Raw genomic sequence first — 124,042 nt, forward strand, 5'->3', positions numbered from 1 at the left:
GTTTCACTTCATGAATATTAAATACTCTAGAATATACTCAAAACTATGAAACAACAAGCATGTCTTCATCAATATTTGATCAATTTGGTTCAAATTTTAGATAAATTTCTTTTCCTTCAAAATTTTTCTTCTGTTAAACCTTATCTGACAACTTTCAAATTAGGTATGTAGATGAACCATAATGATCCTATCATTCAACTGTCATAAATAGCCCTGAAGTTTGCGTCGGTGCATTTTTCTGATATTTTTTTCTCCATTTTGGGTCTAAATATCTTTATCTCTATAATCATCTGTGAGACAGCTTTTAAATTTAGTATGTAGGTTTAGAAGGATGATTTTATTCAAAAGTTGTTGGTTAATTTTCTAACTTCGAGGGCGCCATATTGGAATCGGTGAGGTAACAGGTCAATATTACTGCTCCTGGCTCTTCACCGAATTTGCTTGTTTGCAACGATACACTGACTCGTCCACGTCTGTAAAGAATTGTAACACCAAGAAGAAGCGATGGGCATTGGTCTGGAAATGTGGAGAAATCATATAGGTGTGTTTTCACATCCTAAATCTTGGCGGTGCGTTAGTAAAGGCACCTGCTACAAGACAAACAGCACAAATGGCCATTTGTTCTGGACCTCGTCTATAGAACGACGTTTACCATGCTCGTCATTAACTTGACCTTCCTGATGGGTTTTGTACTATCAAAAGCCGAGTCCTTTCCACCAATGAACTCAGCGGTTTACAACCTTTCGACTTCGTTCACTAACAGTGCCAACTTCGTTGAATTTGACCGACGTTCGGAAACAATGGAGTACAAAGAAACTCAAGGTAATACACCAGTGTTCATTCCACTTTTGTTAGTAATCTCTGGCGATGTTGAGCTCAATCCTGGCCCTCCAAAACCACGCCCGACTAAATTAACCGACTACATGGGACAACGGGAACTTAGGTCCAATTCAAATGTAAGCGAACCGTCTGGTGACTCGGATGATGTCAATTTGTCCGACATTATTCGTGAAATACGTGAATTAAAAACGGACCTGAAAAGTCAAATTGATACATCTATCAAAGACGTGTACATGAAAGTTGGTGAACTAAAAGATGAAGTCACAAGCCTACGAAATGAACTTCACCAAAGTCAAGAAGAAACTACGAGACTAGCGGAAGAAAATAAACATCTGAAAGACGGCATGGGACATTATTACGTGAACTTGATAATATTAAGGTCGGATGAAACGTGATAATCTTTTATTCTATGGCATAGACCAAGCCAGAAATGAAACCTGGGAAGAGTCTGAAAACAAAGTCAAATCGCTTATATCTGAAAAACTTGACCTGGATGGAAACAACATCGAGTTTGATAGAGTTCACAGGCTAACAAATGCCAAGTCACACCCACAACCAATTGTCGCTAAATTCTCGCGTTATAAGCAAAAAGAACAGGTGCTACAGCGTGCAAGAGATGCTTTGAAGAATACTCCGTACAAAGTCGGCGAAGACTTTTCACCAACCGTGCGCGAAAAACGACGGAAACTTGGCCCGTATATGAAGAAAGCTCGTGAGGAAGGAAAACGTGCTTTCATTAACTATGACAAGCTCAAAATTGATGGTACGGTGTACATCTTTGATGACGCGTTAAACGACATCCGAGCCGTCAATGACAGTAACAGATAGGGTCTAGGCCGAAGCCAAAGAGACACTCTTGACAGCGACTTTCCCTTAAACTATGGGGCAGAACATAGCATAAATGAACCTTTAACTCGTTTTATTTGTTGGAACATAAATGGACTCGTGTCTAAACTTTCCGATGTGGATTTTCTTTCTTATGTAAATCAATTTGACGTTATTTGTTTGACTGAAACGTGGGCTCGTAGTACTGCTGATTTTGATCTGACGAATTATTATGCAGTAAATTTGGCAAGGAAAAGCGTATGCAATTTGGGAGATACTCAGGTGGTATCTCTCTATTTGTAAAGCATTCCATTTGTGAAAGCGTAAAACAACTGGCAAGTAGAACAGATGATCTCTTGTGGGCGAAAATATGTTTTAAAGGTGACTGTATAATTAATTCATTGTTAATTTGTGTTGCATATTTGTCTCCCGAAGGATCTTCAAATTATTCAAGCAAAGAAACGTTTCAGGTGCTAGAAGATGAACTAGCCAATTATTCTGCAATGTATAATCTTCCTGTAATCATCTGCGGCGACTTCAACGCCCGTACTAGCTCTCTTTCCGATGCTATACACAATGATAAATATTTGCCTGGTGCAAATAACGATCTCGATTACGACTTGCCATCACGCAAGTCATGTGATACTATTGTCAATGAATATGGTAAATGTTTATTAGAGCTTTGTAAGAGTACTAACTTCAAAATAATGAACGGCAGATATTTTAAAGACCACGGAAGTGGCAACTTTACTTGTATTACAAGAAATGGTGGGAGTGTTGTTGATTATCTCTTGTTGCACGCAAGTGACATATACCTTAGATATCTCTGTTGATACGAGAGTCGAATCTGACCACCAACCACTTGTTTTTGAACTTGATTTGCTTTGCCAGCCTGATAGTTGTGTTCAAAAGACTGCAACTCCATATAATAATTTGTTTTGCTATAAATGAAACAACGATTTTCTTGATAATGTAAATAGTTTTTGGAATAATGTATCTGTCCATGTCACTGTAACAAAGATCCGACAGCTTATTACTCAGGGTAATATTGATGAGGCTGTTTCACTTCTGAATGATGCAATTTATCAATGCATAGTGTCTATGAAAATCTGTAAACCGAAGAAAGTAAGGTTAAGAAAAAATGATCGGTGGGATAAAGAGTGCAATGAACTTAAATCTAAAGTGAAACAGGCACTGAAGATCCATAAATCTGTTTTTACAGCTACATCGTATGATGAATTTAAGTTATTCAAAAACATTACCGTAATGTTATTAAGTTGAAGAAACAAAATCATGACATCCAGAAGCAAAGAATGTTTGAGGAAGCTGCTGAAGACCAAAACTCAAAACGTTTTTGGTCCATGATGAAAACTTACACTCCAGGACCATCCGAGTCCATAACTTCAGAGGATTGGTTTATTTATTTTTCTTCTTTGTATAACACACCTGGTAATGTAGATGAAGGTTATGAAGAGTTTTACTCCCAAGTCAATGATTTTGTTAACGAGTCATTTTCGTTACAAGACTCTATGAGTGATATTCCAATAGAGGGTGTTGATGTAGATACTAGCATTTTAGACAGCGAGATAACATCCAGTGAAATTGATTTGGCAATGGAGAAACTTAAACTTGGGAAAACAGCCGGGTTGACGGAATACCTGTAGAATTTTTTAAGTACAGTGGTAAAGATTTTCGAAAGATTCTGTTATATATCTTTAATGGGATTCTAAACAGTGGTTGTTTTCCTTTGGAATGGGTGAAAGGAATGATAGTTCCTTTGTTTAAGAAAGGGAACCGAGATTTAGTTGGTAACTATAGGGGTATTACCCTGCTTCCAATCATCAGTAAAATTTTTTGTAACATCATGTATACCCGTATATCGTCATATGTTGAAATTCACTGTCCTATTACGGAAGCCAAGGCTGGTTTTAAAAAACATTTTAGTACGATTGATAATATTTTTGTATTAGGTACACAATAGAGAAATATCTGTAAAAATACAAATGACGTTTGTATTGTGCATTCGTTGACTTTGAAAAAGCCTTCGATAGAATAGATCACAATTCCATGTTTTATAAATTGTTAAAGTTGGGAATGAAGGGGAAAATGTTAAAAGTTTTAAAGTCTATGTATACAAATGTCAAGTCATGTGTAAGAACACCTCATGGCATCACTGAATTCTTTAACTGTACTTATGGTGTACAACAGGGTTCAGTTCTCTCTCCTCTTTTATTCAACCTTTTCATCGATGATATTGGGGAAACACTTAAAAGTGGCTTATATGATGGTGTTTACGTAGGTATGTTAAAATTATTGTATCTTTCTTTTGCCGATGATCTTTCACTCACGAGTAGTACTGTAATTGGTTTACAGAGACAACTTGATAAACTTTCTTTGTACTGTAAACAGTGGAAGTTAAAAATTAATACAACAAAAACAAAAATAGCTGTTGCAAGAAAGGGGAAGACTAAAAAACAACCGTTACGAGAAATGGAATTTGGAGGGAGTCAGAGTTGAAACAGTTTCTTACTTTAATCATCTATTGAAATCTGGGATCTGGTCAATGGCACAAGAAAACCTTGCCAGACAAGGTAAAAAAGCCACTTACAATGTCAAGAAATATTTAAGTAAATTTAAAAATTTAAATATCAAAATAGCTTTAAGAATATTTGACCAAAAAATCCTCCCAATATTGATGTATGGCTGTGAAATCTGGGGGTTTCACGATGGTAATGATATAGAACAGGTCCACGTATCATTTTGTAAATTCTTACTCCACGTAGTTATACCTCATGTAACTCTGCTGTCTTAGGTGAACTTGGTAGGCATTGCTTAAAAACATACAGATTTCCTCGCATTATCAAATACTGGTTAAAATTGTTACATGTAGAAAATAACAGGTACATTAAGCAATGCTATGATTACCAGTTTGAGATGGCAGAGAAAGGATTTAATTGCTGGGCCAAAAAAGTCAAAGATCTCTTATTTTCATATGGTTTTGGTATAATTTGGAACATGCAGACAGTAGGCAATGAGACTTTCTTTTTGTCTGAATTCAAACAGAGAACACTTGATATAGGCGTTCAACAATGGAGAACGAACCTGGAAACTTATTCAAAACTAGACACTTATCGCTTGTTTAAAAGTGATTTAATTGTTGAAAAATATCTCAACGATGTCACTGTGGATGTATTTAGGAGAGCACTGTGTAAATTTCGAATATCCAATCATAGTTTGAATATTGAAAGTGGACGAATCCAAAAGTTACCTAGGGCTAATAGACTATGTATGCTATGTGTATTGAACCAAGTTGAAACTGAATTGCATTTTTGTCTAATATGCCCCTTGTACTGTAATTTACGCAAACATTTATACCTGAACGTTACTATAAAACCCCTACACAACTAAACTTTAAAAGATTAATTAACTCCCATAATCCTCACACCCTAGTAAATCTGTCGAAGTATTTATTTTTTAGTTTTAGATTGAGGGAGACCTCACTCCAAAAGTTGTCTGCTTAATGAGATTTTGTAACTATGTATAAGCCCCACATATGCATTCACTTGTATGTATTTTTCACGTTTTGTAAAAAAGCCGGTGGCCTACATTACTGAATAAATACCATATATATTGTAATTTTCTAACTTCGGGTGAAAACACATTCTTCTCTCAGCAGACTTGTCATGTAGCTGTCAGACTTGCTTTTGTATGTCTTGTGGTGGACCTCATTCAAAAATTTATCCAAAAAATGACAAATTTTGAATACATAAATTGTTTTGCAAGTATTCTCATTTTAGTCCCAACATCTCATAGACTGCTCTCACAATAGCATTCAAGTTAAGATTCTCCATTGCTTGTGAAATCTTCATTCAGATTATTCCTGTAAATAACTGAGTAACCAATGATTTTGATTATTATTGTAAACTTGGAAAAAATAACAGTAGGTCTATTTAAGCTACTATGTCACTCAATTATTTGTCTTAAATCACCAAAGAAGACTTTCCCAATTTGTGTGTGCAAGAAAATAACCTGTCTCGGTGGGTTTAAATTTTGCAGACCTACATCATGTACTGACATGATAATAATGGCTACCAAAACTTCTTAGCATCATCATTTTGAGTGGTTTCCATACTCTCTTTTTTGCTCACGTGTTGACACACGTGAGCATATGTCGCAGCGATGTATGTCTGTCTGTGTCTGTCTGTCTGTCTGTCTGTCTGTCTGCCTGCCTGTCTGTGTGCTCAATATCTCAAAAACGGCTCATAAGATCAGAATCAAATCTGGTCCATAGATTCAGTTTGCAAATGGCAAGAACTGATTAGTTTTCGGTGGGTGTGGCTTGCTTACTTTTTGCTCATTTGCATAATTAATGATTTTAGAAAAAAACGGATATATATTGACAACGACTGCACACAATTTGATGAGATTTGCTACAAATGTTGATCTTACCAAGATATATCAGCTGTGAAAGATATTAAGGGGTGACATAAAAGATAATGGATAATTTGCATATTTAATGAACTTTCCTAATTAGGGATATATATCTGATTTGACTTGATCAAAATTGACAAAACTTGGTATCCATATTGAAGATACTATGATTTAACATTATTGAAAGTCATTAAGCATTTTTACTTCATCAAACTCTTAATTTGCATATTTAATGAACTTTTGAAATTAGGGATATTTATTTGAATTGACTTGACAAAAATTGATGAAACTTGCTATGTACATTGAAGATACTATGATATAACATTGTTGAAAGTCATTAATCAGTTTTACTTCAGCCAAATACTTATTTACATATTTAATGAACTTCACTAAGTAGGGATATATATCTGAATTGATTCGACCGAAGTTGATGAATCTTGCAACATATATTGAAGATACTAAAAAACAACATTATTAAAAGTCATGAAACTTTTTTACTTCAGCCAATTCCTAATTTGCATATATAATGAACTTTCCTAATCAGGGATATTTATCTGTATTGACTAGACCAAATTTGACAAAACTTGCTATGTACATTAAAGATACTATGATACAGCATTGAAAGTCATCAAGCATTTTTACGTTAGCCGATTCCGTATTTGCAAATTTAATGATTTTTCCTAATTGAGGATATTTATCTGTCTTGACTAGACCAAAGTTGACGAACTGCTTTGTACATTAAAGATACTATGATACAACATTATTGAAAGTCATTTAACATTTTTACTTCAGCCTATTCATAATTTGCATATTTAATGAGAACATTTCAGTCAATTCCTAATTTGCATATTTTAATGAACTTTCCTGATTGGGGATATATACTTGGATTTAAAATTAATCTGTGGTGAATATTATTCATTATGTTGATCATAACACTTTAAATGAAGTTGCAAACATGTGGCAAAGGTTCAAATTTACACACAACTGCAACATATAATTAAACACGTGAACATTTTCAGTTCATATCTGGTTTTTATCATATTCTTTCACAATCTCATTTCTTAATAACAGTTTCTGAAACTCAAATATGTGTCTCTTCATAACTCAGTCGATCTCAACACTCAAATTCAATTATAACGACCCAGTCAGCCATATTTTGGCATTTTTCCTCGTCACACCAATATTAGGATGGTTTGGTCTTGTATTACCGTGAGCCAACACTATACATATCACCTGCAGCTGTATGTAGTATTTCAATTATAACAGCAATACTACAATCAAGGTCATCGTCTAGCACACTTGCTAAACTCCTCACAGTTCCAAAATTTATAAATGCTATTCTTGTCATTCTGCATTGTTTTTCCTGGTGAAACATTACTGCTGCCATCAAGCATAACTGGTGAAGCATTACTGTTACCATCATGACAGCATTACTGGTGGAGCATTACTGGTGAAGCATTACTTTGACCATCAAGCATTAAAGTGTTCAATCTTAGTACAACAGAAGGTCGATCCGTTGAGATGAAAAATAATGAGAGACTAATGGTATGATTCAATTCTATTCTCAATTGGGAAAAATGGACAACTTTTGCAGAACTCTAAAGCTATGCCATCTGTGCCAATTATGCATATAAAAATGATTGGAACTAATTTGGGATAATTGGATTTTCATATTTTTAAAATTTCTCAAAAGTGTTAGGTGCCAGATAGTTGAATGTTGCAATAATACAAATTACTCATAAAAACAAGTGTGTAATGTACAAGGAAAAGCAGAGTCTGTTCACCTTGGAGACCTGCTGCGGATATGGGTACGACCCGGCACGACAATCAGGCCGTCTCCCTCGGATTTTCAAGGGCCGGCGGGAGCGCACCGGACACCGCAAGAGCCGCGGTGCTTTACGGGGCTGCAGATCGGCATTACTTCACCATCCAATTATCCCAAATTAGTTCCAATCGTGTTTATAATTTTCATCAAAAAATCAGTCATTCATTATAAATGGGCCAGATTCTTTGCATAGTTTGAAATGATATTAGACCATATTTATTTTTTATCTTCCATATTCCGCGTGTATGTATGGCTATATAGGAGGTATTCGTATAGGCTAAAAAATGTCTGTCGTCAGTCAGTATGTCTATCCGTCCACATCAAATACTTGGAAACTGCAGCACCTGGCATCTTAGTATTTAGCATTCAGGTGCACCCGACAGTAGAGATGTGAATTTGTTCAAATGAGCATGTTTGTTTCGAAAATATACAAATGACGTAAACAAAAGGCAAAGTTAGTCAAAATGCTGAAACTACAGAATCGCTCACCAGATTAGGTTAATATTTTGATCGTAGGTGCCTTGCACCAACTCTTTGCAAATTTTAAACATTAAATGAAAATTTCTTCATCATTTAGGTCAAAAATCACGGGGTTTGAAAGACTTCTGACAAACAAATAAATGTTAAAAAGAATGTTTCTCTGATCTTCAGTGTCAAGTGATATGGTGCTAGAAGTGGGCAAATAAACCTATGGTTTAGACCTAAAAATAATCAGGCCGATTAATGACGTGTCGTCGACGAGAAGCACTATAAATCAGATATAAATTCAGCGCTATAATGATTGTGACGATACTTTTGACAAATTGTCATCTGGCGAGGAACATTCAATGGATAACAGCGGCCACTGACGTCCATTAGCGAAATCACAAAGGTTGATATATTGCTGTACAGGCACTTTCATTACATGTCAGCATTAAAGACAATGTCAAATGTCCTGCTAAACTCAGTATAGATTATATCAATTTGCTGTTTATCACTGAAGCTGAAATGAAATCCCAGTACGCCACTCAGTTGGATGCTGTTTTTGACAAATGTGTACTCACCAACTGAGATATTTGGCCCAACATACTGATAGTGGCTTGACAGCAAGATGTTTTCATTAACTTATGAAGAGGTCAAACAATCCCTTATAATGTTGATTTTATAAGGTGAAATCTTTGCCTTGACGTTGTGCTATCACGAACCTAGTACAATGCTGAGAATCTATTTCTGTTAGGCATCTTACCGGAGCCAGGTTTTTCGTCAGCTTTATTTCAACACAAAATGATTAACAAGACTAAACATCCAAAGGAGGACTAGCATCACAAAATAATCAATGTTAACAAGTACTAATGCGACTGAAAACAAGGGATTGAGGACTGTTGCTATTAACTTTTCCAAATTGATGTAGTGGTAGTTTAATCAAGACACACAACTGATCCAGGCATATGACCTATTGGAGAAAAAAACAGAATTAAGGAAAGAGTCAGTAAAATGCTGGTTGCTCATACCCAGAACGGATAAACCTTGTTTTGTATTCTGTTTTTGTAAGTTTATACCGCAAGTCTATATATACTTATGCGGTTTAAGAACAGTTATCTGCGTGAAGCTGGTTGAGCTAATCAGATGCCTTACTTCAAAGGCGGCAAGGAGTGTCATTTGCGCAACTAATAATAGTAATAATAATTTACTCTACAGTCAGTAGTGTAAATATATTTAACTAAATATACCGTAGTTTTTGACTTACCATGGTTATCGTCCGCCGAATCACAGATTGACCTGTACTGGCCAGTTTCTTTCAATCGTGCAAATGCTGGATTCCACCAGCTAGCAAGAGTGTTATCTTTACGCATCATCATGGAAGCACCGGCCTTCATACAGTTATCAAATTCATCAGACACTTTCTCGACTTCATTCTGGGTGAACATATTGACATTTATAAATGCTGCATCTACCTGCAATATGAAAAAAAAACAACGTCAAAATGGATGGCATCAATCTCTCTCTCTCTCTCTCTCTCTCTCTCTCGCCCTCATGCGGTGAACATGGCCTTGAGAGAGCTCCGATTTTGGATTTGTTTTCCTGGCACTGTGAGTACTTTCTCGTTCAATCTCGATTCATCGAGACTGTTTTGTGCCTTTTTGTGGTGTGTGTCACGTTTTTGATCGTGTATTGACTTGCTTTGCGGCGATTCTTTTAGATTCTGTCTCGCAGTAGGTCTGGTTGGTTAGCCATATCAATATGGCTGCCGCCACGCCAACTCATGATTCGGAAAGCGATGTTGATTGGAAACTTTCTAAGCTTTCCATGAAGAATAGCCTTAAGTTTGATAACTTGGACGGAGTTACCTTGGATGATTTTGTTGAAAGTGTAGCGAAAATTGTGAATCCCGAGGACATTTTGGCTGCCTCACGAATGAATAAAGCTGTTGTGGTTTTCTTGAAAACGGTTTCGCAGGTCACACAGGTATGCACTTCAGGTGTACATGTCAATGACCTGTTTGTACAACCCACACCGATGATCCAACCAGCTACTAGAGTTATTATTTCAAACGTACCACCGTTCATTCCAAATGCCTTTCTTTGCGAGCAATTGCGTAGATATGGCAAAGTTCTCAACAACAGTTTTCGCCACATCTCCTTAGGCTGTCGGAACCCCGATCTCAAACATGTGAAATCTTTTAGGAGACAAGTCTATATAGTTCTAAAACCAACGTTCAAAGACTGCAATGGGGTATTGCAACTTCTTTATGAAGGAAAATTTTATCCCGTTTACATATCAACAGAACCACTCAAATGTTTTCAATGTGGAAGTCCTGGACATATACGAAAGAACTGTCCTGCCAAAAATGATATATCGAACAGTAAAAATTCGAGTAATTCTGAACAGAACTCTACCGAATCCGATAAAGAACGTATTATTGTTGATCGTAACGATACGCCAAATTTGCTGACGGAATCAGAAGCGCAGGATCCATCTTCTCAAAGAAGAGACGAAATAATCGATAAAGCAACAACAGAGGCCAATTTGAATCGTCAGCATACCACAGGTGAACAGGAAAACACCACAACACCTGTTCTTACAAGTAATATTAACAGCACAGCTAATAATGAAAACATTGTTAATGAAACAGCCGAGGAAACAATTGATGCAATTGCAACCCTCGACACAGACGTCCCCATGACGTCACAAAACAACACCCAATCAGATCAACCAATAGAGCCAATAAAAAGAACGATCGATAGTGTTGATGAAGACAGTGACGAAGACGAAAAGTCACATAGCCAGAGCAAGTTTCAGGCGATTTCTGATACCGAAGATGAACCTTTAGACTCGCCATTCAAGTACAGACAAATTGCTACGAAATTCTCAGACACAACTAACATTGCTTGTAATGAAGCAGCCAGTATAAATGAAACAGCTGCCACTGGCGAAGAAATTAATGACAGTATCGAATGCAACGCTAACATTATTCCAAACTCTGGCCGCTTTTCAATATTAACTACAACTAGCAGTGATGACTCAGATAGCGACTCAGATGAAAGCAGTCATAATCTTACTCTAGAATCTGAAATACAAACAGACGAACTGTCACAATGCAACACCCTGCCATCTCAAAAGAAACTTGCTCTTTTTCTAGATAACATAAAAACAAAAAAAAATCACGTTGAGAGATGCCGCGAATTTTGTCCCGATTTCAATAACCTGCTCAAGCTCTGTCACTTGCTATAAAGCACCAACCACTGATAAACCTCTGAAGCAGAGAATATGTAAATTAATGAAGAAATTAAAGAGTGACTTGAAAAAGAGAGGAAACGAATCACCACTGTAATGAAGCGTTCTTCTTTCTTTTTTCATATAGCCAACATGATGCACACAATTCTCCCCCTACTTATCGTGACTTGTCTCTCAATTCTTTCTAGCAACACCCGTGGTTGCCGAGACGCACTGAAGCGGTATACTATACTTGAAACGCTTAAAACACAGCTCAAATGTGATTGCTTCTTTCTTCAAGAAACGCATACCACCATACGTGATGAACCTCTTTGGAAAGTTGTATGGCGGGGCCAGATTGAATTCTCGCATCTTGATACTCATTCAAGCGGTGTTGCAATTCTTTTTCACCCGAACTCACGGACTGATATCCTTCAGAAGAAGACATCATTCCAGGACGTCTTCTCCACGTTCACGCTAAACTTAATAACACCAACTATCATTTCATTAATGTCTACGCACCAAATGACGGTCAAGCACGTATTGATACATTTCAAACATTACAACACCTTATTGCTCGCTTAGACTCCTCACCCGATCCCATAATCCTTGGTGGCGACTTTAACTGTACTTTAGACGCAAATACTGACAGACGCAGTCATATCGAACCACACGCGCTTTCTTCTAGCGTACTCGGTAAAACTGTAAAAAAGTTCAAACTGATCGACGCTTGGCGTCAACTTCATCCCACTGATTTGAACTATACATGGCATGGCAATAATGACGCACATGCACGACTTGATAGATTCTACATTAGTAAACACATCACAAACAGACTTCAATCAGCAATGATTGTGCCTGTTTCGTATTCTGACCATAATATTATTCAAATATGTATTAGCCAAAAAGAAATAAAACATAGAAGTGCTCACTGGGCACTAAACACTTCACTGCTCGATGACGAAAATTACAGAAAGATTATTATTGATTACTGGTATGAGTGGACCACTAAAAAGAACGATTTTCCTTCCATTCAAGAGTGGTGGGATGCAGGTAAACTTCAGATAAATTGCTCTCCCAACAGTACAGTATAGGGCGTCGACGAGCTCAAGCAAGAGCTAAGGAAAAATTGATGAAAGATCTCTCGAATCTAGAAAACCAAGTGTCAGCAGATCATATCAGTCATGCAGAATACGAAAATAAGAAAACTGAGCTAAATGAGCTTCTCAAAACTGAATCAAGAGGAGCTTGGGTCCGGTCGAGGTTTCAATATATTAACGAAAGCGACAAATCAACACGTTACTTTTTTGACCTTGAGCGTCGCAAGAGTGCGCGAAAAATGATAACACATCTCAAATTGAATAACAGTGATGAAGAAATCATTGAAGATCCAGCTGCAATACGCAAGATAGCTAGAGATTTCTATAAAACACTTTACACTCCAGAACAAATCAGCAAGGATCAGACGGATAAACTATTAAGTGAATTGCCACAACTTAAAAATGACACAAAAGAAGCTCTCGAAACATCGATCACATTTGATGAACTTTCCAGAGCTGTTAGAAAACTTGGAAATAACAAAGCCCCAGGTATAGACGGCATTCCGGCCGAATTTTATAAATGCTTCTGGAGTGTTATTGGAAAAGATTACCACGAAGTCGTTCTCCATTCAGTACAGACCGGTCAACTCCCTCTTTCTTGTCGTAGAGCAACAATCACTTTGTTACCGAAAAATGGCGATAATGGTCTACTAAAAAACTGGAGGCCAGTCTCAATCTTGTGTGCAGATTATAAAATCCTGACAAAAGCACTCTCTTTGAGACTGAAGTATGCCCTAAATGAAATTATCCACTTCGATCAAACCTACTGCATTCCAGGAAGAACCATTTTTGATAATATACACCTCATCCGTGACACTCTGTCGTATGCAAATGAGAAACAGTTACCCCTCGCTGTGCTTTCAATTGACCAAGAAAAGGCCTTTGATCGTGTTCATCACGACTATCTGTTCAGTACTCTGACAGCCTTTGGATTTGGTAATAACTTTCTTAACTACATCAAACTTATCTATAATAACGCCGAAAGCATTTTAAAAGTCAATCATGATCTGACCACACCTTTTGTCTTTGGCCGTGGCATCCGTCAAGGATGCGCTTTGTCCGGGCAATTGTACACAATATGCATTGAACCTTTTCTACAAAAATTACGGTCTGGCGATGCTTTGAATGGTTTTCCACTGCCTTGCTCGGATTCTAGAAAACACTATCTTTCTGCATATGCTGATGATCTCAATATCTTTGTCACACGTAATACTGACTTTGAAGGTATTCGATACTGGCTTAATATTTATGAGGGTGCATCCAATGCAAAGATTAATTTTCTGAAGTCAAAAGGCCTGTGGGTAGGCAAGTGGCAGAATAGGAAAGACTCTCCTCTGGGACTTGCTTACAACAACAAAGGTTTGAACATTCTAGGAGTTCACCTTGGCAATGACGTTACCTTTATGGAAAAAAACTGGGATGGTTTGTTAGATTCAGTTGCGAGTACTCTTAAAAAATGGAAACCATATGCTACTGTAATTTCATATCGTGGTAGAACCCTCATTATCAACCAGTTAGCTACTTCCAAACTCTGGCACAAGCTACAGTGTCTATCACCACCACGTACACTTATTCAAAGTATTCAAGTGCTTCTTGTCAATTTCTTCTGGCAAGGGAAACACTGGCTCCCTCACGATATTTTGTATTTACCAGTGAACGAGGGTGGTCAAGCTCTTGTGCACATTCAGAGTAAGATTGACAACTTTAGAATGATGCATATACGTAAAATACTTTATGAAAATTCTGATCACCCTATTCATAACTACGCAAAGTATAATATCGGCAAATTTGGTTATAATAAATATGGCGTCCACGTTCTAGCTCTAAATGTCCCACTCCTTCCACACACTAATAATAACAACAGAACTCAGCCATTTTATGAAGATTTGATACGTACTTGGAAGTCACTTGATGTTGAACGTTCATTACCCCAACCTTCTGTGTCTGATATTATGTGTGAACCTATTTTCCATAACCCCTTAATACTTCATCCAGTTCAACAGTCTCCGCTGTTTCTAAGACATTTTATCGAAGGCGGAGTTATAACGATAGGAGATCTTATTAACCGCACTGAAAAGCGTAAAAAGAGTACACGAGAAATTCAGACAAATGTTTCAGTTTACTCCACAAGAATTCTTGACCGTGCGATTCAACTAGTATGGGATGCAATACCGAACAATTGGCAATCACGTCTTGATCAATTCTTTCAGGGTAACTGTACAGGCAGTGACCCACCCAATTCACTTCAATTTAATATTACATTACCTCACAGTGGTATTCAGAATATTGAACCGATTTACTTCAGTAAACTGTGTAAAAAAGAGCTTTACTATTTGCTTATTAAAAGATTCATGTCAATCATGATCCAGCAAGATTACCCACTCCATGGCACGACTTGTTGTCGGTTTCCGATGATGTTAAACCAAACTTTCAGACTACTTATTGGGAACCTGTCAGTAGACGAGACAGTGACCTTCAATGGAGAGCAATCCATGGCTGCTTAGCAACCGGACGCTTCCTATTTCTCAGCAATAAAAGGGATGACAACAAATGTCTACATTGCGATGAAATTGAAACACTTTTTCACATGATTATTGAATGCAGAGAACTACAGGAGCTTCATCGCTATCTCGCACAGTTGATCCAACAAATCATCGAGAAAGACTCTGTTCCACTCCTTTGGTATATCCTCGGTATACCAAAAGGACCCAAGATATTGCGACACGTTTACCAACTATGCAACTATCTCATGATTACTGCGAAGGTAGCAACAGTCTATTGCCGGTTAAACGAGAATCCAGACCCACTGAAAATGTTCAAACAACGTGTAAGATGCAGAATAAGTGTGGACTATAACTACTACAAAATGAATGGAAACTAAACTTTTAAAGATATCTGGGCCATCAATGATATCATATGTGCGATTGATAACAACAATGAATTGATCTTTATATGTAAAGTGTTAAGTTAGCGGAGACGAGTTGTTGTATGATTACATTTCTACTTTTATGACTCTGGAGACTACTGAGTTCCTTTACTTTTCACTTCATTTGACTTCATTTTGATATTCCGTGTATATAGAGCTTGTGCAATGTAATATTATAGTGATATGTAATTTTAATAAGCAATGTTGAGTATTAAAGACATTGTGAAAAACTAAAAAAAAAACTCTCTCTCTCTCTCTCTCTCTCTCTCTCTCTCTCTCTCTCTCTGGCGAACTAGGGAAACCGTGTGCACAAAGGAAATCGAAAGTTCAATACACATTTTAGATGTTAAGACAGTAACGTAACGGTATGTAAAATCCAGTGTTTTTCTTCGCCCCGTCCTCCTTATTCAATGACAAATCATCTCAACAAACTGGTCGCTTAATTCATCCAGAGTAGATTGGAATATCTTTACCAGTATTGGTAAGGCTTGTCTGCTTTACGTGATTCTGCAGAACTAGTCTGAAGCTCTCGTAATCTTACCTCTTCATTGTTGACGGCATCCAGGATAGCTTCTTCACTGGAAAGATGAACCATTTGCTCGGCAGATAGTTCAGCATTCTGAAATTTTAAAGGGAAATAATTAACGTTTCACTCGTTATTCAAAATAAAATCGAGATATGGTGATCACTCGAAGAGCTGTGATGGAGATGATTGCAGCTTCATGAGCTTTTTTGATAGGAAGCGATGGCAGTCTTCACTGATTGTGAAAACATGCTATCACGGTAGAGTGGAATGGTATTGAAGCTTTACTCCACGACTTATTGGAGAAAGGAGAAAGTGTGAGAGATATCGATAAAGAACTAGCGAAAAGAATGTAGGATAACAGGTACGAACGACAAGATTCGTCCAATTCTAGATTTTACATGCGCGCGCACTAAATCGATTATAACTTATCGGTCTACATCGTCTTGGATCAAAGCTTAGAGACCGTACCTGTATTTTATCCGAGTTTCTTTTAATACAGTATTCATCTGACGCCCAACCGTCAAAGATTGCTATTGTCTTGTTCTGGAGATCTCTCCAATTGAAGCTTCTGGGATTTCCGTTTTTTACGTAGAAAGCTGCTCTGGGTGGTTCCCTGAAGGGGTCGGTAAAAGCTACAGTACGGAGTCGTTCGTATGTTGCAAACCAACCTACAATGCCCCACGGGCAACAAGTAACAGGTCTGATGTCAGTCTTTCGTCGGGAAGTTTGGGGACGTTTCTGTCGCCATTTGACTTGTAATATACACATTAACGCAGTTTGACCATACAACATCCTGGGATTTACCAATGCGAGAAAAATGACTTCAAAGTGCCAACTAAATAAATATGTTAGCTCAGTAGATTCTTTGGAAAGCAAGTGATTTCTGCTTTCATGCCAAACCTAGGAAGGATTTCAAACTGTATTTATATTTTCGCCAGATATTATTCGAACTCCAGTAATAAATGCATAGTAATGGTTTAAAGCGATCTCAAATCCCGCAATTCAACGAATTTCGACATTCTAAAACTTCGCAGACTAACCTGTGCAGGCATCGTACCATCTATCCATAAGTCCTTGACCTGCACGCGGCCAATGTCCTGATTGAGATTCCCAACAACGCTGGTACACGTCGAAGATAAGACGACAATCTTTGTTCGCCATTTCGCAGACTGTAATAGGTTGGAATTTCCTGTTAGTTATACTCTCATTTTCAATAATCCATAATAGTTTTGTTTATATAAGATTGTAGTAACAAATAAAACGACCATCATAAATCTTTTAATTCCTTTTAATTTTCCAGCTGTGCGTGCCGTAAAATACTGTAAACAACGGGTTACCTGCATTCACTAAGTCAACGTGAAATCCACGAAGCCCGCCATCATCATGTCTGAAAATAAAAAAACACAAACTCAAAACTCAAAGAACGAAATGAACTGCCATAAACAGTTAATTACAACAACAGTAACAGTGGCTACGAAAATCGCGATTCTTCGTCAAATTCCATCTTATATGTGTATTCTGCCGCAGACATGATTTTGTAAAATTTGTCGGATCATTCACCGACACATCTCATGTCCAGCTTAAAAATGCTGATCACATACTTAAGTTCAGAAAATGACTTCCTTCACATTTGCTGCATTTTATGTGCAACACTGTACGAATTCAGCGAATTGAAAAGCTCGAGATGAATCGCCATAGTAGTATTTGTAAAGGACCTTGTGCGATACTCATAACGAATTCAATGGTCATACCAACCCATAATCCGATAACACAATAGTTATAAACACAAAACAGCACAGAACAGACAGTAAATCACCGGTACACACAACAAAGTGAAATTCATGAAAGAAAGATGTATGAACCTCTGGCCGACAGACCAAGAAGTGATGTCAGAGTTAAACAAGATGAAATGTAAAGGGCCTAAATAGCCATCTCTCATTTTCTCTGTGAACATGAGTTATAACTGCATATCTTCATAAGTTTTAAAGTCAACTTGTAATTTCAGAAAGATAATGTTAACATCGTAGACGTACTTGAATGTTGCATTTTAGTGTCGTTATTCTTGAATTTCCAGTTTATGTTTGACTGATTTCTTGCGCACTCCACTATACTTACATGTATTCAAGACGTGTTCCATCATGTCCAATGGCGAAAGTCCAGATACGTTCTGTGTCGCTTGGTACTTGTTGCGAAACCGCTGTAAAGTAAAAGTCAAATACTTGTGAGGTTTTTTCTCAGACAAATCAATGAAGTTATAGTTCCTGACACACACACACACGAAAGGAGTGCTTAGTAAAGGCCATGTAAAATATTAAAACTTTTGACTGGTTAGACATGGTTTGTCATCTCGTAAACTACAATCCTGACAGTTTGTTACAGGGGGCTTGGTTTTTGCGGAGCATCACGGAGAAGAAATAAATTACTGACTGAAACTGATAGGGCTTACCCTTACTGTATATATGGTTTACTACATGTTAACAATTGCTCAGATAGGACAGAATACATCAAATATATGCTCAGATAGGACAGAATATATCAAAGATATGCTCAGATAGGACAGAATATATCAAAGATATGCTCAGATAGGACAGAATACATCAAAGATATGCTCAGATAGGACAGAATATATCAAAGATATGCTCAGATAGGACAGAATATATCAAATATATGCTCAGATAGGACAAAATACATCAAAGATATGCTCAGATAGGACAGAATATATCAAAGATATGCTCAGATAGGACAGAATACATCAAAGATATGCTCAGATAGGACAGAATACATCAAAGATATGCTCAGATAGGACAGAATACATCAAAGATATGCTCAGATAGGACAGAATACATCAAATATATGCTCAGATAGGACAGAATACATCAAAGATATGCTCAGATAGGACAGAATACATCAAAGATATGCTCAGATAGGACAGAATACATCAAAGATATGCTCAGATAGGACAGAATATATCAAAGATATGCTCAGATAGGACAGAATACATCAAAGATATGCTCAGATAGGACAGAATATATCAAAGATATGCTCAGATAGGACAGAATATATCAAAGATATGCTCAGATAGGACAGAATACATCAAAGATATGCTCAGATAGGACAGAATATATCAAAGATATGCTCAGATAGGACAGAATATATCAAAGATATGCTCAGATAGGACAGAATATATCAAAGATATGCTCAGATAGGACAGAATACATCAAAGATATTCTGCAGATAGGACAGAATATATCAAAGATATGCTCAGATAGGACAGAATATATCAAAGATATGCTCAGATAGGACAGAATATATCAAAGACTACCAAAACTTTAAAATACAAATAAGCTTATGGTCCGATTATGCTCCATGCGGAAAACATTTTCTTCAGAGTCCATTGAGGGACATCAACTTCGACATTCTTATTAATTTTAATTAGTCTGTATTGAAGTGTTTCATCTTATCCTATCTGCCGGCGGGACAGGTTAAGGTGGTTGGAAAGGCTATTTTTGCACCAATTCTTTCTCAGAGTTAATGTCAAGTTTCAAGTGTTAGAATCAAGATATTTAGTTCAATTTTCAGGATAACTCCCTTAGTTAATATTTTCTCCAAAGAATATGAATATTGTGTATTGGCAGCCATGATTTTGAAATATGACACCAGTAAATATTAAAATTTAATTTTTCATATTTTTTTACATATTTGAATTTAATAATAATTGGATAGTATTTATATTACCAAATTAGTTATAAATATGTTGACACTATTTATTGTAAGATTTGTATGGCAGGATTTGTAAATAAAATTTGTTTTTTATGATTTTACATGGGTTTATATATCAAAAAATTATTAAAAATTCTTTCAAATTTCAAAATGTGATTTTTCAAAGAGCACTTCAAATACAGGAAAATTGTGCCGTACAAATCTTATCTGTAACCTTGTTAATAGGCTGTAAAAATTCCATGTCCATATCTCATTTCCAAGTTGGATTAAATTGGTATACAATTATGTAGGAAAACTGTTATTCTGTCAAAAATGTTGAAAACAAGCCATATTTGCACCCTCTTTTGAAGTCATAGAGCAGTTTTTTTGGTTAATCTCACTTTTGACACCTCTTTGACACTCAAAGAATCTAAAAATGCATTTACAATATGAGTCACTCACTCTGAATGCCAGCATCGCCTTGTCAAACTTTCCTGAAAAACTGCAAATAATGACTTTCCCTTTTCAAATGTTTTTTTAAAAGCTAGGGGACCTTTACCATAGTTAATACACTAAGGACTCCCCAACTTCTTCTTATTTAGTCAGTTTTTCAGAAGTTTTAACAGGCTATAACTCTGCAATGCCTTTGTGCCCAAATGTCTAGTTTTTTTTATTCCACAGAGAATGTTGACTACTTTTATATTTTAATAGTTTTGATGAAATTTATAACTGACGCTCTAGCCTTTCCAACCACGTTAAACCATTCAAGTTAGATCGTAGGATAAAGACCATATTAAATCTCAGAGCACCAACACCTTACAGAAACTCAGACCCCATCCATACAAGGTTATGTATTTTGTATATGGTGCCTTAACCAGGTGTATGTGTGTCCTACCCGGCAAGTATATACGGCGTGCTGCACCTCACCAATACAAGTGGCTGTTTATGATGCGTCATCCGAGATTGTCAAAGTATGCCACAGGATCATACGAAACTTTTGAACAAAATTTTGTAGATTACCTGCAGACTACAACAATTGTCTCGGGTCCTATAGTATAGGTAAAGGCTAGCTCTGCATGTGCTATGTCAGTAAAACATAATGTAGTACCCCTTGTTCACAGAAGCATGGAGAAAGTGAACCAGTGCTTTTAAACTCGAAATTCAGTTGTCATAGTTCAGGCTAAAAAGCTTGCAAAAGTATTTGTTTGATGCTGAAAAAGATCTGGCCATCATAGAACCACCTAAGACAGGTTTTTGCATCGTCGACGCTTTTTGAGTCGTGTAGTACACAGCACGTTGTGTTTGAACTTTTTGGTAAATATCATCTTTGACGTATTTTGTCCTATTTCAGCTCGAAAAAATGCCATTCACTCTGCGGAACTCACGTTTTGTGTAAATCTCTCAAAAAGAGAATGTCCAACCTGCATTGAAGAATTCGACGCACTGTATGCTGAACAGCAATTTACTACATACTCTATATATATTAACGAGTTAAATTTCGTCTGTAGTAAAAATACAGAACATTACACAGCGTGCAAATGTGATAACATTTCGTTCCAGTACAAATTTGGTCTATAATTTCGTTTAAAAATGTAAATTATTGTGAGCTTGAATGCTATCTCATTCTTATACCTAAACTTCTTAACACACGAACCTTTACTACTGTCGTTAGTTACAGAATTGCCATGTGAGCAAATGACATATTCGGATAATGCGTGTATATTTTGCCATAGTTTTCAAATACAGACTTTACTCCTGAACTACTTTGTTTTAGACACTAAATTGTTCAGCCTCTAAGTAATTATTAATCAATCGGATGATGAAATGAAAGCAAATGCTAACTTACGTTCAGTTTGTCGACCTGCATCACTATTGGTAACATTGATGTCCATCTTAGGTTGTCGAGTAAAACTCATGGCTGCCACAACAAGAGCCACCACCGCAATAATAGCGATGACAACCAATGTCACATGTTGCGACTTCGGGGAACTGCCTGAAGAATCACTGGTGGCCATCTTCTCTTTATCGCTGTGAAAATTGACTGAATTGTCACCGACTGAATAAGTTTCACTTCGCTCTGCCATTCGCTAACCTATCGGAGGATTAAACGGCAGAAAAGGTGAAAATAAAGAAGCATTCACCAATTTCGCAAAATCATCAAAAACATGTTTTGAAGGCCGATATACCGATTTTACTTATTTTTGACCTTGACCTAAAATCTTGAGAGGAAAGTAGAGCCGTTCGTAACTGCCCTTCCACTGGCATATACGGAAAATATGCCCTCCGACTGAATTTTTGATGCCCACTGCCCTCCAGTACCTATGGTCTGTCCGCTCCCCACTGCCCTCCAGTACCTATGGTCTGTCCGCTCCCCACTGCCCTCCAGTACCTATGGTCTGTCCCCTCCCCACTGCCCTCCAGTACCTATGGTCTGTCCGCTCCCCACTGCCCTCCAGTATACCTATGGTCTGTCCGCTCCCCACTGCCCTCCAGTACCTATGGTCTGTCCGGCCCCACTGCCCTCCAGTATCTATGGTCTGTCCGCTCCCCACTGCCCTCCAGTATCTATGGTTTGTCCGCTCCCCACTGCCCTCCAGTACCTATAGTCTGTCTGCTCCCCACTGCCCTCTCCCTACTATTGAAATCCCCAATTGGCCACTAGATGCCCACTAGACAACATTTTTTGCATGATCAGTGCTTAAGTCACAATATTCAGCAACCAAACAATGTCAATACATTTTTAGCTCCGCTGTCAGTGACGCGGAGCTTATCAAATAGGTTGATTTTCCTCCGTCGTCAGTCGTCGTCGTCGTCGTCTGTCGTCCGTCAACAATTGCCTTCTGCTCTGAAACCGCAAGTTGAATTGCTTTGAAATTTTTTATGCAGTTCACTTGGGGTGACCTCACTTAAGTTTGTTCAAATCGTGGTGAAATTTGCATATTTGTATTTTTGGAGCATTTTTTGGTGTTTTCGGTAAAAAAATCTTCTTCTCTGAAACCGCTTGTCCGATTGCTTTGAAATTTGATATGCAGTTTACTTAGGGTGACTTCAGTCAGATTTGGTCAAATCGTGGTGAAATTTGCATATTTGTAATTTTAAGGCAATTTTTGTCATTTTTGGTAAAAATATCTTTAAAAATCTTCTTCTTCAAAACTACCAGTCAGATAGCTTTGATATTTGGTACATATGTCCCTTGGGATAATCTATTTCAGATTTGTTCAATTTGTGCAGAAATATGCAAATTTGCATTTTTAAGGCAATTTTTGCCATTTTTAGTCAAAAAATGTATTTTTGGGGCAATTTTGGCCATTTTTGGTCAAAAAATGTGTTTCTCAAAAAGTACTGGTCTAACAGCTTTAAAATTTGGTATACAGGTTTCTATAGATGAAAAAAATTTGATCTTTTGAAATTATGATGAAATCTGCAATTTTTATTTTTGGGGGCAATTGTTGCCATTTTTGGTCAGAAAATTTTGTTCTCAAAAAACTACTCATCAGATAGCTTTGGTTGACATGTTCTTAGGGATGATCCGCTGTGATATATTCAAAGTATGATGAAATCTTCAATTGTGTATTTTTGCAGCTATTTTTGCCACTTTTTCTGGCCACTGCATTAAGCTATCAAAGATTTCCACCTCCTTCATCAACATGTGTCAAAAATAGTTATTCTCTACATAAACACAGCGGAGCTATATCGGCCGCTAGGTCGCTTGTGTTAAAAACAGTTCTCAGTTTGCCAAAGATTGAAGACCAAAGAATATGCAGGAATGGAAAATCTGTGACCATCTTGTGTCATTTCTCCAGCTGACAGCTTTTAATAAAAAGCTTAAATATGGTACGATTAAATGTCAAAATGCTTATTGCACTGAAGTCAATGAAAAACGTATATTTCTGTGATCATACAGAATGAATTCACAACAGTTCAGTTTTGTCCTAGATCCTGTGAAAAATTTGAGAAATTGATGTTTGCAATGGTGCAGTCTGGTGAAAGCCGAGATGTATTTTCAATTTGTCTTTTACCAGTAAAATTGTCGGAACACCCTAAGGGGGAGCGCATGAGAGGAGGGTATCCCCCTCTCGCATCGAAATTTTAAGAAATTGATGTGTGCAATGGTGCAATGTAAGAGGTGTTTCAATTTATTTCGCACAAAAATTGAGTAAATCCCCTTCTTCCTCTCCACATTTTGAGCAACCTCCACCCTTGAAGTTTTCAATTTTTGAGTGACCCCCACACATTCCTCCAACTCCCCCTGGCCGTAAATAATGACGGCTCCCTAAAGCAGACATGAACATACGCTTTCACAACAGTGAACACCCTTCTTTTAAACAGAAAAATATGGAAAGGAGCACCAAGAGTCAATTATAGTCTCCTGCTTTAGCCAGTTGTGTAAATTAGCTTTGATTCCTTGCACTGTTACGAAAGACAACAAAGGTAAAGAAATTTTGAGACATCCGAAGATGGAAAATTCTGAGTTAGTCTTCTTTGAACTGACAATATCCATATCTGACGAAGAGGGGATCAGCAATAAATACCAAGTATTAACTAATGAAACTGAAATAACCAATGTATGTTTTGGTTATTAAACTCGACCTGCCAAGCAAGTTGTGACTAGACACTACAAGATGAGGGTAAGATTGGCTACCTTGACATCAATGGGAGAAAAATTATATAAAAGGCCGATCAAGTGATGTGATATGTAGACAGCTAATTTTCACCTTGTGAAATGCACTCCCATTTAAATTTCTTCTAATCAAATCACCATTTATGTTAGAAAGCGAAAGACTATTATTGGTTGTGAGTTTTTAGTCAGAGGTACAGTTCAGTTTCACAGGTATAAAATCACCACCAAACAACTAGCAAACTTCAAATTCTGTCATACACTCAAGAGACGGTAGCTGTATGTGCAACTGAGCCGATAAATTGTCTAGAATGAAAAGAATTTTCTTTCTGGTGCAAGGCAGTGTCAATATATTTCATGATAACTTGAAAAAGAGTAAAACATCAGGGCATAATGGTCACGACAAATTTTCGCGTCGCTCGACTTCCCCTCTTATTTTTCTGGAGGCAAAAAAATGCTTCAAAATGTTACAGAATGCTCCGACAGAGTTTCTTAATGGGGGGAAATGACCCGTGAAAGAATGCTGACATCCATTCGTTGTAATATTTCAAATGTTCGTGTACCCTAGTTGGTGCAAAGCACACTCCAGAGAGGGGCACTGTTGCGCTGGACGTCGAGCGCCAGAAAGAGCTATCACTATAGGTACACGATGAAAGTATGTTTTCCTTTCCTATCCTCCTTTACAGAGGAGTTCGACCTCATTGTAAGGACAAAAGTAAACAACGCACAATTTTGAAGGTGCTAGTATATTCACTTATATCAAAACGTACTTATTAAATTACACATTTGTACTGTGACAGCCACTATAGCACACTTGCAGAAACTGAAATTTTGCCGTACGTGTAGTTAGCATGCACAAAGTAACTCACGCGAGTGTTCGCAATCAAGACTGTTTTTGCTGCGGATCCGTAGCCCTGCCTCTCCCATGACTGTTTACAGTCGGGGAATGGCAGGGCTACAGATCCGCAGCAAGATTGTTTGTTAAACACGATATTGGAACTAATTGGTATAATTGGATGGTAAAGTAAGGTCGTTTTAACCTGCAAATGTAAGCTCATCTACTTTTCTTTTTAGTTACACACTTGTTTTCATGAGTAATTTGTAATATTACAACATTCAGCTATATGGCATCTAAAACTTTTGAGAAATTTGAAAAATATGTTTATCCAATTATCCCAAAGTAGTTCCAATCGTGTAGTTAGCTTTCAGCCATGTTTAGTGCTCCAATGCTACACCCTCCTGTAACATTGTCTTGGACCTAAAATACGTTCTGTTTGTTATGGGAGAAAGTTGAGGTATTTTGAAACGGTGTTGGCCCCAGTCGCTTTGCTTTTCTGGGCAGCAGTTTCTCTCAGGCCAAGCCAATGCGTTCACGCCATAATCTACGCAACAGCCTACAACTAACCATGGACACACCACAGACTAACTTCTCTTTCGATAATTTTATGTCCACAGACTTGGAGCAAGTCTAAGCCGTCTCCTGTAGCTACTTAAACTTCTTGGATGAAAGACTTGTAAAAGACCAGTCATGAACTTACCAAGTAACCTGTTCCTGCAGTGGAGGTACCGTAATACTGAAGCAGTGATGCTTGTTGTTTGCTTAGGACTTGTGTACACGAAATTATTACCTCTTTTAAACTTTCACCCTATACTGTCGTGGTATGTCCATGCCAGTATTCACCTCAGGCAAGGCCCTCATTTATGTAAATTGCGACACTAGGCATATGGAACGTTGACATACGTAGCGTATATCTATGTAGAACAAGAGTACACGTGATGCAGATATTTGCACTTGACAGTATATGTGTGTATATTGTTGTATGTTAAGCATTTTGTCTTGTGTAAGTAGCGCTTGTATCCTTAGATCAAGGTCAACTTGCGTCTATTGTGTCCTCTTCATTGCGTGCAGCCTAATGAAAGGCGTCCGTCTCAATAAATGCCTCTCGCACAAGTGAATGTTTGAAATGCTCTTCAACACTTTGTAAATCATTTCTATGAAATACATTTAAAACTGACAATAAAATAGGGCCTTTCACTGCGGCAAAATATCAAAGAACTCTATTACTGTTTCTGTAGGGTGTAGGTTACAATGCCTCACAACAACGAGATGTGGATTCTCCGATGTGATGCAAATGACTTTTACATTTTTTATTCGAACATAGCATGCCGCACACCAGAGATATCATATCTGAGCAAAGTTTCATTCGAGGATTTTTGCTCAGCCAATTTACTCTCCGGTGCGGGCAATTTTTAGTAAGTTTTCCTTTCATTCAGTTGAGCAAACTATCCAACGTGTTTGCCGGAGTTTTCCACTATCTCGTACCCGCGTCTTTCAGTTGAACTTTGGTCTAATTATCCTGCACTATATGACGTAATGCATCCAGACTTTAAGAACGGTAACAAAACAAATAATAAACTTGGAAAAATTCGGGCGGAACTTTAAAAAAAAGTAAAAAATTGAAGTCCATCAAAACTCCAGTGTTGTGCAACCTATCTTGCCTGCCATCTATCTGGACACTGCTCATTTGCATACAGACATATGACTTGTTCGGTAACGAGCATGTTTTATAATGCCGACAGAGGATGGATCATAGCTATATCTACCTGGAAACTTAATTCCATGTGGGTTATTTCAATCATATAGCGCAGGATAATTGGACCAAAGTTCCACCGACTTAAACTCCAAGATTGCATCATTTTATAACCACCACTTTCGCCGGGAGTGTCCGTTTTGTACTGTCACCTGATTTCCTAGCATGCACTCAGGAAAAAGCAGAACATTATGCGAACTTGATCCCTTGTAATTTGACTTGCAAAGCTATATATTGGAAACATTTTGAGCTCTCCGACAGTCTAAACATTTAGTTTAGTTTAATCAATACACAACACTGTTCCAGGCATGTGACCCACGGAGGAAAAAGACAGGATTAGGGAAAGAAAAACGATATCCCGGTTACTCCTACCAATAGTTAATGACGTTGTACAACGTTTTCCGTTATGTACATCAACTGACATTTCTTTAAATTCTTTGTGTTAACTACAATCCTGTATTATATTATGTGCTTTAAGAATAAAATCTAAGCCAATCAAGAATTTATCTCAAAAGCGGTATTGTGGAAATATGACGGTAAGTAAATAAATAAACAAATAGATGAATACAAATAAACAAATAACTACATAATAAATTAATATTTACACTGCTGACAGTCTGAGTAGACTGTCTCTAATGGTTTTTTGACTTACCATGGTTATCGTCCACTGACTCACAGATTGTCCTGTACTGGCCAGTTTCTTTCAATCGTGCAAATGCTTGATTCCACCAGCTAGCAAGAGTGTTATCTTTACACATCATCATTGAACCACCGGTCAGCATACAGTTATCGAAGTCATCAGACACTTTTTGTACTTCGTTCTGGGTGAACATGTTGACATTGACAAATGCTGCATCTACCTACGATGTAAATTAACATCAAAATGGTGGGCAGTATTTGTCCCTGTCTAGTGTGATAGCCTGTTGCTCTCTCTCTCTCTCTCTCTCTCTCTCTCTCTCTCTCTCTCTCTCCGAATTTCTCCATTTTTCAGTGAGCACAGCAACATGAATAGTTACTTCTAGTAAACAAAAATAATAATTTGTAAAGATGGCGACTCTGTCCTTTAATCTGTTTTTAGATGTATCAATTTATTAACAGGACTTGCTTTCCCGTACCTTACACTAGAGAAAGGAGTAATCTGACATCGTCTATGTACAAAACTTAGTACTTTTATTCAAAAGATTAGCGGTCAGTTGTTTCACGTTAAACTACAAAGACTTTGAAATAAAATCTACTCTTAATTACACTGTGATTCTCTTATGACGATTTCTGAGACTATAAATTTGGGGATTCTGAAAGGTTATACTGACTTTAAGATGCAATGATAATTAATTATCTGTTATTTATTTTAAAGGATGTTTCTCTAATCGATCTTCAATGTCAAGTCATATGTTGCGGGAAATAAACAAAAAATAGCGTCAATGACACTGTAGCTCCCATCCTGGACTATTAGTGTTTGTTCTCTGGTCAGATATTTGAACATGTGTTAAAGGGATAAAGTGCATGAAGTGAAAATACTTAAATGTAATGTACCGGAGACAGTGAAATATGTTTAATGTATTTATTCAGAATATAAAATGGAAAAAATAAAGAATTAGATATATCGAATACTGTGATACAACCATTAACTCAACAAGTCATTTCCAATGACATAGTCCCCACTTATAATAGGAGTATTAGTCTTGATGGGGCAGGAAAATGTGGTCATTAAGAAGTATCACTGGAGTGTATATGTTGAGATCTATGGGCACATAGGTCTATGTCGTTGTTCCCAATTTGAAACACATGAGGCATGTCTAAGTTATGGTTCTAAATCGGGAAAAAAGATCAGACCTCTAGCAGTATTGGCCAGCCAAGAAATACATATGCGCATTATAAATGAGGTACAAGATGTGACATCTTAAGGTTTAATACCCTATCAAAATTGGAGGGTATAGAACTTGTGGTTACTGAGATATGCATATATATGTATAATCAAGGTCAAAGGTCATCGAGGTCACATGACATTTTGAAAAAAAAATTATATTGCTAATTATCCCTATATGCCAAAAAATCAGATCTCTAGCTATATTCGCTTGCCCAGAATTAGATGTGTACATAATTAATGACGTAAAGCATGTGTTGTCATAAGGTCTCCCATCCTACTAAATACAAAGGACATAGCACTTGTGGTTACTTATTTATTGACATAAACATATATTTTAGGTAAAAGGTCATCGAGGTCACATGACATTTGGTCAAAAAAATATCTCTCCTATATTTATCCCTATATACCAAAAATCAGACATCCAGCTCTATTGGCTTGCTCAGAATGAGATATGTGCATAATTATTGAGGTACAGTATGTGGTGTCATAAGGTGTCCAATCATACCAAATATGAAGGGTGTAGCACTTGTGGTTACTGAGTTATGGACAAATATGTATATTTGAGGTCAAAGGTCACCGAGGTCACCTGACATTTTGTCAAAAAAATTGTATTGCTAAGTTATCCCTATATACCAAAAATCAGACCTCTAGCTCTATTGGCTCGCTCAAAATTAGATATGTGCATAATTAATGAGGTACAATATGTGGCGTCATAAGGTGTCCTATCATACCTTACATGAAGGGTGTAGCACTTGTGGTTACTGAGTTATAGACAAATATGTATATTTGAGGTCAAAGGTCACCGAGGTCACGCGACATTTTGTCAAAAAAAATCGTATTGCTAAGTTATCCCTATGTACCAAAAATCAGACCTCTAGCTCTATTGGCTCGCTCAAAATTAGATATGCGCATAATAAATGAAGTACAATATGTGGCGTCATAAGGTGTCCCATCATACCATACATGAAGGCTGTAGCACTTGTGGTTACTGAGTTATGGACAAATATGTATATTTGAGGTCAAAGGTCACCGAGGTCACGTGACATTTTGTCAAAAAAATTGTTTTGCTAAGTTATCCCTATATACCAAAAATCAGACCTCTAGCTCTATTGGCTCGCTCAAAATTAGATATGTGCATAATTAATGAGGTACAATATGTGGCGTCATAAGGTGTCCCATCATACCATACATGAAGGGTGTACCACTTGTGGTTACTGAGTAATGGACAAATATGTATATTTCAGGTCAAAGGTCACTAAGGTCATGTGACATTTTGTCAAAATATCCGAGATATCTGCATGAACGGATGGACTCACGGATGGACGAACAGACGGACATGACCCAATCTATAAGCCCACTGGACTTCATCCACGGGGACTAAAAATTGTGTCACTACATCCTTTTTGCAATATGAGAAACTAAATTTTTATTTTTCGTGGCCTTATACATGGGAGTCTATGGAGATCCGCCTTATACATGGGAGTCTATGGACGTGTAAACTAAAAATACGCAAATTTCAACACGATTTGCCCAAATTTGGGAAAGGTCACTCCTATGCACTTCCATACCAAGTTTCAAATCAATCGGACTTGTGGTTTCAGAGAAGAAGATTTTTTGACCAAAAATGGGAGAAAATTACAAAAAAATTCATGAAAAATAGCAAGTCCAAGATACTGACCCAAGATTTGCACAATCATTTCATGTCAGCCCAAAGTACTTACATGCTAATTTTTCATGTAATCTGCTCAGTGGTTATTGAGTTTTGTCAATTTTGACTGTTTTTACTTTTTTCACTTAATTTGCATATTTTTGGCAATGACAACTTCATTTGAACAAAATCTCATCTACAGCCCATCATCCATGTACACACCAAATATCAAGATGAAATGTACAGCGGTTTTGGAGTTTTTGATGTTGACGGACAGACATACAGACATACAGACATACAGACATACAGACACACAGACACACAGACATACATACATACAGACATTTCCCTAGCCTATAAGAATAGCTTCCATTGCCATATATACATATGGCTATGGGAGCTAATAAAACCTGTGGTTTAGACCCTCTATAAATAATCAAGACGACTAGTGACGTGTTGTCGACGAGTAGATATAAATTCAGCTCTAATGATTATGACGATGCTTTTGACAAAATATTACTAAGAAAAGAACATTGAATGGCTAATACCAGCCACTGAAGTCAATTAGTAAAGTGCAGTATGTTCTGAACAGATGTTATCAAATGCCTTGCTGAAATCATTGTAGATTGAATCAGTTTGCTGTTTCTAATTGAAGCTCATTCAGAAATGAAATCCGTGTTAGCCACTACGGTTAGTAGCACTACGATGGTAGACCTGATCAGCTGAGATATTCCGCGTAATATGCCGATAGTGGCTTGACAGCAAAGTGTTTCATCAACTTATTAGGAAGTCAAACAATTACCAAAGTTTGATAATGATGTTTTTACAGGGTAAAATCTTGTCCTGCCTTTGTGCTATGAAGAATAACGCCGATCGATAGAACAGGGTATGTCAAAATAACACTGAGAATAAATTTCTGTTAGGCATCTTTCCGGGGCCAGGTTTTTCATCAGTTTTATTTCAGCACTGTAACAAGACTAAGCATCCAAAGGAGGACTAGCATCACAAAATAATCAACGTCAACAAGTACTATTGTGAAAACAAGGGATTGAGGACTGTTAAAGTTTGAAATTTATAAACAAAATAAAGTGTATCGTGACTTTTTGGTTAACTTCTCCAAATTGATGAAGTGGTAGTTTAATCAAGACACACAACTGATCCAGGCATATGACCTATATGAGAAAAAAAAACAGAATTAGGAAAAGAGTCAGTAACATACTGGTTGCTCGTACCAAGAACGGATAAAACCGTGTTCTCTATTTTGTTAGATACGTACATTGCGAGTCTTTGTTAATTTTGTGAGTTTATACCGCAAGTCTACTTATGCTTCCTTTGTTTGAATGATGATAAAACTGAATTTGTAACTTTATCTGCATCTTCCAGTAATGCTTCGGATGATAGAATACAGGGGATACGGGTCGGTAACACCCTGATTCCTGCTCAAAGTCAGGCAAAAAGTCTGGATTCTGGTCTTACGATGTACCCTCATGTCAACAATATCTGCCGCTCAGCTATTTTTCACTTACGACGCATTGCAAATATCTTTCTAGATCAGACACGGAACAGTTGATTCATGCTTTTGTGACATCACGCATTGATTCATGTAATTCGCTTCTTTATGGTCTTCCGAAATATTCAATTGATCGCCTTCAACGTATCCAGAATGTAGCTGCCAGAATTGTAACTCGCTCAATAGTCACTGAGCATATCACCCCGATTTTGTTTCAGTTGCATTGGCTGCCTGTGTCTCGACGTATTGTTTTTAAGATTCTTATCTTCACCTATAAATGTATCCATTCACTCGGTCCAACTTATCTTTCTAGCATGGTTAATTTGTACGTCCAACCCGTAATCTAAGGGATGGACCATTAGACCTTGGGAGGGGGGGTGGTCACAATGAAATTGTGAAAATTTTTTTTTTACTATTGTAAATTTCTGAAATTTTTTTTTCCAATTGAGATTAGCTGTGCAAATTTTTTTTTCAGAGTAAATTTTCAAATTTATAATTTTTTTTTCGTTCGTCGCTGTCTGAAGATAAAGAGGGCAAACATGTGGTGCCAAGCACCACAAGCGGCCACGCAAGCGGTCACTGGGAAGAGGTCAGGAGAGGGGTGTCCCCCTGCTGCTGTTGGAGCTTTTGAAAAATAGAGATTAAAATGGAGTTATTTGGTGGCACTTGGGGAGTATTTTTGCAGGGGGTGGTCAGGAGAGGGTGTCCCCCTGCTGCTGTTGGAGCTTTTGAAAAATAGAGATTAAAATGGTGTTATTTGGTGGCACTTGGGGAGTATTTTTGCCAGGGGGAGGTCAGGAGGGGGTGTCCCCCTCCTGCCGTTGGAGCTTTTGAAAAATAGAGATTAAAATGGTGTTATTTGGTGGCACTTGGGGAGTATTTTTGCCGGGGGAGGTCAGGAGGGTGGTGTCCTCCTCCTGCTGTTGGAGCTTTTGAAAAATAGAGATTAAAATGGTGTATTTGGTGGCACTTGGGGAGTATTTTTGCGGGGGGTGGTCAGGAGGGGGTGCCCCCCTCCTGCCGTTGGAGCTTTTGAAAAATAGAGATTAAAATGGTGTTATTTGGTGGCACTTTGGGAGCATTTTTTTCGGATTACACATCTTCCTCTGAAACATGGTCTTCTTGCTCCTCAGTAGCTTCGTATAGTTTTGAAAATTGACTATTTTGGTTTCCTGGCTTCCCTTTCTACTGCGTTGTGAAATGCCTACATTCACCCCACCAAACATCATGCATATCTCATGATTTACAATTGATTTTGACAAGCTGAGAAGCTAAAATAAGCTAAATAATATAGTGAAATTTGCATATTTGTGTTTTTAGAGCAATTGTTGCCCTTTTTTGATCAAAACATCTATTTCTCTGTAGCAGCATGTCCAAATTGATTGGATGTGTATAGATGTGTTGAAATTTCAATATTTGTCTTTTTGGCAATTTATGCCATTCATGGTCAAAAAATCTGTATTCTCTGAAAGGGCTTGTCCAATTTCTTTGAAATTTGCTACACAAAAACGATTAACCATGCAGATTTATTCAGTATTTGCTATCGAGAAACTTTCAAAGTTCAACCCTTTTATGTGTTTTTGTGTTGGGCATTGTTGGATAGATGGCATTCTACGTAGTGTATTGTTGAATGTTAAAACATGTGTTGCTGTTGTTATTTGAGGCTTTTTTTTTGAGAAAAAAGAATTGAAAATGCCTTTTTAAAAGCAAAATAATACATAATGACTTGATATGTTGTTTTATCATTATTGACGTGTTTCTACTTGTTCATCCATTCTTGCATTCATCATTGTAATAAAATGCTGTGAAAAAAATGAAACTGATGTGGCCTGCATCTGTTTACCTTGATCTTAAAGGCAAATACAACTTTCTGTCTTGACAACCATACCATAGTTTCAATGTTTTACCTAGTGTACCTGCTTAGTTTGTACGCAGGAAACAAGTAGAAAACAGGCTCTATAATTTCATAATTCACGAACTCTACGACGTGTTGAGCGGTCTCAGTCAGAAAAATGTAACAACTTAGCCGGCTATTGAACACTCTTTTTTTGGGAGTGGAGATTTAGCCGAGTGGTTCTGTCTGTGGCCTCTTAGCTAGGCGACTGATGCCGTATGTTGTGGGTTCGAATCCGATTGAAAACTATCCGTATTTTCTGCCCTGGGTTGGTAACACTGCTGGTGGACAGAATTGTCCCCGAGGTTATCGTTCGCCCAGTTAAAGCGATGAAATTCGTTTCTTCGCTTCGATAAAGTGTGTATGTGCGATGTATGATAGTGAGCATGCGTGCGTGAGTGCTTCACGAACTCTACAACGTGTTGAGCGGTCTCAGTCAGAAAAATGTAACAACTTAGCCGGCTATTGAACCACTCTTTTTTGGGAGTGGAGATTTAGCAGAGTGGTTCTGTCTGTGGCCTCTCAGCTAGGCGCTGATGCCGTATGTTTGGGTTCGAATCCGATTGAAAACTATGCGTATTTCAAGTGATCAGAATACAAAAGTCCTGAAAAGATAAGATAATCACAACTTCCAGTATAAGGATACAGTCACTCTAAATGTATAAATTAAAATTAAAAATGTGCCGGGAGGATGTATTAAAATACAGAAAGTTGCTTACTGTCGGTAAAATCCAAAAAAAATTCAAAATTTAAAGACTTTTGCAGATTTTTTTTTACGCCTTTGTCTTCTTATTTATTTTTTTTTTATTTTGCAAAATAGTTTGAAGATTTTTTTTTTCCTAACTTTCTGCTCTGAAAATTTTTTTTTTCTGTTTTTGACCACCCCCCTCCCAAGATCTAATGGTCCGTCCCTAAGGTCCGCTGACCAATTTAAACTGTGTCAAAGCAGGTCACGCACAAAGAAATATGGGGACCGTGTCTTCAGTATTGCCGCCCCCTTTTTATGGAACAATCTTCCAATTGAGGTTCGTCGCTCCCCAAGCCTGACAAGTTTTAAATCAAGTCTTAAAACATTTCTTTTTAATTCTGCTTTTAACTGATCTCATTCATTGTATTTTTTTGTTTTTGTTTTGTTTTTAATTCTTGTAACCTTTTTAAAATTGATTGTATTTTACCCAGCGTCTCTGATCACACTATTTGTGTGGATTTAGTCGCTTTATAAATGAATAAATTATTATTATTATTATTATTATTATTATTATTACAAGTTTAGGGGCTATAAGTATTATATAGAAATCTAATAATAGTTCATTGAGGCTGTGTGGGAATTCTGATAAAGAGGTGTTGTATATTTTAATTTTGTCAATAGGGGTGACTTCCCATTGATGTACGTGCAGCGCAGTTTTCTTCCATCAAAAGTCACGACTATGAAAAAGATTTCCAATATAAATTAACTCTCTCTCTCTCTCTCTCTCTCTCTCTCTCTCTCTCTCTCCTATGAAAAAGATTTCCAATATAAATTAACTGTCTGTCTGTCTGTCTGTCTGTCTGTCTGTCTCTCTCTCTCTCTCTCTCTCTCTCTCTCTCTCTCTCTCTCTCAATTAACTGTCTGTCTGTCTGTCTGTCTGTCTGTCTGTCTGTCTCTCTCTCTCTCTGTCTCTCTCTCTCTCTCTCTCTCTCTCTCTCTCTCTCTGCAGTGAAATTGCTATGCTGCGACCACCGAACGAATATTTCCAATACATTAGGGGTATTATTAAAAGTTCATTATATAAATCTAACCAGTGTAGTCTGGCACACAGGTTATCGTAACGTTGCTTGGATAGTCATTGGAGGCGGGCGAACGCAGGTCGCCGTTTACTTAGGTCTTTTTTTTCCAAGTAAACGGTGACCTGCGGCCACCCGCCTCCAACGACTATCCAAGCAACGTTAGCCTACCTGCGTTCTGGCAGAGACCCTGCGATTCGCGTTCTTCTCTGTTGGAACACGCGCGCGCCCTTCAGAGGCGCGACGCGATTCCCAGAGCATGCGCAATTGAGAGTGCGTGCGCGTGACAATAGAATGTCTCGTGCTATCGTGTCGTTAGCTTTAAAAATGATGGAATGTCAACAGAAACTGGAATTACTGCAGAGAATACTTTTCAGGATATCACATGTGAGTGTCTAAGGTACCAAGTAGGACGTTTAGGAAATCCTTTCAGAAACTTCACGCCGCCTGTGGCCAATTTGTGGAGTATAAGCTTATAGGCTTACGTAACTGCAGCGTAAACAGTATTTCTACTGTACACACTGCCGGAACATATGCGATGGAAATGTTTGCGTTTCACGTCGTTCAATTATTCAGATGGAAATGCCGCCCTCTACTCCAAACTTTGAAAAAAAACAGGGTGACAGACTTTGGAATGCTGACTCTTGTATAACAATGACGTAATTTAATGGGAAGACATTTGTATTCGAGCACGGCTACAGTACAGTTTTTGATTCGAGAACTCTCACCATGTCGGATTCACTGAAACAGTCGGTTGTATGCTCAACAATCCAGAGGGTGAGTCGAACTTTTTCCTATGTGTATGTAGAACTTGTGCAAAAATAAGCGAATCCACAGGCCTTTGGCGAATCAATAAATGCGTTTTTCACCAAGCTGAAAGGTGGAAAGATTAATTATTTTGTAGCACGTCAGTAGTTTGATATGACTAACGCCATTCACAATAATGCTGGCTATTCCATCGAGCATCGTGCTACAGGTCAAAATCTTATTCCCCAGGTTGATATACATACGTAGAGATTTTTATAGAAACTATTCTATAGCTATTTACATTTCTTTATTACTTTTTGCGGTTTTGCGGTTTCCTGTTTTTTGTTAGCCGATTAGCCGGCACACGCCAAAGCGACTAGTCTTTGCGGTTTTCTATAATTTTGAGTTGGCACGCGCCAAAACGATTAGTCTATCGCGCTAGTATTTCTGGGCACGTTTAGTCTCACTGTTTACCTCCGGTTGGTTAGCAACCGCAGTTTAATTAACAGCCGATTCTTTATATTTAGGGTAAATTGTTGCAATAAGTGTTTCCTACGACGTTCGCACAAATGAGAGCCCTATACTATGTCAAGTAGGGAAGTATTAAACGTGATATCTTGTAATATTCCCCCCTTGTCTTGGCCTGCTGGGTTTTTAAAAAGTGTTTAAAGGTATACAGGCACCATGTTCAAATTAAGACGTTGCAACCATGGAAAGGGATCTAGCTAGTCATAGAGTTTATGGGGTCACGCCAGGTCACACTAAAATAATGCACCACTACATGGTCATAATTTTACTATAGTTAAACAATCAGAAATAATTTGTCTTCATTATTCTTCCTGGAATGAGACAAAGAAATTATAAATTGTCAATCCATAAAATAAATAAGTACCAGTGAATCTTGGGTGCTAAGGGGAATTGGGTTCACAAAATTAATTTGACATACTAGTAGAATTAATTTTATCACATAAAATTAATTTGAAGGCATAAACTTAATTCGATGAATGCGAAGTTAGTAATATACTACATAGCACTGATTTGAGATGACTGCATGGAACAAAATTAAAAATGCTTGAAAAATTATTTCTGGTCTATGTAAAATTAATTCTAACACACACTAAAATTAACAGAAAACATAATTTTGACCAGAATGGCCCCAATATACATTATCTTTATTATTATACACCTGCGTCTGCAATCTTTGGAGTTTTCTTCGTACAGTAAATTTCGGTATCAGAGGACGCAGAGTCCAATAACTTTGCCGCGGAGTACAATAACTTTTGGTGTTATTGGACGCTATTTGACCTTTGACCTCAAAACACCATTACGTCAATGCAGGGAAATACTTCTAAACATTGGGTACTTCACAACGTTAGTAGTGGTGAATCAAAAGCCTGTGAATTCGGGTGAAATTATGCTGCCGGCCTACAATTTCTCACACGTACACTGCGCTGCGCGGGTTTGAAATTTCGTTCTGTGCGCTTAGCGGACGCGCTTAACGCGTTCTCAGTTTGCTCGCGATCGCTCAGTGCAGTGCGGGACGGTCATCCCCAAAAAAGCTTTAATTTTGATTTTTTCGAGGTAAAATTGGATTTAAAAAGGTGTATAACAATGAGGTTATTCCCAAAATACCGGGATTTATGTCCGAGTACATTTTTAATAGAAATAAGGGAAAAAGGAACATTTTCAATGCCAAAATAGTTACCATGGCAACTTGAAACATTAAAATAAGTCTGGTTTTTGTGTTCCCTGACCCGAATTCCCTCACTAGGTAATTTTCATATCAATCAAAGTAACTTTTCATGGGATATTAGAAAAATTGATATTTTCAACCCCTAAAATGGTTACCATGGAAACATGAGGCAGTGAAATCGATATCATATTTGGTCTTTTCGACCCAAAATACCCTATTGGTGAAATTTTCACGGAAATTGAACCTATTATTATTCGCGTTATTATTTCTATATAATACTTAATTATTATTATTATTATTATTATGCGGTTTAAGAACATAATTATCTGCGTGAAGCTTGTTGAGCTAATCAGATGTTTTACTTTCAAAAAGCGGTAAGGAGTGACATTTGTGCAATTAATAATAATATGTTAAAATAAAAAAAATCATTAAATATTTTCAGTACTAACAGTTTAAGCAGACAGTCGACTCCTCGATATAGTGTTTGACTTACCATGGTTATCGGCCACCGACTCACATATTCTCCTGTACTGGCCAGTTTCTTTCAATCGTGCAAATGCTGGATTCCACCAGCTAGCAAGAGTGTTATCTTTACGCATCATCATGGAACCACCGGCCTTCATACAGTTATCAAATTCATCAGACACTTTCTCGACTTCATTCTGGGTGAACATATTGACATTTATAAATGCTGCATCTACCTACAATGTGGAAAAAAACAACGTCAAAACGGAAGGCACTATCACAGTCCTTCCCTCTAGTATCGGCCTCCCTCGAGTATCGTTCCTCCCAATCAATGTGATACACACACACACACACACTCTCTCTCTCTCTCTCTCTCTCTCTCTCTCTCTCTCTCTCTCTCTCGCACGCGCGCGCGAACTAGTGAAACTATGTGCACAAAGGAAATCGAAAGTTCAAATATACATTTTAGTTGTTACGACGGTAACGTAAGGGTATGTAAAATCCAGATTTTCTCCTTGCTCTGTCCTCCTTAATATTCAATAACAAATCATCTCAAAAAACTGGCTGCTCACTTAATCCAGAGTAGATTGGGTTTTCTTTACCTGTACTGGTAAGGCTTCTCTGGTTTACATGTTTCTGAAGTAGCTCTCTTAATCTTACCTCTTCATTGTTGACGGCATCCAGGATAGATTCCTTACTGAAAAGATGAACCATTTGCTCGCCGGACAGTTCAGCATTCTGAAATTTTAAAGGGAAATAATTAACGTTTCACTCGTTATTAGTCCCCACGGACACCGTCCGGGGGGACTTATAGATTTGGTCATGTCCGTGCGTGCGTGCGTCCGTCCGTCCGTCCCTTCACGCAGATATCTCAGAGACGCCTGGAGCGATTTCGTTCAAACTTGGTACAAGGATAGTACCCTACCGCATACAGATGCACGTCAATTTGTTTCACAATGCGATCAAATTTGGCCGTGTTAGACTACTTTTTAGTTTACACCTCCATAGACTCCAATGTATAAGACAGTTCTCCATAGACTTCCATGTATAAGGCAGTTCTTCATAGACTCCAAAGAAAAATAAAAATTTAGTTTCTCATAGTACATGCATCAAATCTGTTAAGAGCTATAAATACTTAGGACTGACAATTAAATCAAATGGTAGTTTTAGTGACACAATTACAAATTTGGCTGATAAAGCAGCAAAATCTTTGTATAGTTTAAAAAGGGTTTTATTGCACAACAAAAAGATAAAATTTTCCCTACATCTATTCAATGTTTTCATTAAACCTGTTTTACTGTATGGCTCAGAGATTTGGGGACAAGATTTCATGGATTACAAGAAGTGGGATAAGTCAGCAATTAAAAAAACTCACCTCAAATTTTGTAAGAACATTTTACAGTGTAATAGTCAAGCTTGTAATGCCGCTGTGAGGGGTGAACTAGGACAATTCCCACTTCTACTTGAGATCAAACTTAATATTGTTAAATACTGGCTTCATATTGTACAACTTCCACATTGTAATCTTGCTAAAGAAGCTTTTCTGGAGCAAATGGTAAACAACACTAACAATAGATCCTGGTTTAACTGTTTAAGTGCTTAATTAAAGACAATGGAATGGACTTTCTCCTTGATAAAGCTCCATCACTTAAACACCACAAAGTTATATCTGGATTAATGAAAACAAATTTAACAAAAAATTATGAAGTCTTTTGGAAAAATTTGATCACTGATGAAAATAGTAAACTAAGAATGTATGCCAAATAAAACATAATTTTAGATTAGAACCCTACTTAACACAGTTACAAGGTGAGAAAAGAAAATTACTCACCAAACTTCGCATTAGCAATCATGATCTAGCAATTGAAAGAGGGAGACACACTGTTCCAAAAACCCCAATTACTGAAAGATACTGCAATCAGTGTAACGCCAACAGTATTGAAGATGAAACACACTTTTTATTAGTCTGTCAGAAATACAAAGTCCAAAGAAAGAACTTTTTCAGTAAAATCAATTTCCCAAACGACAATACTGAAAATCAGCTTATTTCTCTACTAACGAAACAAGAGTTATCTTTTAATAAACAACTTGCATATTATATTTTTACTTTATATAAACAAAGAAATACCTAGTTATATTTATTATTAGCTAATATTATTATACTGTAATACTTTATCTTTATTGAAGAAAATTTGAACTTATTTTGTATCACACTTTTATTGCCACAAATGTGATGTAAATCCTATATTTACAAGCAAGCAATAAAAATATTATTATTATATTATTATTATTGCAAAAAGGATGCAGTGACTCAGTTTTTAGTCCCCACGGATGAAGTCCAGGGGGCTTATAGATTGGGTCATGTCCATCCGTCCGTCCGTCCGTCCGTCCATCAGTGAGTCCATCCGTCCACGCAGATATCTCAGACATTTTGACAAAATGTCACGTGACCTCGGTGACCTTTGACCTCAAATATACATATTTGTCCATAACTCAGTAACCACAAGTGCTACACCCTTCATATTTGGTATGATGGGAGACCTTATGACGCCACATACTGTACCTCATTAATTATGCGCATATCTAATTCTGAACAAGCCAATAGAGCTGGATGTCTGATTTTCGGTATATAGGGATAACTATAGGATAGAATTTTTTTGACAAAATGTCATGTGACCTCGATGACCTTTTACCTCAAATATACGTTTATGTCAATAAATAAGTAACCACAAGTGCTATGTCCTTTATATTTAGTAGGATGGGAGACCTTGTGACAACACACGCTTTACCTCATTAATTATGCACATATCTAATTCTGGGCAAGCGAATAGAGCTAGAGGTCTGATTTTTGGCATATAGGGATTAATTAGCAATACAATTTTTTTTTCAAAATGTCACGCGACCTCGATGACCTTTGACCTTGATTATACATATATATGCATAACTCAATAACCACAAGTTCTATACCCTTCAATTTTGATAGGATATTAGACCTTAAGATGTCACATCTTGTACCTCATTTATTGTGCGCATATGTATTTCTTGGCTGGCCAATACTGCTAGAGGTCTGATCTTTTTTCCCGATTTAGAACCATAACTTAGACATGCCTCATGTGTTTCAAATTTGGAACAACGACATAGACCTATGTGCCCATAGATCTCAACATATACACTCAAGTGATACTTCTTAATGACCACATTTCCCTGCCCAATCAAGACTAATACTCCTACAAGTGGGGACTATGTCATTGTCAATGACTTGATCAAAATAAAACCGAGATATGGTGATCACTCGAAGAGCTGTGATGGAGATGATAGCAGCTTTCTATGATAGGAAGCGATGGCAGTCTTCACTGATTGTGAAAATATTTTAACAGGATGGAAAACTTTGAATCTTTACTAAACGACTTTTGAGAAAGGGAAAGTGTGAGAGTAATAAAAAAACCAGGAAAAGAAGGGATGATACCTGGTACAAATGACACGACTTGTCCGACTCCTGGCTTTATCGCACCTGCACCGTCACTATTAGAATTAACTGATCGGTCTAAATCGTCTTGGATCAAAGCTTAGAGACCCTACCTGTATTTTATCAGAGTTTCTTTTGATACAGTATTCATCTGACGCCCAACCGTCAAAGATTGCTATTGTCTTGTTGTAGATATTTGTCCAGTCGAAGTTTCTGGGATTTCCGCTTTTTACGTAGAAAGCTGCCTTGAATGTTTCCCTGAAGGGGTCAGTGAAAGCCACAGTACGGAGTCGTTCGTATGTTGCAAACCAACCTACAATGCCCCATGGGCAACAAGTAACAGATCTGCTGTGAGTCTTTCGGGATTGCCATTTGCTTTGCAAACTTAATAAATATATTAGCTAAATAGATTGACAAATGATTTCTGCTTTAATGTCGAAGCAGTCAAGGATGTTGACTTGTATTTATATTTTAGTATCGATGTTATTCGAGATCAAGAAATAAATGCACAGTAAGGATTTAGAACGATCGGCAATTCATCTTATTTCGAACTTGAAGCATCAAAGGGGATATTAAAGTTTGAAATTCAAAAACTTCGCAGACTAACCTGTGCAGGCATCGTACCATCTATCCATAAGTCCTTGACCTGCACGCGGCCAATGTCCTGATTGAGATTCCCAACAACGCTGGTACACGTCGAAGATAAGACGACAATCTTTGTTCGCCATTTCGCAGACTGTAATAGGTTGGAATTTCTTGTTAGTTATACTCTCATTTTCAATAATCGATAATATTAATAGTTTTGCTTTATATAAGATTGTAGTGACAAATAAAACGACTATGATAAATTTGTAAATTCATTTTTAAATTTTCCAGCTGTGCGCGCCGTAAAATACTGTAAACAACGGGTTACCTGCATTCACTACGTCAACGTGAAATCCACGAAGCCCGCCATCATCATGTCTGAAAATAAAAAAAAACCACACAAACTCAAAGCTCAAAGAACGAAATGAACTTGCATAAACAGATCAAACAATAAGAAAAAGAGTTGCAGTGGCTATGAAAATCGCGATTCTTCGCCAAATGCCATTTTATATGAATGATATCGTAGATATGATATACATACATTTGTCAAATCATGCAGCAGCACATCCTTGGTGCATATTTTTATAATACAATGCATGTCTTGCTGGAAAATACAGATATTCGTTTCAGCTGTCACAGACTTTAGTTCGGAAAATGACTTCGCTTACATTTACTGTATCTTACGTGCAAGAGACTCAACGAATTGAAAGGCTCGAGATGAATCGCTTTCGTAGTATTTTTAAAGGACCTTGTGCAATGTGCAGTCAAAGTTACACAAGATGAAATGTATAAATAGCCATCTCTCAATTTCTCTATTAATAAGTAATAACAGCATATCGTCATAAGTTTTAAAGTCAACTTAGTCTAGTAATTTCAGAAAGATTACGTTAACATTGTAGACGGTACTTGAATGTTGCATTGTAGTGTCGTTATTCTTGAATTTCCATTTTATGTTTGACTGATTCCTTGCACACTCCACTATACTTACATGTATTCAAGACTTGTTCCATCATGTCCAATGGCGAAAGTCCAGATACGTTCGGTGTCGCTCGGTGCTTGTTGCGAAGTCGCTGTGAAGTAAATGTCATAATTATGTTTTTTTTCCTCAGACAAATCATGAAGTAATAGTTCCTGGCATACATAGGAAAGGAATAGTAAGTAAAGACCAAAATGTTAATAATTGTGACTGGTGAGACAGACGAGAGGGTTGTTTTTAGCGGAGCATCACGGAGAAGAAATTAATCACTGACTAAGGAATGGGGTTTATCACATGTGAAATGATACTGAGATAGGACAAACGTTACGTTATGTATTTTGTACATGGTGCTTTAACAGATGTACGTGTGTCCTAACCGGCAAGTCTTTAATCTAGTCTCTGCATCTCACCAAATACATACGTAATCCGAGGTTTTCAAAGTATGCCAAAGGATCATCCAAAGCTTTTGAACAAAATTTTGTGGATTACCTGCAGACTATAGCAATAGTCCCAGGTCCTACGGAAAGCCTAGCTCTGCATGTGACATGTCAGTAACACATTTTGTACTACCCCTTGCTTACAGACGCATGGAGAAAGTGAACCAGTGCTTTTAAACTCGGGTATAAGTTGTCATATATTCTGGCTAAAAACCTCAGAAATGGTAATTGTTATGTGCTGAAATAGACCTGACAAACATAGAACCATTAAGAAAGACTTTCATCGTCGACGCTTTTTGAGTCGATCGTGTACACAACACGTTGCATATGAAATTTTTGGTAACTATCACTTTTGAGGTAGTTTGTGCTATCTCAGCCAGAGAAAAAATGTACTCGGACATGCATGTATTGCCATTCATTGTCAGGAATCACGATTTGTGTAAATCTTTCCAAGAGCTGATAGTGGAATGTCCAACCTGTGTCGAAGAATACCAAATTCTGACGCACTGCGTGCTGAACAACAAGTAGATATCGTAGATATTAACGAGTTAATATTCGTCTGGAGTAAAAGTACATCACATTACATAGGGTATACGTCGAATGTGATAACATTTCGTTCCGGTACATAATTGGTCAATAATTCCGTTTAATATGTAAATCACTATGAGCTATCGTTAGTTACAAAATTGCCATGTTAGCAAACGATATATTCGGATAATACGTGCATATTTTGCCATAGTTTTCAAATAGCGATTCTATTCCTGAACAACATCATCTAAAACACTAAATTGTTCAGCCTCTAAGTAATTATTAATCAATCGGATGATGAAATGAAAGCAAATGCTAACTTACGTTCAGTTTGTCGACCTGCATCACTATTGGTAACATTAATGTCCATCTTAGGTTGTCGAGTAAAACTCATGGCTGCCACAACAAGAGCCACCACCGCAATAATAGCGACGACAACCAATGCCACCAGTAGCGCCCTCGGGGAACTGCCTGAAGAACCACCGGTGACCATCCTCTCCTTGTCGCTGTGAAAATTGACTGAATTGTCACCGACTGAATAAGTTTCACTTCGCTCTGCCATTCGCTAACCTATCGGAGGATTAAACGGCAGAAAAGGTAAAAATAAAGAATCAATAACGAAACTAACGTGAAGGCCAGTGTGATTGTTTGTCATATTTTTCAAGGGCATACTCTACTAGGAGTCCGGCAGCCAAATCCACTTTTTGTCCTGAACCTTGTGTTAGGGTCTTAAGTTTTTTTTTAACCGGATTTTGCTAGTCAAGATAACCAAAGTGAAAAAAATAGTTACTGGATCTCTGTCAGTATTGAGCAATTTTAGATAATTAGCATAAACAAAATGGCCGCCAAATTATCACAAATTACCATTGGAAGCAGTAGAAGTAGGCTTATATTGTTCAAGTCTGCAAGTAAAAGCACATTTGTATTAGTGCTTGAACTAAAAAAAGGTTAGTAATCATAGATGAATAAATTTAAATACTAATTTGCATAAATTAACACAAAATTATCACAAATTACCATTGGAAGCAGTAGAAGTAGGTTTATATTGTTAAAGTCTGCCAGTAAAAGCACATTTCTATTAGTGCTTCGACTAAAAAAGGTTAGTAATCATAGATGAATAAATTTAAATATTAATTTGCATAAATTAACACAAAATTATCACAAATTACCATTGGAAGCAGTAGAAGTAGGCTTTATATTGTTAAAGTCTGCCAGTAAAAGCACATTTCTATTAGTGCTTCAACTAAAAAAAGGTTAGTAATCATAGATGAATAAATTTAAATACTCATTTTGAAATACTCATTTGCATAAATTAACACATAAACCAAATTTTATAGGAAAGCTTGAACTGTAGCAAAGTAGATTATAAACAATGCTACAATGAATGCTAAATGAATTGGTGCGGAAAAGGGGAAGGCAGCTCCACACACCATACTACTTTTGCGGATATTCAGTGTTTTCCTATGTTACTCGTAATATGTTTTATATTTTCGTCTTCTATAATTTTGGACACAGTGTTGGGACACTATGGCGAAACAAAAAGTCTACAACGAGGTAAAAGTAGGCTCCGTGTTTCATACAGCTCTCTCAACATTATGCACGTGCCCGAACACAAATATAACCGGTCCAATAACTGGCAAACGAAAATACCATGACAGTCTTACAAGGAATACAATCTCTAACAGAAAGAGACCAAATACAACAAGCAAAGAAGCTCCTCGGACGTTTCGAAGAAGAAGTCAAATAACAACTTACACATAAACTAAAAATATAAGTTGTTACGTACAAAAAACTACTTCCCCAAACCAAACCAAAGGGTTCTTTTTCAGGGCCACCAAATTTTTCAGCCAAAGAACTATCATTGAAATACGATGGCCAGGCCGCCATCATATTCAAAATACACACAGAGAAAATTTAACAGATTGAGGAAATCTTCTCTGATAATGGAAGCAAAAGAAAAGAATTAATAAAAGAAACAAACAAAAAATAAGACGCAAACAGGCGTACCAAATACAAATCCCTAAGAACACTAAATGTATTAAAATATCTCTCGGAATATAAACAGCACGATTGGAACTAATTTGGGATAATTGGATTTTCATATTTTGCGAATTTCTGAAAAGTGTACATGTTCGGTGCCATATAGCTGAATGTTGTAGTATCGCAAATTACTCATAAAAACAAGAGTGTAATATAAAAGAAAAGCAGATTAGATTACATTTGAAGATTAAATCGACATTACGTCACCATCCAATTATCCCAAATTAGTTCCAATTGTGTTAACTCCTGAAATAACATTGAATAGAGGCTTAAAATTTATCCCTGGAAAATTCCGAAATTCATTTCAATACAACCAAATCTAACATAATATAGGCAGAAAAAATGCCATTAAAACACTATCAAATTGACCCATAACATTACCATAAAACCATTCGATAAAGACAGGGGAAATGGAATAGCAATGTCAAATTAAACAGATTACATTGAAGAAAGTCACAGACTTTTAAGCCAAAAGAGATTACGATACAAAAGTGCATGTAAATGACAGCGACAACACAACCAGAAAACTACACGGACATGTACTAAAATAAACAAATAGACAAATGATACGTTCAAATATCATGATCCCTTGAATACACATAATATACATACCAACGCAGTATCCACTCTAAAAATTCAAAAAAGTCACCAGCATCAGCAAAATTCATTTGTCGTCACGGTCCAAATTATTTATGGCTGCTCTAGCCCAACACACAAAATATCAGAATACATAAGATAGACTTTTTCTTAAAACTGATTGTACAAAACCAGCCAATGTACATTAAAGACGCATCGGACTTTACCAACAAACTAAGCAAGATAACAATACAACATAATGCATTACTAGTCACTCTGGATATAATCTCGATGTACACTAATACTCCACAAACTGAAGCAAGCTGTCACAAACGCACTTGATTCAGTATCAACTATTAATTACAGCTGTAAAATATAAAGAAAAGATCGAAGCGTTCCACAAAAGAATGACTAACAATATTTCTGCAACATAACACGGTTGAATTTAACAGAAACGTCTATCAACAGATTTGTGGCTGTAGCCTGGGTTCACCAGTTTCGCCGGAAATCGCTGATACAACATTCTACAACCTTGAAACTGAGGTCATTAAACTACACAGAAGCAGACTTTGCTTTTGGAAATGATTCAGATATGATGTTTTTATGATCTATACGGGAACAGAAACTGAGCTGAATGTAAATATATGGCTAACATCAAGAAGTTACACTGAACTTTCAAATTTACAATAGAGTATTCTCCTCAAAGTGTCATTAATGATTTACAAAGTCAACGATACAATAAAGGGAGAATTCTCGACACAAAAACTCACACCAAAATAACTGACCATTTCAATATCTAGCCAGAAACTCGTGTGACCCAAATAGGTATTTTTACTGGTTTAATTAAGGTAAATTGCTGAGATATGCCCGTGTAACAACATATAATAATAACCAAGACTTTGACAAGAAAGTTGAATTTTCAACAAAAAACAAAAACAAAACAAAAACAAGGTTATAAGACCACATTAATCGCACAATCAGAAAAAGGAAGTTGGGCACACAAGTGCGAATCGTACCTCAAACTAGGGAAAATCAATAATAACAAAACTAATATAGCGGTATATACGCAACCAAAAACAGTCCACAAATTAGAACAAACGATATAATAGCACTAACAATGAAATCGAAAATAATTGAAAGCGATGAACGTCTTCAGCTTTTGTTCCATGAAAAACCAATAATAGCATACAAGAGAAACAAAACTTAAAAGATGAATTACTTGTAGTAAGAGCCAAAATCAACGCAAAGGATCACGAAAAAAAAAAAAAAAAAAAAAAAAAACAAAAAATAAACAAATAAGTAAAGAACAAGAGAGTTCAACAACATCCAAAGGAAAACAGGCCATACACAGACAATACAAATATACAATCTCACACTGGATGGGATTCAGATCCAAATATATCAGTAATAGTTTCGTTACTAAATGAACAAATGTAATTCTAGAGGTCATACACGAACAAAATAAGGATAACAATATTAAGAGACTGAAGAAGAACTCACATTTAAGAGTTTCGAAATGCACGTTAAAATGGATCACAAATGATTTTTGACACCACAGACCGAACGACGAATCGTCATAGTACATCCAAAAATAAATTAACCCCCCCCCCCCCAAAATACACATATACGAAAAAATTGAACATCCTCAAATATAGTATGGTGTGTTGAGCCGCCTTCCCCTTTTTACCTTTAGAGAACCCGAGTAACTTTGGAAATATCTTCTATAAGTTATTGTACTCCAAACCCATAGCCTTTTACTGATACACAAAGTGTGGCTAATCATGGATTCAATGTGACGTCAGAAGATTCCATATCTTCCTCGAAAATAGTGTAAATCACAACGTTTTTTTCTTCAATGTACATGAAATGCATTGATAGTCATGCTAGGAAAAAGTTCCCACCTTACTTAATCATTGTTTCGGTTAGAAAATCACAACTCAGGTTGGTTTTAGCCAAGGCATAAAGATCACCAACTTACTTAGAAACATAACAGAGGCTCCTGGGAGAGTGAAACACAATTACCAGAACACTGTCCGCATCAGTTTATATTTTTTACAAGTAAACAGACAAGTAGTCGACAATGGACGAAGGCTAAACTAGTCGGTTGCTTATATGTCTGATTATCAACATTAAATTTGCAACAGAAAAAGAAGTTTATGTACGTTCAACTATTAAAACTGATGTAATAGCTACTGTGTTAAAATAACTGCACAAAGTACAGTAAATGATAATAATGTAGAGTTACGCTTAACAAAGAATTGTTTACAGCTGGCCGCAATCTTGAAATTATGCAAATTAGCATGTCATTCAAATAATATATGCCAACATTTATGTTCCAGTTTGCCCTTAGCAACTGCTTGGTGATCAAATGAGAAAAACAAAGTTACAGTATGTATAAAGCAATTTGAGTCTTCTTTCTCATACAAAGTGCAATAAGCTGACGGCCATTTTGATTATGCTAATTTTCTCAAATTGCTCAATGCTGACAGAGGGCCAGTAGTTATACTTCTTTTTGTGGTGGTCTTGGCAAACGAAAGCAACCAAGAAAAAAACTTAAGACCACAAAGCAAGGTTTACCCCACTGGCTGCTGGCTGCCGGACATGTTTACAGCTAGCCGCCATCTTGAAATTATGCAAATTAGCATGTCATTCAAATGATATGTCAATATCTATGTTCCAGTTTTCCGTCAGCAACTGCTTGGTGATTAAACGAGAAAAACAAAGTTACAATATGTATAAAGCCATTTGAGTCTTCTTTCTCATACAAAGTGCAATAAGCTGGCGGCCATTTTGATTATGCTAATTTTCTCAAATTGCTCAATGCTGACAGAGGGCCAGTAATTAAATTCTTTTTTGTGGTGGTCTTGACAAACGAAATCCACCAAGAAAAAAACTTAAGACCACAAAGCAAGGTTTACCCCACTGGCTGCCAGACTATACTAGGAGTGTGTTTGCATTCTACGTGACCAAGCGAAATTGTGCCGTTCATACACGGGTAATTAAAACGCCTCTGAAACTGCTCTGGTCCAATAATGCCTTAAACAGTTTCGTGTGGACGCTACCAAGTGGTTCTGAAACTTTTCAAATTTGAGACGGTTTAGCTGACCAGACCTGAGCCGGTGGAGGGATTAACTCTATCCGCAACTCGCTGTGTGGACGGACTGAACGGCTTCGGAGCCGTCTTAAACGCCCTCACTCGACAGGTATTTGTAACATTTAACAAACAACAACCAACATTCAATTCAATTTCCTTTCGTCATGGCTATCGAATGCAGTGTTCTCCCCAGGCCATTTTAGCGTAGCGGTCCCGCTACGCTTTCGCCTCTCCCCGCTACGCTTTGATTCTCCCCGCTACGCTTTAAAATATTCCCGCCATCCTTTAGTTCACACGCTAGCGCTCTGCGTAGCTACCAGCTGTTGCATGCATTGTCTACACATTAGCGCTCACTGCAACTTTCAACCTCGTGAAAGAGTGGAAGGTGTGAAGTATGGTATGCGTCCGATAACTTGTCCGTAAGTGTTGAGAGGAACGTTAAAACAATGGAAGAATCGGCTGGTTGTTCACAGGTTTTCATTCTACAATGACTATTACGACCAACAAAGACCTTTAGTCGGTATACATCGAGGACAAGTACTCACAGAGTTAGGCGGTGTAGCACTACCGGGGGCTTTGATCACATTCCCATGCCTTGATCAACGAAATGGACCGCAAAAGAAACAAAAGAAGCAGTTGACTAGTTAGGTTGATTATGATTTTACAACTATGATCTTTTTTTTTTTGTCCGAGTACGATCACGATCGCGATCGAGTTCACATTGCATAAATTCCAATATGGCGGCGGCCATGTTGGCCGACGTGTTTATAACGTGTTGACATCGATCCTGGCGTCGCGTGTGGTTCCACTCTGACACGTTCTCTGAAAGATTTTACACCTGATTTTCGAGTGATTCTAGTCGTACTTAGTTCATGTCTTGTGATCATCTTGGTGTTATTTTTAAAATCAAGAATCGAACGACGATGTTCAGTGGCAGTGGTAGTTACAGGGGGGGGCGCGGGTTGAAATTGATCCCTGTGATGAAACATTATTCGCGGCGTTTGTCGTTCAAAAATGATATAAAACTCAATTACATTTGAATTGTGTAAAGCTTAAACTTATGAATTTTCCTCTTTGTTGGCAATTTTTGACAATTTTATTAGCAATATATATGTATTAATGAAACTCCAATCAGACGAACCATTTCTTGCTTTCAATCTGAACTTGCTGTTACTGTTTGAATCTTCTATTTTAATTGCAATAAATACTGTGATGATTTATTTAAGTGTAATAAAGAGATTCCATGATGTTCAAATTGCATACTTGTGTGTTACCAATTTGCATTTTGTTGTGAGTGTACATGAATGCGTGGGTGCATGTGCAAGCTTATATCCATATGCAAATATAAATTAATGATATGCAAATGATTATGCAAATTAGCCGCTACGCTTTTGCTTGATCCTGGGGAGAACACTGGAATGAATAGAGCACTATGTCTCGTGGCAATAATTGATCTGACGATGACATCAGTCTGCTTATCTCAGTCTTGGTGGACGAAAGTACACAGAGAATACTGAACGGAGTAGAGACAGCCTCGTTTACAAAAAAATGCCAAAAGGGCTCTGCAAAAGGTTTTAACAGATAGCTGATCAGCGCCACCGCAAGATGAAGGCACTGAAAGGTAAGTACAAAGAAGTTGTTGACAGCAACAGGCGGAGCGACAGGACATCGTTCATGTCAGCAATCTTGTTACAATGCGGTATGCTTTGTCATATCTTTTGAATTTGAGAGGGCGTATGAAGCCGGGTTAAACACCAAAACAAAGATTTAATTTTGCGCGTGTGGACACAAGCGGACTCAAACTATTAATCCCTGTGTTTGCAAATCACAAATAGTGTCACAAAAACGTTTCAATTTTTTCCTGTCTGAACGTAGTATTAGTACGGCTTTTCTATTTAAAAGAAGGGTGTCAACGATGATATCCTGTTTAGTCAGGTTGTGTAAATTTGCCTGATTCCTTGCCCTGTTACGAACAAAAGCCCAAAAATCATGATACATCTCAACATGGAAAATGGTGAGATAGTCTTCTTTTCCTGTGTAACTGACGATATCCATTTTTGACGAACAGTAGATAGGCAATAAATACTGAGTATTAACTACTGAAACTGAAATAACCAATGTGTGTTTTGGATAATGAACTTGACCTGCCTAACAAGTTGTGACAAGACACTACAAGATGAGGGTAAGATTGGCTACCTTGACATCAACAAGAGAAAAATTATATAAAAAGCCGATCAAGTGATATGATATGAAGACAGCTAATTTTCACCTTGTGAAATGCAGACCTATTTAAATTTCTTCTAATCAAATCACCATTTATATTAGAAAGGGAAAGGCTGTTGTTGGTTATAATTTTAAGTCAAAAGTACCGTTGAGTCTCCCAGGTGTAAAATCGCCACCAAACTACGAGCACACTTCAAATTCTGTCATACACTCAAGAGACGGTAGCTGAATGTACGTAGCCGATAAATTGTCTAAAATGAAAAGTATTTTCTTTCTGGTGCAAGGCGGTGTCAGTATCTGTCATGATAATTTGAAAAAAGTCTTAAAAAATCAGGGCATAATGTTGGTCACGACAAATTTTCGCGTCGCCTGACTTCCCCTCTTATTTTCTGGAGGCAAATAAATGCTTCAAAATGTTACAGAATGCTCCGACAGAGTTTCTTAATGGGGGAAATGACTCGTGAAAGAATGCTGGCATCCATTCGTTGTAATATTTCAAATGTTCGTGTACCCTGTTTGGTTCAAAGCACACTCCAGAGAGGGACACTACTGCGCTGGACCTCGAGCGCCACGGGCAACAATATTTGCTTTGTTCAACAGAAGAAAGAGCTATCATTAAAGGTGAAAGTATGTCTTCCGATCCTCCTGTACAAAAGAGTTCGACCTCATTGTATCGAAATGAGTAAAATGCGCATATGAAGGTGCTGGTGTATACGTACTTAATGAAATACATATCGTTTAAAAATGTAGTTTAACATGTACAAAGTGACACACGATCAGAGTGTCCGTAATCAAGATTGTTTTGCTGTGAATGCGTAGCACTGCCTCTCCCATGACTGTTTACAATCAGGGAGTGGCAGGGCTACGGATCCGCAGCAAGATTGTTTGTCAGCTTTCGGCCATGTTTAGTGCTCCAATGCTAGCTAGGGTCCCAGACACTTCGCACCAAAACCACTTCGCACCATACCATCTCGTCCCATACCATTTCGCACCAAAACCACTTCGCACCAAAACAACCTCGTACCAAAACCACTTCGCCCCAAAAGTCATGTCCCCAAACCACTTTGCCCGAAACTTATCGCTAACTGCTAAAGCTGAAAATAACCACCTTTCTGTCATCCTGGGACTGAAATCTTGAAAGTGTACGCATTTCGCGAAATTGACATCGTGCAATTCCGCGCAAGGCACCTGAGTTGTAGCATTTGCGTGTTTCTATTTTCTTATTCTATCGTTTATGGTTTCATGCAACAATAAATGGTTCGTGATAGCCAAAATGTCCTAACACATTAATGCTTCCAAGTTGCAGGTAAAAACAACCTTGTGATACGTCGTAACATCGTTGTTTCAGGACGAGTTGACGGTACTATACTTTGGGCGAAGTGGTTTTAGTACGATGTGGTACTTGGGGCGAAGTGGGGTTGGGCGAAGTAGTACTTGGGACGAGGTGGTTTTGGTACGAAATGGTTTTGGGACGAAGTTGTGTGGGGCGAACTGGTTTTGGTGCGAAGTGTCTGGACCCCCAATGCTAAACCCTCCCGTCACATTTGACCTATTAAAATACGTTCTGTTTGATATGCGAGAAAGTTTAGGTAAGCTTACTCTGTGACGGTGTTATTATGATGCCGACCATAGACTGCTTCCTAGTTGCTTCGCTTTTCTGGGCAGCAGTTAGGCCTACTGGCAGGCCAGGCCTACGCATTCACCCAACGATCTACGCAACAGCCTACCAATAACTTCACTCTTTTTTCGATATTTTTACGTCCACGGACTTGAAACAAGTCTAACGTCTGCAGCTACCTAAACTTCTTAGATAAAAAAACTTGCAAAAGAACAGTCATGAACTTACCCAGTAATCTGTTTCTACGGTGGAGGTACCGTAATACTGAAGGCCTGTTGTTTGCTTAGGGCTTGTCTATACCCGAAATGATTACCTCTTTCAAGTTTTCACCTTAGTAGTCACCTCAGACAAGACCCTTTCATATGTAAATTGTGAGTTGCTCTTGTATCCTCAGAGCAAGGTCAACCAACTTGCACCCATTTGTTCGCTCTTCATTGTCCGCAGCCAAGTGAAAAGCGTCCTCCTCAATACATCTCTCGCACAAGTGACTATGTGAAATGCTCTTCAACACTTTGTAAATCATTTCTATGAAATACATTTAAAACTGATATTAAAGTAGGGCCTTTCACTACGGCTGAATATCAAAGGAACTCTATTACTGTTGCTGTAGGGTGTAGGTTGCGATGCCTCAAAAAAACGAGATGTGGATTCTCCGATCTGATGCATTGACTTTTAAATTTCTTATTCGAACATAGCATGCCGCACATCAGAGAAATTATATCTGAGCAAAGTTTCATTCGAGGCATTTTGTTCAGCCAATTTACTCTCCAGTGAGGGCGATTTTCCATAAGATTTCTTCCTTTTGGTCAGTTGAGCAAAATATCCAACGTGTTTGCTTAAGAAAGCAATTCCACTATCTCGTACCCGCGTATTCAGTGGAACTTTGGTCCAATTATCCTGCTCTATGCCTCCAGACTTTAAAAACGCTGACAAAACAGACAACGCACTTCGGAAAGTCGGGTGGAATTAAAAAAAAAAACATGTAAAAATCGAAGTCCATCAAAACCCCACCTATTTTGCCTGCCATCTATTTGGGTACTGCTCATTTGCATACAGAAATATGACTCGTTCGGTAACGAGCATGTTTTATGATGCCGACAGCATAGTTATATCTACCTGGAAACTAAATTCCATACGAGTTATTTTATCATATAGCGCAGGATAATTGGACCAAAGTTCCATCAATTTAAACTCCAAGATTGCATCATTTTATGACAACCACTTTCGCCGGGAGTGGCCGTTTTTTACTGTCACGTGATTTCCTAGCATGCAGTTTAGTGAAAAGCAGGACATTATGTTAACTTGCCCCCTAATGTTCGGCTTGCATAGTTATATATTGAAAACATTTTGAGCTCTCCGACAGTCAAAACAAGTCCAGTAGTGCGAACTTTCCTTTAACAAGACCAAACTTACGGGAGGGGGGTACATTTTTATGTATTTTTTGTTTTATATCTATTTCCGGTTAACCCCCTCCCGTAGGTAGTGCGGTTGAACATAAAACAAATTATATAGAGAATGAATTACTCATCGAATATTATGTCGTCATCCCATTAGCTATCTCTACTTTCGATTCAGGTTTAGGTTGACATGCTTCTTCCAATATTTTATCCAAATATATCTTTTATTATATCATACCAGTATATTGATAGCACAAATACAGCGATCTGATTGGTCGAGACGCGAAAAGAACCATGGTATATTCGCGATATACCACGGCTGGCACACGCGAGAGCTCTCGGCACGAGCAAAAGTCCTTTTTTGACGTTTCATGTCAGAATTCTTGTGAACTGGTCAAAATCTCGTGGTATACCGTCGCTGGGTGTGCTTTATTGCGTAAATACACAACCTGAACTTTTCTCTTACCAACTTTTCTCGTTATTTTTTGACATCGCAGCTGTGGTTTTGGTATAATAAGTAAACATGTTTGGTGATTTTATGTATCATTTTTTGCTCACATATGTCGCAGCGATGTCTGTCTGTCTGTGTGTCTGTCTGTCTGTGTACTCAATATCTCAAAAACGGCTCATCAGATCAGAATCAAATTTGGTACATAGATTTAGTTTGTAAATGGCAAGAACTCATTTGCATATTTAATGAATTTTTGAAATTAGGGATGTATATTTGAATTTACATGACCAAAATTGATGAAACTTGCTATGTACATTAAAGATACTATTATGTAGGCTAACATTATTGAAAGGCATTAAGCATTTTTGCTTCAGCCAATTCCTAATTTGTGTATTTATTAGTAATGAACTTTCCTAATTAGGCATATATACTTGGATTTATTTGACCAAAGTGGGCATAACATGCTATGTACATTGATGATTATACAAGGTTATACCAATATTGGAAGTCATTTCGCACCTAAGATTTCATGTCAGCCAATTTATAGTTTGCATATCTAATGAGCTTTCAAAGTTTGCAATATAGTTTGAAGGACTTAACCAAAGGCAATTACGCTTGCTATGTAAAGTGGTGATGCAATGAAAGCAGTCAAAGAAATTAATTATTTTTATTTCAGCGAATTGCATATTTGAATACTTAATGACCTATAGAGTTAATCTGTGGTGAATATTGTTCATTATGTTGATCATAATACTTTCAATGAAGTTGCAAACATGTGGCAAAGGTTCAAATTTACACATAACTGCACTATAAATGAAACACGTGAGCATTTACAGTTCATATCTGGTTACTAAAATCAACCTTTTATTCATTTGTCAGAATAGGTGCACTTTTGCGAACTTCTTTACATCAATGTTTTTTGTGGTAATTCTGTGCTTGTGCAGGTTTTGTTTATCCGCTTTTATATTTTGATATGTATCTAAACTTGTGAGCTACTTTGTAAATAGAACTTTTTACCCTTTGCCCACCGTGAATCATAAATAAAGGAAGTAAGATGACATCATTGCAAAGATGTAAGTGTGTAATGATTGTATCTTATTGAAACCTTTATGGGGCAATAGTTTCACACTATGTTGTAAAAAATGAACTAATTTTCTTTTCTTTTAGATGGTACTAACAACTTTACAAAATAAAAAAAAATCCTGACTATATCAGATGCTAAACTGTTGGGGCTTTGAAAGATATACCACTGATTTTGAGAATACAATTATATACAAGATAATGCATTACATTTAATTAGAAGAAAATCGCTCTGATCTTGAACTTCACATTTACATGAATGGCAAAATTATTCTCGTCTTGTCAAAAAGTAGCCCGACATCTTAGATACTTAAGTGCTGTAATGATTTTGTCGACTCTTGCGGACAAAGCTTTGGCTGAATGGATCATTCAAGGGATTCTACCACTGACGTCTATTAGCAAACTTACAAAGTCCAACATGTACTTCTTTGTAACCTCCTGTACCATGATTTTACAGACAGTTGTATGATTTCAATCACATAGTAGTATTTTTATATATGGTGTCGTGGAATGATAAATTAACTTGTCAGCATTATGTTTCCATCACTTTGAGAAGAAGTTGAACAGTGCCAATATTATGATAACGTTGATTTGATAGCATAAAACCTCTGTCTTGTTCATTTGTTATGAAGAACCTCGTGAATTAAATTCCTTAACCAAATCATAGGCTGTGGAGAAAATGCTCTATGGTCTATGAGTAAATACAATTCTACAAAATACAGTCTGCATTTATACGTATTTAAAATTTTTAATGTCTAAACACAAAATAAGGCGTTGAGTAGTTGTTTGGTTATCTTCTCCACATTGATTGAGTGTAGTTTAATCAACACACAACACTGTTCCAGGCATGTGACCTGAGGAGGAAGAAGACAAGATTATGGAAAGAAAAGCGATATCCTGGTTACTCCTACCAAGGGTAAATTGCGTTGTACGTTTTCCATTATGTACATCAACTCACATTCCATTTAATTCTCTATGTGTTCACTACAGTCCTGTGTATATTATGCGGTTTAAGAATAAATCTAATCAAATCAAGAGTTTATTTCAAGGCGGTAAGGCAAATATCATTGTGAAAACATGAGAGTAAATAAATAAACAGATGAATAAAGATAAATCAATAAATAAACAATAAACTGATATTTATACTACTGACAGTCTATCAACACTGTCTCTAATGGTTTTTGACTTACCATGGTTATCGTCCGCCGACTCACAGATTCTCCTGTACTGGCCAGTTTCTTTCAATCGTGCAAATGCTGGATTCCACCAGCTAGCAAGAGTGCTATCTTTCCACATCATCATTGAACCACCGGTCAACATACAGTTATCAAATTCATCAGACACTTTTTCTACTTCATTCTGGGTGAACATATTGACATTGACAAATGCTGCATCTACCTACAATGTAAATTAACATCAAAATGGTGGGCAGTATCTGTCCCTGCTCCGATAGTCTGTTGCACACACACACACACACACACACACACACACACAAAACATGCATGCTCACACACACACACTCTCTCTCAAAAAAAACAAAACAAGTGGAGGACAGTTCCGTAACGATATCTAAACCACTGTTTGTTCCACTTCAGTCCTCATTTCAATTATTCAAAGCTGTACATAGTCCATTAACCTAGAGTAGATTGAATTATCTTTACCTGTACTGGTAAGGCTTATCTGGCTTACGTGATTCTGTAGAAGCTCTAGTAATCTTACCTCTTCATTATTGATAGCACTTGAGATTGAATCTCTACTGGTATGGTAAACAATTTGCTCTTCCGACAAATCCGCATTCTGAAGTTTAAAGCATACAATTACAATCCACAAGGTATTTCAAACACTAAGAGTTCTAGTTCTAGATAACAATTGAAGAGATATTATGTAAATGATAAATGTGTTGCCATGATTAGAAGAGATGCATCCTTCATGCTCATTGATCGTGAACATTTTCCAACATTGTCGAATGGAAAAAGGGCCTAACCTTTAGCAACAACCTATCCGAGAAAGAAAAATTTTCAGAGAGACGAACTACGAAAAAAGACAGAGCAGAGCGGGTACAATAACCCAGACACACTTAAATGTACACTTGCAAACGATTTTTGATGACCGCTTTAAGAAAACACCCTAAGATTTCTAACATCCGGGCACTAAAGCGATCATGACTGGTCAGACTATATCATGATAGTTCAAAACTGACCTGTATTTTATCGGAGTTTCTCTGAATACAGTATTCATTTGAGGCCCAACCGTCAAAGATAGCTATTTTCCAATTCTGGAGATCTGTCCAATTAAAGTTTCTTGGATTTCCCGTTTTTACATAGAAGGCAGCTTTAAATGGTTTGGTAAAGGGGTCGGTAAAACCAACAGAATGGATTCGCTCCAGTGTTGCGAACCAACCTATCATGCCGAAGAAGAGATATATATTAACTATGAGGGCTTCTATGTTTCTGTCATAGCTTGTCATGTAATATTAGTACAAGGACTCATTTAAGCTCACAGACTTTTACGAGTTAACGAAAAATGTTTCAAAGATATATCATTTGCCAACTATATATGTAATAATAGTGGATTCGATGAAAAAAGTCAATTTTTCCCCTTCTATGCAAAACTAGGCAGGGAAAATCAAACTGCTTAGTAAAGTTGTGATTAAAAAAACTGGTAATATTGCTCAGTAATCGCTCAGAAGAAGCCGTGAAAAATATGGGATTCAACGAAAATCAAATGTAACTTTAAAACTTTAACGGGATATTAAAGTTTGAAACTTGGAAATAAACAAACCTGTACAGGCATCGTACCATCTGCTCAGAATTCCAAAACCTGCATGTGACAATCGTCCTGCCCGCGATTGCCAACAATGCTGATACAAATCGAAGACAATACGGCAATCTTTGTCTGCCACTTTGCACACTGCAATAAAGTAGGATTTCTTTTCAGTTAAGCGCAATACTTTCAGTATTAGATAATTATCCTTTTGGATTCATATAACATTGCAGCGACACATGAAACGACGATTAAGATTTTATTTCATCGTCATTTTTAACGAGAGGATTGGCCGAACTGCGCAATGTATTTCATGGGCCATATCTAGATGTATCACATCGACATAGTTGCAACATTAAAATTTTACGAACTACATCATGACAAACATGTTTTAACTTTCATTATTCATCAATGGCTGACGTATCTTAGATACATTGTTCACATTGATCGCATGCGATCCATAGACCTTTGAGCACAATTCTGACGACGCCCTCCCTTTATTTGGAGATCGGAGCTGAGTGCCGTAAAGAACTGTAAGTAACAGGCTAACCTGCATTCACTACGTCAACGTTGAATCCGCGAGGCCGTAGGTCTTCATCTCTGAAACAAAACATTACATTATATATATATATATATATATATATATATATATATATATATATATATATATATATATATATATTATATTATATATTATATATATATATATATATATATATATATATATATATATATATATATATTATATATATATATTATATATATAAGTAAACAGATGTCCTCGTGGGAATTTACAGTGCTTGATGCGGAAAGCAGAGCGTTATAAGTAATAACACAAATTACTTCCAAGTACAAAGTAATAATGTCTGTCATAAGTTTCATGCATCCTTTAGATAGAAGTGAAAGGATTCCTAGCCCTACACTCTTAATTATATGTTTCGGACTTACCATTCTATTTGTAGGTAGTTTTAAAATGTCTTAAATTAAATTTGTTTTGGTGGCAACATTTTGAAACCATACAAACTTTGACAGTTCCGTACTGTTATTGTATTTCTTGCTACAGAATGATTGCATGGGTTTAGTGAAACACGTCTTGAAGGTGTTATCGGTGAGGCTGATGTAAAACTATTCCATGTTGTCCATCGTTGATAATTTGGCCTTGTACACCACGCCTTTGACTTGACAGTTACCCAAGGGGCATGTAGACTTGTCCTGGCAATTACAACCAGTTGATTGATCCTTACGCTGATCTCCGGCGATTACCCTCTTAGTATGCGATTTAGTTATACCACAGGGGGTGCCTATTTGTCCGTCCCCAGGGGTGGGTAGGTGTTTCATTGTATTACTAATAAAGATATATTCTACCAACCTTTGGTATTTTGGTCTTAACTTAGCACTGCCCTTGACAATCTTGCGTAAACGTTTTATCAACATACTGCGTCTATTATCTGATGAGTTTGAGTGCCTAATTCGCCAAAGTAAGCAAGGGTAAATTACTAATCTGTGGACGCTGTCACCAGATTATCACCGGATTAACTTTGACAAAGTCAACAACGAACGCACCAGCAAGGTATAACACAAGATACCTTGATTCGTTGTTGACTTTGTCAAAGTTAATCCGGTGATAATCTGGTGACAGCGTCCACAGATTAGTAATTTACCCTTGCTTACTTTGGCAAATTAGGCACTCAAACTCATCAGATAATAGACTAAATTACTACAATCTTTGCTTGCCTTGGCGAATTAGGCAATCAAACTGGTAAGATACTAGACGCAACACAGTGACAAAACTTCGCTAAAGATTGTCAAAGGACGTAAAACGAAAAAAGAAATCGTTACAAAACCAGTGCTAACATAAGACAAAGACACCAAAGCTGCAAAGAAAGGTTGGTAGTATAACTCTTTATTGGCAATAAATAAAACAAGTCATCGTTGATGACACAGTCCCCACTTGTTAGTGGGTACTTTGATTACAAGTCCTCAGAGAGGATAGAGTCCTCTTCATTAATTAGGTCTGTGATAAAAATACTTTGATACAGATGGCGCTCAATGGCCAAGAATGAGTTCCATGCTGATGAAACATAAAACCAATGTAGGCCACCATCCTAAAGGTCATTACATGAGCCAACTAAGAATTAATAGACAGGATATTTATCCAGTGTTTTCTCTGCATGTTCATTGAAAGGGGCACTTTCTGCCCCATTCATCAAAATTAGGGGGCAGACTTGACATTTAAAGGAGCAGTCACTTTTGTTGTGAATTTTGCCTTCCAAGGAAGCACTTCCTCGATATAATTACGATCGTCACCCAGTTCAGTTGTGTCGTATTTGTCGTATGCAGCACATACGCATAAACACCGACATGATGACATTTGTCAGCTTTTGATGTGCTCTGCCGGTGTCTATCTTCTGTCTAATTGTCACCTACAAGTTTCCCCGACTCAGGATTTGACATATATGTTCCCTCGGATACGATTCGGTCCGAATTTTCCCAACTTCCATCATTGATACACACAGTTCGCTGTACTCTGTGCTTTGGTCACCCTCATATGTCAGTATATGTGGAAGTCTTTGCTTGCTGTGTTCTGTGCGCGATTTTCGCGCAGTCAGTGTCTTTTTGAGGGCAGACAATGACTCGAAATGCGCAATTTGCGCAATTGCGCAGTCGAGAGAAAACCCTGCAATCATTGCAAAACATTTTTGCCTACTAACCTAACACTAACAGATTATCACCTGTACCATATTCACAAAGTTTGATGCAGTATTTACAACAATATGAGATCAACATCTGTATCAAGTTTCATCAAATTTGACGTTGTATTTGTGGATATATCACTCTAATTAGGAAAGTTCATTACATATGCAATTACAAATTATTAAAACGACACTGATAAATGTCTTTTTCACTGTTAAAGCAATGTGAGCTTAACATCTGTACAAAGTTTCATGAAATTTGATGCAGTATTTCTTGACAATCAGCCTAATTTCGAAACTTCAATAATTGACATGATACTGCTACATGACGTGAAACAAATTGACGAGCATATGTATGAAATAGGTCAATGTCCTTGTACCAACTTTGAATGATAGTGGTGGATATATGTCTGAGTTATGGCTCTGTACATGAAAAAATCATAATAAAATGGCCGCCTGGTGGCCATATTGGATCGTATCAAAAAACAAATTGACGTGCATATGTATGACATAGGTCAATGTCCTTGTACCAACTTTGAATAAAATCGGTTGAGATATGCCTGAGTTATGGCTCTGTACATGAAAAAATTGTAACAAAATGGCCACACGGCAGCCATATTGGATTGTATCACAAAACAAATTGACGTGCATATCTATGACATTGGTCAATGTCCTTGCACCAACTTTGAATAAAATCGGTTGAATCATGTCTGAGTTATGGCTCTGTACATGAAAATCGCAATAAAATGGCCGCCTGGCGGCCATATTGGATCGTATCACAAAACAATTCGACGTGCATATGTATGACATAGGTTAATGTCCTTGTACCAACTTTGAATAAAATCGGTGAAACATGTCTGAGTTATGGCTCTGTACATGAAAAAATCGTAATAAAATGGCCGCCTGGCTGCCATATTGGATCGTATCACAAAACAAATCAATGTGCATATGTATGACATATGAAGTAATCCTTGTACCAAGTTTGAATAAAATCGCTCTTTGCATCTCTGAGATATCTGCGTGAACGGACGGACGGACGGACGCACACACGGACGTACGCACGCACACACGCACGGACATGACCAAACCTATAAGTCCCCCCTGGATGGTGTCCGTGGGGACTAATAAACCATAGCAAGAAGAACGTTGTCCTGAGACAAGACACCCCTACCCCTGGGGGCGGACTTTGGTGCAGTTCCCTATGGTTATACCGGTACTTGCAACATTCTTCATACAGCGTAACTCACTTTAATTGTGTTCCTATTGAAGATCTTGTGAAATTAAGACCCCTTTGGAAAGTGTTTGTCAACAAGTTGAAGAAATTTCTTGCTGATATTAGTTTCCACATTCTTGCTGAAAGAGGGGTTGACCACGTGATGTATAACATCAAACAGTAAATGAATACAGTACTATGGAAATCACAATTCTTCGACAAATTCAATCTTCTATGAGTTCAATCATAGTCATAGCAATGTGCAATACTGCATCAAGCTGTCGTCACTAAAGCTCTCATTCATAGAATCATTCACCGATACATCCGTCGTAAATATTTCAATGACACAAAGCATGTCTAAGGTGAATTGCAGATACTCATTTCAGCTACAACCAACTGTGGTTATGAAAATAACGCCTGTATCTCAGGTTGCTTCATGTTCCATGTGTTGCATTTCACGAACTAAAACCCCCACAACCGTGAACTGAAATCAGGAGATATCGATATAACAAGCTGCACAAGGTAGAATGACAATTTGTAATTTGTTTGTCAGTAAATGGTAGAACATAAGTTTTACGGAGTTTCAATGTAATCGAGTATTTTGAGAACGATGTGAACTTGGTGTTTGGCACTTGAATGCTGCATTTCTTTGTTGAAATTCTTGGAGCAATCTTATTTTCTGAAATAACATTCGTTATATTTGTACTCCCTGCATAGGTAATTGCTTACAAGTATTCAAGACGTGTTCCATCATGTCCAATGGCGAAAGTCCAGATATATTCTCTGTCTCTTGTTAGCTCCCATAGCCATATGTATATATGGCAATGGAAGCTATTCTTATAGGCTAGGGAAATGTCTGTATGTATGTATGTCTGTATGTCTGTGTGTCTGTATGTCTGTATGTCTGTATGTCAACATCAAAAACTCCAAAACGCTGTACATTTCATCTTGATATTGGTGTGTACATGGATGATGGGCTGTAGATGAGATTTTGTTCAAATGAAGTTGTCATTGCCAAAAATATGCAAATTAAGTGAAAAAATGTAAAAACAGTCAAAATTGAAAAAACTCAATAACCACTGAGCAGATTACATGAAAAATTAGCATGTAAGTACTTTGGGCTGACATGAAATGATGTGCACATCTTGGGTCAGTATCTGGACTTGCTATTTTTCATGAATTTTTTTGTAATTTTCTCCCATTTTTGGTCAAAAAATCTCCTGCTCTGAAACCACAAGTCCGATTGATTTGAAACTTGGTATGGAAGTGCATAGGAGTGACCTTTCCCAAATTTGGGCAAATCGTGGTGAAATTTGCATATTTTTAGTTTACACGTCCATAGACTCCCATGTATAAGGCAGATCTCCATAGACTCCCATGTATAAGGCCACGAAAAATAAAAATTTAGTTTCTCATCGTATTCATATTGCAAAAAGGATGCAGTGACACAATTTTTAGTCCCCACGGATGAAGTCCAGTGAGCTTATAGATTGGGTCATGTCCGTCTGTTCGTCCATCCGTGAGTCCATCCGTTCACGCAGATATCTCGGATATTTTGACAAAATGTCATGTGACCTTCATGACCTTTGATCTCAAATATACATATTTGTCCATAACTCAGTAACCACAAGTGCTACCACCCTTCATATATGGTATGATGGGACAGCTTGTGACGCCACATATTGTACCTCATTAATTATGCACATATCTAATTTTGAGCGAGCCAATAGAGCTAGAGGTCTGATTTTTGGTATATAGGGATAACTTAGCAAAACAATTTTTTGACAAAATGTCACGTGACCTCGGTGACCTTTGACCTCAAATATACATATTTGTCGATAAATCAGTAACCACAAGTGTAGTCTGGTTCCCTGACCCATTTCCCCGGTAGAGGGCGTGGGGAAATATGGGGTCAGGTACCGGGTAGCCATCTTGAACAGAATTTTGTTCAAGATGGCGGAGGTTAGTCACCTGACAGAACATGCTACAACAAATATGGCTGCTACCATGAAAACGCCGGTCAAAATTCGACTGGATCAGAATTATGTTCGAACACTGGTATCCGAACCAAAAACATTGGCACACAAGACGGAAACATAAACTGAAAGGATTTATCCAGAAGTACGGGGAAATAGAGGTGATTGAAGGCTGGCTGTGATATCGCAGCAGTACTTGTTGCGTGTATCGAACGCGCTAGGGTCATTGAGGTCATCGCCGACTGTGGCGTGACCCCAATGACCCGAGCACGTTCGATACACGCCACAAGTACTGCTGCAATATCACAGCTAATTGAAAGCAAACTTTGTTGGAACTGTGAACGACGATTGATTTCGATGGACAGAATGGTGTCCAAATTTTGTGAAAAATGCCAGGCATCATGTCGACGATCTAAAAGTATAAGAGGTGTGCTAAGTCACAGTGGCTAAATCATGGAGGTAGAAAGTCTTTCTTTCTACCTCCACAGCTTTGTGGTACAAACAAGAAGTTGGTGTCAAGTGAGCCTGAAAGTGCGAAACCCAAGAAAGATGAGAAAAAGTTACAAGTGTTACTTTCATCCAATCACAGCTTGTTTTATTTTAACCCAATAGCGTCCATGTTTACATTAGCCGGTACCTGACCCTATATTTCCCCACGCCCTCTACCGGGGAAATGGGTCAGGGAACCAGACTACCACAAGTGCTACAGCCTTCATGTATGGTATGATGGGACACCTTATGACGCCACATATTGTACCTCATTAATTATGCGCATATCTAATTTTGAGCGAGCCAATAGAGCTGGAGGTCTGATTTTTGGTATATAGGGATAACTTAGCAAAACAATTTTTTTGACAAAATGTCACGTGACCTAGGTGACCTTTGACCTCAAATATACATATTTGTCCATAACTCAGTAACCACAAGTGCTACAGCCTTCATGTATGGTATGATGGGACACCTTATGACGCCACATATTGTACCTCATTAATTATGCGCATATCTAATTTTGAGCGAGCCAATAGAGCTAGAGGTCTGATTTTTGGTATATAGGGATAACTTAGCAATACAATTTTTTTGACAAAATGTCACGTGACCTCGGTGACCTTTGACCTCAAATATACATATTTGTCCATAACTCAGTAACAACAAGTGCTACAGCCTTCATGTATGGTATGATGTGACACCTTATGACGCCACATATTGTACCTCATTAATTATGCGCATATCTAATTTTGAGCGGTCCAATAGAGCTAGAGGTCTGATTTTTGGTATATAGGGATAACTTAGAAATACAATTTTTTTTTACAAAATGTCACGTGACCTCGGTGACCTTTGACCTCAAATATACATATTTGTCCATAACTCAGTAACCACAAGTGCTACAGCCTTCATGTATGGTATGATGGGACACCTTATGACGCCACATATTGTACCTCATTAATTATGTGCATATCTAATTTTGAGCGAGCCAATAGAGCTAGAGGTCTGATTTTTGGTATATAGGGATAACTTAGCAATACAATTTTTTTGACAAAATGTCACGTGACCTCGGTGACCTTTGACCTCAAATATACATATTTGTCCATAACTCAGTAACCACAAGTGCTACAGCCTTCATGTATGGTATGATGAAACACCTTATGACGCCACATATTGTACCTCATTAATTATGCACATATCTAATTTAGAGCGAGTCAATAGAGCTGGAGGTCTGATTTTTGGTATATAGAGATAACTTAGCAAAACAAGTTTTTGACAAAATGTCACGTGACCTCGGTGACCTTTGACCTCAAATATACATATTTTTCCATAACTCGGTAACCACAAGTGCTACAGCCTTCATGTATGGTATGATTGGACACCTTATGACGCCACATACTGTACCTCAATAATTATGCGCATATCTCATTCTGAGCGAGCCAATAGAGCTGGATGTCTGATTTTTGGTATATAGGGATAACTATAGGAGAGAAATTTTTTGACAAATGTCATGTGACCTCGATGACCTTTTACCTAAAATATATGTTTATGTCAATAAATAAGTAACCACAAGTGCTATGTCCTTTGTATTAGTAGGATGGGAGACCTTATGACAACACACGCTTTACCTCATTAATTATGTACACATCTAATTCTGGGCAAGCGAATAGAGCTAGAGATCTGATTTTTTGGCATATAGGGATTAATTAGCAATATAATTTTTTTTTTCAAATGTCATGTGACCTCGTGACCTTTGACCTTGATTATACATATATATGCATATTTCAGTAACCACAAGTTCTATACCCTCCAATTTTGATAGGATATTAGACCTTAAGATGTCACATCTTGTACCTCATTTATAATGCGCATATGTATTTCTTGGCTGGCCAATACTGCTAGAGGTCTGATCTTTTTTCCCGATTTAGAACCATAACTTAGACATGCCTCATGTGTTTCAAATTGGGAACAACAACATAGACCTATGTGCCCATTGATCTCAACATATACACTCCAGTGATACTTCTTAATGACCACATTTTCCTGCCCCATCAAGACTAATACTCCTATTACAAGTGGGGACTATGTCATTGTAAATGACTTGTTGAGTTAATGGTTGTATCACAGTATTCGATATATCTAATTCTGTATTTTTTCCATTTTATATTCTGAATAATTACATTAAACATATTTCACTGTCTCCAGTACATTTCATTTAAGTATTTTCACTTCATGCACTTTATCCCTTTCACACATGTTCAAATATCTGACCAGAGAACAAACACTAAATAGTCCAGGATGGGAGCTACAGTGTCATTGACGCTATTTTTGTTTCTCTTCTTCTTCTTTTCGCTGTAGCATTAAAATTATAATTGTTTGTTATCTCAGTTCAGGACAAATCATTTAAGTCATATATTCCTAACATGTGTAAATGAGAAAATAAGAGCGGACGCAGGGTTTCTCTCCGTCCTAGCCTATAAGTCTTGTCAGCAACAGTTTGAGTCGGTACCACAAGAGAACTGATTTTTTTCTGAGCACTATGACATGGACATAAAGCTCAACGGGGTTTCTCACCTCGTCCCAATATCACGGTTAACAGTTGTCGAGATAAGACAAAATATCCTGAAAATGCTACTATAATCAAAAACAAATTATGGTTTGATTATAATGCTTACACTCAAAAGTGTACTTTCTGCGATCCTCACCTTAACAATCACTGTGTCTGGTATATTACAGTGTCATCAGACGTATTCTGACCTACACCTTGCACTCGCTTTTAAATATCGATTCTATTCCTGAACTATTTTGTCTAAAACACTAAATTATTCAGCCAATTATTAATACAGACTATCGGGTGATGAACTGAAAGCAAACGTTAACCTACGTTCGGTTTGTTGACCTGCATCACCATTAATAACATTATTGTCCGTCTTAGGTTGTTGAGTAAAACTCATGGTTGCCAGAACAAGAGCCACCACCGCAATAATAGCGACGACAACCAATGCCACCAGTAGCGACCTCAGGGAACTGCTTGAAGAAACACCGCTGGCCATCTTCTCCTTGTCGCTGTGAAAATTGACTGAATTGTCACCGAACTGAATAAGTTTCACTTCGCTCTGCAATTCGCTAACCTATACTAGGGATTAAACGGCAGAAACTTCAAGATCTGCTTGAACTGTCAGCTATGATTAGACCTGCAAATGTAATACAATTTTCCGTAACATTGTCCGTGACCCTGAACAACATGTTGGCTGTAAGAGATATTGCGGTATTTTGTGATAGTGATATAATGAAAGCCGACCCACCTACAAAATACTTGCATAGGAAAAATCACAAATCTTTTACCCAGATATCTGCGTACACTATGGAGGTACCTGGTACTGAAGAAGTTTGGTCTGCTGTTGTTTACCCGGAATACCTCTTTCGAATATTTCGTCTGGGATTTCACCTCAGATGAGGCTTTCTTTTTTATGCAAATTAGAGTCACCTCCAAGCTCAGATATCACAAAGAAAAGGTCAATCTTTTGTTTCGTCCCTTCATAGCCATAGTTATTGACTTTATCTCTGGACAAATTGGTTAATTGGAAACAAGTTTCAACGGAGAACAAAGGATTAAAATCACATAAACAGTGATCATCTACAAGAACGTTGAGGCCTTTCACTGCAGCCACGTACAAAATACTACCAAAGGTAGCTCCTTAATTTAGCTGAGCATGAGTGTTATAATGCGTGACAAACAATGAGACGATACGGTCTGATGCAATCGATTGTCTAGTATTGCGTTTCTCATTCGAATATAGCATGTCATCTTTGAACCACAAACTGTACTGAACAAGATTTGCCCCAAATTACCACAGTACTGAAGTATGGCTAGTCAACGATATCCTGTCCTTAGAGCGAGCAAAAAATTTGTTGTATGCATTTCTAAAGCGTCCATTTACACTCAGACGAATACCATGTCCGATATTTATTTGAGTTTCATCGTGTTGGCTAAGTACCCTTCCTCGCACGATAACTTTTACCAAATTTCAAAGAGGTGTATGAATAGTTGCCAACTCCGCTGTTATTGACGTAAAGCTTATCAAACAGGTGGTTGTCAGTTGTCGTTGTCTGTCAACAATTTACAATCTTCTCTAAAAACCACTGGCAGATGCCAAGGGATGGTGACATTATGTATTGTAGACATTCTCAAACCTCACAAGATAACCCTAAAAACCATATTGTGAATGTTTTGAAGATTATTCTTAGAATGATAAGGATCATCGATATGATGTACAAGTCATCTTACGCTTGAATGATTGTCTTCGCACATCGAAGACTGAGGTGAATGCATTTGCAAATGGTTGTCAGTTACTTAGATTTCACCTGTTTTACTGATACAATGCCATTTCTCTGTTCGGAGCAATTACCCCTTCAAACTTTTAATGTTTGTTTGAAATTCTGTGAATTTCAGTGCCTCCGTTTCCACTTGCAGTAATTAATGCTAAGCAAGCAAATAGATTTTTAACCCTAAAGTGTATAGGTGTCACTTGTTTTTTGTTGTGATCGACAAAAATATATCAGTTGTCATCAGTTTTCTCTTTTAAGAACATCTTATGTCAATCTTATCAGGGTACAAAAATGTGTTATTACAGTGGCTCAGATTTGTGCAGAAACTGCTATGTGAGGATACTCTTAGGAGATACCTTATGAGCTACTCTTATATATACCAGTATATATATATATATATATATATATATATATATATATATATACACACACACACACACACACACACACACACACACACATACTACTCAGGTCAATTGCTTGGTTTACTTTTGAACAGTAAGAAACATTCAAATGTCATCAGCCAAATGTATTGAGTAAAACATTCCAACACACTTATGTACATTATGCTGGTCTTTCTTATTTGTTTGTATCATCTGAATGACCTTTTCTTTGGTTCAAAAGAGAAAATAAAAACATTGCATTATTTGCAACGAGTGGGACAATGTACTTGCTAAGTTTTCACATCAAAGATTGTTCCAAACAGGCTCTGAATCTTAATAGACCAAGTTCAGCCTATTTCAAGGGAGTCAACCTCAAACTCACTCAACCTCAAACCCACTAGACCTCAAACCCACTCAACCTCAAACCCACTCAACCTCAAACCCACTCAACCTCAAACCCACTAGACCTCAAAACCACTCGTGATTGGTCAAGCTGTCTGGTTTGTAAGATTTATTGTTTACTTTAGAGCAGAAAACGGTTGTGTGATAAAAAACATGGAATAAGTATGTGATGTTGAAACAGTGGCAACATTCATTGACATTTTCTAGAAAATAAATGTGAAAATAAAATTGACAAAAGATGTAACACCTGAAAAAAATTGAAAAACTGAACATGATTCCTTGTAGATGTCTTGGTACCAAAATCACCCATGTTGAAATTATCTCTCGGAAGGGGGAAACTTCATCCCACATGTAATTTTTCTCAAAAAAAGACTGGAACTGGGTACAAATGTTGAACATTTAGTTGTCTCCATCGTATTTAAAGCTCATTTCACTCAAACTCACTGAAATGGAGTTTGATATACACACATTCTGTGACAGTGTATTGAAACCACAATGAGTTATCTTGCACAAACAACAGAAAATTACACAGCTGGAAAATGACAAGACAAAGTATTGAGTCTACTTTTGACCCCTTGACTTCACCCAAAGTAAGAACGGAGTGTGAAATTTTTGAAGAGAACAGAGTTGTGTTGTTTGTTGCTAGAAATATAAACAATAGACCATGCTCTATTTATAGTCGGAAATGTGAACAAAAGAATGTTCCTTTGTACATTATGTGTATCTTTATTTCAAACAACAGAGTTTATAAATGAAAATCTTTGAAAGTCACATGTCATCTTATTCCTTTTTCTCTGACCAAGCCATACTTATTTTGGCCCAATGATGAGAAACATTAAACCATCTTTACACAGGCACTGCTACAAAAAACACAGTATGTAAACATAATTTAAACAGCTTTACTTGATAAATAAATATAAAATATTGAATATTTACGTTTTTAAAATATGTCATCTAAGAATGTCAAGTCTGGTCCTTGGTTAATTTTCTTCTTTACTGGCGTATTGGTTGTATCTTGTTGTGAGATACGCAAAGGATCGGACTCAGAATCAGGAAAAGTCTTGTTTGCAGGAAACGAGTTCATTTCACAGCTGTCCTGGTGTTTTCCAGTCTGTCTGACTGTATGTCTGCCAGTCTGTTGTGAAGGACTTCCGTCAGATGCAATGTCTTTTCTTTCACTGAATAAAAAAAATGAAGAAATGCCCAGTTCAATTTATATTTGATTGGAAAGAATTGATATTAAAGTGTAGATTTTCAAAAGTTTTCTCAGAAACGACAGGCTGTTGCTGAACCTAGAGTATTTATATGAAAATAGTCAACTCTGTCAGGATCATTGTTTGTATTCATGTCTTATTTGAATAAATAAATAAATAAATAAATAAATAAATAAATAAATAAATAAGACTGACAATCAAAACAGCCCAGTGCTGAAGGCCACCATATATTTTCTTGACCCCTTTTTGGCCTTATACGGGTTATATGATATTTTTGGTTTATCTGCTGTGTTCAAAACTAATAGTTTTCCAGTAATAAGGAATGCAAAGTTTAGCTTGAAAGTGAGAGACATTTGCCACTTGGAGTAAAATTGACTGTGACAAAGTCATCAATTCCACCGGTGAATTTATCCCAACAGTACTAAGTTAATTAGGACACAGAAATAATTTCATGAAACTATGCATTTGCTATTGAATTACAACTTTACAATGGTATTTCAAACACAGTGTACTGCAAAACTTCATTTATTTTCCTTTAGAAGACAAATAGTATTAAGAAATATGACTCTATTTTTGTATGTTAAAAGACACAATTCTGTTCTTCAAAATGTTTAAATCCACCAACCTTTCAGTATGGTCATTTCTTGAAAACGGGAATACATCCTTGGACTGATGATGTTGATCACTTTCACAGATGTCACTAGTTTCAGATGCAGTGTGACTATGCAGAGGACTCCTGTCAATTTCTGGTTCATTTTTGATATTTCCTTCTGAGATGTGACTCTCTTTTTTCTTGATTACATCCATTAAATCTGAATGTCTACATCCGAGCTACAAAAATTAAAATGCTGCACTGTGATATTATGATCGTAAGTTCACAAATCATAGAGAAGACAGTTGATAGCCCTTGTTCTGCTTTGGGTTTTTGACTTTGATTTCGGTCAGTTGCTAGGTTCAGACTGAATGCTAGCAACAACCTTGTGCCTCTAATACTCAGCTACTTTACTATCCATTGTGTAAAGCACTGACATACAGTTGTATGGTTACAACTTAAACAGCAACAGGAGATCTCAAGAGTCTAATCCCATGGTGAAAATGGCCCTTAATAGTTTTGCTACATTCTGCTGAATTCTGCCTCTGATCTACCTGCTTCAAATCTCACATGATGTTAGTATCATCTCAGTCAACACAAGGTTTACTTTCATGAAGTCTAATTTGAGGCTGGACACAGTTTAAGCAGGCACTGCACCCAACACAGTGTATTTTGCTCCAAAATCACTTTTTGGCAAATATTCAATTCTAATTAATTTGTTAACCAAACATTAAAATATTGGTTGGGTTCACCTTTTAGCTTGTCAAGCAGTCGTAAGTTGCATGATAAAGAAGAGTTAATTTATGCAAATATATGCAAATCATCCGATTTCCTTGCTTCTTCTCCCAATTTCAAGATTTCAAAATAATTTAGCTCCACTTTGGCTGGGTCAAATTTTCTGAAATTCTCACATTATGTTTTTTAAATGCTACATAAACCAGAAAAACAAGAATGACAAAAGTAAATAAGGTCTGAAACTTTAGGTACTGGAGGTAACTTTAGCAACACATGCATAGCAGAGGAATGTTCCACACAGTCCCTCTTAGTTTGAGCAGGTCTGCTAATATGTAACAGTTCATGAACAATGACAGGAAAAGACTCATAATCTGTTTCAGTTACTGCCACCACTGCTACGGGGGGGGGGGGGGGGGGGGGGTGTTGGGGGGGGAGGGGATACACATAATACTATAGCTACACTGCATACAAATAGGTTAGAGGTCATATAAGCTCTGACCCAGATTGGGCTGTTTCAGTTAATGCCACCACTCCTGCACATTTTGCAGGATTTCCCCTGTTTCTTACCTCATTTGCATATTTTTGACACTGACATGTTCATTTGAACAACGCCACATCTCAACCCCTGGGTCTATCTGTACACCAAATACTGAGATGGTAGGTGTGGTGGTTTGGGAGCTTTTGCGTGTGACGGACTACATCCACACATACATAAATACATATACATACACACAGACATACAGACGCCATTGACTCACAATATATGCTCTTTTGGTATTTATATACATACCAAATATGAGCTAAAAACTACTATAAAGTTCTTACATGTTGAATAAGAGGCATTTTAATTTTGCTAATCATGATTTTAATCACTTTTTTGAGTGTCAGTCTTTCAACCAATGCCATTTTAGAATTAGCATAGATAATGCAAAATAAATACTAGTAGCAGTTTCTTTAGCTACATATACTCTTCTTTCATATAAAATATTAAATTTCAGAAAAAGTGTCAAGATTTGACTTAATTGATATTTTTATCATTGATGTTCTTAACCCAAATATACACCGCCTTCATCCTTCGAGTAAACTCTGCTACCATACTAAACTATAGAGTCTCTGCTTTTTGAAAATATATAGTATGAGGGGGTTTTCTTGTCATCTTTGATGAGAAATATTCCTTTGAAAAAAACTGTGTTGGCAACATGCAGCTCCACCTCATATAGAATCATATCATAACAGTATTCTGATGGCGCAAATCCAGTGATCTGATTGGTGAGACATGAAAAGAACAGTGGTACATTAGCAATATTGCAGGTTGGCACACACGCGCGCTCTTGACAAGAGCAAAAATCCTTTTGGATGTTCCATGCCAGAATCTCAATATGCTGTTATGATATAATAGCAATAAAGCACACCCAACAACGGTATACCACTCGGATTTGACTAGTTTACTTAATATATATGCACAAGTGATAGGGAGTGTCACTAGGTGTGCTTTGTTGCATAATGAAAAGCAAAATGATTAAGCGATGTCAAATATTTCTTAAGGTACATGTGTAATGCAAGACCATTTCCACTAATCTAAATATTTGTCTTGTATATCCTCATCATGGATAAACTTTGTATGATCTCATACCAGTATACACAAAACATCACAGACCAAAACTCTAAATAAAAATAGTGCCAATGTCACTGTTCGCTCCCATACAGTTATCGAAACAAGCCAACAATTGTATGAAACATGGACATACATACAGACAGACTGAGTACACATACTGGCACAGAGTGATGACATTGGCCCTCGACAAGTGTGCCTTGGCCAATGGAGAGTAATAAAGATATAACAAACAGCTGAATGTAATGATAAAATAGTTAAATATAGGCCTACAGGCACTCAGGGTGAATATGTTACAGCAATTTGATTAGTTTCTTTTCCTTTTCTACTTCTGTGATAATTTTTAAGACAATCAATCTGAAAGGCAGTTTATGTATTGACAAATATGTTATCTTTTACAAGCACACAGCAAACTGTTCTTGATTTTTCATTCTATGGGAGCTAAAAAACTTTACCAAAACACAAAATTTTAGATATTTCTCTGAAAATTTTAAAATAAGCAACATAGCAGTTGATAGAGCTTGGTTTATGTTATGTAGAGAATAACTTTTTTATGACACATGTGTTGATGAAGGAGTAATCTTTGCAAGTCCACTTAAGGTCGGCCTGACCAAAATGGCAAAAATAGCTGCAAAAATACCTATGGTAATTAAAGATTTTATCATAATTTGAGCATATTTAATTAACATCATTTGTGAGAACATGTCTATTAAACATCAAAGCTATCAGAGAAGTGGTTTTTGAGAAACAAATTTTTGACCAAAAATGGCAAAAATTGCCTCCAAAATTCAAAGTTCTAGATTTCAACCTAATTTTAATAGATCATATTAACATAAACCCTAGGAACCTGTTTACTAAATATCAAAGCAATTTGCCCAAATTTGGGAAAGGTCACTCCTATGCACTTCCATACCAAGTTTCAAATCAATCGGACTTGTGGTTTCAGAGAAGAAGATTTTTTGACCAAAAATGGGAGAAAATTACAAAAAAATTCATGAAAAATAGCAAGTCCAAGATACTGACCCAAGATGTGCACAATCATTTCAGGTCAGCCCAAAGTACTTACATGCCAATTTTTCATGTAATCTGCTCAGTGATTATTGATTTTTCAATTTTGACTGTTTTTACATTTTTTCACTAATTTGCATATTTTTGGCAATGACAACTTCATTTGAATAAAATCTCATCTACAGCCCATCATCCATGTACACACCAAATATCAAGATGAAATGTGCAGCGGTTTTGGAGTTTTTGATGTTGACGGACAGACATACAGACATACAGACACACAGACATACATACATACAGACAGTTCCCTAGCCTATAAGAATAGCTTCCATGCCATACATACATATGGCTATGGGAGCTAAAAATGTCCTAAAACACAACTACCAACAAGTCTAAACCTACGTATTATTTGTTGGTGAGATAAATGACACTATATGAAGCAACATAATTTACACTACGGTACTTACTTCCTTCAGCACCATTTTGGCAGTATCCACCAATTCTAATTCATTCATACAATATACAGTGGATGACCTTGACAGAGATCGGCACAATTTTTTCCTGAAAGGCACAAGTACAATATTTTCAATATGGCATTTACCGGTGAATTAAGCTTTTCTCAATTCATGGTATTCAAGTTGAGTTCATGCGAGTCATTTTTTCTAGACTGGAGCTGGCATTAAAAGCTTCAGTCTGCTCAAAATGATCAATGTGGACGCCATGTCTGACCAATGTCGGTAAAGTGGTTAAGGTCAAGGTTTGGTTTAGGGCTGATCACGGGTCCCTCTACAGGACTGTGGGCTAATATATGATTTGAGCCAGCCATGGTCACTCTATCACTACAGTAGAGGAACTGTGAGCCAGCCTATAATCATGAGTTAGGATGCATTGTGTCCTTGTCCCAGTTGAGGCATGGACAAATTGTTATCATACATTTCAGATCATAGCCATTAGGGGCCACAGACACTGTTACCATGGTAATTGTGTCAGCACTTAGCAAGCAACTGAATTCAAATGACGTATCTATTTCAAAAGTGAATAACGTAAGCCCTGGCCAGGTCCTGGTCAGACTTTTTGTGTGTGAACGTAACTTGAAAGTTGTCTTTAAACTGAATTGTTGTACAAGCAGCGCTTCAAGGGGACTTTATGTTCAGGTTTTATTTTAGTTAGTTTGATTTCCGAAGTTCATCAGTTACCGTACATTAGTGTTATTATCATTTTTGAACAAACTTACCATTATGATTCAAGTCAGGATTTTGTTTGAAAAGTTGACACTTACGACCAGCAATTTTTGTTTTCTAACTGAGATGCTGACTTATTTGAGAAGTGCAGAAGTTTTGTAGTTTCAATTGAAATGGTATCACTGCTTGTGCAGATAGCAAAAAGTCGTGTGAAACTTGTCTGATGTCAGTACTGAACAGAATGAAGTTTAAGCTTTCATCTTCAAGAATATTTTTTTCAAATATCTAGTTACTTTTTACAAAATATCTAGTTGCAGTTATATGATCTGTTCAGGAGGATACCAATATGAAGTACAAATGCTTCAATAGCCATTTACATTGATAGGACCAAGAGAAAGCCATTTTGAGAATGGTGTGCTCCAGGGAATATAGTTTTAGAGGTTCAGTATCCTGTCATTATTTTGTTCTGTAAATGATATTTATGTTATTTTGTGCCTAACATAATGCATTGTTTGTACCATACAATGTTATCAATGACATGCAAATTCTCGTACACATTGAAATTCCATTGTCAACTACAGCACACACCATTATCTATGTTTCATGTTCAAACTCAAGGCTTTTCAACATGATGTGGAGAGTTGTAAACAGAAACTGTACTGTGCAAACAATGATCAAGATCCTAGTTAGAAAGTACATCACAAGTTAATGCTATAATGGTATTTTAAATAAAGGACTGCTATATTTGAATGCATACTTTGGTGACTGCTTGCTACCATAACCATACACTGAAGAAGAATCCCTTTTCCCAGCATCCTTTGTAGGAGTTGTTACACCTTTAGAGTCTGGTGGCTTTGGTTCCCGTTGGTTTCTGGGTAATAACCACTTTGGTAGGGATCTGGAAGTAACATTTGGTGCATCTTTGACTGTACTGTCAGTGTGTTCTTGCAGATATTGTTGTCTAAGCAGATCTATTTTACTATTTTTCTGTCTCAATGGAGTTGCATGATCTTCATACATTTGTTGATATTTTTCCAGTACTTGGACACTCTGGAAGCACATTCCATGGAAACGACCGCCTTTACAGAGAGTTTGGTAAAAATTTCCATCTTTAGCTTCTGCAAACAGAGGCACCTGGGCTTTACTTTGTAGGGTCTCTGATGGTAACTTCAGCTTCATACTCTGAAGAATTGATGGTTCATGACTTTTTGTGGCACAGTGTGGCGCTGTAACAATGGTAGGATGGTTGAATACGGTAGATGCTGTCATGTAACTCACTCCAGCAGCTTGTGCACATCTAGTGTGTGCTATACTTGAAACCAAGTACAATGTTACCTCTGTGATTTAGCTGAATATGATGAAGTCTTTGAAGCCAAGCTATCAGCCCTGGGTTTGGCGGTACTGCAAACTGACCACACCTACTGTTGTCCTCTATTCCACAAAAATACACAGGGCAAATATTAAAATCTTCACATATCTCCAGTAGGATCTTTTTCATCTGACTCTCTTCTTGACTGTCTTCATCTGCCAACAGAAGAAAAAAGTGTGAAAACCATTTTATATTCAGAATGATTCCCATACTTACCCATGCAGTAGCCACCAAACAGGTCATTGATATACCTAAGGGACACATTTACACATTTACCTTTCTGAATTTTGCAGTAACCTATGATATATTACAGCTTAACATGGGACTATGTATCTGAGGGTAGGTGACCATTTGCCTGACATAAGGAGGACAAATGGTCTCCTACCTCGGCTGCTTGGGCTATTGTGTTTTATTACATGCCTCTCTTACATAATTTTCACTCAATTGTTGAGCTTTATATGCTTTATTTCAACGCGAGACAAAATCTGTTGAAGAAAATAGAATGATTATAATTATTGAATGGTGCATGGATATATTTACATCACTGTTATGCATTCATTGATGTTTTTTGCATAATTTTGTAGAAACAGTATTTCCTATGTAAAACATATCATTTTATCATTTTTTAAATTCCAAAGTAGTCAAGGTGGAAATAGTTCCTGGACCAGCTTACTTTCAGTCAAATGATATGCGGCCCGCGACATCATCAACGAGTTACCATTTGATCTTATGGAGCGCGTAATGTTCAATATATGAGGCATTTAATAGATGTACCGGTATGTATGGAAGTGTCTGTGACACAGCATGATTAAAATTCAATTTTCATTTCTTTCTGATGATCATAGAAAATAGTTTTGCTGCACACATTCTATCACACAATAATTTATCAGTCCACTTTCAATCAAATGTATGGATGATCATGCAGAGTATTGGTGATGAGGGCAGTTGTCTATTTCCATTCCCAAATATTTGAAAAATAACCAATTTCATATTAAGAAATGGTGTATGCAATGAGAGAATGAAAGTCATTGTGTACTATCATTCTAGAGAATGCTAAGTGCTACTTTGACACTATCTAGATTTAAGAGTCGAACGACATTGTAAAAATTCAAAAAATTAAAAGTCATTAGCACTGCAGAGAGGATCATTGGTTCAGATATACCTTCACTGCCATCAATTTATGGATCCAGGACCTTTTGGAAACCCGAATCTATCATTAATAATGACAATCATCCAGCCCATAAATATTTTGAACTTTTACCTTCTGGGCGCTGCTATCAAAGCATAAGAACAAATCTGAACAGTTTCGCGAGAGTCTTTATCCATTATCAGTCCGAATTTTAAATCAAATGTAATATTTTTGTTTCTCATTTCATATTTTTAGTGTTTGTATTTTAACATGTTTTTAATTTAGTAATTTTATTCCATTTTTATGATATTTCATTGATGCACATGTGAAAAATCAATTTCCATAGTATTTTAATGCATATGGCAATAAATTATTATTATTATCATTAAATTATGTCCTTCTGACTGAGATTGGATAGAATAGTTGGGGAAGAAGAGTTTTTACTTAAAAACATTCCTGCATGATAATGAGGATGGGGTTCAATTTCTGAGGAAAAAAAAACATTGTCTCTTGAAACAAGTTGAGAATAAAAATTACTTTCTGTTGAACTGATGGCAGTACAAAGAAGAAGCAGAAAGGGAGCTCTTTTAACCCTTTTACCACCATAGTTTAGCCCAAACCTGTTGTTATCAATTGTGATTGTGGACCTGTTTTTAGGGAACTTGTGTGAAGAGGTTTAACCATAGACCTACAGTCTATGGTTTAATATGGAATCATGTTTGTTCACAGGTGTGTTACATTACATTGAAAGGTTTTGGCCTGACCATGGTGATATTATCATCATATTATTATTCATAGGTTTATTGGCCTACAGAGCACAATGATGTGAGGCTGCAGATTCATGTATCATACACTGTGCCAACTCACTGCCTTGCCTTTCCAAGCTCTATCGTTGAGGGCGTGCCATCAAATGACAGCAGCAAACAGATATTAGAAAGAGTCAAGCAGGGCACTGTCCTTTCTGAATAGCAAGTTCAGATTTATAACCCTAAATGTGTGAATGAAAAGATACATATATTATAGTGGGCAAGATTAAATACAAATCTAGTTCAAGCATAGTTTTATACGGTACATGTTGACTTGCACCAGTCACTGGACTGGTTCAATAACACATGTTGTTGTTTTTGTCTATGGCAGTTGATAGTGTAATATTGACACTGTATTCTTAGCTTATATCATGCCTGTCACTATAACGTACAGTATTAAAGAGAATAGACGGTGATTTTGATGAAAATTGGTTTCACCTTTTTCTCCTCCATCCTATGACTCAAACAAATAAGTTTCTAAACATGGTTTTACTATTAAAATGTGTACCAATTATTCAAATCCTGTAAAACAGATTAGCTATGGGCTGACAAACTGACAGAATGCCACTTACACGTACCTCTGCCATCCAATTAAAAACATAATCATGGTTTTCATTGCTGTATGTACAAATGTATCCGATAAAAGATTGTAGATTACATATACCATCTTACTTTGTGGCAACAAGATTGTGTGAATATATTGGGAATTCTTGTCAATATTTGAGATATGGATTAATACTTGCAATTTTTTCAAACTCAAAGCCAACAGCATATTGATCTCATGTAGCATGTATTTCTGTTGGACTGATTTCTAGTGAGTCAATACAAGCTGTGTGGTGGCTTTTCCTTTACAAAATGATGAGTGTAACTTTACTGTATGCCATCTTTTTGCTAGAAATGACAAGTAGACACAGCCTAGTCAAATCACTCTGATAGGGCTGATCACTGATGATTTCAGAATGTCATTGATATGCATGTTGTCAGAAACTTTTGTGGACTTTTCAAAGTTAAACTTACGGAAACCGTGAAAATGTTCCTTTCATACCATACATGTTGTGAATGAAATCGTAAAAATTATATACCAAATGACAAAACTGCAAGCTGCAGTGATAAAGACGGGTGCATCGAGACAAAACTTGTCAAAATTTCTGTCACTCATATCAATTAACAAACCTATCATCACAAAATATGCTATTGCCATGTGAGGGTGGCAGAATTTGTGAACTTTTTAGGATATCAAGGCAAAATGTTTCTGGATCACTTCGGTAAGAAAGTATATCTATGTAAAATATTCATAGAATCACTTACCTTTCTGTCCATCATTGATGATAATTATTCTTCCACATGGATTGAACTTATACCATCTATTCATTGTATCTCTTACTTGTGAGATTTTCTCACTGCCATGCTTTGCAATGCCCTCCAACTCTATGAACAAAGCTGGCACTTCAAACTGGTAATAAGGAAAGGAAAATGCATTCTATTATTAGAGTGTACACAACAGATGTAAATTAAAATAAGTCTATGACTTTCTAACATGAAATATGAACATTTCAAGCTGGAGAAAACCCTCATTCATTACGATATTCTATTAGAAAACCATATGATGCATGGTTGTTGAAATACTTTTACTGTCATCCAGGATATTTTAACTAGACTGGCCTAGGAAGTTCTTTAAAACTATCATTCCCATTACTTTCATTCCCTAATGAGAAAGGCTCAGCTACTGGTTTTTTATATATTATCCCATGGTTTTTTTCTCTGTTTGATGTCATCGTATACGATTGTTTTTTGCAGACCGTACAACTTCTGACCCAAGTTGTGCGGCTCCGCGAAAAACACTCGTATACAATGACGTTAAACAGAGAAAAATACATTGGATTATTAGCCATGTCAGGCCATTTTTAAATATTAGGAATAGAGAATTGGAATGTACTTCAATCTAAAGATCTCAGTGAGGGGAACAAAACAAGCCTTGAATGGTCAAGATTGGATGAGTAGTTCAGGAGATACAGATTTTTAAAGTAATAAATTTTCATATTTTTTTCTGCCGTTCATTAAAAGTTTTTGGCGTTTTTAATTTTAATGAAGTTTTGATGTCAATATATCAGAAATAATACATCAATAGCTTTGATGAAAGCTTAAAACCTGTTGCAATATTCCTTTTGAAACCAATTGTGGCCATTCACTCTGAAAAAACTTATTCAACTGCAAATTATATGCGGTCAAAATTTGAATATTATCTAATTTTTCCGATGTAAAAACAGTGCGTTCACAGAAAAACTAAGTCCACCTAATTAAATATGCAAAAATTAAATATCTTGATTATTCTCCCATATAGAGACATAGAATTTTTAATTTTTAGGTTTTCTGACAAGCTGAATTCAATGAAATCATTCAAAATGACGGCTGACCATATCTTATGTAGTTTCCCTGATCAGGCTTTCAGGTATGCTAATTTATGCAAATTATTACATTTCAAAAAGATTTATTGATTGTAAGTTTCCTTAATTAGCAATATATCAGCTAAATAGGTAAATCATTGGTGCCAAACTAGCCCATAAAAACACTCATGGTGTGCGATGTATGCATTCTACCACTAAATTTTTGTTTGCATTTGTTAACATTAAAAAACTAATATTTTGTTCAGTTTACGAAAATTAACCAGTCCCAAAGCATCTTCTACAGTAAATCCTGAATCACAGTGGTTTCAAACTTTCCAAAACTGTCTAAGCAGTACGCGACAGCGTACACACTGGCCTCACTCAAGTCACAATGTCGGTAGCTGCAATAATTGTAGCCTACAGGCCTTTGTTTATCATGTTGGCTATTCAGCCCCGGCCAGTGGCTGAATAGCCAGCAACACGGCAAACAAAGACCCGTGGACCACAATTATTGCAGCTATGTCGATAGCCAACACAGCAAACAAAGGAGCGTGGGCTAAAATTTTTGCAGCGGAAATGTCGATAGGCACTCGCGCTACCTCCCGATCGCGCTCAACGTAATTTTCGATCAATTTCCATCGAAACCGCTCCACAAAATTTCATAAAACCTTCGAATCTTACTAAATATACGCTAAATTTTATCATCAGATAGCAGATCATCCAAAATTTTGCTGTCTTGAGGTCGAGATTTTCGATCAAAGTTCTTCTTTCAATTTTCAACGATGATAACATGTGAATATCACAACATCGAGGCTATGACGCATTAGAGAATTATCTGACGTTTCCAACAAGGGGTCATACATTGAAATCGGCCCATACATTTCAGTGGAATGTTCAATTTAATATAGGGGTCGCAAAATCACCCTTTTCTGGCGATCCGCGCAACAGAACGAAACCCAATTTTCAAGTTTTTATAACTTTTTATTAGTTTTACTTTTTCGATTTTTTTTCTTGGCAAATGAAAGAAGAAGTTTATAACAATCAAAATGAGGTATCATGAGGGAAAAAACATCATTTATTTAGGAGAAATATGCCTCCAAAGTTGGGAGTTTTTACATGAACTTCACTCGGCAGAACAATTGTTTGGGTGTTTGACATGGCTAATCGGATTATACATTTATCACATGAACAGTCTTCTTATTTTTTTTGACATAGATAGATCAAAATTATTGTAACAAATTGCATGAATTTCGTCGCGATTTGTGTTTTACCTACGCAGATTACTTTCATTTAATGAGTAAAGCAGCCTGTCACCCAGGAGATACTTTCAACCAGACGTACAAATTTGGTCACGTGAACATGTCAATCATTGTCTCGCGCTATACCGATGCAAAGGCAAGTCGCATTGGCGGACATAGCTTTCACCATGCTAGCGACGGATAGTCATAATATTCAGAGTTATTTAGAATATTTACAAATAGATTTATGAAGTAAATGCAACGACACGATTGAAACAGTAATTTTTCATTCTCAGAGATGCCCTGGCTTTTGAAAATATCACACAAGTTTACGACCTTGGCGAGGGCGAAAGATTCCGTTCGATTACACACAGGGGTATACCTCATTGCATGTTATGCCAGACGCTGCCGTCCGGTCTCTGCTGGTGTCAACTCGCTTATGTCTTCACTATACAGTCTTATGCCGCACTGCAGGTTTGATTCTGAGCGATAATGTACGAAATTTTTTGTATGATGAAGGAAATTTATCGTTGTTCGTTGAATGACTTTATGCTTGTGCTGTCTATGCTACCTTCCCGAAGATTATACTGTACTCATTTATTCAGTTGAACTTACGTTTAGGTGTAGGTTTCAGGTTTATCGCCAACCGGAATCGCCAGGTATGACGTCTATATTGAGCCTATAAGCTTACGACTCGACTGGAGCCGCAACGTTACTGAGCCATTACAAGAAAATGACCAACGGCATCCCCATTCGATTCTCAGGACAAGCTATAGTTTTAGGGACTCGAAATTTCGTTGGACAAATATACCTTCTATGTTTCCATGTCTGGATTTATCGGGTCACCGTTTTGTAAAAATGTCGTGAGAACTAGCAAGGCATTGCTCACAAAAAATTGGTCTGTGTCGCAGCATGCACATATGAACAGTACCATTGCAGGAAAAAAGATCTGGTTGATGTTGTAGAACTGGGGTAATTCGGATTTCTTATCTGTCCAGTTCTACGTCACACAGGTGGCGATTCGGGCCAGTTCATGCAATGTGATAAGATTGAGAAAATTAACAATAGAATTTCATAATATTAGTGGTGACAGGCTACTGGTTATATCTAAAAACAATTCAATGTTTTCCCCTTATATCATCCAACATCTGAAGGTCATCTAACAAAAGTTCATTAATTATTGTAAATTTTCTTCTCTCTGTTTTGTGTTTGTCCATCATTCTCACAGTATGACCTTACTACATGGCTTTCTTCCAGTCATCTTTGACAATTCACTTTACCTTGTAAAACACTCTTGTTTGAAGATACGTCTTCACTTTTATGATTGTAAAACCTTCACTTTCTCTAGGTGGTGTGAGAGTCTGTCTGTTAGGCATGGAAGAAGCATCATTAAACCATCTCTTAAATTTGTTGTCTGATTGACACATGTCAATACGGATGTGGTTGTCAGGGAGACCTGTGATGCACAGTTCTGCCAACGCCCATTCTCTTGCCCAGTATACTTGTATCTTCTCACTGGGTTCAAAGGTCACACAGTCAAATGAACATCCAGGTATCTGCAGAATGGTCATGAAAAAAAACATGTTAGTATCATAGCAGATGGTATGCTGTGTGGTAATTAGTAGCAGCCATGGCTTGTGAAAGTAAACTTGACTACAAGAACTGGGATAAAATGCTGAATACTTTTTAGGATTCACTTCAACTAATAGAAGGAAAATACTGATTTACTTTGGAGTCAGCATTGTAAATTTTACAGTAGCATCTGTTAGTGGTTGCTGCTATTCCAAGATTACTTATAGTCAGAACTTTTGAGAATGATGAAGTTCAAAGAGTCAAATGTGAACTCCTTGTCAATGCCACTTTTATCTTTCAGAACATGAACTCTCATTTATTCAGTTGTACAGTATCAATTTCACAAAAAAATCTGATGCCACACTCCATGCAAAACCTGTTGAGGGCTATAGTAGAGTAATACTATATCAACTAAATAGGCGGCCATCGTCATGAGTGACCATGAAGTCTGGCATGCTATATGAAATTTCCAGCAATTTGCAGTACGGCGGGAAATTATTGTCTTGTCAAGATATCACGTACCAATGACGTGATTGGAATGTGGAATGTGGTTTTGTTGTTGTGTTGCATTTATTAAGTTGTGAGAGATGTTTGAATTCAGTTTATCAGTGCTTCTCTCCGTGCATGTTCAGTTTTTCTCCTGTATTTTCCTGGCTTTCAATCTCTAAGAGCTCGGATGGCTCATCAGTAAACAGATTTATCCATACTGGTAGATATACATGCATTGCAGAGTGTGGTGCAAGGGCAAGAGCAGGATGCAGAATATCAGAGTACTTTTATATACTTTAGTGTACCTCTCTCACACCTTTCTGCAAACTGTCAAGTCAAAAACAGGTAAATGATCAAGTATGGTCAAGGTCATCTTAATTCAAGAAGTAAAGGCTTTACCTTGCTGCCAATAGAATTGATGTATGAAGCCCTTGTAACAGCTGACCAATTTTCATCATCTATCACAACTTTGCAGCCATTTCTCAGATAACCAACCACTTGTAGAATAATCTGCCGTAGACTTATAGTTGGATCATTTTGATACATCTCTTCAGCTGATACTCTTTGATAACTTGCATAGTTAGCTTCATAATGAGCAGTTTTACCCTGTATCATAAAGAACACAAATAATGAAACCAGATGTTGTTGTCTGCATGTGAGTTCCATCTATCATTGCTACCTCGGTAACCTTCAACTTGAAGAGACGAAAGACAACAGAGTTAGGCAGTACCTTGACATTTGGCACACAAATATTGTTTCTTTTCTTTTTATTAACAGATATTTTGTTGGTAATAGTAATGAAGGGTGACAGGGTTTGTAAGAAAGGTGTGACAGTATAGTTCCTAATTCTCACTTATTGTTGGTAGTATTTTGATCCATTTACGTGTCTTCGTACTCTTTCGTACTCTGGGTGGAATTGTGCAATGCGAGTGATGTGATGTTTCCCCTATTAATATTCATTTTCATTGCATACATAAATCATTTTACTATAAGTATAATATTATTATTAATAACTGGAACACTTGTGTCTCTAAAAGTATATCATGAAGGCTTTGTCTCACAATACGAAAAAGAGACTCTTTATAAAAATAATTAAACTCGTCCAAGGTGTCAGAGAATGTACATGAGTAAAATAAATGATCTAATGTTTCGTCACGGCTATTGCTGAAGGGGCATAGGGGCATATGGTCCTTGCCCCTTCTGTAGAGATCATAGTTGGTGTACAAGATATGGTAAAAGAGTTAAAAATTGAAATTCACAAGCTCTTGTATCTATAACAGCTTTGAAAAGCAAGGTTCAAAAGATGAGGCTGATGGAAGGTGTCTGCTCTATCATAATACTTTTTGCTCAGTGGTATGGGGTCTTCTTGACTTTCAAGGGCTACTTTTACAGATTTCCTGGTGAGCTTATCAACTCTAATAATATTACACAAAAAGTAACAATGATTTGCTTTTTACTTCCAGTGTTTCATAGTTTTCTAATTCTGACCATTTTGATAGGAGGGACTTAATCATGATGTACACATGAGGAACTTAATTTGCATCTTTTGGTTAGGTCATCCCAGAACAGGTTACCATTTTCATTGAGAAGGCTGGCAATAAAGTGGAAGCCTTTGTTACATAATGTGGTGGAAAATATTGATTTCCCATCTGTGAGGATGTGTTTATTATTGCACATGATCTGACTAGGAAACTTGTTAGCAAGTCTTCCTCACACAGATTGGTAAAGGCCCATGATTCAGACACCTCTCTGTGAAAGGGAAGTAATTGCACTTGAATAAAAACTTCCCTCCACTGGTTTTTAGTCAGTGGTCTAGCAAGAATTACTACAAAGGTGAAATGATGACAGAAATTTCAGATGGAGGCCTGAAGGCTCCAGATGTCAAAACCATGCATAAATGAACACAAACTTTGCCAAAAGATACTTAATAGATGATGATATAAAGCATCCTTGAAAATCATAATGTTTGGACTAAACAATTGTTATGAATAACAATAGTTACTGGTTCTGTAGGCCACTGCCCTGGTCAGTGCCTCGGTACAACTGGCCATTGCAGCTACTGCTAACACAAAGACCAGTATGCAGTAGTTGACTGGCTGGTTTCTACCAAGTACATGCTGATACTGTAAAATCTATCCAGGCAATAAAAGGGAACAGATGATCAGTCTTTGCAGTGGTTTAATATCTTTTGCAATATATTCATGATGTCATTAGGACAGAGGAAAAAGATTCCTTACTGACAGAGCAAACAGTATCCTTTGGAAAATAAACATGATAAACCCATGGTTGAAAAAGATCCACCTGTAAGAAATCATTCCTTGGACACTGAGCTCCATACACAAACAACCTGTGTTCCAAAATTAGCCTGCTAAATAGACAACAGAGTATTTATCAAAATATTGACAGTATATATTGCACATTTCAATCTTTTAACGTTAATATCATAAAGAATAAGCCGTAGGTTTTGTCCATAGTCAAAACTGTTATTTGAATTGTGACTGTCAAAAAACACTACATATGTAAATTTACAGCAAATATTTCAACAGGTCACCTGGTAGCCAATGTTGCTCCTCTGTTAGTTTACTGAAAACAACAATAATGGAATCACTGACAACTGAAATGGCTAGGACTGACATATCTCAAAATTATGCATTCTGTTGTGTAAAGTAGACTACTGACTGGGGTTGAACATTATACACATATTGACTGGTCATGAGGGCAACAGCATAACGTCTGTACCCCGAGGGACTGTGAGTCACCCCCAAAACAGACTGTTTCCCGAGGCCGTAGGCCGAGGGAAACAGTCTGTTTTGGGGGGTGACTCACAGGCCCGAGGGGTTAAAGACGTATGCTGTTGCCCCCATGGCCAGTCAATATGTTGTTTATAACATACCTCATTCCGTAGCCATGCATAAGAACGTACTATACACAAAACGTGTTGCATGTAGGCCTACGAATATAATATGTTGGAGTGGTTCAGTAGAAAGAATTTTTCCCAAAAGAATCTGCAAAACGTTCAATACACCGTTGATTATTATAGTTTTTGTCCGTATCGAGTCCTTGTTGGAAACCAAAGCATTCAATTCTTCTTCAGAAAGTAGGATAAACCAAGAAATTTCTCGACTATCGCTTCGATTGGCCGCAGACAACATCTTTGTTTACATTCCGGTCCGCGTTCGCGTCAATGTCGTTTTTGACGTCAGCGGGCATCATTTTTCGGAACTGATGCCTGGCAGGCAACAGTTCAAACAAATGATGCCTGATGACGTCGTTTACGTGGATCAGCACAAAAAGAATGCATCCCACGTGACTATTAATTGCGAATTAGAATACAGACTGCGGATGAGGTGTGTTACAAAACAGGATGATTAACTGTGCTCTGAGCAAATGCAAAAATTTCCGATTTCTAAGGCAAAATGTTAAGGGAGTGATTATGAATATTAATGAGGTATCCATAATATGCTGGACCAATGATATCGGAGGAAACAACGTTTTGGTAAAAAATGATAAATTTGTATTATACAATTTTTAAAGATAAATGAGGTATCCCTTGCAACTTACAAACCAAATTTGATTGCTATCAGAAAAAAGTTTTAGAGAAAAAAAAATTTGTAGAAAATTGAGTAAAAAATCAAAAAAAATAGTGACAATGTCACTGGTCGCTCCCATATAGTTATCAAAACAAGCTAAAATCAAGCTAAAAGATTTTTTTATCACAAATAGAAACAATTCCCCAATAAAGTAAAATTATACAAATTTCACCAGAAGTTGATCAAATCTTACTGACGTCACCCGTAAAAACCTCTACACTAAGTTTCAACTCAATCGGACGTGTGGTTTCAGAGTTAAAAAAATTTTTTGATCAAAATGAAAAAAAATAGCCAAAAAATGCAAATATGCAAATTTCACCACGATTTGCCCAGATTTGAGAAAGGTCACTCCTATGCACTTCCATACCAAGTTTCAAATCAATCAGACTTGTGGTTTCAGAGAAGAAGATTTTTTGACCAAAAATGGGAGAAAATTACAAAAAAAATTCATGAAAAATAGCAAGTCCAAGATACTGACCCAAGATGTGCACAATCATTTCAGGTCAGCCCAAAGTACTTACATGCTAATTTTTCATCTAATCTGCTCAGTGGCTATTGAGATTTTCAATAAAATGTAAACTTGTAAACATATATACATATGGCTATGGGAGCTAACAAACGACCCAATGGTCGACAGAGCTCTGCTGTGTTATGAAGAGAGCAACGTTTTGTGACATATGTATTGATGAAGAAGGTTGAGATCTTTGATAGCTCATTTCAGGATGGCCTGACCTAAAATGGCAAAATTAGCTGCAAAAATACAAAATTGATGATTTCATCATAATTATGTATAAAAATGTATACCAAATATCAAAGCTATCACATGAGTAACTTTTGAGAAACAAATATTTTGACCAAAAACGGCAAAAACTGACCCAAAAATACAAAAATTGAAGATTTCATCAAATTTCACTATATCACACTAAGAGAACCCCCAGGAACCTGTATACCAAATATCAAAGGCATCAGACAAGTAGTTTTTGAGAAACACATTTTTTGACCAAAAATGGCAAAAATTGCACCAAAAATACAAAATTGCAGATTTCATCATATATTCTGTATATCATATTTAGTTTATCTGTAGGAACCTGTATACCAAATATCAAAGCTGTCAGACGAGCGGTTTTGATGAAATAAATTTTTGACCAAAATGACAAAAAATTCCTTAAAAATACAGATTTGCTTATTTCATCATAATTTGAACAAATCTAAGTTGGGCTATCCCTAGGGACCTGTATACCAAATATCAAAGCTGTCAGACGAGCGGTTTTGATGAAATAAATTTTTGACCAAAAATGACAAAAAAAATCCTTAAAAATACAGATTGGCTTATTTCATTACAATTTGAACAAATCCAAGTTGGGCTATCCCTAGGCACCTGTATACTAAATATCAAAGCTGTCAGACGAGCGGTTTTGATGAAATAAATTTTTGACCAAAAATGACAAAAAAATTCCTTAAAAATACAGATTTGCTTATTTCATCACAATTTGAACAAATCAAAGTTGGGCTATCCCTAGGGACCTGTATACCAAATATCAAAGCTGTCAGACAAGCGGTTTGATGAAATAAATTTTTGACCAAAAATGACAAAAAAATTCCTTAAAATACAGATTTGCATATTTCATCACAATTTGAACAAATCCAAGTTGGGTTATCGCTAGGGACCTGTATACCAAATATCAAAGCTGTCTGACCAGCGGTTATGAAGAAGGAGATTTTTTACCAAAACGCCTTTTTTGCACTAATTTGCATATTTTTGGCAATGACAACTTCATTTGAACAAAATCTCATCTACAGCCCATCATCCATGTACACACCAAATATCAAGATGAAATGTGCAGCGGTTTTGGAGTTTTTGATGTTGACGGACAGACATACAGACATACAGACATACAGACATACAGACATACATACATACAGACATTTTCCTAGCCTATAAGAATAGCTTCCATTGCCATATATACATTGGCTATGGGAGCTAAAAATATGTCTAAAAAATTTAAATATACAAATTCTATATTTTAACCTAACATAAGCAGAGCATCTCTGACAAGCTACAAACTGAGTTTCAAAGTTGTAAGACCAGTGGTATTTAGGCAGCACAATAATGTTTGACCAAATATGAGAAAATTAGCCTACAACATTTGCATACCAAAATATCATCCTTTGTATGTATCTGAACGAGCTAGTCCCTTGGAAGTTACAAAGTAAATTTGATTGGACAATTATAATATGCTTAGCTTGAATCGGGAGATCTGATTGGCTGGAGCTGGGGTTTATATTCTCAACAACAAGACCTGTGCACTTCAAACATTTCTGAGCTCACACAGATTTTGAACTCCTGCTTGAGAGCTCAACGCGCCAAAATGTCAAAGAAGTGTACGGCTTGAGACTGACTTTGATTGTTGAATTTTAGCGTGGTGCAGCTTGATAAACCCACAAATGAAGAGTTTGTACAAACAGTGACAGCGAGTAACAACAACATAATTTTTTAAACATGTTTTTTGAGTGTTTTTTCAAGTAAAATTCTTCAAGTTTGATGTGTAATCACCAGATTGATGCGTTGCGTTACCATATTGTTTGTATGGAATCAAATGTGCACACGTGCGCGTTCTGAAACATTCTTTTTAGAGTTTGTGTTCAGGGCGCCTGAACCCTTGTTCCAACTTCAGTCCCAAGCAATGACATTGTCCACTTGTATTAAACTTAAGCATATTATAATGAGTTATGAACGGTGCACTCAGGTATTTAGTTGCGGATATAAGATCTCTGGAGTCAAAATTAGCATATTTGGGTGAAATAATCACCAAAATATGCTTGCTTCGCTCGGTGATTATTTCCCACCAAATATGCTTATTTTCACCCCAAGGTCTTATATCCGCAACCAAATACTCTTGGTTGCCGTTTATAACCTCTAAATGTTTCATGAGAATAGAGAGTCTGAAGAAAATTGAGCAAAAAGTGAAAATGAAACAAAAGTGAAATGAGCAAACTTTACGGTAATTTTTTGTGTATGTATGGGCATCCCTAAGAAGCTCCTTATAAAAGTTTTGATAAGCGTACCAGTAGTATAGAGACAACAGTGTTTTGACCCAAATGAGAATATTCACTCAAAAATCAGTACACACAAATTTCACCATTATTTAAGGAAACTGAATGAGGTCATCCCGACAAGTTATTATTGCCATCAGACAAAAAGCATCAAGAAATAAAGATATTTGAAAAAATTATGCAAAAAACTAAGAAAAAGTTCTCAAAAATGTGAATATGCAAATTTTACTAAAATTTTCATCAATAAAGGCAAATAAAGCTCTTCTGTCTTATCAACCAAGTATTCTTTTACTATTGTCTTGTTCATATACTTTCAAGCAGGTACTAAGGTTTTCTATGAGCTCTTTCTACCTTATATCAAGTTCATCTTGTCAACCTTGTAGTGATGGAGAGAAACTATTGCTCATATAGAGGTAGGCTGACAATATTGCTTTGTTTATGCCAACCTGGATAGAATCATAAAGCTCTATAAAATAATCACAGGAGTGACATTACCAGTAGGTTCAGTACAGTACTTATAATTTGCTCAGCGTATAACCTAGCTTCTCAGTCAGCTTGATACCATGGTACTACATGTTGAAATACCAACTATTTGGCTTGTCAACATAGCCTGTGTCCTGAATCGTTACTGTTTATAATTGAATTGATGTCGAGCCCTGATTAGATTTCAAAAGAATGATGCACACCACACACACACACACACACACACACACACACACACACACACAGATACAACTTTGACAAGATATTTGCACAGTATTTCAACATACTGCAGGTAGTATACTCCCAGCTGTGGTTTTCAGAAACACATTTGGAAATGTGTGTGACATTCTATAGATGCGATAAAAAATCAGCATGGTTGATGCAGCACAAATTTTCTGGGACATTAATGCAAATAAGTACAATGCATGGATGGTGTGACAGAGGTATAAACAGCATGCATAGCAAATGTAAAAGCAATCAAACTTGTGATGATAAGCAAAATTGAATGATTCTTATTCAAAATGTATGAACTTTATTGCCAAACAAACTAGTCATTTTGATATATAGTATTTAAAGAACATAATGTGAAAATTCAACAAAATTTGACCTAACCACAGTAGAGTCAATTTTTTTTAAATGTTTAAAATGGGAGAAAAAAGAAGCCATAAAATTGGTATTTGCATAAATTTGCATACATTTACTTTCTCACTCAACTGCTGTGTTATGTGCAACGCTACCTCAATCAGGCCTGAATTTCAGACTTTCAGTAATTTGGCCCTTTTTAATCTTATTCGCACTTTCTCGAAACTAACATGTTCATTTGACCAAATTTACATCTCCATGATTGGGTGCATCTGTACACAAAATACTGAGATGGAAGGAGCTGTGGTTTTCAAGTTTTTAATATGGACACTAACATGTTCTATTATACAAGGTTGTATAAGTTAAAGGATTCATACACACACACACACACACACACACACATACACATACATGCATGTATGCATACACATAAACATACATACAGACAGATGCAGCTGACTGACAATGCAAGCTCTCTACAAATGTGAAAGTTGAAAACTGTTGAGGTATGTAACCTTTAACTGAACTTACCATTTGCAAATGGGTACAATAAAAAAATGCTTTTCAGATAATATGGTGAAAATCTTGAGAATTGTAAACAAATAGTGCAACGTTTTGAAGACAGAATAAAATGCTTTCAAGGAGTATTCTACAGAACACTTCAAACTTAAATTACTTTTAATTGTTCAGCTCTCCATATTGAAGGGACAAAGTCAGCCATTTCTCATGAATTTTGTTTGATACGAGGTACTACCGGTACTTATATTGTTAGAGATGTTGAAAGATACTGAATGAATGGGTGACCATGCATATATTCGACCCCGGTTTTAGACAAATTAAATGAAACCATCGCGAAAATGAATTAATGGTCATGACCATTAATTCATTTTCGCGATGGTTTCATGTATCGTGTCTAAAACCGGGGTCGAATATATGCATGATCACCAATTCATTCAGTATCTTTCAACATGTCAAAAAATATAAGTAGTATCTCGTATCAAACAAAATTCATGAAAAATGGGCGACTTTGTCCCTTTAAATAAAGGCTTCATACAGCTTACCAAAATTAATAAGTATCCTTAATACATGTTTGTGCGCCACATATTGGTCGCAATATTGTTCATTTTGTGACAACTCATGAAATTGTGTTTCATAATGATAAAAAACATATTAACTAGTCATATTTTTACTGCATTTATTGTTTCATCTAAAGGTAGTAGTGCCTTGGGGACAGATATTCTGACTCAAATTTTCACAGTACTTTTCTGGTCTACCATTTGTTAGGGCTCTGGGAGTGAGTAAAGTTTTCACAATCTTAGTTTTGCAAAAAAAAATAAAGAAAATAAAAATTTCCCCATTTAGTTAAAGCGGCATTTTGAATAATAAAATATCGGCAAATCTAAGGTAATTTGTTTCTCTAGTACCACTACCAACATTTGCAAGGTGATCCCTGATTTTTTTATTCTTCTTGCTTAGTTCGTTGAGGAAACATGAGAAAAGGTTTACTAATAAGGTCTTTCAATTTCGAGGTGCATGTTCATTTTATTTCATTTGAAAATCTAGCAAAATCACCTGATTCCGGCTCCAGACCACGGTTTTGTGGAGGGACCGTGTCAAGACTGAGCAAACTTTGTAACTCAATCACACAATTGTCGGTAACTGTGACCATGGTAACTGTGATGTCAAGACGCTGGTGCCGTGGGAGGCAACTGTCGGCTTTTGAAATTTTGGAAAGTTTGAAATACTCCAGAGGTTAGCTAAACAGTTTTTGACGAGACAGTCACTCTTCTGTGAAACTCCCACACTTTAGCCGACAGGATCCCAAAGCGTAGGATGAAATCCTGGAAATCGGCCTCACTAAGTAAGCCATCAATGAAAACTGGCATGGCAACATGTGGTATCATGTGCTGATCGCATGCCGTACTTATGGGGATCCGGGGAGATTCGAGCCAGATGACAAGTGCAACACAACGTGGGCGGGAATTAGCGAAATATCAAAAGTGAATATCGTGCCACGGTCTACATGTACTTCGCTATTTTATCTGATTATCGCAATGCCTCTGGAAAGGGACGAGAGTAATGTTACCATGTTATACTTACTGTAAACGGTAGGCCATAGAATATAATAACGTCGGCCATGTCAAAAAGTACGCTATTGTGCGCAGGCTCGTGTCACTGGACACAACCATTGGTCGATGGGAATGTAGTAAACGACACGAAATAGCAATTTTGTGTTCTGCGATGTAGAGTGATATGGCTCTTAATAAATAAGCAAATTTTTTCTACAGTTTATAAACTATTCTAAAATTAACGACATCTTCACTCAAATTCACAGAATGAAAATCACTAAAGCCGGTCAAAAAACGACATCCGTGCGTGCGTGACATGATATATACCTCGCTGTTCCTGTAAAAATAGAGGTATATTCCAAGTACCCTGGAAAACAACCTTGGAGGGTCAAGGCTAACGAGTATGGTATTGTTGTTGCCGCTGTAAATCCTGAGTGTTAGGTTCATCCACTCTCCTCTCTGTGTAGCCATACATATCTGCACAATCTTAGGTACAGATTTTGCTACGGGAACTTTTATCCAGAAATATTGCTCCAGTTTTTCCGACTTGACGCAACCGCGAAAACAACCACTCATCGTACGTACGTGTACGGCCACCATTGCATCGCTTTCGACATGAGCACAACAAAAGCTAAAGAGACTCTACCTGACGACGAAGCCTCGGCGACAACCTCAGCTCCGGCGACATCGTTTGCAACAACTCCCGAAAATCCGCCTGCCATGCCAGCAGAAGCCGGTACGTCAGAAATCGAAGCTGAGGCACCAAAGAAGAAGCGAGGTCGAAAACCATTGCCTCCAAAAATAAAAGAGCCGGTGCCGGAAGGAATGAAGCGACCGAAAGGCAGACCTCGAAAACACAAGCCCGTAGAACAGCAGACCGGGCCAAAAAGACCGAGAGGCAGACCTAGAAAATATCCACCGAAAGACACCAGCGGTCCAAAACGAGCTAGAGGCAGACCAAGAAAATCTGAATCTGCAGGGACGAGCGATGAGCAGGCCAAGGCGAAAGGGAAGGCTAAGAAAGCGACGGGTAAGAAAGGTAAAGGAACCGGGCGAGGAAGAGGACGACCACGCAAAATCACCGCGGCAACGCCGGATACAGAAACAAGTGGTAAACGATCAGGTAGAGGACAGAAGAGAAAGGCTATCGTTGAAGTTGAAGCCGTAAACCCAGAAAAGGCTGAACCAGTGGCTAAAAAACCACGCGGCAAACCTCTGAAGAAAGCCATTGTGGAAGCTGCTGCTGCCGGGGAATTATCCGGAGAGTGAAGGAGCCGGTAAAGCAACAATAATGAGTGATAAAATTCAGTAGTAATCGTGAGGTTAGGAAAGGTATTGATGATTGATTTCATTGATGATGGAAGGAAAGCGTAGAAAAGGAGCACAGATGTCGGGTGTTCAAAACAAAAAGACTGAAAATGCACTGTAAGGATGTTTTTGTGTAATTGGGAGGTAATCAAATGCTGGATAAAATGAGGCGAGCATAGGTTTGCTTTGACATCAGTTGCTTTCAATTTGCAGCTTGTTATTTCATTATGGTATGTGCATCTGAACCTTAATTTGAATCCAACATTCTTTTTTTAAATTCACAAACTCTCTTTCAGCCCCCATGACAAATGTTTTGCATTGCCAGCAACTTCTGCTGGTGTAAAATCCTGCCAACCTTGGTTTTTCTGAATGTTGCCATAGCAACAGTGTTTTCCTAGAGTCCAGACGCCCTGTTCTTTGATCAGAAAGAGGTAGCAAATTCACCAATAATAAAATGCAAGCGTCTGTACTTTTACTGATATTGTTCATTTTTACCATATTTCAGACATTTTTCGGATTCCTTCTGTTTTTAATACAACTGTATAACAACTGGTAGTGAACTTGAGATCTTGAGTACTATATAACTACATTTAATGGATCATACCATTTTCCTTCAGGTGTTTAACAAACAGGCTTATGAGGAGCTGATGGAGACTTTAATGAAAGTAGAATATATCATTGCTTGACAAAAATGCACTGATTCACAGGCAGGTGAATACCGGTAAAATGGTGAACTATATCCCTCCATATATGAAGTTTATCTCGTTCCTAACAGGGATTCAATTTCCAAGTGACAGGTTACATTTGGTGATTCTGTGACCTCTTCTTTTGGATAGTGTATGTTTCTCAACAACAGTACAATAACTAAATTTATAATAGTTGTCAAGAATGAAAAAAGTGTCCCCACTTTTACCACCTTGGTGAAAGTAACAACTGCCAGTTGAACTACAGCAAACAATATTCAAAAAGTTCAAATTGATACTGTTATGTTTTGTGTATCTAAAAGACCACATAATTGGAGTCACTTTTTGTTACAATCATAAAAGCCAGTGTTTTGAAGCAATAGACCAAATTACGCTACATCTTCTCTTTCAGTTTCATTTGAGATATTTTTATTATGTTGCAGATGAGAAAAGTAAGCCAACCCTAGTACACGTTTGGCAATTTCCTAAGGGATATGAAAATGTAATCAATGTGATATGCAGAAAAATGCATCTTTAGAAGGCTTAGTGAAGTGACAAGACAGAAACTTTTCTGACCCAAGTTGCCAATATACAGATAGTGAAAATCTTCTGGGAGTGGTAGACAGAACCAAACAGATGTTAATATGAATCTGATTCATATTCCAACAGCTTCTGACAGGCAGCATGTAGATTTAAATGGTTGAACAGCCAGACCAAACCATACATACGTTGCATGGACATTGAACAACCCATTTTTGGTGCAATGTCATTAAAACATAATGCAAAATACCAGCATTCCATGTCAAAATGCCTACTAAATAGTTGTTTAACTTTTTTGTAAATTTGGATGTTGCAAACAGCTTATATTTGAAGAATTACCAAGAATCTTAGTATTTTAGTGTGCAACTCAATAGGGACTTCTCACATTTTTTTAAAGTACCGACAACTTTAATCAACAGGGTATTGACTATGCAGGCACCTTGTGTGAAATGAAGTCCACATACAATCAACTGCAACAAACCATGTAACAACAAATTTATTGGTCTGGCTGGGTTTTTTTTTTTCAGAATACATTTTGTACATCCATTTTTATGGAATTTCTAAGATTGTCGTTTTCTGATTTAAAATACTTGTATGCTGCATTATAGTATGGTGCTTCAACCAAGGAAGATGGCAATTGTAGGACATCTGAAATTTTTATATGGATTCTAATATGGACCCTTACTGTACCAATTTTGAGGTGAACAATGAATAATATTTTATTTTGTTTTTAATGTACTCTGGAGTTATTGAATAACATGTTTGTGAAACATTGTCTTTGCATTTGAAACTGGTCTGTGATGTGTAAGTTTTTAACTTTGTTGACGATTTCTTATTTTTTAATATTCAAGGGTTGAATTACGATCAAATGTATGTTCCAAGCAGAAGTTCAGACCATAGAATGATTGCTACAGAATCAGTAGCAACAGCAGGATTTTACTGATCCATTTAAAAAACTGTAATTGCATTAGTATATGGTTACCAACTGTAAAAGAGTTCAAATCTTTGGTGATTGATATTTGGTTTCGAGGACAGTTTGAATGGAAATTTGGGACAAAGCCTGTACCTTTTAAAGCATTTGAATTGAAATCTTTTGGTGTCAGTTTTGGTGGTGTCACATTGTCTGTCATGATTGCCCTTGTGAATTTTTAACATGGTCATTTTTCAGTGTAATATTTATCTGTGAAACAAGCTTTAACTTTGTACCTGTCCAGAAACAATACTTAAACATTTGCAATTGATATGAAAAACTTGCCACCTTGGGTATACCCTTTAATCAAGAACGTATTTTGTATCTTCCACAGAGTGAGAGAAAAGAAAAATATTCAGTACTTTACATTTTTTGTACCAATTATGCAGAAACTTGGAAGGTTATATTACCATGACTAAAATCATCAGTTGCATTTTAAAAATAAAAAAATGAAAAAAAGACCCATTTTAACATCATAAATATGCAGCAAGAGATGAAGAATTCAAATTTCCCATTTTTCTACCTCTTCTATTTCTGCCCAGACTTCTCCAATTTTTTATACAAATGAAAAAATTAATATGATTATTTTTTATGAAAATTCTGTTAACTTTCCTATAGCCCATTATGAAGCCATGTTTGGCATTTTATTATCATACATGTATTTGATCTTACCTGGCAATACGCACATATTTGAAACTCAAGAAATCTGTAATATTCAAAAGAGGAACTTGATCAGTGATCTGGGCTGGGTGTTTATGTTATCAGCCAATTGTTTGGTTGCTGTTTAGCCCTCGATGACATTTGACAAAAACATGGTTCTGCAGATTTTATAGATTTGCTGTGTGTTCCTGTCTGCAGAGGTCTTTGATACGTGTAACACTGTCAAGTCAAAGGTGTATGTTTTCCAAAACAAATGCATGATACGGTATTCACCTATCATGAATATGAAGGGTTAATTGATTAACACCTTAAATGTGCAATTCAGAGCAATATATGGCTGACTTTGAGAAAGATTTCATGACAATTTTCAAGAGTATCTTAGAAAAAGCACTGTTACAGAGAAGTCTGCAGAACTTAAGTTTTGTCATTCTGAAATTCTGGGACTTTGAACTGAGGACCAAGACTTGTATTGGGATCAGAATTTAGGGCATTGTTTCTTTTGTACTAAAATAGCTAAAATTTGACACGGCGGCAAATCATGGAACCAGTTCTCAAAGGCTGGATTGTGAGTAATGTGGAACAACACTCTGTGATGTAAAATTTATTGACATAAATACATATACAAGTTAAGGAATTTTAAGGTACAAGTTAAATTCTGAAAGGAAGCGATGAGAACTTGGATGACATGATAAGCTGTCCAACAATAATACAGAAGTTTCTTTGTTGAACAAGTGACTGAATTTTAATATGTCATGATTATGATCTGAAATATTTTTTGCTTGTTCTAACTGAGCAAAACAACAGAGTACATACTGTAAGCAGTTGGTTACTATGTAGAGTGATTTGACCCATCAACATTTAAGGTTGAGCACAGAATCATTGCATCAGACATCGTGGTAGTTTTCTGTTAACCTTTTCAACAGAGCCATCATGGTGGACTGATGTGCGGTTCACACTCCAAAGTCATTACAGAAAGTAGCTGAGGTTTTTCAATTCTCAGTGTGCAGCTGTTTGAAGTTTGGCCTATCTCAGGATATGATTTGCAGCACTTGTTCCCATAAAACCCATTGAAAGTTCTCACATTGAGTTCAATTGTGAAATTTTGACTTTGCCCTTGACTACAAAATTTGAATGTCATATACTAATACACGTATTAACATTCCATTGTTTGTGACAGTCACATTTTTTATTTCCATGTTTTTAATTTATATATTGCGTTTTGTCAGAGATTTATCATGATACATGATTGTTTGGCTGCCAGTTTCAAAACAAACTGATAAATGTCTGTTTTGAGTGCAGTAAAATGGGAAGTAGTGGTTTGCCAGGAAAGATTTTTAAGGGAAATGACATTGCATAATTAAAGAAATAGATAGTTCAAGTTAAGTCATGCTAGCTGATCAATTAGACAAATTTCAAACACTGTTAGGTTTATAGTGATCATCTCAACAAACCTGCTCTGGAGAAAATAGTATTTTGGCATTGTCAATATGTCTTAATACGATAGACAATCATAATTTAGCACTGCATTGTCTACAACTATAAAGCTACCAAGTAACATTTACCACATTGTTCATTACTAGTATTTGCAGTAGTATTGTTCACATATGTGAAACTGGACCTTTTCCTTGAGAATATTTCTGGTAAATTTTTGTTGTCTGACGTATCACAATTGGAAAGTAAAGATTTCAAGCCCAGAGGAGGCCTTTTCCCAATATGTGGGTTCTTACATTCTTACATAAATTTGTTAGGTCAAGGTGATGAGAATCTTCCTTTGCAAAAACTCCCGCATATAGATTAATCATTGTTTGATAGCACACAGAATTAAATATTCCTTAAAGTTTATCAAATAGAAAATAAATTAAACATCAAACTTGAAAAGTTAGCATTAATAAGGGTTGGTGAATGTTATCTGAAAGCAGTGTTGTTAGTGAATTGAGATTGAGAAAGTGGGCATGTCCAACTATCATGCAAGATTTGTGTACACCATGTTAGCTAATTGTGATGTAATGTATATGACAACAACTCCAGAAATAGTGAAACGTACCTATACTATGGAAAAACTGTAGTATAACTGTGATCAAAGACAGTGCAACTTTCCACGGAGTATACATGCATCCTTTCAATTACTAGTATTGTTCAAGTGCTGCCATGTCCTGAGACAGGATATCAGAAGGAAAATGTGAAGAAAAAACTGCTTTAAATGGTCGATGGCCATTGCAGACATCCGTAAAGGTGTTCAACAATGGCACAAGCCATCCATTTTCAATCAAGAATTGTAATTTGTATAAAACCAGTTGAAACTATTTTACCATTTGATAACTTTGATATAAGTACAGAAATTGATCTTTGTACTTTGTTTTAAAATGTATATCATACACAGTTATTAAATTATTATAAATGTAATCCAATTCACAGTTGTCCATTTGTGTGTTCATTGCAATACCCAGCCGTTCCAATAATGCTTGAGAAGGCCTTACACACTCTCACCCCTACCCATGTCTATATTTTTTTTTTTAAATTTCAACTTTTTCAATGTAAAGGAAAATGAGACCCAGTAAAGTAAACAAAAACCCGAGTCAATTTGCCAAAAAAGGAAAGAAATCTGGAACAGGAACCAAAAGAGGAAAGGTAAAGTTATTATTTTGTGAAGGAAATTATCAGAAATTATCTGTTTTCTGTCAATAATGGCTATTTGCTTTATTTCTGGGCACATTATTTTCTGTCCACCTTACATTATTGAAGAAATGGCTCATCGAGGGCCCAGTGTCAGAAAAGCATACATTTGTGATACTTACGGACAAGGAGAAGGCATAAAACCATGCTAATGCCAGTCATTTAAAGCCTTAGCTTAACCCTTTGAACCCGGTTCGGACAGAAATGTCCGATGATGTCATAGAGTACCAGGGGGTCAGGGTGCAAAGGGTTAAGGAAGCGATTTAAAGGAATGTGACAACACTAAGAATTATTCTTATAATCAATTGATTCTGATATGATTTATTGTGGTGTTTTGTTCACTTGTCGACAATCAATTTGGCTGCCAAATGTCAGGATTCCAAATAATTTACGATACCATGCATAAATAATGTCTCTGTCTTCTTCCAATGGCAAAATTAGAAAAATGCTGTCTTAATGAGCATCACACAGATTGCCTTCATGGTATAAATAACTTAAACATTTCCGTCATATTTTTAAAGTATGGTGAATCTGTCTACAAATTAACTTCAAAATATCTAATTTTAGGTTTTTCGACTTAACATTGTTCCAGCTGTTATGGGTTTTGCACTCTTTTATATTTTGACCATGCAAATTCCTTGGAATTTACTCGGTACTTTTGTTTGAGGCAGAAGAGCTGGGAGGTCACTTATTTCTCAAGACATCTGGAAGATTCAAAATACAGTAACTCAGGTTGTTCATTTCAGTTCCTGAACCTACGTTTCCTATGATTATTACATTAACATTAATCTGAATAGAATCCTCATTCTTACCAAAAGTATGGTTGTGTCGTCATCTGCAAAACATGAAATCATGCCTGTTTGGGTTACATCATTTTCAACAACACAACTTTTGAGTAAAAACTATATCCACCCTTTTTCACAAAGAGGGATGGAAATAATGAGAAACTTGTTGCCATCAGCTGTCCCACTCTGGACCTTCAAAAAACTCTCTAAAATCTACAAATGTGAATGTAATGTTGCTCGATGGACAGGACAAGTTTTATCGTGGTGATGGCATAAAGATGGGAAAAGACCTGTGTATTATATGTAAACATTTATAGATACAGGGTTTTAGCCAGGGAAACACCCCCCTTGAAAAAAAGAGAAAACACTGACTTTGTCATATTGTCTGGTTTTTTATTCAATCTGTTTATTTTACAATGAGAGTGACAGTGTACAGAGATTAAAAATTTATTGACAGTGTTATGAGATTTAAAATTTACATAAATATCTGTAAATAAACCAAGTAAGATACGGCAGTTTTGAAGTGACAGCTACAAATATACTAGGAGTGTTCAATGAGCTAATATTTGTGATGTATGATCATTTTGGGCGGGAAATGAAATTTTCAAATCTTTCCAGGTAGAAAAAAGTGTAAGCTATCATTTCATTTTATCTCCTTGGTTTGTTTTGCTAAATCTTGTTCTTACTGCTCAAATAACAGGCAATGCATAGCAGGTGTATACAAGAGAAAATCCATTGTAAATTTCTCCAGTGAAAAAATCAATATGGAACACAGCAGTCTTCAATCATCACAAGATTCATTTTCTTTACAAAAAACCCCAAAACTCCAGCTTCTACTTGGCAGAGATATTATCAAATGCATTTATATTACCATCATACTTGTGTTAGTTCTTCCACTTTGAATTGCCACTCAATAGAGACTTTCAAATATAATGACATCATAGATTGAGGTCAGTACAGCTTTTGTGCCTAAGATATGGTATTCTCCATGAGTTGAAGAAGAAAGTTTTTGAAGGATAGCTGGAGTCTGAATTTCCCTGCCAATATAGATATACTGAATTACAAGCCTTACTAGGACTGTTCAGTATCCTAAGAACTGTAAGGCTACAGTATGGCCTATGTACCTGAATAAAACAACACCAGAGGTTCACTTCCTCTTTTTTCCTGCTTTGTCACATGACTGATTCTGAGAATAATAATGAGCAGAATCAGCTTTCTCTATTCCCTTCATTGTCTCATTAATACAAAAGAGATAAAATTTGATTCTTTTTGTGCTTTCTCAGGTTTCTTTCACGAGGGAGAATGTTCCTCTCTGCTTGAAAATTTGCTGTTGGGGGAGGGGGTGGGATTTGGTTCTGATTGAGGGGGACCATCATAAATTATTCAAATCTAAGTTATGCAAATTTAGGTTTTTCAACCTGAAAATTGCAATGTTACAGTGGCTAAACGATTGAAGCAGAAGGGTGCAAAGGCCCATCAGCTCTGTGCTTTTTGCATCTTTGATTAATTGTCACCAGCATGTGATTAACCCCCCTTGAAGCAACTTTTTGACTAAACTTTTGAGAAAGAAAATGAACTGATGCAATGTTATCAGGGAATAGGATGTATACACAGATTGGAAAAAGAAATTTGTTGATATAAAGTCCATGCCACATAATTAAAGGAAATTAAAAGCCTTTATGACCTCATACATGTATTTTGTATTGCTACCATCAGCAGCCAAAACTTGATTCCCCTGCAAAGTGTTTCCTGTAAAATGGCCTTATTATTTAAATTTTGCTCATTGGGACTCAAATAAAAAACTCACAACATCAATTTTGAAACTGTGTACAAGATACAGGTCAGATTACTGGAAAACACGTAATTTTGTCCTAGGCCCTAATAGAAGACAGAAGAGAGTATGACTTTAGAGCTAACACAATGGCCTTGATCAATGACTTGATCAATGAACTTACAACAAAGTGTAAATCATGAATTATGGAGTCTAACCAAACTAATTAAAACATAAATTTAACCTTTTACCCACCAGACAGTCTCACTTCCTCATCTGTAAAGTCAGAAAAAAGTGATATTGAGCCAAAACTGTATGTATTTTCACCCACTGTGCTTGGTTATAGCAGCTTCAGTCTGTAAAAAGCAGGTATACAGTATCTGTGTCTTCAGGGGCTTCCAAATTGTCAAGTATTTGTTAATATGCACCATATGGGACATGTTTTGCTTCACTAGTTTTAACAAACTTGACCTGATGGTGAAATACTGTTAGTTTTGCTGAAAATAACAATAACAGAATTCCTGCATATAAGCACTCCAAAATGAAAACATAAGGCCAAAGTCCCTGAAGCTACTATAGACATGGATACAAAATTAAGTATTTCCTGACTGTATGAAATTATCTGACTAAGGTCATCCTAGGGACCTGTAAACCAAATATTAAAGCCGTCTGACCAGCGGTTTTGAAAAAACATTAGCGACCCAACAGTTGACAGAGCTCTGCTGTGTTATGTAGAGAATAAATTTTTGTGACATATGTGTTATTGATGAAGAAGGTGGATATCTTTGATAGCTCATTTCAGGATGGCCTGACCAAAAATGGCAAAATTAGCTGCAAAAATACAAAAATTGATGATTTCATCATAATTTCAATATATTACATAAAGATAAAGCCTAGGAACCTGTATACCAAATATCAAAGCTATCAGATGAGTAACTTTTGAGAAACAAATATTTTGACCAAAAATGGCAAAAATTGACCCAAAAATACAAAAATTGAAGATTTCATCAAATTTCAATATATCACACTAAGACAACCCCTAGGAACCTGTATACCAAATATCAAAGGTATCAGACAAGAAGTTCTTGAGAAACACATTTTTTGACCAAAAATGGCAAAAATTGCACTAAAAATACAAAATTGCAGATTTCCTCATATATTCAGTATATCATATCATTAGGGGACGACTGCATTAACTTGCATGGTACCTGAAACCCAAGTCCTTGCCTGAGCAACTCGGGTGACAAACAGAAGACTTTTAATCCCCAAGGTGTGAATGTTCCATTGTTATGTTTATCTAATCCAGCTGGTGCTATTGTAGTGCCATTGTAGGAAAGGCAGGTCTGTGAAATTGATCCTCTAGGGAAGTAGGGTATTCCTAAGTTAATGGAGCCTTCCCGTAATGTTTAGTTCATCTGTAGGAACCTGTATACCAAATATCAAAGCTGTCAGACAAGCGGTTTTGATAAAATAAAGTTTTGACAAAAAATGACAAAAAATTTCCTTAAAAATACAGATTTGCATAATTCATCACAATTTGAACAAATCTAAGTTGGGTTATCCCTAGGGACCTTTATACCAAATAACAAAGCTGTCTGACCAGCGGTTATGAAGAAGAAGATTTTTTACCAAAAACGCCTTTTTTGGCATTAATTTGCCTATTTTCAACAATATCAAAAAATTAAAAAAATAACTTTCTCAAAATCATATTTTTCATCTACACAACAAATATCAAATCAGTAAGTACTGCGGTTCTCAAGATATTTGAGTGGACGGACGCCTCACAAACGGACTTGCATACATACATACATACAAACTGACGACGGACGCCAGACAGATGCCCATCCCAATAGCTTCTATAGACTATAATCTAAAGTAGTTTAAAACTGAACAGCTGGAGAAAATTGCTGTTTCTTTTTGACCACAGATTTGTCTAATGGTGTACCGTCCCCGTATTGTCCCCAGATGTGAAAAGTGAACTACCTCTACCTATGCACTCTAATATGTAATGTAATGAAGAATTCTAACAGTATGGTGTTTGCCATAGCCAAATGAACTTTGCAATGAAGAAATATACCAATTTGTGATTTCTTATACCAAATGATAAGAAGTTGATTATGACTGTGATGTTAATCATGAATATCTAAAAAGCTAAATAATGAATTTCAAATTTGTTTTGACCAAAACTGAAGTAAACTAGCCTGGAAATGAAGTATTTCTGAACAAGGGTTTCAGAGAAATATAAAGTTGACACTGCAGACACTGACCCGAGTGAATCAGCCTATCTGAATAGCACCAACCATTAAAGATGTGAAACAATCAAGACACTTTATACATACTAGAACTGGTTTCAGTCCAATGTACGGCTTTGATATCACATTTAATAATACATTTCATAAATGTAAACAGCATGGTGACAAACACAAAATGTTAAGTTATGTCAATTGACTTGAGTCATTGTCATGTCAAGCCTTCAAGGCAGCTTTGAGGACAAGGCTGATAAACAACAAAATTAAAATATTGATTCAAGAAGAAGCATAATGAAAAAATAATGTGTCAATTATAGAGTGCTTCCATTTCATCAGAATTAACATAAATGTGTATCTCATAATTGAATGCATTGTGACTAATTCAAATGTTGGTCATTTCCAAAAAAACACAACCTCTAATAGCAAACCAATCCAGCAATAGATGTAAATATTTTCAAGAGGTCATAATCAAAATATTGCAAGAAAATCCTTAGAAACTTCAAGTAAATTTCAAGGCATTTTTTATGAGAGATTTCAGAGCTAAAGACTGTTCTTAATAGAAATATCTGCTGAAGATAATTTTTCACCTATGCTTGTCATTCATTGAACAAACCTATATGAGAACATCACTGGTAACTGGATGCAACATATACAAGGCATTAGTTAAATGGTTTCCACCAACCTTTTGACAAGATATAACAAAAATATCCCCTAAACATAATCTTGATAATTTCATTATTGATTTGGTTTGTACAACATACAAAGGAAGCAGGCTGGCATGATGGAAGCTAGGAGACAACTCTTTGATCAAAACAATCAAAACAATTAACAATTAACATTGTAATTAATGATTTCTTAAGTGATGGTAATTTTGATGTAATTTAACTAAATCAGAATGTGAAGATTTGTAAAGATTATAATTCTTACAATATAATAATAATAATGTATGATAATTACACAATTAGTATTTACAATTCTCGGAATGAAATCTATCAGCTGCCCCTCAGAATAAAATAACTTAGAAATTTTCAATGGAAGTTTAAATCATAATATTTTGATGTGAAATTGTAGATTTAAAAAAAAAACCGATTCCTTCAATTTTTCCCACTTTGGATTGCACCTTGTCATAGATAGATTGAATCTGTTTTATGAATGTTAAGTGATGAAAGGATTTCAGTCTAACATTAGGGAGAACCTAGGGCACATTTTATCAGTTCAGAAATGATATATCACCAACTTGAGGCAGATTTTACCTAAATTTGTAAATTTTTCATTGTTGGCTACCAATAGATTTAAGTAGGTGTGAAAAGAAAGTCCCAACTTTACTCACTTTCAAGAGTTTTATTTGTAACATAGAGAAAGTAGAATGTTTTATGTAAAAAAATTTGTGTAAACATAAAAAATGGGGAGACTTTCCACAAATGCTGACAGGAAAAAATTAAACTTTAATTTATCACAGTATGACACATTGTTTCAGCTTTTTTAAGTTTTGTAAACTTTCTTTTGACAGCAGTAAAATAATTCATTTAAAAAAAAATTAATAATTACTACAAAGCAATGATAATGTAAAATATATTCCATAATTAGTAAAGTGTTCATACAACACATACATATGTACAGACAGAAAGACAAAGATTACAGATAAGGCCCAACTTGATTTTATCTTATATTCTGAAGACTAATTTAAGCTTACAAAATCAAGATTTCAATCCCTTGCAGAATTTAAGGAGTTCAACTACCTTTTCAGGAAGATGTTTTTATAAACAAAAAACAGAAAAAATTACAAAAACACACTGTTACAGTAAAATTAGAAAATAATTATATTCTAAGAAACAAGTTGAGTAAAGCTATACATTCCCTGAATCCAACATGTCAACCACCGACATCATAAAGCAATGAAACCCCCCCCCCCCCCCCCCCCCCCCCCCCCCCCCCCCCCCCCCCCCCCCCCCCCTGTAGTTTCTGAGTTTCTAATTTTTGAACAATTTTCACTTTTGCTCATTTACATATTTTGAGGACAAACTTATTCATTGGAAGAAAATGGCATAGACTTCAAACCAAATCTGTTAAATATCCATGCAACAGTTCTTGTTTTTTTCCAGTGGACAATCAGAAAGACATGAGGACAACACCATACCTACATTACAAAATATACATCCATCCATCCATCCATCCATACATATGATATATACATACACACATACATACACACATACATACACACATACATATATACATACAGATGACAGATATTGAAAGTACCTTTCAATTGCAATTACTAGTTTACCTTGGCATTCATTTAGCCAATGGGAGCTAAATAAAATGAGCAGTTTGCTTTTCATTGAAAACAAACGCAAGTTTAAACACACATAATATTTCTGCCTTAAATTGGTCATTAATAATGTTGAACTGGTTTATTATACTACACTTCACCTTTTGTGAGCAGTTCAACATGAACCTGAATATTTCCGAAAAACTGTATTTTTTAACAGGGTTATTTGTTAGCTGATTATTAAAATTAAATGTACTAAATATTCTTGTATTATCTGTGAAATTATTCATCTATTTATATTAGAATCAAAACAATACAGAAGCAAATCTTGATACATATGATAGTTTTTGTGAAGGAATAATCCTTGAAGATGCTGTATGTTTGCTTGGTCAGAAAGAGATTGCAATTAGCAACTTAATCAGATGAATTCATGGAAGCCATCCGCTGTTCTGAGTAAACTGATTCTAACAATCCATATGCACAGAGTAGCTACAAATTTAAATGAAGTAATGCATCTTTCTACCCCAGGCTATCATGCAGGAAAAATAACAAAACATCTTATAGAGAAATTGCTTTTACTTGAGCTCTATCTATTGTCAGTACAAGCAGATTGTAGGGCTTGTTTACAGCAAAAGAGAATAACAAAATAAGAAAAAAATCAATAAATGATTGTAGAAAATGTGTAGAGAATGGCATTGATTGAGTAAAGGATGTTGTACTCTATGAAAGAACACTTTAGGTTGAAGCATTCTGCTTTGGTAAATTAAGGTGAGAATTGGTGGGCGTCAGCTAAAAATATCTCAGGTAACGATTACATGGCTTCTTACAAGGCCACTGATTCACTCTGTACATTAATGTGACCTAGTTTCAAGAACACTCCGGCTGGTATATAAATTCTGCAGTTTGTTTTCAATTGCCCTTCACAAATATAGCAAGACAAAATATATAAATACCAATCACTCCTGCAATAAAAAATTAATCAATTTGATCATAAAATAGTTGTTTTACATTAATTTTGGGAAGAACATTTTCTTGAATAATTCAAATTTCAAAAAGATCGTGGCAAAGAAGTATATGTCATATGGCTTGATACTGTGTATTTAATTTGGCTTCTCATTAAGCTTGTGTTTAAATGATAATGGTTGAAATATGCCTCTACAAGTAAGTCAAAGCTACTTGATGAAAAGAGGTTAGCACGTAACCCTGCATATCTCAATATATTTTATTCCTTTCACATATCTCACAGTGTCAGAAGCACAAATTAGAATAATAGTAAAATTTGCTATGAATGGAGATAGGCGCAACAAAGACTTTGATAAAGGTAAATATTTGCCGAGGGTGAGCGAGAGGAAATAAATCTGCCGGTAATTCTGGGCACTTGCTATTCCCAACCAATACAATAGTACAAGGCCCCTGTGTAGAAGTAGGTCATATGTCAAGGTCACAATGACATTGATATGCTAATATATGCATATATGCCTCAGAATGTCTAAAATGTAGAAGGACTGATTTTTTTTTGTGATTTTTAGGTCAAATTACTTTTCAAAATGGTTTTTTAATATTTTAAGATTTTTAACATTTAAATCTGGCCATGATTCTTTTAGCAGATAGTCCATTTGATTCCACTACCTTAAACCTTGCAAGTGTAATTTTGTAGTCTGTGCAAAAAAGCTGTATCTTCAGTATTCATGACTCGAATGACTTTTGTTATTTTTTGTGTCAGAAAAAGCATTAAATAATGTACAAAATTTGGGAATAATTTTAAGGTAATCATAATGAGAATACAGATTGATACAAATCAAAATATTGATTAATCAATTTCTGTTGCATGTAAATCTTAAGACTGTTGACAGTATTTTAACAATAGTTGATACTGTCTCAGGTATGTATATATCTGTGATATTTGTTTAGCAAGCTTCAAATAGTTCAAAGGTCATTCCTTGACAGCTACTGCCGACGGATTTTTTCACAACTGTGACAATGAAATGATATTTGAAAGTTGTCTTTCCCAACCTTATCTCAAATAAAATGTTGTTTGTTGTGCTGGTATAAAATAAACAGGGGAGATAAGATTGCTGAGACATAAGCTTTGAAGTGATAAAGTGATATTTTTCACAAGTCTGTTGGTCATTGCCCTACAAAAAGTACACGGTTGAAGAGTATTACCATGAATAATGACATATACCGTATTTTTTACACAATAGTTGGTATCTAGAATTTCCTATTTCATCAACTTCATTGCCGTAAAAAACAACTATTTCATGAAACAGTGTAGAGCCATAAAACATTATAAGTAACACAAAAGAAAAGATACTGTTTGAATATGATTTCAACATAATCACAAAAACCAAACATTAATTGGGCAGTCTTTCAAATGTAGAAAGTTGGGAAGCAAAAATTAATTTCAGCTGACTTGTTTATGTCAACCATACAGTGATATGTTTTTTCACTTTTTGTCATGATTATTAGAAATAATAATAAAGACTGTTAAAAATATTTGACTTCACACAATGAAAGTACCATATACCGGTCAATTTGTATCAAATCATTCCCATTGTTTAGTAGGGTTTTCATACAGTGTATCTTCTCAATCCGCTTTCTCCATTCCTTTGTTCTGATCACTTTGTCTCTTGCAATTTTCTTATAATTTTTTCTGAATGTTTCAAGTATCAGCCTATTTGTAAGAAATACATTTTGCTGTAACTTCTGTTTGAGACTTGAGTTCAGCTACACGAATGTCTCATTACTTGTTCCTTTTCTATCTGTTTGTTTCAATTCATTGTCAAATTCATACTTTGCATCACAGTCATATTATATTTCAAAATCTTTGTGCTTTTTAGACTGATGTTCAATACATATCATATCATAAATGATAATTAGCTACAGTACTAATTTGCAAACAAGACAGTTACATTAATTTGTCTATGGGATGTATTAAATCTTTATTTCAATGCTTTCAAAAATTTTTCTGAATTATTAGTAAAAGTTGATAAATATCGACACCAACACAATTGGACTGAAGCACATATATGGGGGAAGACGACCACAAACAATACGTACAAGTAAAATGAAAAATAATGAAAAAAGAATATTAATGAGTAAAAAGTGCCTCAGTTGATGATTACTTATCACTAATCAACTCTTAGTTTGTGAGTTTTCAGTGTCAAACTATAGTGACCAACAGTGTGGTTAACCCTGGGGATATTACGTACAGTACATGAGACAGCATGTATGTTAAACATAGGGCCAAAGTCCCTGAAGCTACTATAGATATGGATACAAAATTAAGTATTTCCTGACTGTATGAAATATTAAAACTGTCTGACCAGCGGTTTTGAAAAAAACAAGTCATCGTTGATGACACAGTCCCCACTTGTTAATGGGTATTTGATTACAGGTCCTCAGAGAGGATAGAGTCCTCTTCATTAGGTCTGTGATAAAAAATACTTTGAATGAATTCGCTTGATACATGTCTGAGTTATGGTTCAGGACATGAAAAAAATCTTAACAAAATGGTCGCACAGTGGCCATATTGGATCGCATCACAAAACAAATTGATGTGCATAGCTATGACATTGGTTGATGTCCTTGTACCAACTTTGAATAAAATGGTCGAAACATGCTGATATGCCTGAGAAATGGCTCTGTACATGAAAAAATCGTAATAAAATGGCCGCCTGGCGGCCATATGGATTGTATCACAAAACAGATTAACGTGCATATGTATGACATAGGTCAATGTCCTTGTACCAACTTTAAATAAAATCAGTTGAGATATGCCTGAGTTATGGCTCTGTACATGAAAAAATCGTAATAAAATGGCCGCACAACGGCCATTTTGGATCGTATCACAAAACAAATTGCCGTGCACAGCTATGACATTTGTCAATAAGCTTGTACCAACTTTGAATAAAATCGGTTGAAACGTGCCTGAGTAATGGCTCTGTACATGAAAAAATCGTAATAAAATGGCCGCCTAGCGGCCATATGGATCGTATCACAAAACAAATTGACGTGCATATCTATGACATTGGTCAATGTCCTTGTACCAACTCTGAATAAAATCGGTCAAAACATGCCTGAGTAATGGCTCTGTACATGAAAAAATCGTAATAAAATGGCCGCCTGGCGGCCATATTGGATCGTATCACAAAACAAATTGATGTGCATATCTATGACATTGGTCAATGTCCTTGTACCAACTCTGAATAAAATCGGTCGAAACATGCCTGAGTTATGGCTCTGTACATGGAAAAATCGTAATAAAATGGCCGCCTGGCGGCCATATTGGATCGTATCACAAAACAAATTGACGTGCATATCTATGACATTGGTCAATGTCCTTGTACCAACTTTGAATAAAATTGGTTGGAACATGCCTGAGTTATGGCTCTGTACATGAAAAAATCGTAATAAAATGGCCGCCTGGCGGCCATATTGGATCGTATCACAAAACAAATTGACGTGCATATCTATGACATTGGTCAATGTCCTTGTACCAACTTTGAATAAAATCGGTTGGAACATGCCTGAGTTATGGCTCTGTACATGAAAAAATCGTAATAAAATGGCCGCCTGGCGGCCATATTGGATCGTATCACAAAACAAATTGACGTGCATATCTATGACATATGAAGTAATCCTTGTACCAAGTTTGAATGAAATCGCTCCAGGCATCTCAGAGATATCTGCGTGTGAACGGACGGACGCACGGACGCACGCACAGACGGACACACGCACGGACATGACCAAACCTATAAGTCCCCCCGGACGGTGTCCGTGGGGACTAACAAGCAACTCAACAGTTGACAGAGCTCTGCTGTGTTATGTAGAGAATAACCTTTTGTGACACATGTATTGATGAAGAAGGTGGATATCTTTGATAGCTCATTTCAGGATGGCCTGACCAAAAATGGAAAAAAAAATTCCGTAAAAATACAGATTTGCATATTTCATCACAATTTTAACAAATCTAAGTTTGGTTATCCCTAGGGACCTGTATAACAAATAACAAAGCTGTCTGACCAGTGGTTATGAAGAAGATTTTTTACCAAAAACGCCTTTTTTGGTGCTAATTTGCATATTTTCAACAATATCAAAAATTAATAAAAAGAGTTTCTCAAAATCATATATTTTATCCACACAACAAATATCAAATAAGTAAGTACTGCAGTTCTCAAGATATTTGAGTGGACGGACACCTCACAAATGGACATACATACATACATACATACATACATACATACTGACAGTGCACGCCGACAGATACCCATCCCAATAGCTTCTATAGACTATATTAGTCTATAGTAGCTAATAAACAAGAGTTAATTACATTCTAATTAAAGTAAACAAGACTTGCTTAAATCAAGATTTTCGTCATAAAAAAAAACAGCATATCTGTCAGGTTATAGAGAATCTTAAGCTGGTTATCTTTTTATCAGTATTTTCATCCAAGCACATTTTAACTTTCAAATTAACATTGTAAGTAAGTTCTGTTGAATAAGTTGAGACTGTACGTACTCAGAGAAAGCACACTGAAGAGACAAATGTTTGAAACTTAAGAAGTTCAAGGTCATCAAAAGCATCATGTAACACTTTCATTGCACTGTTTCACAGATTGCATAATTGCTATAAATAGCATATGAGGAATCTTACAGCCCAGATTTACCATAAAAACCCTATCACTTTGACCATCGTTTAATTGACCACTCTATTTTTTTTCCTCAAAAAGTAATTTTATTTTATCCTTACCAAGTCAATCATAAATGGAAATTAGAGCTTTCTCTATCTCTATTTATTTGACCACCCTATATTGACAAACTATTTTGAACAATTTCTTTTAGATAACATACAGGGCACAATAAATGACGGTTCAGAATATGTCAAAGTTGGGATTCAGGAAAGTTGCTTTTACATGTTTTAATCCTCCAAGATGGTAAGCATTTCACTATGAACTGTCAAAAAAAAGTTGCACTTTCTGATAATTCTACACTAAAATTATTTTAGCTTTGATGATTTCCTAATTCATTCAATCATTTAAAATCATATTAATTATTTCTTTCTGGGTGAATTGATAGGGTTTATACAGTACAAGAATTACATACAATGTAAGTCAAATTTTGATCAAAAATGACAAAAAAAATTCCTAAAAAATACAGATTTGTATATTTCATCACGATTTGAACAAATCTAAGTTGGGTTGTCCCTAGGGACCTGTATACCAAATAACAAAGCTGTCTGACCAGCGGTTATGGAGAAGAAGATTTTTTACCAAAAACGCCTTTTTGGCATTAATTTGCCTATTTTCAACAATATCAAAAAATTAAAAAAAATAGTTTCTTAAAATCATATTTTTAATCTACACAACAAATATCAAATCAGTAAGTACTGCGGTTCTCAAGATATTTGAGTGGACGGACGCCTCACAAACGGACATACATACATACATACATACAGACTGACGCCGGACGCCGGACGGATACCCATCCCAATAGCTTCTATAGACTATAGTCTATAGTAGCTAATAATGGAAACATTGGGCACAAAGAAGTTTTTACAGGCTTGCAAACTTAAGACTACTTTCTACTTGTGAAATCATTTTTTTCTTATTCCCAAAATTCCATAGAAATGCCTCTCTATACTTGTCACTGTTTAAATGTTCATTGTTGACAGCTGAACTTTTATTAAAAGTTAACTAGAATTCAAGTTCAATAATAACATTGCCTGTTGAACTCAATGTGATGCATTGATGAGATTAACACTGTATTTTGTCATGCTTTAGGGTGAAAAACAAAAATGTATTTATTTGAACAAATAAAAATGAGATTTTATTGGTTATTAAAAGTCCATCTAACTATGTGAAATAAACAATGCCACCAGAAACATTTTCTGATGAAATTCTTTCAATATATGGAACCACTTTGGTGCATTATCGTCAACTACAAGGATACTTAAAATTTCTATTTGTTGTACTTATTAAAACATTACAGTAAACCATATGTATCTATCTTTAATTATATCATATCCATATGTTGATGGTGCAAATACAGCAATCTGATTATTGAGCTGTGAAAATAACCAAGCTATATTTGCGATATAGCACAGTTTGAATACGCATGAATCTCAGCTAGAGAAAATTTCCTTTTTAATGTGCCCACCAAAATTTCAATATACTATTACGATATAATAGCAACAAACCACGTAGCAACGGGTATACCACTCTGTTTTGACCAAATCAATCCATATATGCATTCACCATCGCTCGCCCATACATGTGTATGTTGTGAACTGCACCTTAATACCATACCTGGGATATGGTTTATTACTCAATTAATTCATAGATAGCCCCGTATCAACATTCCTTGAATTTAAAATTAAACAAGGCCATTGCTAACAGGTCCACTTCTCACAATTTGTCGTTTTCATTTCTTTCTTTAAGTTTAACATTTAAATGTATAACTTTGTATTACTGAGGTGTTTACTCTACAGGATTGGACTTTCTATCAAAAGTTGTCATATGATATCATTATTATTATTATTATTATTATAATTTTGCCCATGTTACTCAGTTACATTGCTAACCGCGGCAGTGCATATTTGGCTTTTTTAAATTATGTAAGTGCAACTTGTGAAGTGACCGAGTGAACTTGCTTTGATTTGAAGATGACAATAGCAGTTGCTGTATTTGTTGCAATCAGTGACGGATCAGATCATTTAGCCACCTTATCTGAAATTTTAATGGGAGAATTGAAATATTTTTGGTGAATAGTTGAAGAGTAGAATCATTGTCCACTGCTTCTCAGCTATATGGTTGTCATGGATACAAACTTGTTTCTCTTGAGCGAATGATTTTAACATTAGTTAAAATTTAAAACTACACTTTCAAGATACAGGCTATCTCAGAATCTGCACTAATTTGAAACGAAACACTATTTGATCATCCTCTAGTACAGTTAATAGATTTTGAAAAATCATAATTTAGATGAATTTAAACCATTCTGAGAGGCTGCCATCTTATTCAAGTGCAATGACTTCTTGTGTATGTGTGTGTACGTGCATGTAAGTGTGTGTGTTTATCTATGCATAGATTATGCTTGCCAGTGAAGGTGACCTTTGTTGCGGTGAGATGTTCTCCTATTCAGTGCAATAACACCTAGCAGATGGAAAACAAGGTCAACACATATGCACTTACTCACATCATCACCCTTTGTGTATAGATTCACTCACAGCGACATTTATCTGATTTGACGATAACCTTGACCTAGCTCACTTCTGCAGATTCACCTCAGGAGCTGAATCACTTGAGGACATCATGTAAAACCATGTCACATCTCATTTTCTATCTATTCACACCACAATTTTTTTTCTATCTCAATAATTTCTATGCAGATGATCTTTTTTTAATTATCAGAAAGTGCTTAAAATTGATGGAGAACCCCAGCAATTGTTGATCAAAATGAGCATTTTCTGATTTACTTCCAATCTTGAGGAGATTATAATGATTGCAAATAATTGCTACAGAGAACTCTCATACTGTTATTCTGAAAGATAATTTTGAACACTTATGATAACATTGAAGTACCTACGATATCCTACCAGTGGATGGAAAGAAAATTTCCTCTCACAATTCGGTGACAATATAAACAAAACTAGATTTTTATATTCATCACATAAAACATGGATTTTAATGGGTTTATTTAGTAGTTTAAACAAGGAAGGTAAAATTTGATTGCTGGCACTGCCCTTTAACCAGTAACTCTTAAAACTTGTCAATATAAGGTTTATTATAGCTTAAATGAAGTCAGGCAATCTTTATTGAGTTACATGTGTGAAAATGCTTACGGTTGAATTTGTTTTGGGAAAATTACACAGAGTCATTGAGTAACACAGTACCCACACACTGAGCCATGAGGTAAAAGCAATGTATGGTTGTTTCCCTGTGGGCCTGTTAGTTTTAGAAAAAACAGTCTCTTTGCTGTCCTGGATTCATTTAGTATATACAGATTGTAGACAGGCACTAATGAGCTAATTGTGATGCGATCAGCATCATATACAAACACCACTACTAATAATGAAACCTTATACTTATATATTGTATATTTATGAAAACTAACTACTCTGTCTATCATTACTTGCTTCAGTCAGTATTAAAACTTATCATGACATACTTGCATAGAAATCTTTAAGATTTTCTAACATTATGCAAAAAAGGACAAAAAAGTTTAATGACAAAGGGATTTATCCAATGTATCCAAAATACATTCACTTATCACATGGCCAGTTTGAAATTTCAACTCAATAGCATGGAGATTAAATTGTTCAAAATTGGTATAAACATGACAATGAATGTCACTAAAATAGGTCACTGTATAAAATACAAACTTAACACAGTTAATTTATAACAAGCAAATACAATGTACAGGGAATCCTGTCAATATCTAGTTTGCATGATTCAACTACTTTCCAAAGAATTTATTTCTCAAACAGTGTTTAATAAACTTGTATATCAGCACAGGGTGTTGTCTAAATGTCCGTCCCCAGGGGTGGGTAGGTGTTTCGTTGTATTGCTAATAAAGATATATTCTACCAACCTTTGGTGTTTTGGTCTTAAACTTAGCACTGCCCTTGACAATCTTGCGTTAACATTTTATCAACATGCTGTATCTATTATCTGATGAGTTTGAGTGCCTAATTGGCCAAGTAAGCAAGGGTAAATTACTAAGCTGTGGACGCTGTCACCAGATTATCACGGATTAAATTTGACAAAGTCAACAATGAACGCGCCAGTAAGGTATAACTGAATATACCTTACTGGCGCGTTCGTTGTTGACTTTGTCAAATTTAATCCGGTGATAATCTGGTGACAGCGTCCACAGCTTAGTAATTTACCCTTGCTTACTTTGGCCAATTAGGCACTCAAACTCATCAGATAATAGATACAGCATGTTGATAAAATGTTAACGCAAGATTGTCAAGGGCAGTGCTAAGTTTAAGACCAAAACACCAAAGGTTGGTAGAATATATCTTTATTAGCAATACAACGAAACACCTACCCACCCCTGGGGACGGACATTTAGACAACACCCTGTGATATCAGCAGCAAATTTGAATCATGGAGGCAGCATAGATCAGTGATGACACACTGATGTTAACAATGCTGTACTTGGAGTATTTGGTAAACTTTTTGCTTCATTTGAGAAACAATTACAGTTACACTATCCTGATTGAAATTGGTAGATTTGTTAATTTTGTAACAATCAAATTGGTTACAACATATAATATTGGTTGGAAAATGTCTTTTATACACTTACCTATATTGTAACTTACTTATATTGTAAAATAGTACAGGCATGTAAATACAAGTACAATGACTGAAAAGTTCTAACAAACAATGATACAATATTTTACAATATACTTATCAGCAATATACGGGATGTGGAGGATCAAAACTACCAAAGTACCGTGATTCAGATAGAAACTACTGGTAATCTCTTAAGGTGAAGCTGCATGTTGCCAACACAGTTTTTTTAAAAGCAAGATTTCTCATAAAAGATGAAAAGGAAACCCCTCATACTATATATTTTCAAAAAGCAGAGACTCTAAAGTTTAGTATGGCAACAGTAGTTTACCCGAAGGATGAAGTGGGTGTATATTTGGGGTAAAAAACCTCAATTTTGGTATTATTGATCGAAATTAATTTAAGTAAAAAACTTGACCCTATTTTCTAAAATGTAATATTTCACTTGAAAGAAGAGTTTAAGTAGTTAAAAACGACTATTTTATTTTGCATTATCTATCCTCATTCTAAAATGGCTTGTGTTGAAAGACTGTCACTCAAAAAAAGTGATTAAAGGGATGCAGTTGTTTGAACAGCGCTCAAAGGTCGTATGGGACCCATACGACCAATGGCAACACTGTATCCAAGGTACGGTGGTGATTGATGAAAGTTAAACATGTCTGTCATAATCTACATCGTATAATTTAAATGTTGCAGCTATGATGATGAGGTGCACCTAGATATTGTGCATGAAATAAATTGTTTGTAAACAAGAAACTTGCACAGGCACAGTTCAAACGACTATTTCCCTTTAAATCATGATTAACAAAATTAAAATGCCTCTTATTCAAAAAGTAAGAACTTTCTTGCCAAACAAAATACTCGTTTTGTTATATAACATTTAAATAACATAATGTGGAAATTTTAGAAAATTTGACCCAGCCAGAATGGAGTTAAATTCTTTGGAAATCTGGAAATAGGGAGAAAAAAAGGGCCAGGAAATCAGGTGATTTGCAAAGATTTGCATAAATTAACACTTCGTTATCATGCAATTTACAACAACTTGACAAGCTAAAAGGTGAACCCAACCAACATTTTAATCTTGAGTTAACAAATTAATTAAAATTGAAAGAATATTTGCAAAAAATTGATTTTTGAGCAAAATATGCCGTGTTGGGTGCAGCGCCCCCTTAAGACGGAATGCACCTCAGGAACAGATATGCAGACTTTCAAACTTATACAATACTTTTTGGTCTACCACTACAAGTGGTCTACCACTTGTAGAGGCTCATTGTGAAGTTCAAGGAGCAAGTAAACTTTTCTCCTGCTTGTTTTTGTGAAAATTGAAATTAGTTTTTTCACCATGGAAGGCATGGTGACCATTTTGAATTTAAAGGGGAAGTTCACCAAGGATGATTTTTACATATGTGGTAGCTCTGTGGTCATTTACCCAGGAAAAACTATTTTCACCATTTATAACTCGCAAGCTTTTTTACATAAACCGTTAAAATAGTACAGGAAGTTGCCCATGTAATTTGAATCATGGGAAAAAAAGCTCCAAGCTTGGAGCTTGCATAATGTGATATGGAAGGGACCATCTCCGGACGGGTATGGCCCCCACATTGTACAGTGGTAAACAGCGACACAAAATCTGACAGTGGACAGTTTATTATAAGTGAATCATCGTATATGCAAGGATACTCAGTATAAACAAAAGTTATGTAAATACGCACAGACTTGTTTAAGCATCGATGAGTGGACAGTGCCATACCATGGGAAAATAGTCCCTTCCATATCACATTATGCAAGCTCCAAGCTTGGCGCTTTTTCCCATGATTCAAATTACATGGGCAACTTTCTGTACTATTTCTATCGGTTTTGTAAAAATTCTTGCGAGTTACAAATGGCGAAAATAGCTTTTCCGGGCTAAGTGACCACAAAGCTAGCACATATGTGAAAATCATCCAAGAAATATCTGGTAATTTGTTTCACAAGGAAAATTTGCATTGTGACCCTGATTTTCACTCTTGATTTCAAAAGAGAATGGTATAAAGTTTGCGTAGGGTAAGTTTGAGCAAAAGTTAAAGTCTTTCAATTTCAATGGGGGCACAACCTCAACCCTTCCATCATTATGGTTTGGCCCAAACCCATTCTTATTAATAGTGAGCATGGATCTGTTTACAGGGAGTTTAGGTGAAACAGATTAACAGACATGAGGGACAGAGAAGATCAATGATATATTCCACTTTGCCTTTGGAAGCTGTAATCGTTCATGGAAATGTTTAAAAACTATATCCTAGTCACATTCCATAATAGCTTTCCCTACTCACAATGCCTTGCTTTCAAATGACACCTCACTTCAAGTCACAAAACATATTGTAAACATAATTGCATGCGGAATTCTGAAACTTTGGCAAACTGAGTATTCAAAGTGTACAGATTACAAAAACTGTAACAATGTTCAGTTTCATAGAAAAAAATAATTTCATGGTGTTATTATTATCATTTTACACATGCTACACTTTGTTTGAAGTCACCTCATCCTTCAACATCGCTTGCAACAAAACCCTGTGATTGGAAACTGACAATTACCTCATAACAGAAACACATACACTAAGGCTTGGCATGTCACTGTCACATGCCCCTGTTACAGTGGCTCTTTCTTTTACACTTAGGAAAGTCAATTCTGAAGGTTTATTTGGCAACCATTACTGTCATCAAAGTAGAGATTTCTGGCCTTAACTCTCTCAACATCATGGTTTAGCCCAAACCAATGGTTTTAAATGGTGATTGGGTTGAACATGTTAAATGTTTTAAAATATTTGATGATAAAAATGATGCTTGAAATGACACTCACATGATGAACTTCATAATACAATCATCTGTTGGAAGAAGTGACTGGGTTGTAATTGTCATACAATGATTGGCTGTAATATGGCAGTATGCAGGCAAGAAAAACTTGTAAAAAATGAAAGTCTGATAGAAGATGTTGTGTCAGCATGATTGCCAAACATCAATCTTTACACATTCACTTGTGAATAGTGCAATTGCAATGTACTTTATTGCTGTATCAGTAATGGTCTAGTCGGGTCACTTACTTGCCATTAAACTATGCTCAACACTTTTACTGAATCTTGAAAAAACTTTGGGAGACAAGACGAAAGTGGGTACAGATTTAAGATCCTATGACAATATAAACCAGCAGCAGAAGAATAGCTAAAAGTTGACCATCATGGTGAGGGACGGTGTTGACCATCATGGTGAGGGACGGTGTTGACCATCATGGTGAGGGACGGTGAGATGTCATGAAAGACTCCCAGTAATCAGGGTTTACATCACTCACAGTTCTGATAGAAATTCAAAGTAATTGCAA

At 36.4% G+C, this 124,042-nt stretch overlaps 5 protein-coding genes across 8 annotated transcripts; 1 reads left to right on the plus strand and 4 right to left on the minus strand.

Moving 5' to 3' along the window:
• Positions 1–8,112: 8,112 nt before the first annotated feature.
• Positions 8,113–26,123, minus strand: LOC139120808 (arginine-binding periplasmic protein-like). The gene is made up of 9 exons (XM_070685373.1): positions 26,022–26,123; positions 21,712–21,957; positions 18,282–18,363; positions 17,504–17,553; positions 17,207–17,335; positions 16,635–16,834; positions 16,182–16,259; positions 9,648–9,855; positions 8,113–9,353 (listed from the first exon to the last, which is right to left on the minus strand). The coding sequence occupies exons 2-9, from the start codon at positions 21,947–21,949 to the stop codon at positions 9,319–9,321; spliced, it is 1,020 nt and encodes a 339-aa protein (XP_070541474.1). The 5' UTR covers positions 21,950–21,957; positions 26,022–26,123; the 3' UTR covers positions 8,113–9,318.
• A 5,394-nt stretch (positions 26,124–31,517) lies between these two features.
• Positions 31,518–54,551, minus strand: LOC139120809 (arginine-binding periplasmic protein-like). 3 transcript variants are annotated; one of them, XM_070685375.1, is made up of 9 exons: positions 54,434–54,551; positions 44,979–45,224; positions 43,702–43,783; positions 43,042–43,091; positions 42,736–42,864; positions 42,242–42,441; positions 39,323–39,400; positions 38,691–38,898; positions 31,518–31,761 (listed from the first exon to the last, which is right to left on the minus strand). In XM_070685375.1, the coding sequence occupies exons 2-9, from the start codon at positions 45,214–45,216 to the stop codon at positions 31,727–31,729; spliced, it is 1,020 nt and encodes a 339-aa protein (XP_070541476.1). In that variant the 5' UTR covers positions 45,217–45,224; positions 54,434–54,551; the 3' UTR covers positions 31,518–31,726. The 3 variants fall into 3 exon arrangements, with proteins under 3 accessions (XP_070541476.1, XP_070541478.1, XP_070541477.1); XM_070685377.1 differs by having other exon boundaries at positions 44,979–45,160; positions 54,434–54,527; XM_070685376.1 differs by lacking the exon at positions 54,434–54,551 and adding an exon at positions 54,187–54,317.
• Positions 54,552–56,895: 2,344 nt separating this feature from the next.
• LOC139120810 (uncharacterized) lies at positions 56,896–69,868 on the minus strand. The gene is made up of 10 exons (XM_070685378.1): positions 69,567–69,868; positions 69,146–69,397; positions 68,590–68,613; positions 64,532–64,595; positions 60,447–60,496; positions 59,915–60,043; positions 59,334–59,533; positions 58,853–58,930; positions 58,324–58,531; positions 56,896–57,987 (listed from the first exon to the last, which is right to left on the minus strand). The coding sequence occupies exons 2-10, from the start codon at positions 69,312–69,314 to the stop codon at positions 57,953–57,955; spliced, it is 957 nt and encodes a 318-aa protein (XP_070541479.1). The 5' UTR covers positions 69,315–69,397; positions 69,567–69,868; the 3' UTR covers positions 56,896–57,952.
• A 1,601-nt stretch (positions 69,869–71,469) lies between these two features.
• Positions 71,470–96,577, minus strand: LOC139120812 (uncharacterized). 2 transcript variants are annotated; one of them, XM_070685381.1, is made up of 8 exons: positions 96,514–96,577; positions 87,104–87,310; positions 85,924–86,199; positions 82,330–82,474; positions 78,475–79,241; positions 77,004–77,097; positions 73,215–73,420; positions 71,470–72,553 (listed from the first exon to the last, which is right to left on the minus strand). In XM_070685381.1, exons 1-5 carry the CDS (start codon positions 96,550–96,552, stop codon positions 79,015–79,017), a joined length of 894 nt encoding a protein of 297 aa, XP_070541482.1. In that variant the 5' UTR covers positions 96,553–96,577; the 3' UTR covers positions 71,470–72,553; positions 73,215–73,420; positions 77,004–77,097; positions 78,475–79,014. The 2 variants fall into 2 exon arrangements, with proteins under 2 accessions (XP_070541482.1, XP_070541481.1); XM_070685380.1 differs by lacking the exons at positions 82,330–82,474; positions 85,924–86,199; positions 87,104–87,310; positions 96,514–96,577 and having other exon boundaries at positions 78,475–79,017.
• Positions 96,578–96,859: 282 nt separating this feature from the next.
• LOC139120813 (high mobility group protein hmg-12-like) lies at positions 96,860–103,051 on the plus strand. Its single transcript, XM_070685382.1, has one exon. It carries the CDS (start codon positions 97,098–97,100, stop codon positions 97,749–97,751), a length of 654 nt encoding a protein of 217 aa, XP_070541483.1. The 5' UTR covers positions 96,860–97,097; the 3' UTR covers positions 97,752–103,051.
• Positions 103,052–124,042: the final 20,991 nt, after the last annotated feature.

Source organism: Ptychodera flava, chromosome 20, assembly GCF_041260155.1.
Source record: "Ptychodera flava strain L36383 chromosome 20, AS_Pfla_20210202, whole genome shotgun sequence".
NCBI lineage: Eukaryota > Metazoa > Hemichordata > Enteropneusta > Ptychoderidae > Ptychodera > Ptychodera flava.

Excerpts from the sequence above, each read along its gene's own strand:
- LOC139120808 (XM_070685373.1), bottom strand. The coding sequence starts at position 21,949 with ATGGCAGAGCGAAGTGAAACTTATTCAGTCGGTGACAATTCAGTCAAT. Across the intron at positions 16,835-17,206 it reads ATGGTACGATGCCTGCACAG|GTTGGTTTGCAACATACGAA; the intron begins GTTAGTCTGCGA and ends GGGGCATTGTAG. Across the intron at positions 9,856-16,181 it reads ATGCCGTCAACAATGAAGAG|GTAGATGCAGCATTTATAAA; the intron begins GTAAGATTACGA and ends TTCATATTGCAG.
- LOC139120809 (XM_070685375.1), bottom strand. The coding sequence starts at position 45,216 with ATGGCAGAGCGAAGTGAAACTTATTCAGTCGGTGACAATTCAGTCAAT. Across the intron at positions 42,442-42,735 it reads ATGGTACGATGCCTGCACAG|GTTGGTTTGCAACATACGAA; the intron begins GTTAGTCTGCGA and ends GGGGCATTGTAG. Across the intron at positions 39,401-42,241 it reads GAAACTCTGATAAAATACAG|AATGCTGAACTGTCCGGCGA; the intron begins GTAGGGTCTCTA and ends TTAAAATTTCAG.
- LOC139120810 (XM_070685378.1), bottom strand. The coding sequence starts at position 69,314 with ATGGCCAGCGGTGTTTCTTCAAGCAGTTCCCTGAGGTCGCTACTGGTG. Across the intron at positions 60,497-64,531 it reads GGAACACGTCTTGAATACTT|AGATGAAGACCTACGGCCTC; the intron begins GTAAGCAATTAC and ends GTTTTGTTTCAG. Across the intron at positions 58,532-58,852 it reads GTGCTATCAATAATGAAGAG|GTAGATGCAGCATTTGTCAA; the intron begins GTAAGATTACTA and ends TTTACATTGTAG.
- LOC139120812 (XM_070685380.1), bottom strand. The coding sequence starts at position 78,986 with ATGACAGCATCTACCGTATTCAACCATCCTACCATTGTTACAGCGCCA. Across the intron at positions 77,098-78,474 it reads GGTAGCAAGCAGTCACCAAA|GAAAAAATTGTGCCGATCTC; the intron begins GTATGCATTCAA and ends TGTGCCTTTCAG. Across the intron at positions 73,421-77,003 it reads CCAAAATGGTGCTGAAGGAA|CTCGGATGTAGACATTCAGA; the intron begins GTAAGTACCGTA and ends TAATTTTTGTAG.
- LOC139120813 (XM_070685382.1), top strand. The coding sequence starts at position 97,098 with ATGAGCACAACAAAAGCTAAAGAGACTCTACCTGACGACGAAGCCTCG.